This window comes from Stomoxys calcitrans, chromosome 2 (genome assembly GCF_963082655.1).
Source record: "Stomoxys calcitrans chromosome 2, idStoCalc2.1, whole genome shotgun sequence".
NCBI classification, from domain to species: Eukaryota; Metazoa; Arthropoda; class Insecta; order Diptera; family Muscidae; genus Stomoxys; species Stomoxys calcitrans.
In genome coordinates this window covers 58,998,366-59,126,386 of record NC_081553.1, presented here as the reverse complement: position 1 = coordinate 59,126,386, position 128,021 = coordinate 58,998,366, and the positions used below count along the sequence as shown (strand labels likewise).

The window sequence follows — 128,021 nt, the reverse complement described above, 5'->3', positions numbered from 1 at the left end:
AAGTTTTTTCCCATGAACATTCAACTAAGGAACAGGGGCAAACTTCTCCCCAATCAATGAGTGCAGTACGATTCAAGTTTTAAGCTCAATGACAAGGGGCCTCCTATTTTATAGCCGAGTCCGAACGGCGTGCCGCAGTGCGACACCTCTTTGGAGAGAAGTTTTACATGGCATATTACCTCACAAATGTTGCCAGCATTAGGAGGGGAAAGCCACCTTTGAAAATTTTTTTCTGATGGACTCTCCAGGATTCCAACCCAGGCGTTCAGCGCCATAGTCGGGCATGCTTACCTCTGCGCTACGGTGGCCACCGGGGGATCGGCGCATAACACAAATTGTGAATTTAACAGCACCGTTTTTGGTGTAGGTTTTTAGGATAAACCTGAGGCTTTTAAGGGATTAGTAGTTATACCGGTGGATCGGTTTATATGTGATTATATCTAGTTCATATTGATTGTGAGAGTTGAAGAAAATATGGTAAAGGTTTGTTTAGGTTTTAGTAGCAATCTGCAATCAGACTCACATGAACATTTTTTTCCACTGTAATGCCTCAGAAACAAGAAAAAGCAGGAGATATTTCAACCAAACCAAGCCAAATTTTGGACTAGAACCACAAGCTACTAAATTTCCCAGGAACATTCCATTAAGGAACTGGGGATACTTCTCACATACTAATGAGTGTAGTCCGATTAAAGTTTAAGCTCAATGATAAGGGACCGCGTGCCACATAGCGACACCACTTGGGAGAGAAATTTTAACATGGCAGTATGCCTTACAAATGTAGCCAGCATTACCACCGCTGAAAATTTATCTGATGTTTACTGTTGGGATTGAACCCAGGCCTTCGGCGTCATAGACGGACATGCTAACCTCTGAGCCACGGTGGCCTCCTAACTACAACCTACTAAGCAGTATTTGGTCTGAATGTTGGATAACAAAAATATCACATTATGAGAACAAATTGGATTTTAGAGGCCCAATACGGTTTGTGTGGACGAGGGGTTGGTTCATATGGGTTGTATCCACTTATGGGCTTATCTGGGTTGAATTTAGTATGAGAGTTGGAATAAATCTTATTCTCTATTCTTTGATTTGTCTGTTATACACGTCCCAATAAACAGCCGTCCTTCTTCGACGAGCCCTGCCTGCAGATATTAGTTTCTTCAGTAAATGAGTTTCTTAAAATTCGGTGAAGGTGTTGTTTTCATCACCTACAATGCCTGAGGTTTCTTTATGTTGTTGTTCACCGATCCTAGTCTTCCAAAACATAAAAAGAACAGCCTTGGTCACTTAGAATGCTTATTTGTTGCCATTTAATTGTAAAAATAACAAAAATTTTGAATAAACTTTATTAGGGAACTTTTTATGTATTAATGGGGTAAGACCAAGCCTTGGTATAGCTTGCCTAAGGCTTTCTTCAAGCTTTCCGTCGCGAACTTGTCCCATCCTTTGATGAAGATTGTAGCCTTTGTGAGTTTGGTGATGTCTCTTTTCCTCACAAAAACGTAGCTTTGGTTAAACACTGGGACTGATTTGCTCATCTCCTTCGTTTATCTGTTCGAAGGGATGCTGATGATATAAGATCATCTTCGGTCGCGAAGATAACGCTTCAATCGGAGACTGCGTTAGCCGCTTCACTTCTGATCTGCCTAGATGAAATAGAACTAGAGAAATTCAAATAGAGATCCACAACAGTACGGTGCAAAGCTGAATAAAAAATTTAGCATGAGGAAACCAAAGTACACGACAAAGGCGCGAAAGCTTCCTCCAAGGTCTCTGCAATAGATGGGCTGTCTGTGTGGAGGAAGTCCAGGAACTAAAATAAATGTTCACCCATCATATCATCGCCATTGCAACGCAGTCTCACAAAAAGTACTCCAGCGTCAGCAACTCCTCCTAATCACCTCAAAACCATTTCCCTTGTGTCTCTTTGGTGAGAGCTTCCTAGAGTAAACCAATCAAGACCTTTGAAGTAGTCCAGAAGCTTGCCGTCCCTTGTGTCTAGCGCGGCATAAAAAATCTGACGCGGTATTGATCAGTCAGAGCTTCCTAGCAGGAATACGAGGTCATGCTTCCTTGCTCCAGGATAATTAACTTCCTGGGATCGGGAGATCGCCCCATTCGGCAGCTATATTTAAATATGGTCCACATCTCATACGAATATATAGGGTCTACCAAAACCTAATGTGCCAAATTTCTTCGAAATCGGGTAATAAATGGATCATTTAGGGTTTTAAACCCTATATTGGGAGACCGGGGGGCTATGACAGCTATATCTAAATATGGTCCGATCTGGGCCACATTCAACAAAACGGTGTAGAGATCTACCAAAACTCACTGTGCCAAATTTCATCGAAGCCGGATGAAATTTGGCACCGTTCCGTATAAACCGATCAGAGATAGGTTGGACCAATATTTTAATACCATATTCGTACATTTCAAGAAAATTAGTTCACCCGTTTTTGTGTCTTACAGAAGAAATTAACAAACCGATAAAGAAACCATAGGATGGGGTATACCAATTTCGTCATTCCGTTTGTAACACATCGAAATTTTGATCTGAGACCCAACAAGGTATATATATTCTTGATCGTCTTGACATTCAAAGTTCGTTCGTCTGTTTGAAATACTTTAACTTTCGAAGGAATAATGCTACGCGCTTGAAATTTAGCACAAATACTTTCCATTAGTGTAGGTCGGTTGGGATTGTAAATAGACCATATCGGTCCATGTTTTGATATAGCTGTCAAAAAATTCGATCTTGGATATTTACTTCTTGAGCCTCCTGAGAGCGCAATTCTTATCCGATTTGGCTGAAATTTTGTATGAGGTTTTTTTGTTATGGCTTCCAACAACTGTGCGAAATGTGGTTCAAATTGGTGCATAACCTGATATATCTCCCATATAAGCCGATCTCCCGATTATACTTCTTGAGGCTCTAGAGGGCACAATTCCGATTCAACAGACATTTTGTGCAACCACTTCTCCCATGACCTTTAACATGAGCGAAAAATATGGTCTGAATTGGTCTATAACCTGATATAGCTCCTTTAAAAAGCTATCTCCTGATTTTATTTTTGAGCCCCTAGAAGGAGCAATTCTTATCCGATTTGGCTGAGATTTTGCCCACTGACCTCTACTATGGTCTCCAACATCCAAACCATGTCCATCTGTCGAAATCGCTATTGGGGTCGAACGTGTAAAGCCAGCCGCTTGAAATTTTACACAGATACTTCTAATTGATGTAGGTCGTTGGGGATTGCAAATGGATCACATCGGTTTGGAATTGTATATAGCCCCCATATAAAACGATCCCCCGATGTGACTTCTTGAGCCGCTGGAAGCCTCAATATTAGTCCGATTTGGATAAGATTTGGAACAAAGGCTTGAGTTATGACTTCCAACATCCTTGCCAAGTATGATCCAAATCGGCCCATAAACAGATATAGTCCCCATATAAACTGATCCCCGGATTTGATTTCTTGAGCCCATAGAAATCTCAATTTCATCCCATTTGGCTGAAATTTCGAACAGAGGCTTAAGTTATGACTTCCAACATCCATGCCAAATATGATCCAAATCGGTGTATAAACAGATATAGCCCCCATAATATCCGATCCCCAGATTTGACTTCTTGAAGCCCTGGAAGCCTCAATATTCGTCTGATTTGGCTGAAATTTGGAACAAAGGCTTGAGTTATGACTTCCAATATCCATGCCAAGTATGACCCGAAACGGTCTATAAACAGATATAGCCCCCATATAAACCGATCCCCGCATTTGATTTATTGAGCCCTTAGAATCTTCAATGTTCATCCGATTTGACTGATATTTGGAACAAAGACTTGAATTATGGCTTTCAACATCCTTGCCAAGTATGATTCGAATCGGCCCATAAACAGACATAGCTCCCATATAAACCGATCCCCGTATTTGACTTCTTGAGCCCTTAGAAACAACGATTTGCATCCGATTTGGGTGATATTGGAAACAAAGACTTGAATAATGACTTCCAACATACATGCCAAATATGATCTGAATCGGTCTATAAACAGATATAGCCCCCATATAAACCGATCCCCGGATTTACTTCTTGAGCGCTTAGAAACAACGATTTGCATCCGATTTGGCTGAAATTGGGAACAAAGACTTGAATAATGACTTCCAACATACATGCCAAATATGATCTGAATCGGTGTATAAGCAGATATAGCCCCCATATAAACCGATCCTCGGATTTGGTCTCTTCAGCCCTTAGCCTAAATTTTCACCTGATTTGGCAGAAATTTGGCCTAAAAACCATTCTTATGACCTACAACATCAGTGCCAAGTTTTATACGAATCGTTCATCATGGTGATGTAGGCCTCCCTAAATACCCATATCCCGATATGACTTCTTGAGACCAAAACAATTCTAATACAAATACCAACTGGGTATTCAAAATTCGGCCCAGCCGAACATAGCACGCTTTTGCTTGTTATTAATAAGAAAGAATTGTATTAAAATTTGATTTTCATAGAAATTTTTTTTCAATGCTTTCCTAGGCCTTCATATTCCCCTCCTTAAGAGCTTTCACTGAAGTACTATTTTCCAAAAAGTCTGAATTCTATATTTTTATGAAAATTTAATTATTTTTTTTTTATTTTGTTTATAATAATTGTGGCATACATAGATTTTAGTTATCTCCCTTCTTAGCTACTTTTATTTTTCTACATCTGTAAACTTAAACTTTAGCGGAATATTAGGCGCAAAGATCAGTTGAAACTTGAAGGCATTTTCCGTGGGATAGTTGAACTCTATGTGGAAGTTGCGCACCAAGCGTGCAACTCCCAACTCCAATTCCATTTCAACAATGCGGCGACCAACACAACTTCTAGGACCAAATCCAAAGGGTAGATAAACAAAGGGACTGCTGGCTTTTAAAGCATGTGGGCAAGCAGCCTCATTGGATGTTTCCTCTTCAGCCTTAGCCGATCTTAGCCAACGTTCAGGCAAATATTCCTTAGCTTTAGGGAAGTGACTATCGTCCTGTTGTATATGAGTGGTAACCATGGAGACTTGGGTACCCTTAGGCACTCGATAACCACTGAGTACAACATCGTTAGCCAATACACGGGTATTGCCTAAAGTTATGGGATACACGCGTAAAGCCTCCTTAATGCAGGCTCTTAGGTAGGGCAGTTGATTTAAAGAAGATTCAGTGAATTCGGAATGTTTCTCTGGTAATATTTGCATTATTTCTTGGCGCAGTTTTGCTGGTTTTTCGGGATTTTTGGCCAAACACAAGAGAAGACCGGTTAGGGTTGAGGAGGTCTATGGAGGAAAAGAAGTGGAGAAAATGAAGAATATATTAACATAATACAGCTACATTCTTAAAAAAAACATTCCTTCTTTTCTTACCGTATCCACTCCAGCCAATAACATATCGATGGCCATAACCGTTGCAATTTTCTTATCAATCTTAATCAATTTCTCCAACACACTCTTTTCATTGTCTGGCTTTTCGGGCACTCCTCTTTTCCGTTCATCTTCCAAGCGTTGTATGGCTTCACCCACATATTTAATGCCAAAATTCAGCAGGCCATCCAATGTTTTCATGAATTTCTTAAACGTTGGCGTCTTGTAGTATTTCCAAAATGCTGGTTTAATTTCGATATCTAGGCCCAGGGTAAAGAAATCATTGATTAGCTGAAACAATTCTTTGATATCGGGATTTTCACGATTTGTGGTGATCAGACCCAGTTGCTTATCGAGAGCCACCACAGAAACAGATTCCAAAGTCCAGCGATTCATTTCCTCTTGAAATGAAGCTGGCACCTCAAAAGTTTTAGGATCACGTATTTCACGGATTCTGTAGAAGACAAAAGAAATGGAAAAATGTTTTTTTTTGATAGAGAGCATGGAGAATAGATTTTTATTGGTTGTACCTTTGTAAAAATTCATTATTCACTTGAGCCATTTTTCTCACATATACGCGAACATTTTTGGGCTGCATTAATACGGGATTTACAGCCGTTCGGAATGTACCCCATTTCTCACCATGACTGCAATCAATAAAAGACAAAATATTTTAGAAATATAGGCAACAAAAAATTAGGTTTACCCGCAAAAATCGATCAACAGATAGAGGGGTCATACAAAACCAGATCTTGGTTGAATTTGATTGTCAGGGAATGTTTAGACCAAATTTTATTTTATAGAAAACTAGCTGGACAGGGCCCGCTTCGCTCCACCTTCTTTCACTCTCTTATTTTATTTGAGCCCTATACTGGCACGGTCAGGAAATAAGTCCTGTTTTGAGTGCTGGTACAACCTTTCAGATATTTCGCCCCAACGTGGATATCATTTTCGTGTTCTATTCCCAAACGCCTTTTATTTAAGTCTTATATTGCTGTGGTCGGTAAATATATCCGGTAAGGGAGTATTTTTGGGGGTGAGATGGACGCACATACATCAGATTCGTGATCTAGTCTGAAATACCTTTCATTTGAAATCCATTTGCATGTCCGCCTATAACGCTGAACGCCTGGGTTCGAATCCTGGCGAGACCAGCAGAAAATTTTTCAGCGGTGGTTTTCCCCTCCTAATGCTGGCAACATTTGTGAGATACTATGCCATGTACAACTTGGATATTTAAATGCATGGTCATATTTTAAAGCTACCACTACTTGGTATTCCAAATTTTTAAAGATCCGCAGGTTCTTTTGTGTCTTTCCCAATTTGAGGGTAAAAAGTGTACTTTCCTAACAAAGACCTTCATTTATTAGTTTTAAATCGTTTTTATGGGTAGGATGGGGTGAAGGCGATTGCCCTCTGACACGTCCTTTCATTTGAATACAATATATTCTCAGTCATCCTACATGACAGTTTGGTGTTGTTTTTATTGGGAGTAGAGAGTCGGTCCCCCGACGCTAAGACCTAAAAGGCAATTTATTTAAGTCCTTTAGTGCCGAGATCTATATGTCTGGCTGAACGGCAGGACGTGACCTAGATACTTGAATCCTTATATAAACACAAGATTAGAACTCTACTGTCATAGATATTTCGTTAAATTCCCACATTTGAGGGGTGGGCCGGTCCCAGACTCTGTCCCAACTGTGTATATCGGATTCGTAGCCAACTCGCAAAGAACTTTCATTTTATACCCATTTTGTGACGTTGGACATTCATGCCCGTTTTAGGGTTGGAGAGGCGCCGAAGACACCTTAGTCCAAACTCTTATAACAGACGTTTTTTCAACCTCCAAACCGCTTTCATTTGATACCCATATTGTCCTAACCTGTTGTGGGGTTTTTGGGGGTGGGGGTACTGTACTTGAAATACCTTTCATTTGATACTCCTATTGCCCAATGCGGCAAAACTATCCAGTTGGGTGGGGTTTTTCGGGGTGGGGTACATCTCTATGGCACTAAGGGTGCCATTTTGATGCCAAGTTCGCACGCTACTCTTAAATACCTCTCATTTGATACCCATATTGCCCAAAGCGGTAAAAATGTCCTGTTGGGTGGTGTTTTTGGGGGAGGGGTACATATCTGTGGCACTAAGTGTGCCATTTTTATGCCAAGTTTGCACTCTACTCTTAAATATCTTTCATTTGATACCCATATTGTTCTAATCGGTAAACATGTCCGTTCAGGTGGGTTTCGGGATGGGGCGTCCACCCGTGCTATTTGACCCCAAAGTTTTATACCAATTTTGTGTTGTAGATTTGACTTCTTAAACCCCTGGAAGCCTCAATATTCGTCCGATTTGGATAAAATTTGGAACAAAGACTTGAATAATGACTTCCAACATCCATGGCAAATATGATCCAAATCGGTCTGTAAACAGATATAGCCCCCATATAAACCGATCCCCGGATTTGACTTCGTGAGCCCTTTAAAACCTCAATTTTCATCCGATTTGGCTGAAATTTGGAACAAAGACTTGAGTAATGACTTCCAATATCCATGGCAAATATGATCCAAATCGGTGTATAAATATATATAGCCCCCATATAAACCGATCCCCGGATTTGACTTCTTAAGCCCTCAGAAGCCTCAATTTTCATCTGATTTGACTGAAATTTGGAAAAAAGTCTTGAGTTATGACTTCCAACATCCATGCCAAATATGATCCAAATCGCTATATAAACATATAAAGCCCCCATATAAACCGATCACCGGATTTGATCTCTTCAGCCCTTAGAAGCCTAAATGTTCACCTGACTTGGCTGATGTTTGGAACAAAGACTTGAGTTATGACTTCCAATATCCTTGCCAAATATGATCCAAATCGGTGTATAAACATATGTATAGACCCCATATAAACCGATCCCCGGATTTGATCTCTTCAGCCCTTAGAAGCCTAAATTTTCACCTGATTTGGCTGAAATATGGTCCAAAAACCTATCTCATGACTTACAACATAAGTGCCAAATTTTATCCGAATCGGTCAACATAGTGATATAGGACTCCGTATAGGGGTATATCTCTATGGCACTAAGGGTCCCATTTTTATGCAAAGTTCGCACTCTACTCTTAATTTGATATCCACTTACTCTTTCATTTGATACCCATATTGTCCCAATCGGTAAGCAAGTCCGTTCGGGTGGGTTTTGGGATGGGGCGTCCCCATGCTATTTGACCCCTAAGCTTTGTACCACTTTCGTGTTTCTGGGGTAACATAAGATGGCAAAAAAAAATTTCGCTTAAATCAGTGCACCCATCTCCGATATCTGGCGTTTTTGAGTATTGGGGTAACAATTTCATTTTACTACCCTCCACCATAGGATGTGGGTACACTAATTGTCTAGAGGGTATAATTCTTATCCGATTTGGCTGAAATTGTGTATGAAATGTTTTGCTATGACTTTTTTTAACTATGCTATTTTTCATAATCTTGCGGAAATAGTTTTTTTTTTAATATATTTTCCCCAGAAGTTTGCCCTTGTTTAGTTTGCCGACGATGGCAACCCTGGGTTTAGTCTCATGTTAATTTTTATACCCTCCGCCATAGCATGGGGGTATACTAATTTCGTCATTCTGTTTGTAACTACTCGAAATATTCGTCTGAGACCCCATAAAGTATATATATTCTTGATCGTCGAGACATTTTATGTCGATCTAGCCATGTCCGTCCGTCCTAACATATAAACCGATCTTGGGTCTTGATTTCTTGAGCCTCTAGAGGGCGCAATTCTTATCCGATTGGAATGAAATTTTGCACGACGGGTTTCGCAATGACTTTCAACAACTGTGACAAGTATGATTCAAATCGGTCCAAGTTTTGATATAACTGCCATATAAACCGATCTTGGGTCTTGACTTCTTGAGCCTCTAGAGGGCGAAATCTTATCCGAGTGGAATGAAATTTTACACGACGTGTTTCGCAATGACTTTCAACAACTGTGCCAACTATGGTTCAAATCGGTCCATAATCTGATATAGATGCCATATAAACCGATCTTGGGTCTTGACTTCTTGAGCCTCTAGAGGGCGCAATTCTTATCCGATTGGAATGATATTTTGCACGACGTGTTTCGCAATGACTTTCAACAACTGTGCTAAGTATGGTTCAAATCGGTCCATAACCTGATATAGCTGTCATAGAAACCGATCTGGGGACTTGACTTCTTGAGCCTCTAGAGGTCGCAATTATCATCCGATTTGCCTGAAATTTTGTACGACGGATCCTCTCATGACCATCAACATATGTGTTTATTATGGTCTGAATCGGTTATAGCCTGAGACAGTTCCCATATAATTCGATCTTACTATTTTAGTTTTTGAGCCTCTAGAGGGAGCAATTCTTATTCGAATTGTCTGACATTTTACACAGCCCTGCAACTTATAAAGGGTGATTTTTTTGAGGTTAGGATTTTCATGCATTAGTATTTGACAGATCACGTGGGATTTCAGACATGGTGTCAAAGAGAAAGATGCTCAGTATGCTTTGACATTTCATCATGAATAGACTTACTAACGAGCAACGCTTGCAAATCATTTTCAGTGAATGGGCCCTAGAAAAGTTGGCAGAAAATCCGCTTTTTCATCGACAAATTATGTTCAGCGATGAGGCTCATTTCTGGTTCAATGGCTACGTAAATAAGCAAAATTGCCGCATTTGGAGTGAAGAGCAACCAGAAGCCGTTCAAGAACTGCCCATGCATCCCGAAAAATGCACTGTTTGGTGTGGTTTGTACGCTGGTGGAATCATTGGACCGTATTTTTTCAAAGATGCTGTTGGACGCAACGTTACGGTGAATGAACACATTTCGAACCGAACACTGATTTTGGTAATAAAATTCAATGATTTGCAAGCGTTGCTCGTTAGTAAGTCTATTCATGATGAAATGTCAAAGCATACTGAGCACCTTTCTCTTTGACACCATGTCTGAAATCCCACGTGATCTGTCAAATACTAATGCATGAAAATCCTAACCTCAAAAAAATCACCCTTTAATTGAATTGTGGTCCGTACTGGACCATATCATGATATCGCTCTAAAAGCAGAGCAAATCTTTTCTTTTATCTTTTTTTGCCTAAGAAGAGATGCCCGGGAAAAGAACTCGACAAATGCGATCCATGGTGGAGGGTATATAAGATTCGGCCCGGCCGAACTTAGAACGCTTTTACTTGTTTTAACTAGTCTTTACATTATTTTATCAATGCTGTTATCAATAATCGTTTTCAATCAATATTTTAAATTGTTTGGAGAACACCTGGTTAGGAAGATAAAAGAAATTTAAAACAATTGGTCAGGTAGATAAAAAATCTATTTTAAATTTACCCTCGCTTTATCTTTCAGATAAGAATTGATGGATATTTATCAACGCATAGAACACTTTAAATGGCTTAATGAGTCAGCTGCATTTAACCATGATTCGATATGATTTTTCATACATACAGCGGTCAAAAAAAGTATTCATCATTAGCAAAATTGATAATAAATTCACTTATTTTGGGTAATTGAAGAAAATTTAAAGTAAACAAATAATGCAGTTTTATGCAATAGTTTATTTTTCGTAATATGTTTTAAAATAAATTCAAAAAATAAATTTAATTAGCGCAAAAAATGCAATTTTATATAATAACACCAAAAACAGAACAAAAAAAGTATTCATCATTGATGTGCTATCATCAAAGTCAAATTCAAATATTATTTGGGAATCCCCCTTTTCTGTTTTATTTAGTAAAGGAGGCTTTGCCCTTGACAGCAAATATTTAATTTCATTGAAAATATAGTTTTTGTCAAAATGGGTCGTAAGCAAAACGAGGTTTCTGATGAGGTAAAAGTTTTGATAATAAAACACCACAGGAATGGTTTAACTCAAAAAACTATCAGTGAAATATTAAATAGACCACGATCTACTATACAATCCATCATCAGAAAGTGGACAGAAACGAAAACTGTTGACAATAAACCAAGATCTGGTCGACCAAAAGCACTTTCAGTTGGGGATGTGCGTTGGCTAGTGCGGCAAGTTCAGAAAACTCCGAAGACAAATGCGACCATTCTTCGTAAAAACACTATGGAATATTTAGGGAAGGAAGTTACTACACAAACAATTCGAAATACACTCAAAATACAATAGTTACAGAGGAAGAACTGCACGTAAGAAGCCCTTTATAAATAAAATAAACCGAGTGAAAAGGCTAAACTTCGCAAAAATGTATGTAAAACAGCCCGAATCATTTTGGAAAACAGTCATTTTTGCAGACGAGAGCAAGTTTAATCTTTTTGGGTGCGATGGAAAGGTCATAGTGTACAGAAAACCAAATACAGAGCTTGAAGAACGAAACACAGTTGCTACTGTAAAACATGGTGGAGGTGGTTTAATGGTTTGGGGGTGTATGGCGGCTTCAGGAGCGGGAAATCTTGAAATTATTAATGGAGTAATGGATCATAAGTATTACATTGACATTTTAAAGAGGAATTTAAAAGATAGTGCTGTAAAACTTGGGCTTGGTAATAACTTTCAATATTATCAAGATAATGACCCCAAACATTCTGCTTTAAATACCAAGATGTGGATGCTGTATAACTGTCCCAAAGTCATTAAAACTCCTCCTCAAAGTCCCGACTTGAACCCAATTGAACATCTTTGGGAACATCTCGAACGCAAATTGAGAACGCGCAATTTTTCAAGCAAGAGTCAAATGCAACAGGTGATAATGGAGGAATGGACTAATATAGACCAAAATATAACCGCTAAATTAGTCCAATCGATGTCAAACCGTTTAAAAGAAGTTATAAGACGCGGTGGTCGAATAACAAAGTATTAATTTTTTTAAATTATGTTATTTATTTTTTTGTTTTTTTGCAATGATGAATACTTTTTTTGTTTAATTTTTTGTGTTCAGCTGTAAAATGGCCCTTTTTGTTCCAATAAATACTATTTTTTTCTTTAAAAACAATGAAATTGTGTACATATATATCACACAAGCACTACTGCATCATTAGTTTAATATGTTTTTATTCCAATTGTCTTTTGTAGACTTATTAAAAAAAAAACATTGAATGATGAATACTTTTTTTGACCGCTGTAAATCAAAATCATTCAAGGTATGTAAGAGTTAAAGCCGAAGTATATGGTGACACACGAAAAATTCGTTTTTAAAGAATTTTCATATAAAAGATGGAAAAATATTTGTTCATTATTTTGCCTGTATTGAAATGTGTTAACATGCTGATAATTGATGGAAATCCATTTCATTTTGTTGTTGTAGCCACATTCTAGTATGTGGAGGTAGCGATCCTCGTCAAGCTTCATAGGTTAGCAAGCAAGTTGTGGTTTATATGACTGATCGCCCATGAACTTTTTGGCCATTTTTTATCATAAGGCGTCATATCGAGTATCACAGGCATTCAGAATTAAAGCAAGAGCCGATGCGGCCCGGCCTCTCACTGAGACTCTCTACTCAATATCGCTGATTGGCCGCGACTGCTATTGCATTTATTCCATATACAAAGTTCCCACAATCCACAACCTGTGGAAGCGCCCGGTAGCTCTCAGCTAAACTTCTCTTGAAGACGATGAACACAGATCGGTCCTCACAACAATGTGAAGCCCACACGGGCTATCCCAGCAACAGCAGAGGAAGAAGTTTAAAGAAGTCGAAACTGAATTTTGGAGATTTTTATCAACATACTAGCTGAAACGGGCCCGCTCCGCTGCGACTTCTTTTACTTTATATGGAACAAAATAATTCTTTGAATATTTATTTTCGACAATTCAAGAGCTTTCAGTGAAATACCATGCCACGACGATAGTAGATATATACCGTTTGACTAACAGTATAACAATATCATTGCCGTTATCTGAATCCTATATGATCTTTATTGGTCTATGAATTCGCTCAGAGGGTTTAGGTTAGGTTGAAAAGAGGGTGCGGATGTTAATACGCCCCATGCGGAGGCCACCTTAGCGCGTAAGTTAGCTTGTCCGCCTATGACGCGGAACGCATGGGTTCGAATCCTGGCGAGACCATCAGAACAAATTTTCAGCGGTGGTTTTCCCCTCCTAATGCTGGCAACATTTGTGAGGTACTATGCCATGTAAAATTTCTCTCCAAAGAGGTGTCGCACTGCGGCACGCCGTTCGAACTCGGCTATAAAAAGGAGGTCCCTTATCTTTGAGCTTAAAACTTGAATCGGACTGCACTCATTGATATGTGAGAAAAATGTGCCCCTGTTCCTTAGTTGAATGTTCATGGGCAAAATTTGCAATTTTTGCCACTATAGACATACACGTAAGTCAGTAATCGGTTTGTGGTGCGCTCTTAAAACATAAAACAAAATAACCTCGAAAAAGAAAATCTAAGTTAGGAATTACTTACAAAATCCTTAAATGTTTTTCATGCCACGCCCCTAAGTTGGCTCATGTCTGGTATTGTGTCACCACCTAAGTGCCGCTAGACGCGGGCAATGACAAAGGAAATGCTTTAACTGCTCATCATCTTCCCCGCTTGCCCTGCACATGGTATCACTTGCCGCACCGATTTTACATAAGTGAGCTCGTAGTCCTATGTGTCCCGTCATGATACCTATATGTTTTAATCACCTCCTTCTTACTTCCTTTCAGTAACAGCCTCGTCTTCTTATGATCTGGATCTCCCCATAGGATTTTCGACGTCGTACCAAGCGTTTCGCTGTTCCACAGGGTTGCATGCGCATTCGTCGCCCACACCCTTAACTCGGTCTGCGTCGAACCGAAAGGCTTTGGGTTAACCAAGTTTATTGATGGCAGTCCCCTGGCCTTCACCACAAAATCGTCTGCCGTTATGGCCCGGCTTACAAACGATGCGGATTTCGCCAACCTCAGAGAAGACACTAATCTCTTTCTTACACTCCGTGAATGTTACCGTCCTGGCTGTTATTGCCCTTATGGCAATTTTACTGTCCGTAATGATGTTCAAACTCGAAGTCTTCGCGTTTGCACCACACCACCCCACGCATTCCGTGATCGCCCGGATCTCCGCCTGTAAGACCGTATTATGATCTGGCAGTCTAAAACAGACCTCAGTCCATGGCTTCTCAATGTAGACCCTCAGGCCCACTCTGTCCTCTAGCTTTGATCCATCCGTGTAACATGATCTTCCAGACGGCAATACTAGGTTGCGTCAATCCAAGACTGTGCCGCTGGCAACAGAGCCTTGCACTCGACCTCAAGATTCATCTCAGGTATCCGATCGGAAACCTCTTCCCTTCCTTCCAGGTTTCCTATCGTCGCCTCGATTATACCGCAATGGTGTGAGCTGCTCCCATCCTCAATCCATTCTCCCATCGCCTTAAGTCTCATAGCCGCAATGGCTTAATCTTAATCTGTATGTCAATGGGTCTAGTCCCTGGCTACTCAATGTAGACCCTCCGGCCCACTCGGTCCTCTAGCATTGATCCATCCTTGTAACATGATCTTTCAGACGGCAATACTAGGTTCCGTCATTCCAAGACTGTGCCGCTGGCAGCAGAGCCCTGCACTCGACCTCAAGATTAATCTCAGGTATCCGATCAGAAACCTTTTCCCTTCCTTCCAGGTTTCCTATCGTCGCCTCGATTATACCGCGATGGTGTGAGCTGCTCCCATCCTCTCATCACCTTAAGTCTCATAGCCGCAATGGCTGCCTCACACTTAATCTGTATGTCAATGGGTCTGATATCTAGAATAGTCTCCAGTGCCCTAGTGGGCGTGGAGACCATCATCGCTCCGCCTATGCCAAGACAAAATGTTCTCTGAACCTGTTGTATGGTCCTTATGTTGCACTTTTTCTCCATAGCAGTCCACCAAACTACTGAGGCGTAAGTAGGTATTGGTTTACTGGCCACGGCAATATGGGGCTTAAATAAAAGGTTTTTAAGTATAGAATTCGAATCTGATAGCCAAATATGGGACCCAATGTTTGGGGGGCCGCCTCTCCCCATAAACATCCCCCAAGGGAACAAATTTACGACCATAGCAACATGGGGCTCAAATGAAAGGTCTTTGGGAATAAAGCACGAATTTGATATCAATATTCGGGAAAAGTGTCTATGGGGCCACCCCACCCCCCCAAAACACCACCCAAATAGTAAGTATTTCCTGACTATTGAAATGTGAGGCTCAAATAAGAGGGTTTTTTAAAGTGGAACACTAATCCGATATATATTTTCAAGGCAAATTCACTAAGTGGCCTTCCATCCCCCAAAACATCCCGCAAGCCGGTCATGTTTGCCGACTATGGAAATCTGGGGCTCAAATTAAAGGTATGTGGGAGCAGACCACGTATCTGATATCAACATTAGCGGCCGACTGTCTAGCGGACGTTCCACCACCATAACAATTTGGGTCTTAAAGAGAGTGGAACTAAACATTCATAGTTTTTAGGGCCAATACCCCAAACCAAATACCATTTATTTAAACCCCATATTGCCATTGGTTTAAGGGGAGTTCATGGGAAGAGGTATCCAAATTCGTTTTCTAATCTCAAAAACGTTTCATTTGTGCCACATATTGCCATGGTCGGTAAATTTTTACTCTTTGGGCGGTGTTTTGAGGTAGAGGCGGTGCCCCAAATACAGGGTCCCATATTTGGATATCAGATTCATATTCTACTCCCAAATAACTTTATTGAGCCCCATATTTCGATGTTCTGTAAATATTTGCTGTTTGTGGGGTGTTTTGGAGAAGGGTTGGATCCCCAGAAACTTGGTCCCACATTTGGAGATCAGATTCGTATTTTACTCACAATTAACTTCCATGGTCGGTAAATATCTCCGATTTAGGGGAGTTTTGGGGGCTGGGGTGGTCCTCCAAACACTTGGTCCGTCAATTGGATGTGAGATACGTTTGCTAATCTTAAAAACCTTTTATTTGAGTCCCATATTGTGATTGGTCTCTAAATATATTTGGTAGGTTTTGGAGGTGGGAAGGTCCCCCTAGGTACCCCATCCGAAAATTGGATACAAAATTTTTATTTTAAAGTTACTATAAGACTTCACACATAATTTCGCTTAAATCGCACCATCCCTCTCTGAGATCTGGTGTTTTGAAAATTTGGGCAAGGGGAAGGATCCGATAGATGGACCGTCCTAAACAACACAACATGTAGAACATTTTATCAGAATTTGAAACTGTATTAGGTCATAGGGAAAATTAAAACAAGTAAAAGGCATTGAGTTCGGCCGGGCGTAACTGTGATTACCCACCACCTCGGGTATATATGTAACCCCATTTCGTAACAATCCGGTGAAAATTGGATAACTTAAGCACCCGAATTCGGCAAGGATATTTAGTGGTCTAATATGTATGTCACTATTAAATTTTGTAGAACAAAATATTGGTCTTTTGAGCAGATGTATCCAATTATAAACCGATCTGAATCATAATAAGGTCGCGATGTTCAGAATAACTCACTCACACTCACTTCAAATTTCAGCGAAATCGGGTAATAAATAAAGCTTTTATGGGCTTCAGACCCTTTATCGGCAGATCGGTCTATATGGTAACTATATCTAAATATAGTCCGATCTGAATCATATATAGGTCGGGTGTCAGGAGGCTAAAAATAACTCACTGTTTCAAAATCTAGCGAAATTGGTTAAAAAATAAAGCTTTTATGAGCTTTAGACCCTTTATCGGAAGATCGGTCTATATGGCAGCTACATCTAATTATAGTCCGATCAGAACCATATTAAAGTCGGATGTTGGGAGGTCTTAACCTACTCACTGTTTCAAATTTTAGCGAAATCGCTTAAAAAATAAAGCTTTTATGGGATTTAGACCCTTTAACGGCAGATCGGTCTATATGGTAGCTATATCTCAATATAGTCCGATCTGAACCATATAAAGTTCAAATTTCAGCGAAATCGGGTAATAAATAAAGCTTTTATGGGCTTCAGACCCTTCATGGGCAGATCGGTCTATATGACAGCTATATCTAAATATAGTCCGATCTGTACCATATTTAAATCGGATGTTAGGAGGCTTAAAACTGCGCACTATTCTAAATTTCAGCGAAATTTGATAAAAAAAAACTTTTAAGGCCTTCAGACCCTTTATCGGGAGATTAGTCTATATGACAGCTATATCTAAATATAGTCCGATCTGAACCATATTTAGGTCAGATGTCAGGAGTCTTAAAATAAACCACTGTTTAAAACATCAGCGAAATCGAGTAATAAGTAAAGCTTGTATGGTCTTCAGACCCTTTATCGAGAGATCGGTCTATATGGTAGCTATATCAAAATATATTCCGATCTGAACCATATTTCAGTCAGTTGTCGGGAAGCCTTAAACTACTTACTGTTTCAGCAAAATCGGATGAAAAATAAAGTTTTTATGGACATTAGACCCTCAATTGGAAAATCGTTCTATATAGCAGCTACATCCAAATATGGTGCATCAAAAAGACGTATCTATGCCACATTTCAGCTCAATATCTCAATTTTTGAAGACTCTACAGTGATTACAACAGACGGACGGGCAGGCGGATAGACGGACAGACACATGGACATCGTTAAATCGTCTTGGAATTTTACGACGATCCGAAACATATATACTTTGTGGGGGCGGAAATTGATATTTCGATGTGTTGTTAACGGAATGGCTAAATGAATATACCCCCGTATCCTACGGTGGTGGGTATAAAAATATTTTAGAGTATTTTTAACTTTTCTATAAGAAATTCTTATACAGAATTTTATCAAATTTAATCAAAAGTTATTTATTCCTTTAACAAAATAACTTTAAATATTTTCAAAAAAAAAAAAATCAAAATTTTTTCTACTTACACTGACACAAGACCTTCAACACCTTGAAAAAAATCAGCTCTATGCGTATTGCGATGATATTCTGAAGCTAGACCTCCAGGTCTTATAGGCCATATGCCCTCGTTTCGAAAAACCGTCTCAAAATCCTGGGGATTATGGGTTATAACTTGAGGTGGTCGACCCATAAAGGCCTTAGAGCGAACAATGGGTCCCAAGTCGTTCCGAATGGCCAGCAATAGTTTTGTAAGATCAAATTTGTAATACTTACCACCGGGTAACAAATTTCTCGCCATCGAAAATGAGTTCATGGAAGGTATCTCTTCGAAAGGTCGTGCCTCCTGCCATTCTGGGGTTGAGGCGGTGGCAGCAGTTGAGGAATTTAAACGAAGCTGAATAGAAATGGAAATATTAAAAAGACCCGAAATTAGGAATAATTTCAAATATTTTTGTTTCATTCCCCATATACTTTTCCTTACTTGTTGTATACTTCGCTGTTGTATGTTGATAATCGTTTTTAAATTTTGTTTATATTTCATCATTTTAAAAAAGAACCCAACATATGATTCTGTTGTTAAGTACTTCAAGTTTTAATGTCGACTAAATAGGAAAAAAGACTTTCCAGGCATTTAAATCGAATGGGTCTTTGGGTATTTAGACAAAAGATAACGCTCATTTATTTGATTTACAATGTATGACAGAGAAAGAGAGAGATTGAGAGAGAGAATATTTCCCTGCAATTATTTTGTTTGGAAGGCAAAATATAATAAACATATGATAAACATTTTGGGAAACCGGCTACGACAAAAAATTGTTATGAGTCAGTGAAGCGCATCGTTATTAAAAAAGCGCTTATAGCAACAGAAAAAGCTTTATGAGAGAACTTCAAAATCATAAATTAAGAATAACAACTAAGATGGTTCTAAGTTGGGTAAGGTCGATTCTTATATACCCTCCAGCATGATGTGGATTTTTATATGTGACTTTAGTAGTTTAAAAAACATTACTCATGAATAAAACCATTATTTAACTAGGTAGTTGTAGTACCGTTATCGAGCTATGAAGGTGATTCTAGTTCCATTGGAGAAAGAAAAGGTCAGTTTTGGTAGCACTAGAGAATGATAAGCCTAGTTTTAGTAGATAGGGTAATTTTACCACCATTCTCGACTGATAGGGATAGATTTAGTAGCATCAGCTAGTTGTAGTTTGTATACGATTACCATTATCCATTATCGACAGCTAGGGGAAGTCTCAGTACCGCGGGTAGCTTTAGTAACATTATCGAACGATAATTGTTACTTTTAACACCTTTATCGTAGTTTTAATACTAGTATTAACCGATTGGCTAGATTTTAAACCATTATTAACCGACAATGGTAGTTTTAATACCATTATCGAACGATAAGGGTAGTTTTAATACCATTATGGAACGATAAGGTTGGTTTTAATAACATTATCGAACGATAAGGGTAGTTTTAATTCCATTATCGACCGGTAAGGGTTGTCTTAACACCATTATGAACGATAAAGGTAGTTTTAATACCATTATCGAACGATAAGGGTAGTTTTAATACTATTATCGATAAGGAAAGTTTTTATACCATTATTGACCGACAATGGTGGTTTTAATACCATAAAGGTAGTTTTAATACCATTATGGAACGATAAAGGTAGTTTTAATACCATTACCGAACGATAAGGGTAGTTTTAATACCATTGTAGAACGATAAGGGTAGTCTTAAATACCATTATTAACCGATAAGGGTTGTCTAAACACCATTATCGAACGATAAGGGTAGTTTTAATGCTATTATCGATCGATAAGGAAAGCTTTTATACCATTATTGACCGATAATGGTGGTTTTAATACCATTATGGAACGATAAGAGAAGTTTTAGTACCATTATGGAACGATAAGGTTGGTTTTAATAACATTATCGAACGATGGGGGTAGTTTTAATACCATTTCCGAACGATAAGGGAAGTTTTAATACCATTATCGAACGATAAGGGTAGTCTTAAATACCATTATGAACCGATAAGGGTAGCTTAAATAGTAGTTTCGACCGACGAGAGTAGTTAAGATACTATTATCGACCCAGAAGGAAAGTTTTAATACCATTATCGACCGATTAGGGTTGTCTTATCACCATTCACGAATGATGAAAGTAGTTTTAATACCATTATCGAACGATAATTGTTACTTTTAATGCCGTTATCGAATATTAGTTTGTTTTAATACTATTATCGACCGATAAGGCTAGTTTTTATGCCATTATTGACCTACAATGGTAGTTTTAATACCATTATCGAACGACAAGAGTAGTTTTAATACCATTATAGAAAGATAACGGTGGTTTTAATACCATTATCGAGCGATAAGGATAGATCTAATAACATTATCGAACGATATGTGTAGTTCGAATACAATTGTGGAGCGATAAGGGTAGTTTTAATACAACTCTGGAACGATAAGGGTTGTTTTAATACCATTATCGAAAAATAAGGGTAGTTTTAATGCCATTATCGCCCGATGAGGATGGTTTTAATACCATTATCGAACGATAAGGGTAGTTTTAATACCATTATCGAAAGATAGGGGTTGTTTTAATAGAGTAATAAGAGTAACTTCTATATTATTACCGAACGATAAGGTTAGTTTTAATACCATTATCGAACGACAAGGTTGCTTTAAATAAGATTATCGAAAAATTAGGGTAGTTTTATTTTAATACTATTATCGAAGATAAGGGTAGTTTTAGTACCATTATCGAACGATAAGTGTAATTTTAGTATCATTACCGGAACGATAAGTTTAGTTTTAGTAACATTATCGAGCAACAAGGGTTCTTTAAATAACATTATCGGAAGACAAGGGTAGTTTTAATATTATTATCGAGCGACAAGGGTACCTTAAATAACATTATCGAAAGACAAGGGTAGTTTTAATACCATTATGTAACTATAAAGGTAGTTTTTATACCATTATGGAACGATAAGGGTAGTTAAAATACCATTATCGAGCGACAATGGTAGTTTTAATACCACAAACCAGCAATGTGGTTAGTTTTAATACCATACACAAACAAGAAGGGTAGTTCTAAAACCATTAACAAACGATAAGTGCAGTTCTAATATCATTATCAAACGGTAAGAGTAGTTTTAGTAACATTATCGAAAGATAAAGATAGTCTTAATACCATTATCGAAAAATAAGGGTAGTTTTCATACCATCGAACTATAAGCGTAGTTTTAATACCATTTTAGTCCGAAAAGGGTTGTTTTAATATCATTATCGTTGGAAAAAGGTTTTTCAATACCATTATCTTAAGAAAAAGCTTGTTTTAATACCTTTATTGAACGATAAGGGTAGCTTTATTACCACGACAAATCGATATGGTTAGCTGTAATACCATTATCGAACGTTAAGGGTAATTTGAATACCATTATCGAGCAATAAAGGTTGTTTAAACACCATTACCGAACCATAAGGTAATTTAAATACCATTATCGAACACTGTGGAACGATAAGAGTAAATAAAGGTTAGTTGTAATAGTTTTATCAAACGATAAGGGCAGATTTAATAGCGATATAGTTCCATAAGAAAATTTTTATTGCAATTATCGTCCGATAAGGGTAGTTTAAATATCATTATCGACAAACAACAATAATAACAGTAGTTTTATTACTGTTATCGATCAATAAAAGTAGTTTTAATACTATTATCGGACAAGAACAGTACTTTTAATACCGTTATCGACCAGTAACATAACTTTTTATACCATTATCGAACGTTCAGTTTAGTTTTAACACCATTCTCGGTGATAAGGGTAGTTTTAACACCATTATCGAATGATTGGGGTAGTTTTCATACCATTGTCGAACGATAAGATTAGTTTTGATACCACTATTAAACTAAAAGGATAGTTTTAAAACCATCATCGAAAGAAAAGAGTAGTTTTAATACCATTATCGAACGATAAAGTTAGTGCTAATACTATTATCAAGCGATAAGGGTAGTTTTAGTACCATTATCAAACTATAAGGGTACAATTATCTTCTTATTAACGTAGTTTTAATACCATTATCGAACGATAAGGGTAGCTTTATTTCCATAATCGAACGATAGGTGTTGTTTTAATGCCATGATTGATCGATAAGGGTGGTATTAATACCTTCATCGTACAATAGGGGTAGCTTTAATACCATTATCGAACGATGAGGGCAGTTTTAATACTGTTATCGATCGATAAGTGTAGTTTTAATACCTTTAACGAACAATAGGGGTAGTTTTTATACAATAAGAGTCCGATTAGGTTGGTTTTCATACAATAGCGTCCAATGGGGTTTTTTAATGCGTTTATCGACCAAAACGGGTAGTTTTAATAAAGGGTGATTTTTTTGAGGTTAGGATTTTCATGCATTAGTATTTGACAGATCACGTGGGATTTCAGACATGGTGTCAAAGAAAAAGATGCTCAGTATGCTTTGACATTTCATCATGAATAGACTTACTAACGAGCAACGCTTGCAAATCATTGAATTTTATTACCAAAATCAGTGTTCGGTTCGAAATGTGTTCATTCACCGTAACGTTGCGTCCAACAGCATCTTTGAAAAAATACGGTCCAATGATTCCACCAGCGTACAAACCACACCAAACAGTGCATTTTTCGGGATGCATGGGCAGTTCTTGAACGGCTTCTGGTTGCTCTTCACTCCAAATGCGGCAATTTTGCTTATTTACGTAGCCATTCAAAATTTTTCAAAATTTGAACACATTTCGAACCGAACATTGATTTTGGTAATAAAATTCAATGATTTGCAAGCGTTGCTCGTTAGTAAGTCTATTCATGATGAAATGTCAAAGCATACTGAGCATCTTTCTCTTTGACACCATGTCTGAAATCCCACGTGATCTGTCAAATACTAATGCATGAAAATCCTAACCTCAAAAAAATCACCCTTTACCATTGTCGACCGATAAACGTAGTTTTAATGCCATTAACGACCAAAACGGGTAGTTTAAATGCCATTATCGACCGATAAGGTTCGTTTAAATAACATCATCGACTGAAAAAGTATTTTGAATACCATTATCGACTGATAAGGGCAGCTTTAATACCATTATCAACCGGTTAGAGTACTTTTAATGGCATTATCGACCGATTAATGTAGTTTTAATATCATTATCGATCACTTAAGGCAGTTTTATTTTCCTTATCTTTCGATTAACATAGTTTTAATGCCATCCTCGTCCGATAAGGGTAGTTTTAATACCATTATCGTCCGATAAGGATAGTCCTAATACCATTATCGTACGATAAGGGTAGTTTTAATAAAATGTCGTTATAGATTGTTGATGGCAGGTTTAGTACATTTATCGAATGATAAGGATAATATTATAACCGTTGTTGGCAGATGCGCAATGCAAGGACCCAAGACCATCTAGCCATATCCGTCCGTTTACTCGTCTGTCAGTTGAAATCACACTGCAGCCTTTAAAGATTACAAAATTGAGCCGATTCTTTGGACAGATTCTTTTATTGTCCATTGAGAAGTTCAAAAATGGGGTATATCGGAATATATCTTGATATAATCCCCATATTAACTGATATACCGCATTTATTGGGTTGCACAAAAAGTAATTGCGGATTTTTCATATAGTCGGCATTGACAAATTTTTTCACAGCTTGTGACTCTGTAATTGCATTCCTTCTTCTGTAAGTTATCAGCTGTTACTTTTAGCTTGCTTTAGAAAAAAAGTGTAAAAAAAGTATATTTGATTAAAGTTCATTCTAAGTTTTATTAAAAATGCATTTACTTTCTTTTAAAAAATCCGCAATTACTTTTTGGGCAACCCAATATTATTCGTTTTATTTATCAGTTTTATACCCTTAACCGCAGGATGGGGCTATACAAATCTAGACATTCCATTTGTAACACCTGGAAATAATGATCTGTTACCCTATAAAGTATATATATTTTTGATCGCCTGGACATTCTGAGTTGATATAGCCATATCTGTTTATCCGACTTCGACTTAAGCCATGATAGAGGTCAATTTTGCACAAATTCTTTTTTATGGAGGTCGTTGGGGATTGCAAATTGTCAATATCGGTTCAAATTTGTATACCAATCCTTCAGTATGACTTCCTGAGGCCCTAGAGGGGACATTCTTATTTGATTTGATTTGAAATTTTGTATAATGTATGACGTGTATAATCTGAATCGGTCTATAACCTGCTATATTTTCCATATAAATCGATCTTCTGAATGTACTTCTTGAATTCCTAAGGGGCGCAGTTTATATCCGCTTTGGCTGATAATTTGCACAATGTCCAAAGACTTCTAACACACTGGCCAAGTAGGGTCTGAAATGGTGCATAACCATAATTTGTCCCATAGAAACCCACCTCACAATAGTAATTTTGAGCCCCTGTGGGTGGCAATTCTTATCCGACTTGGATTGTCCACAATGGTCTGAATCGGCTCATAAACTAATATAGCTCCCATATAAACCGATCTCCTGATTTACCTCTTGAGCTTTTAGAGGGCGCAATTCAACGTTTGAGTAATGATAGACGTTTTGACCAATTTTCCACAAAATTTTAAGCTTTTCGCTAGAGTCATGATTTTTTGATCCCTTTCTCAAATTCAATTTTTGAATTCTTGGCCAATTTTATTTAATAATTTATTTCTTCTCACTTTTCAACATCAATGAATTTAAAGGTCAAAGGAATATTTGGTACTCTAAGGAAAAGACTTTTAAAGGGTTTATCAGTTGGATGATTGAATTCAATATAGAAATTGCGTATCAAACGGGCTACGGCCACTTCCATTTCCAATTCGGCTATACGCCGTCCCACACAACTGCGAGCACCAAAGCCAAATGGGAAATAAATGAAGGGATTGCTCGATCTCAAATCTTGAGGACATTCTCCAGCTTCGGTAACGGCCTCAGTAGAACGCAACCAACGTTCTGGTAGGTATTCCTTAGCCCTGCGATAATGGGCATCATCACTGAATAAGGATTCGTAGACAATGGAAACCTGGGTGCCTTTTGGTATGCGATAACCACTTAGCACTACATCATTGGCTATCAGGCGTGCTGTGCCAATAAATAGGGGATAAACACGCAAGGCTTCTTTCAGAGAGGCCCTTAGGTAAGGCATATTTTTAAAGGCTGCTTCATCGAACTCGGAATCTTTGTGAGGTAAAACTTTTAAAACCTCTTCTCGTAGGATGGATTGTTTTTCGGGATTGAGGGCCAAACACAAAAGCCAAGCGGTAATGGATGAGGTGGTCTAGAAGAGTTTAGAAAAAATGTACTTTAATGAATTTTTAGTTTAAATCGTTTGTTTTATACCGTATCCACTCCGGCCATCAACATATCCATGGCCATAACTGCGGCAACCTTCTTATCCTTTTTAGCCAATTTCTCCAATACACTTTGCTCACTTTCTGGTTTCTCTGGTACACCATTTCTACGTTCTTCTTCTAAGCCTTCAATGGCCTCATTAACATATTTGCTGGTCAAATCTGTTATGCCATCCAGAGCTGCCATTAGACGCTTGAAGGAACGAGTTTTTACAAATTTCCATATGGGTGGCTTAAATTCCACATCAACTGAATAGGTAAAGAAATCCGTAAGCCATGCAAAAAGTTGGGCGACTTCGGGATCCTCATGGTTCTTTGTTAGTAAACCGAATTTCTTGTTTAAGGCTACTATGGAAATGGATTCCAAGGCCCAACGATTTATTTCGGTTTCGAATGTCTTGGGCACTTCCAGGGTATGGGGGTCGCGAATGTCCTTGATTCTGAAAAATTAAGGAAAAAATAAAGGAAATCAAAAATCTTATAGTTGTAAGGAATTGTGATCATTAGTTAGGAGAAGAAACTTTTTCATTTATAGGAAAAAATCGAGTTCTCTTCTTTTGTAGTCTTTACCTTGTTACGAATTCCTTGTTGACTTGGGATAATTTATTGAGATACAATCGAACGTTCTTGGGTTGCAGCAACACTGGATTGACCATCGATCTAAAAGAACCCCATTTTTCGCCTTTGCTGGAGAGGTAAATTGTAAAAAAAATAAGTATAAAAAAATGGGAAAGTTTTAAGAAATTTTTTTCAAAAACTAAAACAAACAAAAAAGTTTGGCGAATATGGTAGCTATTGCAGGTTATTGAACGATTTGAACCGTACTTGGCACAAAGTCGTAAAAGAACACAACGTACCAAATTTTAGCTTAGTCGAATAATATGTTGAACTATTCTAGGGACCCAGGAAGCTGAACGCCTGGGTTCGAATCCTGGCGAGACCATCAGAAAAAATGTTCACTGGTAGTTTTCCCCTCCTAATGCTGGCAACATTTGTGAGGTACTATGTCATGTAAAACTTCGAACTTGGCCGTTCGAACTCGCCTGTAAAAAGGAGGCCCCTTATCATTGAGCTTTAACTTCAATCGGACTGCACTCATTGATATGTGAGAAGTTTGCCCCTATTCCTTAGTGACATGTTCATGGGCAAAATTTGGATTTGCCGTTTTAGGGACCCAAGAAGTCAAGTCGAAGGAGCTATATCCAAATCTGAACCGATATGGCCCATTTTCTATTCCCAACGACCTACATGAGAAAGGAAGTATCTGTGCAAAATTTCGAGCGACTGGCTTTACGAGTTGGAACGCCATAGGAATTTCCACAGACCAAAGTTGAGAGATCGTTCTATATGGCACCTATAACAAAATCTGGACCGATCTTGACCAAATTATACAAGGATATAATTATCATCGTATTTCATTATAACTCCACTACAATATCTGTAGTTATGTCTTAATAGGGGCTGATCTGGATCATATTTTCTTCAGGTCCCGGGAACTCGTATAAAAGTAACATTTTCAAACAATAAATTAGCTTTTTATGGGATTAAGACCCTAAATATGAAGATCGATCTACATAGTCTGATCTGATATTTTGGGTCGGATGTCGGGAAGCTTGAAACAACTCACTGTTTGAATTTGGCATATCGGTCTCTATGAAAGTTATATCTAAACATACCATATTTGGATCGGATGTCGGGAGGGCTAAAGCTTCTCATTGTTTCAAATTTCAGCGAAATCGAATAAAAAATATAGCTTGTATGGGCTTTAGACCCTTTATCGGAAGATCGGTCTATATGGCAGCTATATAGTCCGATCTGAACCATATTTGAATCGGATGTAGGGAAGGCTGAAGCTACTCACAGTTTCAAATTTCAGCGAAATCGGTAATATATAAAGCTTGTATGGGCTTCAGACCCTTTATCGGAAGATCGGTCTATATTGCACTATATTCAAATATAGTCCGATCTGAACCATATTTGAATCGGATGTCGGGAGGCCAAAAGTTACTCACTGTTTCAAATTTAAGCGAAATCGGTAATATATAAAGCTTTTGTGCGCTTCAGACCCCTTATCGGCAGATCGGTCTATATGCCAGCTATATCTAAATATTGTCCGATCAAAATCATATTTGGGTCAGATGTCGGGTGGCTTGCAGCAACTCACCGTTTTAAATTTCAGCAAAATCGGATAAAAAATAAAGCATTTATGGGTTGTAGATCCTATATTCCCAGGTCGGTCTATATAGCAGCTATATCCGACGAAGCTTATTTTGGCTCAATGGGTACCTAAATAAGCTGAATTGTCGATTTTGGAGTGAAGATCAGCCAGAAGCATTCCAATAGCTACCAATGAATCCAGAAAAAGTCGCAGTTTGGTGCGGTTTGTGGGCTGGGGGCGTCATTGGGGTGTACTTCTTCAAAGATGGTGCGTATCGTAACGTAACTGTGAATGGTGAGCGCTATCGTGAGATGGTATCCAATTTTTTTTGCCTAAAATAAAAGAGCTTGACTTGCATGCCATGTGGTTTCAACAAGACGGTGCCACATGCCCCACAGCACCCGTAGCAATGGACTTATGGAGAGGCGAGTTGGGTGAACATTTTATTTCACGTTCGAGATCGGTCGTGCGATTTAACGCCTGTAGACTATATTTTATGGGGCTATTTTAAAGCTCTTGTCTAAATAGACAAACCCGCTTCAGTTGACGCATTGGAAGACAACATTGAAGCATTTATTCGTGAGATACCGGCCGAAATGTTGGTGAGAGTATGCCAAAATTGGACTAAACGAATGTACCACATCATTTGCATGAAATAATCTTCAAAAAGTAAATTATATAGACTGTACTATCGACTCAAATAAAGATTTCATGCATTTTTCTGAATTGTATGTGTTTTTTGAATAACTTTCCTATAGCTCTTAAAAAATCTCTCTTTATATGGGAGCGAAACCTGATCCGATCTGCACTAAATAAATAGCGTTCTTCCTTGGGACAAAAAAATGGCATGTGCAAAATTTAATTAATTTTGCGGAACTTATTTGTTCTTTGCACTGCGATCAGCCTGTGAATGATGCTACCAATGCTGTTTTGTGTATAGGCAGTGATACCTCACTACAGGCGACTTGCCTTTCGTTAGGTTTGTCTGTTTGCGTTCTCTTTTTTTGGTCTTATAATCTTATTATAATCTTATTTATCGGCCAGTGCTTTCTATTCGTAGAATAGCACTACTCTAGTGGTGCACAAAATGGGAGCATCAACGCTCTACTACTCTACTCTACTCTACTCTACTCTACTCTACTCTACTCTACTCTACTCTACTCTACTCTACTCTACTCTACTCTACTCTACTCTACTCTACTCTACTCTACTCTACTCTACTCTACTCTACTCTACTCTACTCTACTCTACTCTACTCTACTCTACTCTACTCTACTCTACTCTACTCTACTCTACTCTACTCTACTCTACTCTACTCTACTCTACTCTACTCTACTCTACTCTACTCTACTCTACTCTACTCTACTCTACTCTACTCTACTCTACTCTACTCTACTCTACTCTACTCTACTCTACTCTACTCTACTCTACTCTACTCTACTCTACTCTACTCTACTCTACTCTACTCTACTCTACTCTACTCTACTCTACTCTACTCTACTCTACTCTACTCTACTCTACTCTACTCTACTCTACTCTACTCTACTCTACTCTACTCTACTCTACTCTACTCTACTCTACTCTACTCGACCAACGACCTACATCAACATTTAGTATCTGTGCAAAATTTCAAGCGGCTAGCTCTACGCGTCCGACCGCTACCGTGGATTCGATAGACGGACGGACATTGCTAAATCGACTCAGAACGTCGAGACGATCAAGAATATATATACTTTATGGGATCCCTGATCAATATTTCGAGGTGTTACAAACGGAATGATTAGATTAGTATACCCCCATCCTATGGTGCTGGGTATTAAAATGAAGTACCCTCTTTTCAGTGGGCTATTTGATTGCTCTTTCAAACTTACGTGGCCAAAATACCCTCGACGCCTTTAAAAAAATCTGCCCGATGAACACTACGATGATATGCCAAACCATCTGAACCTGGGCGTACCGGCCAAATACCCTCATTGCGAAAAAGAATTTCAAAATCATCCGGATTGTGGCTCATCACGGCATCGTCGCGACCAAATAAACCGGGAATTTTAGATATATTTCCACATTCATCTTTGACATCCATAACCATTTGAACACCATCCAATTTGGAATATTTTCCGCCAGGCAAGAAACCTCTTAAGAATTTTAAAAGCTTTATAGTGGGTATCTCCTCGTAGGGTTTTGCATTGTTCCATTTCTCTTCAAATGCTTTGGCATGGTTTGCATTATCGGACGATATGGTATTTGATGGTATCGAGTCATGGTTCAAGGTTGATTGGAAACGCAACTGTTAGGGGATAAGATAAAGGTGGTTGATGTTGATGTTTGAAGTGCATTTTAAAAAAAAGTATACCAACCTGTTTGGAATTGTTGCGATATAGAATTGATTTTGTTAAGCAATTATAATATTTCATTTTGTTTTGTGGGTTTTATTTCTGACTGTCCGATTTTTATACGCACATAATTATTTTTTTTGCTCTATTCTCGTTGTCCGGCATTCAAAGAGTACTGAGCATTGACCATTGGTTGGGGTCTTTATGTTGGTGTCAGTTTTTTAAAGTTGTTTATATTTTTTTGTTTTTGAAAGCACAAACGCTCTTCCAAAGCTCTCTCAACATTCTCTCAAATATTCTTCAATTAAAAATTACGGCATAACTTTGCTCTTAATGGCATAGCTGCTGGCGCACCGGCAAAACCAAAAGATTTTTTTTTATAATACTCGGCAATTTCAGACCATATTTAGGATAGATGACGAGGGTCTCACCGTTTGAAATGTCAGCAAAATCTGACAATAAAAGTGGCTTTAATGGGTTCAAGATTTACCTTATATCGGTAGATAGATGAGGTATAATAGATGGCAACGATATCTGGTTATAGTCTGATATGCCTATTCAACAACTGTACCTGCGCATGGAAGAAATTTAGTCCTGTGTTAAATTTCAACTCAATATCTCAATTTTTATACCCTCCACCATAAGATGGGGGTATACTAATTTCGTCATTCTGATTGTAACTACTCGAAATATTCGTCTTAGACCCCATAAAGTATATATATTCTTGATCGTCGTGAAATTTTATGTCGATCTAGCCATGTCCGTCCGTCTGTCCGTCCGTCGGTCTATCTGTCGAAAGCACGCTAACTTCCGAAGGAGTAAAGCTAGCCAATTGAAATTTTGCACAAATACTTCTTATTAGTGTAGGTCGGTTGGTATTGTAAATGGGCCATATCGGTCCATGTTTTGATATAGCTGCCATATAAACCGATCTTGGGTCTTGACTTCTTGAGCCTCTAGAGTGCGCAATTCTTATCCGATTGGGATGAAATTTTGCACGACGTGTTTTGTTGTGATATCCAACAACTGTGCCAAGTATGGTTCAAATCGGTTTATAACCTGATATAGCTGCCATATAAACCGATCTTGGGTCTTGACTTCTTGAGCCTCTAGAGTGCGAAATTCTTATCCGATTGGAATGAAATTTTGCACGACGTGTTTTGTTATTATATCCAATAACTGTGCCAAGTATGGTTCAAATCGGTTCATAACCTGATATAGCTGCCATATAAACCGATCTTGGGTCTTGACTTCTTGAGCCTCTAGAGGGCGCAATTCTTATCCAATTTGAATGAATTGTGGCACGTAGTATTTTGTTATGATATCCAACAACTGTGCCAAATAGGGTTCAAATCGGTTCATAGCCTGTGATATAGCTGTCATATAAACAGATCTGGGGACTCGATTTCTCGAACTTCTAGAGGGCTCAATTTCTATCCGATTTGGCTGAAACTTCCTGATATAGCTGCCATATTAACCGATCTGGGATCTTGACTTCTTGAGCCTCTAGAGGTCGCAATTATTATCCGATTTGCCTGAAATTTTGTACGACGGATTCTCTCATGACCATTAACATACGTGTTTATTATGGTCTGAATCGGTCTATAGGCCGATACAGCTCCCTTATAAATCGATCTCTCTATTTTACTTCTTGAGCCCACAAAGGGCGCAATTCTTATTCGAATTGGCTGACATTTTACACAGGTCTCCAACATATAATTTAATTGTGGTCCAAACCGGACCATATCTTGATATCGCTCTAATAGCAGAGCAAATCTTTTCTTATATTCTTTTTTTGCCTAAGAAGAGATGCCGGGAAAAGAACTCGACAAATGCGATCCATGGTATATAAGATTCGGCCCGGACGAACTTAGCACGCTTTTACTTGTTAAAGCCTGCAAAGGGATTACAACTGGCGGATACAGAGACGGACGGACAGACAGACTGTAACGACGAGTTTACCTCTGGTTGCTGGGGTACAGCTCACCGGGGGCAGGGTCAGTCACAGAAATTTATTTGTGTCAGTAACAGAGGGAGAGAGAGAAAACGCGGTTTGTATTGTTTTCAATGAGTTTTATTTGGTAGGTAGTACTTAATCTAGGCGTTATCGATTTAGACTTAGGTTCTAGAAGGAGATCTGCGGTCTGGCGATATCAATACTGGAGACGTGATTCGCTCACGGCGTGGATATGCCTCTAAGTCACGGTGGGGTGGTCGCAGGTCGATGGCACGAGTGTGCGTTCACGGCCTCAGTGGCTCTTACGTTGGAGGGACGAAAGCGGGGTGTTGGCTATGTGTCTCTCAAAGACGTGATTCACTCACGGCGTGGGCACGACCCGAATTTCCAGGGTAGTGTTTGTAGACTCTTGTCATGAATGGGTGTTCGCGGGCTCGGCGGTTCTTTTGTCGGAAGGACAAAGGCGAGGTGCTTGATGTGGTTGTCTCGGGGACGTGATTCACTTACGGCGTGCACACGGCGCTAACATACGTGGTGATGGTCGTAGGCAGACGGCACCTGGGTGTATTCGCGGACTCAGCGGGTCTTATGTCTGAAGAACAAAGGCGAGGTGCTGGCTATGTTGGTTTCAGAGACGGCGGGAATACGGCACTAAGTCATGGGATGATGTTAAGAATTCAGCGTGGGTGCAGCTTCTTCAGAAGGTCTTGAAGGCTCGATCTCGAAGGCGCTGGAGACGATATCACTGCGGGAGCGGCGGCCCGATCAGACCGTCACGATAACATGGACAGTTAGGCGGCGCTGAAGGCTCTGACGTCGGACTGGTTAGAAGATGCAAAGAGCTTCTTCGAACCATGGGAAAGGCTATCAGGCTTTGCTGGTTCCCAGGCCATCCAGGTGTGGTGGGGAACGAAGCGGCAAACGAGATGGCCAGCAATGGATCGATGATTGCCGAAGATTTTGCTGCGGTGCCATGGGATTGCTGTGTTGCTCACAAAAGCCTTAATCGTTCTCCCTTCTATGTCACCCAGCGTGGGTGCAGCTTCTTCAGGTCATGAAGGCTCGATCTTGAAGGCGCCGGAAACGATATCGCTGCGAGGGTGGCGGCCCGATCAGACCGTCACGATAACGTGGACAGTCAGGCGGCGCTGAAGGCTCTGGCGTCGGACTAGTTAGAAGATGCGAAGAGCTTCTTCGAACCATGGGAAAGGCTATCAGGCTTTGCTGGGTCCCAGGCCATGCAGGTGCGGTGGGGAACAAAGCGTCAAACGAGCTGGCCAGGAATGGATCGATGATTGCCGAAGATCTTGCTGCAATATTGTTGTAGTACACAGAGGCGGCAGCCCTTGCCGATGAAGGAATTCATAGAGTCAATCCGGTACGTACAACCGGCAGCCATGGGATTACTGTGTTGCTCACAAAAGCCTTAATCGTTTTCCATTTTATGTCACCCAGCCTGGTTACAGCATCTTTAGATTGAGGTGTTAAAAGCTCGATCTTGAAGGTACTGGAGATGAAATTGCTGCGGCAGCAGCGGCCCGATCAGACCGTCACAATATTCGTGGACAGTCAAGCTGCGCTGAAGGCAGGTAAGGAGATGCAAAGACCTTCTTCGAATCATGGGAAAGGCTATCAGGCTTTGCTGGGTCTCAGGCCATCAAGTTGTGGCGGGGAACAAAGCGGCAGACGAGCTGGCCAGAAGTGGATCCCTGATTGCCGAAGATCTTGCTGTGGAAACGGTGAGATCTACACTGTGCGAGTTTCTTGATAGAGTGGTCGCCTTCTACGTTGGCTGTGCAAACAAGGAGTGGGCTGGAACTGTAGGTTATAGGGTGTCAGGGGCCCTGTGGCCGAGTGTTTCGCGAAACAGGACATCGTTATTCCTGGGGCTGAAAAAGCAAGACTTTGGACTGCTAATAGGAGTCCTGACTGATCATTGCAACGTCGGGTCTTTGACGTCGCTCTGGGTACAGGGAGAGGCAAACTTCTGCAGAATGTGCGATGGCGAGGAGGTGTTAGAGACTGTCGAGCACCTGTTGTGTCTCAGCCCCGCTTTTACGAGGAGAAGACACAAGATAATGGGTGAATACCATGAATATTTCCTTCTGGCTCTTAGCCCTCTTGTTATCCTTTACTTCTGTATAGAGCTGAGATGGCTGACTGCATCATACTCTCGAAAGTGAGTATGATCAAAAGAAAGGCTTTAATTTCCTTCTCTTGTCCTAATTACTATCTTCAATCTTTGTATGTTTATCTATTTTTTTCTCCATCATCTTCTCTTTTACTTACTTCTAGGGTGAATACAATGGACCTAGGTGGGGTAGTATCCGAGGTTGCTAGTCGCGTGCCCTCCAACCTAACCTAACCTTTGTCATCGATTTTCTTCCTATGAGCCTTTTACTGTCATTTCTGTTAGTTCCTTGATATTCACCCAAAAACACAAACCAGATTTTCAAATTAAAGGTCAAGTACTTGGGGGGAACGCCCTACCCAAAAATCCCCCGAAACGGGCACGCACACCGATCAGTAGAATATGGACCTTTAATGAAAGGTATTTTGGAGTAGAATACGAATTTTATATAAATATTAGGGGTCAAGTGTCAGGGGCTGCCCCATACCCCAAAATAGTACCCAAAACGGTCATATTGACCAATCGCTACCATATGGAACTTAAATGAAGCGTTTTTGGAAGGATATAACAACTCTGATATAGGCCACCGTAGCGCAGAGGTTAGCATGTCCGCCTATGACGCTGAACGCCTGGGTTCGAATCCTGGCGAGACCATCAGAAAAAAAATTTTTAGCGGGGGTTTTCCCCTCCTAATGCTGGCAACATATTTGAGGTACTATGCCATGTAAAACTTCTCTCCAAATAGGTGTCGCACTGCGGTACGCCGTTCGGACTCGGCTATAAAAAGGAGGCCCCTTATTATTGAGCTTAAACTTGAATCGGACTGCACTCATTGATGTGTGAGAAGTTTGCCCCTGTTCCTTAATGGAATGTTCATGGGCAAAATTTGCATTTGATATATAATTTAGAGACCATGCATCAAAGAGTGCCGTCCCACACTGCACTTTGGAAGAAGGTGGAAAGCCTATTATTGGCTTTTCTGTTTGTTCCTTGATATTCAACCAAAAACACAAACCAAATATTAAAATTAGGGGTCAAGTACTTAGGGGGAACGCCCTACCACAAAACCTCCCGAAACGGGCATGTACACCAATCAGTACAATATGGGCCTTAAATGAAAGGTATTTTGGAGTAGAATACTAATTTTATATAAAAATTTGGCGCCAAATATCATGGGGCTACCCCATTCCCCCAAATAGTAATGAAAACGGTCATATAGACCATTTGCTACCAGTTGAGAATTAAATGAATCGTGTTTGGAAGGAAATAACGACTCCGATATATAATTTAGAGACCATGCATCAAAGAGTGCCGTCCCACTCTGCACTTTGAAAGAAGGTGGAAAGCCTATTATTGTCTTTTCTGTTTATTCCTTGATATTCACTCAAAAACACAAAGCAGATATTTAAACTAAGGGTCAAATACTAAGGGGAACGCCCTACCTTAAGTGAAAGGTATTTTGGAGCAGAATACGATCTTTTATAAAAATTAGGGACCAAGTATCAGGGGGCTACCCCATTTCCCAAAATAGTAACGAAACGGTAATATAGACCAATTGCTACCAGATGGGAATTAAATGAATCGTGTTTGGAAGGAAATAACGACTCTGATATATAATTTAGAGACCATGTATCAAAGAGTGCCGCCCCACTCTACACTGTTTGCTCCTTGGTATTCACCCAAAAACTGAAACCAGATATTTAAACTAAGAGTCAAGTACTTAGGGGGAACGCCCTACCACAAAACCCCCGGTAACGGGCATGTACACCGATCAGTACAATATGGGCATTAAATAAAAGGTATTTAGGAGTAGACTACGAATTTTATATAAAAATTGGTAACGAAAACTGTGACTTAAATGAAGCCTGTTTGGAAGGAGATAACGACTCTGATATACAATTTAGAGACCATGCATCAAAGAGTGCCGCCCACTCTCACCTTTGAAAAAAGGTTAAAGGGAAGGGCACGCCTTTCCTTCCTTCAGATATAAAAAATAAGTATTCGCCACAGGATCTACACCATCTGTGATATTTTGTAAGAAAATGAGCTCAGCTATTTATAATTTGGCTGAAGAGGAGAATATACTGAAGACAGTGCGTACTGGCCATTTTAATCGGCCGGTCCTGAGTGTATTATACCGGTATTGCTGCAGGTGTCCCTTGGAGTCACCCTGCCCTGGCTTGAACGAACGGTCCTATATTAGGTGAAAGTGGTCTTTATTCCCAACGCGGCAAAAATAAAACACGAAGGATTACAGACCCACTAGCTGTCATCGTTTTTACTTAAAACAATGGAAAGACTGATAGACCTGAAGTTGAGAGAGGGACTGACGCCGAAGAACTTCGGTGGGGCACAACAAGCGTACCTCAAAAGCAGAGTGATGAAGATGGCCCAACGCGAAGTTGTACGAGAGAACTGGAACTGCGCCGCCAAGGTAGAACTTAGGCTGGGGGAGCTCGGCTTGCTGAAGTATGACAGTTGCGCCCACAGTTCCTTTCTGGATGTTTTGGATGCGGAGGGTAGACTGAGGAGGACACCGGTACCGTGGGATTGGGAAATTCATCATTCGTTTGCCCGGAAGGGATGAATGAAGGGGAAATGCCCTTCAGGGAGAAGATTTAGTCAAAGTCTATGTTAACAACTTTTCTGAACATTTTTTGTTTTTTAACATCGATTTTTTTCACAAAAATAATTTTAAAAATACATTAAAATTTTCAGATTATTTATTTTTTTTAATATTTATTTCAAATTTATTTTTCAACATCGGTAAATTTAAATTTCAATGGTATATTGGGAACTCTAATTAACAGACTCTTAAAAGCATTCTCTGTGGAATGATTGAACTCAATATGAAAATTTCGTACCAAACGAGCTACAGCCAATTCCAGTTCCATTTCCACTATGCGGCGACCAATACAAGAACGAGCACCAAAACCAAAAGGAAAATAGACAAAAGGATTTCTAGGTTTTAGGTCCTGGGGAGACAAATTACCACATACTGTCGTCTCATCTTTATGCGTTCTCAACCATCTCTCGGGCAAAAATTCCGAAGCCCGAGGATAAAACTCATCATTGGTCAGCATGGACATATTAACTACAACAACCATTGTGCCCTTGGGTACTTGATAACCACTAAGCACCATATCGGTTACACTGATGCGAGCATTACCAAAACCCAAAGGATAAAAACGCAGGGACTCCTTAATGCAGGCTCTCAAATAGGGCAAATTATTAAAGGCCAACTCATCGAAATCGGAATTTTTGTGGGGTAACACTTGCATGATCTCTTGGCGTAGTTTGGCCTGCTTTTCTGGGTTCTTGGAGAGGCATAGCATAATTCCGGTTAATGTAGAGGTGGTCTGCAATAAGATAAAACAATTTTTTTTTGGGATTACATTTTCTTAGGATATGTTCCCTACCGTATCCACTCCTGCCATTAGCATATCCATGGCCATGACGGTGGCTATTTTCTTATCGATTGTAATCAATTTCTCCAAAACACTCTGCTCACTCTCGGGCTTCTCAGGCACTCCTTGGCTGCGATCCTCCTCTATGCGTTGAATGGCCTCGTTCACATATTTCCTTGATATATCTGTCATACCATCCAAGGTCTCCATGAGTCTATTGAATGTCTTGGTTTTGTAATATTTCCATATTGGTGGCTTGAATTCTATATCCACGGAAAGAGTAAAGAATTCTGTGATCAGCTTAAAAAGCTTTTTGGCTTCCTCGTTATCACGATTTTTGGATAGCAGGCCAAGTTTCTTATCAAGTGCCACTATCGAAATGGATTCTAAGGCCCAAAGATTTAATTCTTCCTCAAAATTTGAGGGAACTTCATAAGTGTTGGGGTCGCGAATTTCCAATATTCTGCAGAGGGAGGAAATTATTGTTTTTTACAAGTTATTTTTTGGGCTACTGTTACCTATTTAAAAGCTCCTTGCCCACTGTGGACATTTTCTGCAGATATAATCGCACATTTTTAGGTTGCATCAAAATTGGATTTACTGTAGATCTAAATGAACCCCAGTTTTCGCCGTTTCTGGAACGAAAAAAATCAATGTTAATAATCTTAACTATTTTTTTCTCTTATAGAAATTTTGTCAAAATTTAAATCCTGTGCAACATTTTGCCATCAAGGATAAGGGACATGACCCTGTGCAAGGGGTGGCGCCAATGCACACCACTGTCTATGGGGAAGCACGGATGTCAACAATGGAGGTGAGTCACTTTTTTGATTACATTTTGTCCACGGGTTTTGCTGTATGAAATAGGTCTAAGGCCACTACTTTCTGCAACCTGATCAGGGAACAGGTTATAGATATAACGCTTGTGACAAACAATGACTCGGTGAAAAACTTGGGCAGGAACGTCTTCACCCAGTGTTTTTTTTAGATCACTGTTGGTTATGTTTTCAGGTCAAGCAGGAGATAGGGAGAGGGAGAACAGAATACAGAAACTCTAGAAGGACCAACTGGGAGAAGTTCCGGGAACAGATACAGAAGCTGGGCCAACTGAGTAGAGGACGTAATCGAACTGGAGGCCACAGTGTGTCTTGTCACGGGATGCCTGAACGAAGCCTTTTGGAGGCATGTCCCGAACGAGCACCACTTCGTAAAACTAGTCACCGAAACTGAGAGTACTCAGGGCGGAGAGCAGGAGGCTTTATAATGAGGCCAAGAGAGAGAACACGGCTGGGACGAATATCGTGAAGCTCTTGGCAGGCCAAAAAGGAGACAAAGAAGCCGAAGAGGAGTAAATGAAAATTTGCCCATGAACATTCCATTAAGAATCTGGGGCAAACTTCTTACACAATTCAATGAGTGCTGCAATCTTAAGCTCAATGATAAGGGGCCTCTTCTTTTAGCCGAGTCCGAATGGCGTGCCGCAGAGTGACACCTCTTTGGGGAGAAGTTTTTACATGGCAAAGTACCTCACAAATGTCGCCAGCATTAGGAGGGGATAACCCCCGCTGAAAATTTTTCTGATGGTCTCGCCAGGATTCGAACCCATGCGCTCAGAGTCATAGGCGGACATGCTATCCTCAGCGCTACGGTGACCTCCAAGAGGAGGAAAGGAAGAGGAAATCACTAGTGAGGCATCTGGGTTGCGCAAAATGCTCTCGAAGGATATTAGCAGGCCTAGCTCCCTAGTATTGGCAGTCCGTACATCCGGCCGGGTGGCTGGGACGAATATCATGAGGCCCTTGTCTGGTTCAAAAAGGAGACGTGGAAGGCGAAGAGGAGTTCATGGGCCAAAATTTCTGCAGAATTAGACATCGCTAGTGAGGCATCTAGGTTGCGTAAAGTGCTCTCGAAGGATCCTAGCATGTTTAGCTTGCTGAAGTGGTAGGACGGGACTTACACCGAGAACGGTAAGGAGATGCACTTTCCGGGCACCAGGAAGAGTTCGGCGATCAAGATATCGTAATACCTACATATTCGTCCATTGCGGTTGTCCTCATAAGGGACATCATTGATAGAGTTGCCAGTCCCTACTTTCCGGCCGGGTGACTGGGATGAATATCATGAGGCCCTTGTCAGTTTCAAGAAGGAGGCCTGGAAGGCGAGGAGGTGTTCCCGGACGAAATTCTGTGGAGAATTGGACAGCGCTAGTGAGTCATCTAGGTTGCGTAAAGTGCTCTCGAAGGATCCTAGCACGTCTAGCTTCCTGAAGTGGTAGGACGGGACTTACATCGAGAACGGTGCGGAGACGGTGGAGTTTCTTATGGAGATGCACTTTCCGGGCGGCCAGGAAGACTTCGGCGATTATCCATGGCGTACATTGTTGAAGAGAAGAAGATATTGAAGACAGTGCGTACTTACTGGCCATTTTAATCGGCCGGACCTTGGAGTCACCCTGACCTGGCTTGAACGAACGGTCCTACATTAGGTGAAAGTGGTCTTTATTCCCAAGGCGGCAAAAATAAACCACGAAGGATTACAGGCCCACTACTCTGTCATCGTTTTTACTTAAAACAATGGAAAGACTGATAAACCTGAAGGTGAGAGAGGGACTGATGCTAGAGAACTTCTGTGGTGCGCAACAATCATACCTCAAAGGCAGGTTGAGGATATGGCGCAACGCGAAGTGTTACGAGAGATTGATACAAAAAAATATTACCCTATGGGGGCCTTCTTCGATATAGAGGGGGCCTTCAATAACGTGTAGATAGGATCAAAAGGCGCCACACTGGGCCACACGGAGATCCACCCTATTATCTCCTAGTCGTGTTATACTTTGTGGCAGGATTATTAATGCGAACCCTTGAGACAGTGTGGTCAGAAGGCGGGTGACAAGAGAAACGATCCAGTGGGGGGTGTTCTCGCCGATTCTGTGGAATCTCGTAATATATGAAATTCTGTTGGCTCTCGGTGGAGATGGCACGAAAATCGCTTATGCGGACGACGTCGTGTTGTTGGTCCGAGGCAGGTTTCGACGTCGACGATTAACGAGATTATGAAAGGGCCCCTGAGGAGACTGTCGCAGTGGGTTGACGGTCAACCCAAGAAAGACGGAGCTGGTGCTCTTTACTCGCAGATACAACATACCGAAATTCAGATTACCGTCATTGGACGGAATTACCCTGCAGCTGTTGAAGGACTGGAAGTAGTTTGGCCTCGATTCAAAGCTCTTCTGGAGGAGGAATACTGAGAAGTCGTAAGGCACTGTGGGCTTTTTACTCCAGCAGGAGAATGTTCGGTAGGAAGTGGGAGGGTCACCTCCAAGATAATCTATTAGATGTGTACGGCCATTGTGAGACCAGGCACTGGTATGGTGGAGGGCCGGGGATAGGAGGTACGAGGGAGTTTGAAAAGGTCCAGAGACTGAGCTGCGTCGGAATCAGACCTGCCGCAATGCAGGCAAGTCTGAAGGCGATGCCGGATATGTAGCTCAGTGAGGCCTATATTCCAAACTGCCTGCAGGCTCGCGTTTAGACTTAGGGAGCTCGGCATGTTAAAAGAGGACAGGTGCGGCCACAGTCCCATACTGGATGCTGTTGATGCGGAGGGTAGACTAAGGAGGATCTCCGACTATCTGGCCGAATGGGATTAGAACATACTGGGAGGTACATATGGAGGGCAAAAGATGGAGTCGGGACGGACGAGTGTACGGTTTTTCAGGCAGAAGTCTGTGCCATTACAGTAATCGTAGGAAAAATTCTGGTAAGGGATCTGCAAATGCAAATTTACCCATGAACATTCCTTTAAGGAAGAGGGGCAAACTTGTCACATATGAGTGCTGTCCGATTCAAGTTTAAGCCCAATGATAGGGGGCCTGTTTTGTATAGCCGAGTCTGAACGGCGTGCCACAGTGCGACACCTCTTTGGGGAGAAGTTTTTACATGGCAAAGTACCTCAAATCCCTGTCAAATGTCGGTACGGTTAAGTTGAGGTGCGTGGGGGATTGCTTGGAATCTCTAGATAGGCTCGGGGTCCACGATGTGACGCTGATATAGGTTTCCGGACATGAAGCGATTCTGGGGAATGAAGGGGCGGTCGAATGCGTCTGTGCCGGCATTGTGAGCACATTGACAGGGGCTATAACTGGCCTATGTGCCATGGAGCATGGGAGTACCGAATAATGACTTCTACAACAGTTGTCTTAATAAGGATGAGGAAGGGACTATCAAATACTTGCTCTGTTCATGTCCGGGTCTGTAGGGACCCAGGGTCTCCCTTCTGGAGAGGCTGTTCTTCTTCAATCTGGGTGATCTTACGAACGTACCTCTGGAAGTCTCCTGAGATTTGTGAACGCTAAGGCGCTCTGGCCTGTCATCGACCGGAGAAGAACGAAGGAGTTACTAGCGTTCGATAAGAGGTTGCTGAGCTCATTGAAAGGGGCCATAACCGGACACTGTGCCATAGACCGCATGGCATCGTGCATGGGAGGACCGAACAATGACTTCTGCAGCAGTTGTTTTGATGAGGATGAGGAGGGGACTATCGAGCACTTTCTCTGTTCTTGTCCGGGTCTATGGGGAACCAGGCTTTCTTTTCTGGAAAGGCTGTTCTTCTTCAATCTGGGTGATCTTGCGAACATACCTCTGGGAGGTCTCCTGAGATTTGTGAACGCCAAGGCGCTCTGGTCTGTCATCGACCGGAGACGGACGAAGGAGTTACTGCACATTGAAAGGGCCAAGCCGGACACTATGCCATAGACCGCATGGCATCGTGCATGGGAATACCTCACAATGACTTCTACAGCAGTTGTCTCGATGAGGGTGAGGAGGGGACTATCGAGCACTTGCTCTGTTCATGTCCGGGTCAACAGGGACTAAGGCTCTCCTTTCTGGGGATGCGGGCCTTTCTCGAACTGGGTGATCTTGATAACGTACCTCTGGGAAGTCTCCTGAGATTTGTAAACGGAACGCGATGGTTCCGAAATGGAGTGCGATAAAATCCGGCGAAGGTACATACGTGCTTGCACGAGGATGTAATTGGTGTTTTACTTCTGGATATGGTCCGAGGAGGCCACCGCAGCGCAGAGCTTAACATGTCCACCTATGACACTAAACGCTTGGGTTCAAATCCGGACGAGAACATCAGAAAAAATTTTCGGCGGTGGTTTTCCCCTACTAATGCTGACCGTACACCCGTCCAATAGTCTTAGAGACATACACATGGTCTTGTAAAAACTTCTCTTGAAAGAGTGTCGCACTGCGGCACGCCGATCAGAGTCAGCTTTAAAAACGTGGCCTCTTAATATTGAGCCGAAAACTTGAATCGGACTGCCCTAATTTATATGTGAGAAGTTTGCCCCTGTTCCTTAGTGGAACAGGGTCAAACTTCATTCTAGGGTATCACAATGGGCTATACTAGCCTCCGAGTAAACTCAACAGGAAACTGAATTGGAATTGTCACATTCAGGAGCGTACTGAGAAGGCTCAAAGATGTTCGGCACTATGTAGACAGGCCGTAGGCTCGAAATGGGGCCTGGATCTGAGGATAGTCTACTGGCTCTACAGGAGCGTGTTTAGACCAATACTTACTTACGCCTCAGTAGTTTGGTGGACTGCTATGGAGAAAAAGTGCAACCTAAGGACCATACAACAGGTTCAGAGAACATGTTGTCTTGGTATAGGCGGAGCGATGAGGACCACGCCCACTAGGGTACTGAAGACTATTCTATAGACATCCGACCCATTGACATACAGACTAAGTGTGAGGCAGCCACTGCGGCTATGAGAATTAAGGCGATGGAAGAATGGATGGAGGATGGGAGCAGCTTATACCATCGCCGAATAATCGAGGACGCGATAGAAAACCTGGAAGGAAGTGGAGAGTTTTCCGATCGGATACCTGAGACGACACTTGAGGTCGAGTGTGAGTCACTATTGCCATCGGCTCAGTCTTGGATTGACAGCACCCTAGCATTGGATGATCATGTTACACAGATGGATCAAAGCTTGAGGACAGAGTGGGCCTGGGGGTCTACATTGAGAACCCAGAGACTGAGATCTGTTTTAGACTGCCTGACCTTAATACGGTCCTGCAGGCGGAGATCCGGGCGATCACGGAATGCGTGGGGTGGTTTGGTGTGTTGCTAACGCGAGGACGTCGAGTGTGAACATCCTTACGGACAGTAAAATTGCCATAAGGGCAATAACAACCAGGATGGTAAGGTCACGAACAGTCTTGCGGTGTTAGAAGGAGATTAACGCCTTCTCTGAGGATGGTAAAATCCGCATCGTTTGGGTGCCGGGCCATAATGGAGTAAAGGGGGTGAAGGCCAGAGAACTGCCGACAATAAACTTGATTAACCCGTAGCCTTTCGCGTCGACGCAGTCTGAGTTAAAGGCGTGGGAGACGAATGCGCATGCAACCCTGTGGAACAGCGAAACGGTGGGTATAGTGGCGAAAATCTTATAGGGGGATCCAGATCGTGAGAATAGGAGACTTTACTGAGAAGAAGTAAGAAGGAGGTCAGTAGAGCTATTGGTATCATGACGGGACACATAGGACTTCGAGCTCACTTATGTAAAATCGGTGCGGAGATGATGGTACGTTGGAGCATTTCCTTTGTCATTGCCCGACACATAAGTGAGGACACTATTGCAGATATATACCAACTTAGGGGCGTGGCATGGAAAACAATTTGGGTTTTGAAAGAAGCACGGAATTCCTAACTTAGGTTTCCATTTTCGAGGTTACTTTTTTGTATTTAGAGCGCACAAGAAACCAATTGCTGGCTTATGTATATGCCCATAGTGGTATGGGGCGGATTAATATCTGCGCCCTCTTTTCAACCTAACCTAACATAAACTCATCTTTGGTGGGCAAACCATTTAACCTAACCTTACTGTTTGTCATCACTTCAAAGTGTGTTGTTTAGCTTCGTCATTCCTTTTTTTATATTTTGTAATATTGGCCGAAGACCCAATAAATGGTGATAATGACATTTTCAATCGAACTAGCTATGTCCGTCCGTCTGTTCGTCGGAAGGACGATAACATTCGAACTCGATATTTTGCACAAATATTTGTTATCGATAAAGGCCTGTTGAAATTATAATTGGGCCGGATCGTTCCATGCTTAAATAAAGTGGCCATATAAACCGATCTCAAGATTTGACTTCTTGAACCTCTAGAGTCCTCATTACTTAGCCGATTTAGTTGAATATTTGCCCGAATGGTTTCGATACGACTTTTTATATCCATCTTAAATATGTTCTAAATCGTTGCCATATAAAACGATCCCTTCATCGAATTCGTAGGCTTCATCATGCGAAAATGCTTCCTATCCAAATATGTAGAAAAAGCCATGGGAATTTCTTGTTGTGACCTCTCGTGCGAATAACTTAATAAATGCGATCCATGGTGGAGGGTATGTAATATTCGGCGCAACCGTGTTTATCAAGCTTTTTCTACTTTCTATTTCAAGTTTATACTTACGAAGCTATCAGTCCTTCAACACCTTGAAAGAATTCACTCCGATGATTGTTGCGATGATAGCTTAAGCCTTCCGAGCCAGGTCTTAGTGGCCATATACCTTGATTGTGCAAAAGCTTTTCTATATCTTGTGGACTATGTGTGAATACTGAATCAGGTCTACCGAAAGTCCCCTTCATTTTTGATATCGGACCCAGTTCTGTTCTCATTACCATTATCATATCGGCAACATCAAGTTTGGCAAATTTACCACCGGGCAGAAAATTTCTTAACATTCGCAAGAGGCCCATTGTGGGAACTTCCGCATAAGGTTTGGCCGCCTGCCATTCTTGTTCAAATGTGGTGGAGCTTTCGGAACCAATGGGCTTGGCGGAAGGGGAGGCCAAAAAACGAAGCTAAAACGACAAGAAAATGAAAACGGAGGTTTTGAAAATAAAATTTTGATTTATTTACTTGTTTCAGTGGTTGGTTTGACAGTTGGCATAGTCCTTCTCCAAGATATTTTCGGCATGTGATCATCTTTGATTTAGAATTTCGTTTTTTATTTATTAAAAATGCGTTTGTTGAAACTTTTGTTTAGTAGAGCAGAGACACTGCTCGACTACTTTCTATAAATTTTTTTAAGTTTCATATATATTTTTGTTTAATTATTTTTTAATGAATTGAGAGAACAGAAAGCTTTCTCTCAGTGTGAAAAGCTTCTTTGTGGGTTCTCTTTTTGCCATCAAATTCTAAATAAACATCAATTTTATATGTTTACGCTCTTTTTGTTATGAATACTAAAATAAAAACAAATAAAGCTTTACATAAATTTATTAATATAACAAATTATAAGCGAAGCGCAAGTTTGCGTATGGCAAAGCAGCATTTGCTGCGATCTCAATGCTGTATGAGACCCAAGCTGCTACATGTTGAGAAAGTTCAGCAAGATACAGTGTAGCAAATAATTTTTGGTTTACTCTGCGTCTTAACTGAAAAGAGGAAAAATAAAAAACAATACAAAAATAATATAAAATAGATTTAAATAAAAAAGTAAATTGGAAATAAATTAATTAAAACAAAACAAGTAAAAATGCGTTAAGTTCGGCCGGGCCGAACTTTGGATACCCACCACCTCGGGTATATATGTGAACCACCTTTCATCAAAATCCGGTGAAAATTGCATACCTTATGTCCCATAGCAGTTATACAGAAATATGTTCCGATTTGGACCAAATACTAATAAGTACCATGTACGACACGGATGTCGAAAAGCCTAACATAAGTCACTGTGTCAAATTTCAGTGAAATCGGATTATAAATGCGCCTTTTATGGAGCCAAGACTTTAAATCGAGATATCGGTCTACATGGCAGTTACATTCAAATTTGGACCGATTTGGGCCAAGTTTCAGAAAAATGTCGAAGAGCCTAACACAAAGCACTGTCCCAAATTTCAGCAAAATTGGATAATAAATGTGACTTTTATGGGCCTAAATCCCTAAATCGGAGGATCGGTCTATATGGCAGCTATATCCAAATCTGGGCCGATCTGGGCCAAATTGACGAAGGATGTCGAAGAGCCTAACACAACTCACTGCCTCAAATTTCAGCAAAATAGGATAGAAAATGTGGCTTTTATGGGCTTAAAGCCCTAAATCGGAAGATCGGTCTATATGACAGCTATAACCAAATCTGGACCGATCTAGGCCAAATTAACGAAGGATGTTGAAGGGCCTAACACAACTCACAGTCAGAAATTTCAGCAAAATTGGATAATAAATATGGCTTTAATGGGCCTTAGACCCTAAATCGGAGGATCGGTCTATATAGCAGCTATATCCAAATCTGGACTAATCTGGGTCAAATTGACGAAGGGTGTCGTAGGGCCTAACACAACTCACTGTCAGAAATTTCAGCAAAATTGGATAATAAATGTGGCTTTAATGGGCCTAAGACTCTAAATCGTAGGATCGGTGTATATGGCAGCTATATCCAAATCTGGACTAATCTGTGCCAAATTGACGAAGGGTGTCGAAGGGCCTAAAACAACTCACTGCCACAAATTTCAGCAAAATTGGATAATAAATGTGGCTTTTATGGACCTAAGACCCTAAATCGGAGGATCGGTCTATTATATGGCAGCTATATCCAAATCTGGACCGATCTGAGCCAAGCTGACGAAGGATTTTGAAGGGCCTAACACAACTCACAGTCTTAAATTTCAACAAAATCGGATAATAAATGTGGCTTTTATGGGCCTAAGACCCTAAATCGGTCGATCGGTCTATATGGGGGCTATATCAAGATATAGTCCGATATAGCCCATCTTCGAAATTAACCTGCTTATCGACAAAAAAAAAGAATCTGTGCAAAGTTTCAGCTCAATATCTTTATTTTTATAAACTGTAGCGTGATTTCAACAGACAGAACGGACAGACGGACGGACATGTTTAGATCGTCTTAGATTTTTACGCTGATCAGGGATATATTGGGTTGCCCAAAAAGTAATTGCGGATTGTTCATATAGTCGGCGTTGACAAATTTTTTCACAGCTTGTGACTCTGTAATTGCATTCTTTCTTCTGTCAGTTATCAGCTGTGACTTTTAGCTTGCTTTAGAAAAAAAGTATAAATAAAGTATATTTGATTAAAGTTCATTCTAAGTTTTATTAAAAATGCATTTACTTTCTTTTAAAAAATCCGCAATTACTTTTTGGGCAACCCAATATATACTTTATAGGGTTGGAAATAGATATTTCGATGTGTTGCAAACAGAATGACGAAGTGAATATACCCCCATCCTTCGGTGGTGGGTATAACAAGTAAAAGCATGCTATGTTTGGCCGGGCCGAATTTTGGGAACCCACCACCATGGATTCTGCTAAAATATGGGAGCTATATCTGGTTAAAGATCGATTTGGACCATACTTGCCACACTTGTTGAGAGAGCAGACCACTATGTGCAAAATTTCAGCCAAATCGGACAAAAATTGCGGCTTTCAGGGGCTTAAGAAATCAAATCGGGAGATCGGTTTATATGGGAGCTATATCAGGTTCTTGACCGATTTGGACGATACTTAGCACAGTTGTTGGAAGTCATAGCAGAACACTATGTGCAAAATTTCAGCCAAATCGGACAAAAATTGAGGCTTACGCGTAGATATAAGATACTGGAGTTCAGACTCCCGTCCCTGGACGAAGGAGGCGAAGTACCTAAGCATAATCCTCGATTCGAAACTGTTCTGGAAGAGGAACACCGAGGAAAGAAGCCGAACAGGCGTAAAGAAGCGCTTTTTACCCCTGCAGGAGGATGTTCGGTAGGAAGTGGGGGGTGACTCTCAAGATGATTTATTGGATGTATACGGCCATTGTGAGACCAGTACTGTGGAGCACTGGCATGGTGGGCCGTCGTAGGGAAGAGGACGCGTGCGAAGGAGTTCAAGAAGGTCCAGAGAACAGGATCACAGGGGCACTGAGATCCCCACCGCAAGCAGGCCCGTAGGCGATGCTAAATATGCAGCCCATTGCGGTCTATATTTGGAACTGCGCCGCCAGGGTCGCGCTTAGGCTGAAGGAGCTCGGCATGCTGAAGGAGGATGGTTGCGGCCACAGTTCGATTCTGGGTATTATGGATGCGGAGCGTAGACTGAGAAGTATCTCCGACTACGTGGCACCAGTGCCGACTGGAGTGAGGGCATTTGCGATTCGTTTTCCTGAGAGGGACGAATGGAGGGCAGATGGTGTATTTGAGAAGGATGAGACCTCGATCTACACAGATGCCTCCAAGATGGAGTCAGGGACTCGATTGGGGGTCTACTTTGATGCTCAGTATGTCTCTGGGACTGCCGGACGAGTGTACGGTGTTTCAGGCTGAGGTCTGTGCTATTGCAGTGGCCGCAAGAGAAATTCTGGTAAGGTGCCTACCGCCCTCGAAACTCAGAATTTATGTGGGCAGTATGACGGCGCTCAAGGCGTTAGGGTCGAGGATGGTGAGGTCGAGGATGATGAGGTCGAGATGCGAGGCGGACTGTTTGGAATCCCTGACATTGGTTCCTGGGCATGAGAGGATTCCAGAGAAGAGAGAGGGCGGACGAATGCGCCAGCAGGGATTCGTCTGCGCCTGGCAGACCAGTCATCGGTCTTGCCTACGTGCCATTTATTGAGTTACTGAACACAGTAACACAGTCAGGGCGGCGTCGGTGGCAAGGTGGGACACGGTGGATGGTTGCCGGACTGCGAAGTCGCTATGAGTGTTCATCGACCAGAGGAGGACGAGGGAATTGCTGGCGTTCGATAAGAGGTCGTTATAACCGGACACTGTGCCATAGGCCACATGGCGGCGCGCATGGGGATACCACACAATGACTTCTGTAGGAGTTGCCTCGATGAGGATGAGTAGGAGACTATTGAGCACTTGCTTTGTTCCTGTCCGGGTCTGCAGAGACGTAGGCTTTCCTTTCTGGGGAGCCGTTTCTTCTGTGATCTGGATGAAATTACGAACTTACCTGTGGTATCTCTCTTGAGTTTTGTTGGTGAAACGGGGTGGTTCCGAAGGGGAGGTGACACAGACTCCGGCGTAGGTAGGTCCGTGCTTACGTAGCGAAGGGCGGTTCTTCACCTCCAGCTCGGGTTTTCTCCACTCCTCCTATCTTTTGCCTTTTTCTCTTTTTCCGTGTATAACCTCTAGCACGAGGTCTCACATTTTCCTTTTTCTTCCCTTTCTCTCTCTGGAGTACCACAATGGGTCAAAATGGCCTCCGAGTGAACTCACCTTTGGTGGGCGACCCATTCAACCTAACCTAACCTAATCCTTGATGACGAGGTTCTACGTCTTCTATGCTTTTTCCTCAAAAACTAGCAATGTGTAGTAGCTATAGACATATTGACCATTACTTACATGCAATTTTTACCATATCTTTACAGGAATAAAGGATTTTCGATCGATTTTGATGATAATCGAAGGAAAACTTGATGACGTCATTGGAGCAGAATGTAAGTGTTTTTTTTTATAAAAATTGGTCAAAATTTATATACTTGAAATATCTAAAAAATTTATTTGTTTAATGTTTTAAGTTTTTTTTCCAATATTTAACAAAAGTGAAAAATCGTCATCCAATACTGAAGCCAAATCGCTGAAATGTTTAACAAAATAATTGAACAACCCAATCATACTTTAAAACTAAGATATCCGCACGAAACCATCTAATCGCCCTATAAATTTTGTTTCAGCAAGCAATAAACAGTTTAGCTCTTGTTTCATAACCCAATATCCGATAGGTCCCTTACTAGACCCATTAGCGACTACAATTTTCCATAAAAAAAATTTAAATATTTTTTATACATTTCACGGTTACAGAAGGATTTTGAGAGTTTAATTTCGAATCACAGTGAGGTGGAACTTTACCATTGTTTAAGAACATTTTTTTATTGTGAAAGAGCGGGAGAGCTTCTTCAACTTAAGTGCCTTAAAGTTTTGAGAGACTTTAGTTCTCTTCATGACTATCAAAGAGATTTTTTCATATATTTCAAATTTGTTATACCCTCCACCATAGGATGGGGGTATACTAGTTTCGTGATTCTGTTTGTAATACCTCGAAATATGAGTCCGAGACCCCATAAAGTGTATATATACTTGATCGTCATCTTAAGTCGATCTAGCCATGTCCGTCCGCCCGTCCGTCTGTCTGTCGAAAGCACGCTAACTTTCGAATGAGTTAAGCTAGCCGCTTGAAATTATGCACATATACTTCTTATTTGTGTAGGTCGGTTGGGGTTGTAAATGGGCCAATTCGGTCCATGTTTTGATATGGCTGCCATATATACCGATCTTGGGTCTTGACTTCTTGAGCCCCTAGAGGGCGTAATTCTAGTCCGATTTGACTGAAATTTTGCACGTGGTGTTTTGGTATCACTTCCAAAAAATTTGCTAAGTATGGTTCAAATCGGTTCATAATCTGATATAGCTGTCATATAAACCGATCTGGGGTCTTGACTTCTTGAGCCGCTGGAGGGCGCAATTCTTTTCCGAAATTGCCTGAAATTTTGTACGAGGTGTTTTGCTATGACTTCCAATAACTGTGCTATGTATGGCGTAACTCGGTTCATAACCTGATATTGCTGCCACTAAAACCGATCTTGGGTCTTGACTTCTTCAGCTTTTAGGGTGCGCAATTGTTATCCGATTTGGCAGAAATTTTGTACAACGGCTTCTCCTGTGACCATACCTGTCCAATATTGTCTGAATCGATCTATAGCTTGATACAGCTCCCATATAAACCGATCTCCCGATTTTGCTTCTTGAGCCCTACAAGGCGCAATTCTTATCCGAATGGACTGAAATATTCCACAATACTTCCTACAATGTTTAGCATTCAATTTATTTATGATCCAAATCGGACTATAACCTGATATAGCTCCAATAGCATAACAGTTCTTATTCATTATTCTTTGTTTGCCTAAAAAGAGATACCGCGCAAAGAAATCGACAAATGCGATCCAGGGTATATAAGATTTAGCCCGGCTGAACTTAGCACGCTCTTACTTGTTTTTTAATTAAATTGTTTGTATTTTGAATTGAGAAAATATGTATAAACCAGTAAGGAAAGGCAAAAGTCGGGCGGTGCCGACTTTATATTACCCTACACCTACCCTCTAGGTACAAAGTGGGACCTATGTCTAATTCTGAAACAATTTTGATGGACCTCGCCGGATGTTTTCAGATAGGTTATTAGACAATCCGTATCACATTTCGAGCAAATACGTTCACAAATGACAACATTATTGCAAATTACCCAAAATTTTGACGAGCATATATAAGGGGGCTATATCTAATTCTGAAGCGATTTCGGGCAAACTTCTCAGATAATGTCGAAAAAAGCGTTGTTCAAAATTTTGTCAAGATTGGTTAAAAAATGCACTTGCAGTGGCCCTTGAATGGAAAATCGGGCGTTATATATCGGGTTGCCCAAAAAGTAATTGCGGATTTTTTAAAAGAAAGTAAATGCATTTTTAATAAAACTTAGAATGAACTTTAATCAAATATACTTTTTTTACACTTTTTTTCTAAAGCAAGCTAAAAGTAACAGCTGATAACTGACAGAAGAAAGAATGCAATTACAGAGTCACAAGCTGTGAAAAAATTTGTCAACGCCGACTATATGAAAAATCCGCAATTACATTTTGGGCAACCCAATATATACATGACAGCTATATCTAAATCTGAATCGATTTCTATGAAAGTCATCTATAATGTCGAGAGTGGGGAAAATCCTTCCTGCCATATTTCGAGAGAATCGATTAACAAATGACCATTTTATTGGATTATTACTGCAAATCAGACGTACATATATATGAGAGCTATGTCTAAATCTGAATCGATTTCGAGCAAACTTTATAGACATTGGGGAAGTCATCGAGAAAAGCGTTGTACAAAATTTTGGCCAAATTGGCCAATAAATGCGCTTGCAGTGGCTCTTGGAGTGAAAATCGGGCGATATATATATATGAGAGCTATATCTAAATCTGAACCGATTTCCACGAAATTTACCAGTAATGTGGAGAGTCAAGAGAAAATCCTTCCTAACAAATTTCAAGAGATTCGGTTAACAAATGACCATTTTATTGCATTATTACTGCAAATTGGACGAACATATATATGGGAGCTATATCCAAATCTGAACCGATTTTCTCCAATTTCAAAAGGCTTCGTCTATAGGCCGAAAAACACTCCCATACCAAATTTGAAGACGATCGGGTGAAAATTGCGACCTGTAGACAGACGGACAGACGAACATAGCTAAACTGAATCGGGAAGTGATTCTAAGTCGATCGGTAATGGGTCTATCTCTCTTGATTTAGGGTGTTACAAACTAATTCACTAAGTTATAATACCCTGTACCACAGTAGTGGTGTAGGGTATAAATAATCATTTCGAAGATGTGAGATTGATGAATATTGCAAACAATCCACACAGTGGGCGATATGTTGCATTTTGATGAAAATTTAAGTAACTCTTCGCTGAAATTATGTTATAATGTTTATGCCTTTTTATTTGCTATTTTTCCACATCGCTAAATTGAAATTTTAATGGTATATTGGGAACATTAAACAACAGACTCTTAAAGGCATTCTCTGTGGAATAATGGAACTCCACATAAAATTTGCGTATGAGACGAGCAACAGCCATTTCCACTGACATTTCTGCTATGCGTCTGCCAATGCAGCTGCGTGTACCAAAACCAAAGGGCAAATAGACAAAAGAAGATCTGCCTTTGAAAGCATGCAGTGGACATTCCTTTTGAAGTTCCTCATCCTTTTTCGCAGATCTCAACCAACGTTCTGGTAAATATTCTTGAGCTCTAGCATATAGACTATCATCTTTCAGCAAAGAACTGAAAACCATATTAACTTGTACTCCTTTGGGCACACGATAGCCACTTAGAATGACATTTTCATTGGGATGTCGAGTGCTGCCATTGGACACAGGATAAAGGCGTAAAGATTCCTTAATGCAGGCCCTCAGATAAGGCATATTTTTAAAGAGTTTTTCATCAAATTCAGAATCTTTTTGTGGTAAAAGCTGCATAACTTCTTGACGTAGTAGTTGTTGCTTTTCAGGATTTTTGGCCAAACACAATAGAAGGCCGGTAAACATGGAGGTGGTCTAAAATGTTATCAAACAGTTTTTTATAAAAAAAAATATTTTTTTTTTCATATATGTTTGTCTTACCGTATCCAACCCTGCCAATAGCATATCCATGGTCATTATGACTGCAATTTTCTTATCAGTTTTTATTAATTTCTCTATAATGCTTTTATCATCCTCTGACTTCTCAGGAATGTTCTTTTGACGATCTTCCTCTAAACGTTTAACAACTTCTTCCACATAACCCATTACTATATCGGTGACCGTATCGAACGTCTTCATGAGTTTGTTAAACGTCGGTGTTTTGTAATAGACCCAAAGAGAGGGCTTTCTCTCAACATCCAGCGAATAGGATATGGCATCGTTGAGGGATTTCAGAAGTTGATCAGCCATAGGATTAACGCCTTGGCCATTGATTAAATTTAACTTTTTGTCTAGTATTACTAGGCAAATTGTCTCCAAAGTCCAATGATTGATCTCCTGTTCGAATGTGTGGGGAACTTCTTCATTTACTGGGCTACGGATTTCACGTATTCTATAATAGAAACTCTCAGGCAATTATTATTCTCATTTCATTTCTTCATCATTTGTTATCACTTTACCTTTCCATAAATTCCTTATTAACTGCCGACATTCTTTGGATATATAGTTTAGAGTTTTTTGGCTGCATTATGATGGGGTTTACAGTCGAGCGAAATGTTCCCCAGTTTTCGCCTTGTCTATTGGTTATAAAAAATAATAAAAACGTTGTACAGAATAGAAATTTTAAGAAGAAAACCCATGTTAGGCCGGACCGAATCTTATATACCCTACACCATGGATCGCATATGTCCAGTTCATTGCCCGGCATTTATTTATAGGCAAAGAAAGGATAATGGATAAGAATTTCGATGATATTGGAGCTATATTAAGTTATAAACCGATTCGAACCATACTTGGTTTGGATGTTGGAGATGTTGAAGTCGTTGTGCAATATTTCAGTCAAATCGATCAAGAAGTAAAATCGGGAGATTGGTTTATATGGGAGCTATATCCGGTTATGAATCGATTTAGACCATACTAAGCTTAATTGTTGGAAGTCAAAATAAACAATTTCATCCAAATCTTCAGCCAAGCCGGATAGTTATTGCGCCTACTAGAGGCTCAAGAAGTCAATATCCGAGATAAGTTTATAGGGCAGCTATATCAGGTTAGGTTAGAGCGGCAGTCTTTTACAGACTGACTTTGGCAATTTTAAGTTCATTGTGATACCACAGTAGCGACAGACCAAGGCCTCTGGTAGGAATCGAACCCACGAACCCCACTCTGCCAATGCGAGCACGCTAACAACTCCTCTGCAGGGGCGCTTACCGGACTTGGTACTGTTGTTGGAGGTATAACAAAACCCCTCGTACGAAATTTCAGTGAAATCGATCAATAATTGCGCCCACTAGAGGCTCAAGAAGTCAAGATCCGAGATAAGTTTATAGGGCAGCTATATCAGGTTAGGTTGGAGCGGCAGTCTTTTACAGACTGACTTAGGCAATTTTAAGTTTATTGTGATACCACAGTAGCGACAGACTAAGGCCTCTGGTGGGAATCGAACCCACGAACCCCACTCTGGCAATGCGAGCATGCTACCAACTCCTCTGCAGGGGCGCTTACCGGACTTAGTACAGTTGTCGGAAGTCAAACAAAACGTCTCGTACAAAATTTCAGTCAAATCGATTAATAATAGTGCTCTCTAGATCCAGCTATATCCAAACATGGACCGAAGTGGGCCATTTACAATCCCAACTGACCTACGTTAATAGGAAGTATTTGTGCAAAGTTCCAAGCGGCTAGCGTTATTCCTTTGGAAGTTTGCGTGCTTTTGGCAGACGGAAGGGCATGGCTTTGTTGTCTCTGAGATAAATATTTCGATATCTTGCAAAAGGAATGACGAAATTAGCATTAAGTAACTCAGCCAGGTTGAACTTTGGATATCTACCATCATGGATATAACGGGTAATTTTTATACCCTACACCAGTACAGGGTATTATAACTAAGTGAATTAGTTTGTAACACCCAAAAGCATGAGAGATAGACCCATTGATAAGTATAGCGATCGACTCAGAATCACTTTCTGATTCGATTTAGCCATGTCCGTCTGTCCGTCCGTCTGTCCATGTTAATTTGTGTACAAACTACAGATCGCAGTTTTCATCCGATCGTCTTTAAATTTGGTACAGGCATGATTTTCGGCCTAGAGACGAAGCCTATTGAAATTGGAAAAAATCGGTTCAGATTTGGATATAGCTCCCATATATATGTTCGTCCGATTTGCAGTAATAATGCAATAAAATGGTAATTTGTTAACCGATTCTCTCGAAATTTAACAGGAAGGATTTTTTTACGACTCTCGACATTTCATTTCATGGAAATCGGTTCAGATTTAGATATAGCTCTCATTTATATATATCTCCCGATTTTCACTTCTAGAGCCATTGCAAGCACATTTATTGACCAATCTTGCCAAAATATTGCATAATGCTTTCATCGACGACTACCACAATAAAAATAGAGTGTGGTCAAAATCGGTTCAGATTTAGATATAGCTCCCATACATATGTTCGTCCGATTTTCAGTAATAATGCAATAAAATGGTCATTTGCTAACCGATTCTCTTGAAATTTAACAGGAAGGATTTTTTTACGACTCTCGACATTACTGGTGAATTTCATGAAAATCGGTTCAGATTTAGATATAGCTCCCATATATATGTTCGTCCGATTTTCAGTAATAATGCAATAAAATGGTCATTTGTAAACCAATTTTCTCGAAACTTGGCAGGAGGGATTTTCTTTTGACTCTCAATATTACTGGTGAATTTCATGGAAATCGGTCCAGATTTGGATATAGCTTTCATATATATATATCGCCCGATTTTAGCTTCTGAAGTGACAGCAAGCGCATTTATTGATCCATCTTGCCCAAATTTTGCAAAACGCTTTCCTCGACGACTGCCACTGTATCTGAGGAGTTTGGTCGAAATCGGTTCAGATTTAGATATAGCTATCATATATATATATATGTTCGTCTGATTTTGAGAAATATTGCAAAAAAGTGATCACTTGTTATCCGATTCTGTCGATATTTTGCAGGAAGGATTTTCTTATGACTCTCAATATTACTGGTGAATTTTATAGAAATCGGTTCAGATTTAGATATAGCCGCATGTATGTATACCGCCCGATTTTCACTTTAAAAGCCACTGCAAGCCATTTATTGAGCAATCTTGCCAAAATTTTGCACAACGCTTTCCCCGACGACTACCACATCATCTGAGAGGATTGCTCGGAATCGGCCAGAATAAGATATAGCTCCCATATATACGTCAGATTTTGGGTAATTTGCCATAATGTTGTCATTTGTCAACCGTAGTTTTTACAGTTTGAACATATTTGCTCGCCGAGGTACATCAAAATTGTTTCAGAATTGGATATAGGTCCCACATAGTACTTATAGGGTAGGTGTAGGGTATTATACAGTCGGCACCGCCCGACTTTTGCCCTTCCCTACTGGTTTATGAGCTAAGTTTTTCGGGATGGCAACACTGTTTGATAATTGTGTCCAAACATCATATGTGATAGTGAAGAGTGTTCAGTATGCTCTGCAATTTTATCGAGAAAAAACAAAGTAACAATGTCTGCAAATCGATGAACTTCTTGTCCTATGAACATTCTTGTCCTATGACAAATGTCCATCATTTGTTGCGATCTTTGGTCTGAAATTCATTTCTGGCCAAATGCATATATTAACCAGCAAAACTGTCGTATATGGGGTTAAGAACAGGACAAGAGTTCAAGCAATCCAAAATAACTCAATGCTGTAAAGAGAGAAACAGAGAGAGGGAGAGAGAGAGGAAGAGAAAGAGAGACGGCCAGTGTTGCGTTGATGAAGTGGGAATTTATACATGATTGCCTAAACTCTTTGGCATGTCATCGACTGGTGCAGGACAGACGAACTGCTTGCTCTCGGCAAGGGATCTCTGAGGACTATGAAAGCAGTCATAACTATGCACTGTTCAATAGGGCCTATAGCGATGCTCATGCGAATCCCTCCTAATGATTATGTTGATGCTTTCTTAATGGGAATGAGGAGGGGGCCATTGAGTACTTGCTTTGTTTATGTACTGATACTCGTATGCCGTATGCAGGGTAACTCACTGTCTATCTATGGTAGGAAATTCTGCTCCGTTCTGGATATTCTTGTAAACAGGTCGGGGATGGGAGCAATCTTGACCTCTACGCAGAACTATAAGTTGGCACACACATATGTATATATGGTCATATCGTACACTTCGGTCACTGGATACATTAATGAGAGTCATGACCGAGCACTGAAGGATACGCCATATATCATTACGAATGAAAATCAAATCAAACACAACGTCGATCACCTGATTAAGTTCCGCAACTTTTGCGAGTTAATATGCATTGATGGCAAAGTTTAGAGAAGATAAACTCACGCTTATCACTTTTGAGAGTTAATATTGATGTTAAAGTTTTGCGAAAGAAAAGCATCTACAAATATTTCTACACCCTATGTCAAATATTCTGTATTGTGCTATGACTAGTACGTTGTCATGATAACTAGTACTTCGAGAACCATTCCTATTTTTTATCTTCTAAAGAAATCTACATTATCGGGGTATAAACGAGAATAAAACTCAATATTTGATGTAATAATTTGAATGTAATCTAACAAGTCCCTATACAAACATTACAAACTTATCGAATTTCACTGATTTTGGAATTCTAACAGAGAAAAACGTTTAGAGACTAATCCAGGATTCTCACCATTTCTGCAGTCTTACCGACACTGAAGTCTTATCGACTCATAATTCTTGATAACTTCAACGTCCTATTGGATTTGGTGTCTTATTGACTCAACTAAGAATGTAAACAGCAAAAATTTGTTCAAGACTCCGAAATAATTTGATGGGCACTGAAATAGGGCTAGCAAAATATCGATATCTAATTATTTGACTATATATCGATTGATATTTTACCGCTGAATACTATCGGAGAAGTTAAATTTTTGGCAAAATTAAACAAAAAAATAAGCGATGCGACACTAAATATATCTTTTAAGAAGCGTTACGCCTATAGAGGGCGCAATTTTTTTCCTATTAGACTTACATTTTGTACAATGATTTCTCCCATGATTTCCAACTGACTTTGGTTTTATTTGGTCTGTGCATTGATATTGCTTCTATATAAATCGATCTCCTGATTTGTATACCCATCACCGAAGGATGGGGGTATATTCATTGTGGCATTCCGTTTGCAACAAATCGAAATATCCATTTCCGACCCTATAGAGTATATATTGGGTTGCCCAAAAAGTAATTGCGGATATTTCATATAGTCGGCGTTGACAAATTTGTTCACAGCTTGTGACTCTGTAATTGCATTCTTTCTTCTGTCAGTTATCAGCGGTTACTTTTAGCTTGCTTTAGAAAAAAGTGTATATTTTATTAAAGTTCATTCTAAGTTTTATTAAAAATGCATTTACTTTCTTTTAAAAAATCCGCAATTATTTTTTGGGCAACCCAATATATTCTTGATCCGTTGATTGTCCGTTCGTCCGTCTGTTGAAATCACCCTACAGTCTTTAAAAAAAGAGATATTGAGCTGAAACTTTGCACAGATCCTTTTTTGGTCCATAAGGAGGTTAAGTTCGAAGATGGGCTATATCTTGATATGGCCCCCATATAGACCGATCCGCCGATTTAGGGTCTTAGGCCCACATTTACTAACCGATTTTTCTGAAATTTGGGACAGTGAGTTGCGTTAGGCTCTTCGACAACTTTCTGCAATTTGGCTCAGATCGGTCCAGATTTGGATATAGCTGCCATATAGACCGATCTACCTATTTAAGGTCTTGGGCCCATAAAAGGCACATTTATTATCCGATTTAGCCAAAATTTGGAACAATGATTTGTTTTACGCTCTTCGACATCTTTCTTCTATTTGGTCCAGACCGGTCCAGATTTGCATATATCACCGCCATATAGACCGATCTCTCGATTTAAGGTTTTGGGCCCATAAAAGGCAGATTTATTGTCCGATGTCGCCGAAATTTGGGGCAGTGAATTGCGTTATGCCCTTCGACATTTTTCTGCATTATAGCACAGATGGGTGCAGATGTGGATATAGCTGCCATATAGAACGATGTCTCGATTTAAGGACTTGGGTCTATAAAAGGTGCTTTTATTGTCCGATTTGCGTTAGGCTCTTCGACAAAGTTCCGCGATTTAGCCTAGATCGGTCCAGATTTGAATATAGCTGCCATATAGACCGATCTCTTGATTGGAGGTTTTGGCCCCATAAATGGCATATGTATAATCCGATTTCGGTATAATTTGACACATCCGTGTCGTATATGGTTCAGATCGGTCTATATTTGGATATGGCTACCAAAAAGACTAATATTTTGTTCTACAAAATCGAACAATGACTCAATGACCATTCAATGTCCGTGTCGAATTTGGTAAAATCGGACCATTTTTCGGTATAGCTGCGTTGGCGACATACATTTTAAATTTTTCACCGGATTATGACGAAAGGTGGTTTACACGTGGGGGGTATTCAAAGTTCCGAACTTAAGCCTTTTTACTTGTTGTACCTTTAGTTCGTCTGTTCTTTTTTTAATCAAAGTAGAAATCGCCTTTGTTACCATTCATTACGAAATTTTCCACAATTAGTTTTTTTGGCCCGTTATGAAATTTGGTAAAAATCGGGTAAGACTAAGTTATAGATGTATATCATCCGATTTACACTTATAAAGACGTAACTTTAATTTTCAGCCGATTTGCATGTTATTTAGCATGGAAGTTATTATTACCAATTTGAAAGACTTTGCTAAATTTCATCAAAAACGGGTCAGATTGACCACTTAACTGAAATATCATTAGCAGGAACTGCGTCAACCAATCTGCAGATTTAGTTTGACATTCAATTTAATGTTTTTTTTTCTGTTAGAAAACATTGAAGTACTTACGACGCTAATAGACCTTCCACACCCTCCAAGAAATCTTTTCGATGCACCGTTCGATAGTAATGTAAACCTTCTAAATTTGGTCTTTCGGGCCAAATGCCTTCATTGCGTAAAATGGTTTTAAAATCATTAGGATTGTGAGTCATTATCATTCCAGGCTTGCCAAAGAGGCCACTTAGACGACAAATAGGACCCATGTCCCTTTTAATAGCCAGCACCAGCTGTGAGGTATCTAGATTGGCATATTTTCCTCCAGGAAAAAATTGCAGAAGCAACTTCAAAGGACCCATGGAAGGTATATTTTTGAAGGATTTTGCTTGATCCCATGACGAAGGCGAGGCTTCTGTGGCTGAGTCGGTCACTGTCGATGGGTTATGACACTGGAATATTATTTCATATTTACTGCCTATATTTATTATATAAAGTTCGTTTTTTCTCACCAGTTGTTGCTGTATCCACATCTGAGGAAAAATGTTGCCATTTCTTAATACTTCATTTAAATTTTTCGGTTTTATTACTCCCCATTTTGTTTTGAACATTTCTTGCGCCCACTTTTTTTTAAACAAATCTAATTTTTCCTTAATTTTCAGTTGTTATAATCTTGACCAGCTTTCTCTAAGCAATGAAGTAATCAAATTTGTTTGAATGCCCCAAAGTTCTGCATTTTTGCTTTGTGCATATGCTCTGATAATAACAAAAATGAGTGCAAACTCTTATTTTTTTTTGGGGCATATGTAGTCGTTAATGTGTTTGTATTGATTTTATTTATTTTTGAGTTTTTTTTTGTGCAAAAACGGTGAGAATTAAGGAGATAAAGAGTGATAAGGAACTACAGTAGGAGAAATTATATGAAATAAAGTAAAAATGGCATTAGATTTGGCAGGTCCCAGCTTTTGTATACCTACCACTAGTTAGAGGAGCTAAAATAACTTTTTCCGTTAGGTAAATACAACTGCTGTGTCACTTAGGCAGAGAAACTCCTTCCGATTCAGTTTAGCCTTTAGCCATGCCAATCTGCGAAATTTAAGTTGATGCTCAGCTATTGGCTAGCTTTAAGATCGACGAGACTTAAGTGCCTACTGGCAAGAGATGGAATAGCTAAAATATATGTATTTCCGATTCAGTTTAGCCTTTAGCCATGCCAATCTGCGAAATTTAAGTTGATGCTCAGCTATTGGCTAGCTTTAAGATCGACGAGACTTAAGTGCCTACTGGCAAGAGATGGAATAGCTAAAATATATGTATTTCCCTTGTATAGCATTTAACTTCCAAATGGCTCTTTTTGAATCCCATATGATACCTATTGGTCAAAAAGATCGGGCGGAGGACTTTTTGTCCTTTAATTTTGGATTTTAGATGCATAAATTTCCTTTAAATTGCTTGAGGAATTTTTTGGGGTAAACCGACTTTAATTTGAGTCTCCTTTCCCAATGATTGGTGTATTTACCTATTTGGGGGATTTTGAAAGAAGAAGGTCAGCACAGATATTGGATCTCAGATTGGGCTCCATATTGCCATGGTTGGTGAATATTTTTTTGTTTGGAGTTTTTTTAAGCACATACATCGGATTTAAATACTTAGCCCCGAAAAGTAATATCAGATACGTGATTCAGTTCCAAATACCTTTTATTTTAATCCCATATTTCCATGGGAGGTAAATATGTCCTGTTTGGGGATCTGTTTGGACAGAGCCGGCCCCTTAGATCTCCGTGCTCCACTTTTATTTGAGCCTTTCTGAAAATACCTTTCATTAGAGCCCCATACTGCCATGATCGGTAAATATGTCCGGTTTTAGTATGTTTTGGGAGTGGTGCGCCCCCAGATACTTGACCCTGATAGTAGTTGTCAGATGCATACTCTACTCTCAAATACCTTTTTTTTAAGACCCATATTGACCTGGTTAGCGTTAGGGTGGAAACAAGTCGCGTTAGGGTGCGAATGAATCATCCTAAGGGTGCGAACAAGTCGCAACGAGTCGCGTTAGGGAGCGAACTCATCAGCGTTTGGTTGCGAACGATTCAGCGTTAGGGTGCGAACGAGTCAGCGTTAAGATGCGAATGAATCATCCTTAGGGTGCGAACAATTCGCAACGAGTCGCGATAGGGAGCGAATCAGCGTTTGGTTGCGAACGAATCAGCGTTAGGGTGCGAACGAGTCGTGTTAGGGTGCGAGCTAGTCGAAATGAGTCGCGTTAGAGTGCGAACAACTCGGAACGAGACTGGTCATGGTATAAACGAATCCCCGTTAGGGTGCGAACAAATCGAAACGAGTAGCATTGGGTTGCAAACAAGTCGCAACGAGTCGCGTTTGGTGCTACCAACGGATCTGTAGGTCGGTGATTAACTCTTTTTAGTCTTACTGACTGCGCATCATGTCACACGTCTATTCTGTCTAATCAAGGAACTCATGAGCAGCCAAATAAAGGTGTGATACAGAGCAGTGCTTGCCAAACGAACTAAGTGAGAATTCCATTCAACTGGCCCTGTTGAAGTACGCGTCGAATAACAACATTCAGTGTTAGCTCTTGTGCCAATCAATTAAATGCCACTTCTCACATCCGATCGTATGCTCTTTATATTGGTGTGTGTGTGGGTTATTACTGGCGCTGATGACCACGGCCAGTACCCTGCATACATTTTTCATAATTTTGGAAGAGCGTTCGTCCCTGCGTCAAATAAAACAATCTTCTGGAAGATGTTTACGCAATTGTTCTTCCGTATGAGTATTGACACAAGTTTCTGGAATATCATTGGTCAATAAACTGGATATGCGGAAGTTTTAGTCACTTTACGCAACGGTTGTTATGCTACTCATTGCTTTATAATCGTCCAAAAGTTTTGTTTGTTTAACTTTTTCGCGATTGCTTTTATTTTCATACGGGATGCGTTTAGGACTTGTATTGAATTATGTTATTCGATGTTATGTTGTGAGTGGACAACTTCCACAACACCAAACAAAATTCTCACTTGGCTTATATGCCGATTGATACTTAGTATGACGAATATGGTTAGGTTGGTTTGAAAAGGTGTGCTAATATCCGCATACGCCCCACGCAACTATGGACATACACCTAAGCCAGCCATCGGCTTGTTGTTGTTTTCTTGTTGTTCTTTTTTCTTAGAATTAACGTTTTCAAAGAACATCTCATCTTGATATGCAGTTTTAGATCTTCCAAACGAATAACGCTCAAATCTTTTAGAAGAATATTTAATAAATATACCAAAACACCTATTTGTTAGTCGTCCAGGCGAGTAACGCGCAACACTTCTGGAAGAGTATTTTATGAAACTTTCAAAACACTCATTTATTACTCGTCTGCACGATTCTTGCGCGGTTCTAAGATCTTCCAAGACTTTTCTGACTTACTGTTTAGCAATCCATGTGGAAGATTCAAAGATTCAGAAGAGTCGTCTTGAGGACAAGGCTCCTCAAAGAAGAAGATTGTTTGGCAATCGAAAATGTTTGCAGTGAATGCGTACGGCATCTAAGGCACAGTGGGTAAAGAGATGAAAAGAGCACAGTGACGCTTACTTTCGAATGTATAAAGATACACGTTTAAAATTTCGCACATATACTTAATATTAGTGTAGGTCGGTTGAGATTGTAAATGGGCTATATCGGTCCATGTTACAATTTAGAAAAATGCATGAAATCTTTATTTGAATCGATAGTACGGTCCATATGTTTTAATGTTTGAAAATTTTTTCATTCAAATGTTGACCGCAACTGCGCCTCAAATGGTCCATCCGCTTAGTCTAATTTTGGCATACTCTTTCCAACATATCGGCCGGTATCTCACGAATAAATATTTCAATGGTGTCTTCCAATGCTTCAATTGAAGCGGACTTGTCTGTATAGACATGAGTTTTAACATAGTCTCACATGAAATAGTCTAAAGGCGTTAAATAGCACAATCTAGGCGGCCAATTGACCGGTCCCGAACGTGAAATAAAATGTTCAGTGAACTCGCCTCTCAATAAGTCCATTGTTGCGCGTGCTGTGTGGCATGTGGCACCGTCTTGTTGAAACCACATGTCATTCGAATCAAGCTTACATATCATCTCACGGTAGCGCTCACGTTTCGTTACGATTCCCATCATCTTTGAAGAAGTGCGGTCCAATGATGCCACCAGCCCATAAACCGCACCAAACTGTGACTTCTTCTTGATGCATTGGTAGCTCTTGCAATGCTTTTGGCTGATCTTCGCACCAAAACCGACAATTCTGCTTATTTACGTACCCATTCAGCCAAAAGTGAGCTTCGTCGCTGAACACAATATTTCGAAATCTTCGGCCAACTTTCCAAGAGTCCAGGAGGTCGTTCGGCTTCAATTCGTGCACCAGCTGTATTTTGAAAGGCTTTACACCTAAATCCTACCGCAAAATTTTCCACGTTGTTGAGTAACAGAGGCCCAATTGCTGCGAATGGCAACGAATCGATAATTGATGGTCACCATTAACACTGGCCGACACAGCTGCGATATTTTGTTCAGTTCGCATACTACGTAAGCGTTTTGGTGGTTTAATATACGAGAATCTAATCTTGAACCTCTAGAAGGCGTAATTACCTCCCGATTTAGCTGAAATTTTGCAAATAAAGTTTTGCTGTGACTTCCAACAGCCGTGCCAAGCATGACGCAAATAGGTAAAGGGAAAACTGCACTTTATGGGTCGCACCACCGATTTTTTTGCAGTTTTTGCAACCCCCTTATTTTGACCCCAGGAACACGAATCTGAAGTCCGTTTTTAGGACAAAGGCTCTTGGGCCCCTAGGTGCCAATAAACTCGCTTGTGGGGAAGTTGTCCAAGCAATGTAGATTACTAATATACAAAAACATGTCTAAAAATTGGACCCTTGAATTACCTAAGGTTGGCCCCTAGGGGGTCCCGTACCCTTTGCCCTGAAATGGACTTCAGATTCGTGTTCCTGGGGTCAACCCACATCTACACACCAAATTTCAGCGAAATCGGAGGTGCGCCCTATAAAGTGCAATTTTGCCTAGACCTGATATAGCTCCAATATAAACTGATTACCTGATTTGAATTTTTGAGCCTCTAAAGGATTCAATTATTACCCGATTTGGCTGAAATTTTGCCCGTAAAGTTTTGGGTCGACTTCCAACATGCACGCTAAGTAAGTTCTAAATCGATTTACCTTATATATAAAAATCAATATGTGTTTGTTTGTAGGTTTTCTTGAATTTTTCACAGATGGTGCATAATGATCCTGTGGTAAAAAAAAGGGGTCTACATTTTTTGATATTTGAAGAGGCGGACCCTCCCCCTTACTCGAATTTTCAGAAACGGATCTCGGAGATGGTGGTGCGATTAAAGCGAAATTTTGTGTGCTCTCATATAGTACCCAAAAAATAAAAATTTGGTATCCAAATTTCGGATGCGGTACCTAGGGGGGCCGCCCCACCCTAAAACCTACCAACCATATATTTAGACCAATCACGACAATATGGGACTCAAATTAAAGGTATTTAGGATAAGAAAACGTATCTGATATCCAATTATCGGACCAAATGATAGGGGGACCACCCCAACCCCCAAAACACCCCTATATCGGACATATTTACCGACCATGGCAATATGGGACTCAAATGAAAGGTATTTGCGAGTAAAATACGAATTTAATATCCAAATGTGGGACCACGTTTCTGGAGGTCCACCCATTCGCCAAAACACCCCTCAAGCAGGACTTATTTTGTGACCATGGGAATATGGGGCTCAAATAAAAGGTATTGAAGTGTAGAATTTGAATCTGGTATCCAAATATGAGACCAAGTGTTTGGGGGCCGCCTCTCCCCAAAAACATCCCTCAAAGGGGACAAATTTACGACCATAACAATATGGGGCTCAAATGAAAGGTATTTGGGAGTAAAGCACGAATCTGATATCAAAATTCGGGAAAAGAGTCTATGGGGCCACCCCACCCCCACAACACCACCCAAATAGGAAGTAGTTGCTGGTTATTGCAATATGAGGCTCATATAATAGGGTTTTTAGAGTAGAACACGAATCCGATATATATTTTCAAGGCCAACTCACTAAGAGGCCGCCCATCCCCAAAAACGGACATGTTTGCCGACTATGGAAATATGGGTCTCAAATGAAAGGTATTTGGGAGTTGACCACGTATCTGACAATTAGTGACCAACTGTCTGGGGGACGTCCACCACCATGACAACCCCCAAATTGGACGTATTTGCTCATCAAGACAATTTGGGTCTTAAAGAGAGTGGAACTAAATATTTATAGCTTTTAGGGTCAATACCCCAAACCGGAATATTTGCTGACTTTTGCAATAAGGAGTTTAAATGAGATTAGAAAACGAATTTGATATCCAATTTTGAGGCCAATGACAATATGGGGTTCAAATAAATTATATATAGTTATATGAGAGTAGAGCACGTTGCTGATATATATTCCGGGCTTAGTGTTTGGGGGACCACCCCACTTCCCAAAACACCCCTTATTCGGGCATATTTACCTACCATGTCAATGTGGAGCCTAAATGGAAGGTATTGATGGTGTAGAGCAAGAATTGATACCCGCTTTCGGGACCAGTTTTCTGGGGGTCTACCCCTTTCCCAAAATACCCCACAAACAGCAATTTTTTATTGACCCTCGCAATATGGGTCTCAAATAAAGGTATTTGGGAGTAGAATACGAATTTGTCCCAATATGTGGCTCAAATGAAAGGTATTAGAGATTAGAAAACGAATTTGATAACCTATTTTGGGGCCAAGTATTTGGGGGTCGCCTCATCCTGTAAACTTCTCTTAAGCCAATGGTAATATGGGGTTAAAATAAATGGTATTTGAGAGAAGAGCACGATGCTGATATTTTTTCAGGGACAAGTATCTGGGGAACCGCAAACACCACTAAATCAGACATCATGAGAATTTCGGGCTGAAATGAAGTATTTTAAGAATGGAGTACACCTTACATCCAAACTTAGATTCGTAGACCAATAGAGATCATATGGGATTCAGATAAAGGCACTTATATTGTTGGACTGTTATTCAAGCGGGATTCTATTTTCGTAGCATGGTATTCCACTAAAAGCTCTTTAATTGTCGAAAATAAAAATTCCAAGAAAAAGTTTGTTCCATATAAAGTAAAAAAAGGCACAGTGGAGCGGGCCCGGGTCAGATAGTAGTTTTATATAGCTCCCATATCGACCGTTCGTCCGATTTGACTTTTTGGATCTCTAGAGGGCGCAATTGTTATCGGATTTGGCTGAAATTTTGATAGAAGCCCTTTATATTTGAAAAAGTCATTCAAAGAACTTTATATTTTTTTTTTTTATATTTTTTAAACAATCGCAATATTACTCTGTGGTTAAAAATATACAAAAATCAGATACATCATTTCTTGTCATAATTTACTTTACTCAATTTTTTTTTCAATTTTCTATGTCAGTAAATTTAAATTTCAATGGAATATTGGGCACATTAATCAACAGACTTTTAAATGCATTCTCAGTGGGATGATTAAATTCCACCTGGAAGTTGCGTATGAGCCTAGCAATGCCCAACTCCAATTCCATTTCCACAATACGACGGCCAATACAACTGCGTGATCCGAAGCCAAAGGGCAAATATATAAAAGGACTGCTGGCCTTCAAGGCATGAGGGCATTCACTGGAACTTTCAGCTTCCTTTGAGGGTCTTAGCCAACGTTCGGGTAAGTACTCACTTGCTCGTGGATAATGTGTGTCATCACTAAGCAGTGAAGTTGAAATCATTGACACTTGAGTACCTTTGGGTACATGGTAACCACTAAGCACTGTATCGTTATCTAAGACACGACCATTACCCACAGCCAAGGGGTAGATGCGTAGAGCCTCCTTGATACAGGCCCTCAGATAGGGCATATTTTTAAATACTGTTTCATTAAACTCGGAATCTTTTTGTGGCAATAGCTGAAGGACTTCTTGACGCAACTTGGCTTGTTTGTCAGGATTTTTGGCCAGACACAAAAGGAGACCGGTAAATGTGGTGGAGGTCTGTGAAAAAGGAAGAAATAGAAACAGAAAAGTAAAGACATCAACGAATATTGTTATAGTTTTTCACTTATAAAATGTTCCCCTCTCACCGTATCTGCGCCCGCCATCAACATATCCATGGCCATGACCATAGCTATTTTTTTATCGATTCTAATTAACTTCTCCAAAACGCTTTTCTCATTATCTGGTTTCTCCGGCACACCATTCCGCCTTTCTTCCTCCAAACGGGCAATGGCCTCATCCACAAAAGTTTTGGTTATATCTGTGATATCATCTAAAGTCTTCATTAGTTTCTTGAATGTTGGTGTCTTATAGACTTTCCATATCGAAGGTTTGAATTCAATTTCCAGCGAATAAGTAAAGAAATCGGTTAACCCCTTAAACATTTTCTTTGCTATGGGATCATCACGGTTTGTGGTTATCAATCCAAGTTGTTTATCGAGGGCAACCACAGAAACCGACTCTAAGGTCCAGCGATTTATTTCCTCTTCAAAGTTGTCGGGAACTTCCAGGGATAGAGGATCACGTATTTGACGAATTCTGGGGGAGAAGAGAAATGGTAATATATTGTTGTTGTAATTGTTTAAATATTCGACTCAGTCGATGGTTTTTGAAAGTACCTCTCCATGAATTCCTTATTGACCTGCGACATCTTCTTTAAGTATAAATGAACATTCTTGGGTTGCATGAGTACCGGATTGACAGTTGAACGGAAAGTGCCCCATTTTTCTCCTTGCCTGTTCAAAAAAAGACAAAAAAACTTCAATTAGTTATTGTATCAAATCAGTATATGCTCATTTTTTTTATATCAAAAAATTTACTATGACTTGCAACACATATTTCATACATTGGATTGGGATAGGGATCGAAATACTTCCACTTGACATTCTGGGCAGCAGGATTTTTCTACAATGTTGTATTTCATCTTCAGTTATGGGAACAATTATAAGGTAGACTTGGTTTGGTTTTGGTTGGTTGGTTTTTCACAGCGTGCCTAGGACTTGCATATACTCCGAAAACCTGGCAGTAGGCAAGGGTGGTGTTTATACCCTAGCCCGTCAAGACAAGTTATGCGACACCAAAGGCCTACAGACCCATAAGTCTTATGTCCTTTCTACTCAAAACCATGGAAAGTATTGTGGACACCATGATAAACAGTAGGGTATCCAGCGAACTGCTCAAATACAAACAGCATGCCTATGTCAAGGGAAAGTCGGAGGAGACTGCCCTGCACGAGGTTGTGCATAAAATAGAAGAATCCTTCGATACCAAAACGTACACCCCGGCGGTATGCATTGACATCGAGGGAGCTTTTAACAATGTGTGGACCGACACATTGGTCCAATCCTTAGACCAGTACGGTTGAACCCGGTCCTGAGAGAATGGATTAACCATGTGCTAAGGAACAGGTGAATAAATTGCGGGTCCCACGACTTAAATGTAAGGGAGAAAGTGGCACAAGGTACGCCACAGGGGGGAATTTTATCGCCACTCCTATGGGTGACCACCATAAATGACCTTTTACAGATGCTCACTGAGGAGGGATTTGAACCCGTCTGCTACGCAGACGATGTTATAAGACTTTATAAGGATAAGTATCCGAACCAGCTATGCAGAAGAGCCGAAAGGGTCCTGTATATGGCATATGACTGGACTAGACCCAGAGGTCTCAATGTTAACCCAAAGAAGACTGAAATATGGCTGTTCACGAGGAAGACGAAGGTGGGCCAATTTAACTCACCACGTTTCCTCAATTAAACGATTTCGATATATGACAAGGTCAAATACTTAGGTGTGATCTTGGACTGGAAACTGAATGTGAAGTGTCACATTCTGGAGCGTACTGCGAAGGCTCACAGATGTTGGGTACTATGTAGACGGGTCGTAAACTCGAAATGGGGCCTGAAGCCGAGGATAGTCCACTGGCTCTACAGGAGCGCGATTCGAGCAATACTTACTTACGCCTCAGTAGTTTGGTGAAGTGCTTTGGAAAAAAAGTGCAACATAAGGACCATACAAGAGGTTCAGAGAACATGTTGTCTTGTCATAGGCGGAGCGATGAGGACCACGCCCAGTAGGGCACTGAAGACTATTCCAGATATCCGACCCATTGAAACACAGATTAAGTGTAAGGCAGCCACTGCGGCTATGAAACTTAGGGCGTTAGGAGAATGGATTGAGGAAGGGAGCAGCTCAAAAAGTGCGACATAAGGACCATATAACAGGTACAGAGAACATGTTGTCTTGGCATAGGCGGAACGATGAGGACCACGCCCACTAGGACACTGGAGATTATTTTAGATATCCGACCCATTGAAACACAGATTAAGTGTAAGGCAGCCACTGCGTCTATGAGACTTAAGGCGTTAGGAGAAGGTATAATCGAGGCGACGATGGGAAACCTGGAAGGAAGGGAAGAGGTTTCCAATCGGATACCTGAGATGAACCTTGAAGTCGAATGTGAGGCACTGCTGCCATCGGCACAGTCTTGGATTGGCGGAACCCTAGTACTGCCATCTGTAAGATCATTTTACACATATGGATCAAAGCTAGAGGACAAAGTGGGCCTCTGGGGGGTCGACATTGAGAACCCAGGACTGAGAACTGTTTTAGACTACCTGACCATAATACGGTCATGCAGGCGGAGATCCGGGCGATCGCGCAATGCGTGAAGTGAAGTGGTGCTAACGCGAGGACGTCGAGTGTGAACATCCTCAGGGATAGTAAAATGGCCATAAGGGCAATAACTACCACGACGGTAAGGTCACGAACAGACTTGCAGTGTTAGAAGGAGATTAACGCCTTCTCTGAGGATGACTAAATCCGCATCGTTTGGGTGCCGGTCCATAATGGAATAAAGGGAAATGAAAGGGCAGACGATTTGGCGGTGAAGGCCAGAGGGCTGCCGTCAATAAATTTGGTTAACCCGAAGCTTTTCGGGTCGACGCAGTCCGTGTTTAGGGAGTGGGCGACGAATGCGCATGCAGCATTGTGGAACAGCGAAACGGTCGGTAGGACGGCGAAAATCTTATGGGAGGATCCAGATCGTGAGAAGACGAGGCTATTGCGAAGAGGTCAGTATAGCTATTGGTAGGAAGGAGGTCAGTATAGCTATTAGTAAGAAGGAGGTCACCGTAGCGCAGAGGTTAGCATGTCCGCCTATGACGCTGAACGTCTGGGTTCGAATCCTGGCGAGACCATCAGAAAAAAGTTTTCAGCGGTGGTTTTCCCCTCCTAATGCTGGCAACATTTGTGAGGTACTGTGCCATATAAAACTTCTCTCTTAAGAGGTGTCGCACTGCGGCACGTCGTTCAGACTTGGCTATAGAAAGGAGGCCCCTTATCATTGAGCTTAAACTTGAAACGGACTGCCCTCATTGATATGTGAGAAGTTTGCCCCTGTTCCTTAGTGGAATGTTCATGGGCAAAATTTGTATTTGTTTGTAAGGGGGAGGTTAGTATAGCTATTGGTGTCATCCCCTCGACATCCTTGTTCAATACGGCACGGATCGGTTCCGATTTGGATATAGCTGCTATGCAAATGCAAATTTTGCCCATGAACATTCCACTAAGGAACAGGGGCAAACTTCTCACATATCAATGAGTGCAGTCCGATTCAAGTTTTAAGCTCAATGATAAGGGGCCTCCTTTCGTCCATTTCGTCTTATCTCCATTTACTGCTAGACCCATTTTTACTGACTCTCTTTCGATTCTTTCAAAGGCAGCAGTTACTACTTCCGGTGACCGACCTATGATATCGATGTCGTCGGTCACCGGAAGTAGTAACTGCAGCCTTTGAAAGAATCGAAAGAGAGTCAGTGAAAATGGGTCTGGCAGTAAATGGAGATAAGACGAAATGGATGGTTTCAACTCCCAAAACGCCTCTTGTGATTAGCGGGCCATATCTATTCACATCTGCATCTCGTATAATCTTCTCCCGCAGGATATTAAAGAGATCACACGATAGGCTGTGTCTCCTTGTCTGAAACCTCGTTTGGTATTAAATGGTTCGGAGAGATTCTTGCCCATTCTTACTAAGGATCCCCATGTATCATCCTGCAAAGTCTTATTAATTTTGTAGGGACACGAAACTCAGACATGGCTTGAAATACCTTTGAACGTAAAGGAGTATCGAAGGCGGCTTTGTAGTTAACAAAGTGATGGTTGGTGTTGATTTGTCCTTCTCGGGTCTTTTCTAGGGTGGATTTACCAGGTCTAAAGCCGCATTGATAGGGCCCAATTATCTCATTGACTTTAGGTTTTCATCTTTCACACAGTACGCTCGAGAGTATCTTGTATGTGTTGGGGAGGAGACTTATCCCTCTGTAGTTGTTACGTTCCGTCTTGTCTCCTTTCTTGTGTACGGGCCATAGTATGCTGAGGTTCCAATCATCGGGTATGCGTTCTTCTAGCCAGATTGCTCAGATAAGCTGATGCATACGCCTTATCAGCGTGTCGCCTCCGGTCTTAAATGGTTTAGTGGGTAACCCGTCGGCTCCTGCTGCCTTGTTGTTCTTTAGTCGGGTCATTGCTACTTGGAGCTCATTCTGAATAGGAGGTAAACATTCTAACCATCATCATGGATTGATTCTGCGGTATCCTCTTCGCCGCCAACGTCGGACACTAGCAGTTGTGTAAAATGTTCTCAGCATGTTATCTGAGTTAGTTACCAGATTTCCTTTTTTGTCTCTACAGGAGGATGTGCCTGCACCAAAGCCATCGGTTTGATGTTCAATTCTTTGGTAGAATTTCCGGACTTCATTCTGACGTTTACACTCAGGTCTTTCCATTTCCTTTTTCTTTCTTCGGAATAGACGTTTTCTCCCGATACCTCTCCTTCATCTGGCGCGTTGCTATTGATTGCAGGGTTGCTTTATATGCCTCATTCTTGGCTTCAGTAGCATCTCGACACTCTTGGTCGTACCATGGGTGTATTCTTGGAGGAGGCTTCCGGTACCCAAGTACGGATTTCGCGACTAACAAAATCTGCTGTTTTAAATATTGCTCTGCTAATGCCCACATTGTCATAGCTACTGAGCTTTGTAGCTCATTTCTATTTATAACCATATTTTATGAGAACCCTAATGGAAGGTAAACAGCTACTGTGACACATATCTCCATTTACTTACAGGGCAATATCTCCTTTAAGAACTTCCTTAAGTCTGGCTGTGTCAACATTTCTTTTGGTCTACCTATGAGAGACACAAATCTCCATTTGCCTACTGGTCAATATCTCATTTAAGAAACTTCCTTAAATCTGCATATTGTCCCTTTTTATACCCTCCACCATAGGATGGGGGTATACTAATGTCGTCATTCTGTTTGTAACTAGTCGAAATATTGGACTGAGACCCCATAAAGTATATATATTCTTGATCGTCGTGGAATTTTATGTCGATCTAGCCATGTCCGTCCGTCTGTCCGTCCGTCCGTACGTCCGTCCCTCCGTCCGTCCGTCCCTCCGTCCGTCCGTCCGTCTGTCTGTCGAAAGCACGCTAACTTCCGAAGGAGTAAAGCTAGCCTCTTGAAATTTTGCACAAATACTTCTTATTAGTGTAGGTCGGTTGGTATTGTAAATGGGCCATATCGGTCCATGTTTTGATATAGCTGCCATATAAACCGATCTTGGGTCTTGACTTCTTGAGCCTCTAGAGTGCGTAATTCTTATCTGTTTGGGATGAAATTTTGCACGAAGTGTTTTGTTATGATATCCAACAACTGTGCCAAGTATGGATCAAATCGGTTCATAACCTGATATAGCTGCCATATAAACCGATCTGGGGTCTTGACTTCTTGAGCCTCTAGAGTGCGCAATTCTTATCCGATTGGAATGAAATTTTGCACGACGTGTTTTGTTATGATATCCAACAACTGTGTCAAGTATGGTCCAAATCGGTTCATAACCTGATATAGCTGCCATATAAACCGATCTTGGGTCTTGACTTCTTGAGCCTCTAGAGTGCGCAATTCTTATCCGATTGGAATGAAATTTTGCACGAGGTGTTTTGTTATGATATCCAATAACTGTGCCAAGCATGGTTTAAATCGGTTCATAACCTGATATAGCTGCCATATAAACCGATCTGGGGTCTTGACTTCTTGAGCCTCTAGAGTGCGCAATTCTTATCCGATTGGAATGAAATTTTGCACGACGTGTTTTGTTATGATATCCAACAACTGTGCCAAGTATGGTTCAAAATGGTTCATAACCTGATATAGCTGCCATATAAACCGATCTGGGATCTTGACTTTTTGAGCCTCTAGGGGTCGCAATTATTATCCGATTTGTCTGAAATTTTGTACGACGGATTCTCTCATGACCATCAACATACATGTTTATTATGGTCTGAATCGGTCTGTAGCCCGATACAGCTCCCATATAAATCGATATCTCTATTTTACTTCATGAGCCCCCAAAGGGCGCAATTCTTATTCGAATTGGCTGACATTTTACACAGGTCTCCAACATATAATTTAATTGTGGTCCAAACCGGACCATATCTTGATATCGCTCTAATAGCAGAGCAAATCTTTTCTTATATCCTTTTTTTTGCCCAAGAAGAGATGCCGGGAAAAGAACTCGACAAATGCGATCCATGGTGGAGGGTATATAAGATTCGGCCCGGCCGAACTTAGCACGCTTTTACTTGTTTACTCTCCGTTTTTGCGAGGAAACCCACTTGTTTGGCTGTTTTGATATTTTGTCTTTTAACAACAAAAACAACAATCTGTGCAGTAAACTAAACAACAACAGTGCAAAAGTATTTTAAACAGGGAAATACCAATGTTAGTCGGCTGGTAAGTGTTAATCAGCCTAATCGTCCCATGTTTAGGTATACCTCCTCTAGAGGATACAAATATTATCCGATTTGGCTGATTGTTTTCATTATGACCTTCAGGCATGAATGAATTTTGTCTTCAAGTTCTTTGTGGTACGACAGTGAAATTTTTTAGTGGACCCAAGATATTTTTATTGGCAATACGACTATTAATTTTAATCAATAAAATCTTATTTTTTTGATTTGTTTTATTTTATTAGTTATTTTTTGCTTTGTATGTGCGTAGATAAGTGGTTAGTTAACATATGCTATGATAGGGAAGATGGAGTGTTTAAACAAAAATTCATTGTCATGACTATTAAGATATAAAAAAGCTTTTATTATCAAAGCTTTGTGTTTGTGTCTCTTTCAGCCCCTCCTCCAAGTTGTTAACTAAATTAACCAATTTTTTTTTGTGTATATATTTTGGTCACTTTTTTTTTAATATACACCAATTTTCTTTGTTATTGAATTTAATTTCGTTGTGCTACTAGGGGGACACTTGTTATTGACTTTCAGACATAGATAGATAAAAAGTATAACAATGAAATATTTTTTTAAAATTTGGACTAGAAAAAAAGCAAGTCATACAAGTAATAACGCATTTCATACCCACCACCATGGATATATATATTATCAAAATTTCTTATAACACTGCTATATCCATAATAATATCAAAATATAGTCCGATCTAAATCATATTTGATTTAGGTGCCGGGAACCTCTATACAAGCAACAGTTCGAAATTCAAGCGAAATCGGGTAATAAATGCGCCCTTCATGTAATTAAGTCCTAATTCGGATGATCGATCTATATGACACCTATATCTATGTATGGTCCGATCTGAACCATATTTGAATTGGATATCGGGAGTCTTTAAACAGCCTACTATTTCAAATTTCATCAAAATCGGAGAAAAAATGTGCCTTTTATGGTGTTTAGGCTCTAACGCTGAAGTCTCTATGGTCTCTATGACAGCTATATCTAAATATAGCCTGGTCTGAACCAAAATCGGGTAATAAATGCGCCCTTCATGTGATTAAGCCCTAATGATCGGATGATCGATCTATATGACAGTTATCTATGTATGGTCCGATCTGGACCATATTTAAATTGGATATCGGGAGTCTTTAAACAGCCTACTATTTCAAATTTCATCAAAATCGGAGAATAAATGTGCCTTGTATGGTGTTTAGGCTCTAACGCTGAAGTCTCATTGGTCTCTACGACAGCTATATCTAAATATAGCCCGGTCTGGACTATTTTCGGAACAGATTTTGGGAGTCTTGATACAACTCGCTGTTCCAAATTTCAGCAAAGTCGGGTAATAAATGCGCCTGTTATAGACCTAAGACCCAAAACTGGCAGATCGGTCTATATGGCAGCTATATTCAAATATATTCCTAAGACCCTAAATCGGCGGATCGGTCTATATGGCAACTATGTCCAATTATGTTCCAATCTGGACCATTTTTGGTTCGGATATCGACGGGTCTTATAAAATTCAGTGTTCTGAGTTTCAGCAAGATCGGAGAGTAAATGCCCCCTTTTGGTCGTCTTTAGACCCTAAACTATATCTAAATATAGCCCGATCTGGACCATTTTCGCGACAGAAAAAATGGCAGATTTAGGGTCTATATGGCAGCTATATCCAAATGGCAGCTACGCCAAATTTCAGCGAAATCGGGTAATAAATGCGACTGTTTTAAGGCTAAAATCCTAAAACGCCAGATCGGTCTATATGGCAGCTATATCCATATGTAGTTCAATGTGGCCCATTAAAAACCCTAACCTGCATATACAAGAAATACGAGTCTGTATAAAATTTCAAGTCAATATCTCAATTTTTAAAATGGCGGACAGACAGACACACAAATGAAAATTTGCCCACGAAGATTCCATTAAGAAACTGGGCAAACTTCTCACAAATCAATGAGTCCTGTCCGATTCAATTTTAAGCTCAATAATAAGGGAACTCCTTTTTAAAGCCGAGTGCGAACGGCGTGCCGCAGAGCGACAACTCTTTGGGGAGAAGTTTTTACATAGCAAAGTACCTCGCCAGCATTAAGAGGGGACAATCACCGCAGAAAATTTTTCTGATGTTCCTGCCAGGATTCGAATCCAGGCGTTTAGCGTCATAGGCGGACATGCTAACATCTGCGCTACGGTGGCCCCCGGACAGTCACACGGATATCGTTAACTCGTCGTGAAATAGGGAGATGGGTTTATAGGGGTGCTGTATCAGGCTATAGACCGATTCAGACCATATATGACACATATGTTGTAGGTCATGGAAGAATCCGTTGTACAAAATTTCAGTCAAATCGGATAATAAAATCGGGAGATCGGTTTACATGGAAGCTATATCAGCTTATGGACCCATTCAGACCATACTTGGCACAGTTATTGGAAATCAGATCGGTTTACATGGCAGCTATATCAGGTTATGAATCGATTTTAACCATATTTGGCACAGTTAGCGCATAGTGTCCTGTTATGAGTTCCAACAACTGCGGTAAGTATGGTTGAAATCGGTCAGTAGCCTGATATAGCTCCCTTAGAAACCGATCTCCCGATTTGACTTCTTGAGCCCGCAGTTTTTATCCGATTTGTCTGAAATTTGCACATAGTGTTCCAACAACTGTGCCAAGTACGGTCCAAATCGGTCTATAACCTGATTCCGTTAGAAACCCAACTTCCGATTTGACTCCCCCCTAAACACTTAGGGTGACATTTTTATACCAAGTTCGTAGTCTACTCTTAAATACCTTTCATTTGATACCCATATTGTCTCAATCGGTAAACATGCCCGTTCGGGTGGGTTTTGGGATGGGGCGTCCCCCCAGGTTATTTGACCCCAAAATTCTATACCAATTTCGTATTTTTGGGGAACCATAAGGTGGCATATAGATTCCTTAGAAACGGATCTCCCGATTTGACTTCTTAAGCCCCTGAAAGCTTCAGTTTTTGTCCGATTTCGCTGAAATTTGGACAAAGTGTTCCAACAACTGTGCCAAGTACGGTCCAAATCGGCACAGAACCTGATATAGCTCCGCTAGAAACCCAACTCCCGATTTGACTCCCCCCCAAACACTTAGGGTGACATTTTTATACCAAGTTCGTAGTCTACTCTTAAATACCTTTCATTTGATACCCATATTGTCCCAATCGATAAACATGTCCATTCGGGTGGGTTTTGGGATGGGGCGTCCCCCCAGGTTATTTGACCCCAAAATTCTATACCAATTTCGTATTTTTGGGGAACCATGAGGTGGCATACAAAAATTTGCTTAAATTAGTGCACCGATCTCCGAGACCTGGCGTTTTTGCAAATGGGGGTTAGGGGGAAGGTTCCTTAAAATGTGGTCAAAATTTTATTTCGGTAGAAAATTTTGGGAAACATTTTTTATAGAATATTTTATTTTTGAATAAAATTGTGACCAAATTTTTTTCTATAGAACATTTCATTTCATTTCTCTGTGTCTATTACAAATAGGAAAACGAAACCTCTTTTCTTAGAGGTTTTGATTCATGCTTCTCTGTATCTAAGCCGAATTTAGTAAACACTCAAAACAAAACAAAAATATTCAATTTTTACTTACGTTCCCAATAGACCTTCTACACCCTGAAATATGTCCGGCCTATGTACACTGCGATGATAGTAAAGACTCTCCGATCCGGGTCGTACAGGCCAAATGCCCTCATTGCGTAAAGTTCTTTCAAAATCATGTGGATTATGGGTCATTACAATGTCTGGTCGTCCCAGGGCACCCTTCATGCGAGCTATGGGTCCCATATCCTCCTTAAAGGCCAACATCATTTGAGAAGTATCCAATTTGGCATACTTTCCACCTGGCAGAAAATGACGCAGAAAATTCAAAGCGCCCATGGTGGGAATTGTTTCAAAAGGTTTTGCATCGCCTTCAAAGTCATTTTTTGCCTCGTCGCCACTTGTCGCCAATGTGGCTGCAGAAGATGAGCGATAACGCCACTGAAAAATTACACCGATTTATGTGGGGAAGTTAATCTTTAGAAAAATAGATTTTTTTTTTCAATTTTTAGTTTACTTGATGGCTTTGCTGTGCTCGATTAGGTTTCACTTCTGCCAATATGACATTTCGCAGAGGGCCATTATTCAAAATTTTCAATGAACCCAAATGATATGTTTTTGTTGTCATTTTAATGGCTTTTTCAAACATTCAGGTTTTTTTGCGCGCTTTATACAACCGATTTATTTAACTCACAACCTTATTCAACCGTGCTCAACTATCAACTGTCGAAAGCTTTTGCCAAGTACTATGCTAAAAACATAATCAGCAAGTCATTATGAGAATTCTTATTTTTTGTGTATCGAAGGTGGTTCGAAAAGTTTTTTATTCGATTATTTTGGGAGCTATGTCTGAGGGTGGATCTATTTGACTAACTTGCCAATCCCAATCGACCTAAATCAAAAAGTAGTGTTTGTGCGACAGACGGATGGATGGACAAACGAATGGATGGACAGGCTGATTGATTGACAGTAGAATGGTCAAACGGAGGATTGAGCAGACAGAAGGATGGACGGATAGAGAGATGAACGGACAGAGGGATGGAAGAACGGACAGAAGAATAAATGGACGCACAGAGAAATGGATGGACGTACAAAAAGTGGCCAGATAGAGGTTTGAACATACAAACGGATGGATGGACGGACAGAGGAATGAACGAACATTGCAATGGACGGACAGAGGTATGGATGGATATAGGGTTGAATGGACAAACGGATGGATGAATGAACAGACAAATGAACGAACTTTGGGATGGACGGACACGCGGATCGTAGGGCAGTGGAATGAACGGACATAGGGATGGATGGACGAACAGTGGAATGTACAAACTGATGGATGGACCAACAAACGGACGGATGGACAAACAGATTGACGACAGAGGTAGGGACGGGTAAAGTGTTGAAAGAGCAAACGAATGGACGGACAGAAGAATAGATAGACGGACGGAGAAATGAAAGAACATTGGGATAGACGGACAGATGTATGGATAGTCAGAGGAATGAATAAAAGGACAATATGGATGAACAGACGAATGAAAGGACAGAGGAATGGATAGACGAATAGAAGAATGAACGCACATAGGGATGGACAGACAGAGGGAGGGACGGGCAGACGGACGGATAGACGGGCTGGTGGCTGGACAAAGAGACAGATGGACGTACAGAGGAATGAATGGAAGGACAGAGGGATAAACGGGCAGACAGATTGACGGACAGACAGATGGACGGACAGACAGATGGACGGACAGGCAGGTGGACGGACAGACAGATGAACGAACAGACGGATTGAATGGACATAGGGATGGATGGACAAAAGGATGGATGGACAAAAGGATAGATGGAAAAATGAATGGTCGGAACAGACAGAGGAATGAAAAGACAGAAGGATGGACGGACAAACGCATGGACGTACAGAGGAATGAACGAAAAGAGGTATGATTGGGTATAGGGTTGAACGGATGAAAGGATGTATGGATTGACAGACGGGTGGACGGACATTGAGATGGACAAACAGACAGATTGGCAGACAGAGGAATGAATGGGTATAAGTATAGATAGCAAAGGGATGGACGGATGTAGGAAAAAACAGACAGAGGGATGAACTGACAAACGTATGGACGAGCAGAGGAATCGATGGACTTACAGAGAAGTGAATGGAAGGACAGTGCTTTGAACGGATAAAGCATTGAACGTACAAACGGATGGATGGATGAACAGACAGAGGAATGGATAGGCGAATAGAGGAATAAACGGACATTAGGGTGGATGGACGGTCAGACAGACAGATGGCTGGACGAACAGACAGATGGACGTACAGGGAATGAAAAGACAGACAGAGGAATAAACGGACGGACAGTTTGGCGAACAGACGAATTGACGGACAGAGGACTGAATGGATGGTCAAAGGGATGGATGGACAAAAGGATGGATGGACAAAAGAAATGGATGGACAAAGGGATGATTGGAACAGCCAGAGGAGTGAAAACACGGAAAGATGGACGGACAAACGCATGGACGGACAAAGGAATGAACGGAAATAGGTATGGATGGGTATAGGGTTGAACGTACGAACGGATGGAAGGATGGACAGACGGATGGATAGACGAATGGACGGACATTTGGATGGACGAACAGACAGATGGAAGTTCAGAGGAATGAATAGACGGAAAGAGGGATAAACAGACAGAGAGATGGATGAAAAGACGAATTGACGGAGAGAGGACTGAATGGTCCTATAAATGGATGGGCAGAGGGATGGACATTAGGCTGCATGGACGGTCAGACTAACAGATGGCTGGACGAACAGATAGATGGACGTACAGGGAATGAAAAGACAGACAGAGGAATAAACGGACGGACAGTTTGGCGAACAGACGAATTGACGGACAGAGGACTGAATGGATGGACAATAGAAATGGATGGACAAAGGAATGATTGGAAAAGACAGAGGAATGAACACACGGAAGGATGGACGGACAAACGCATAGACGAAAAGAGAAATGAACGGATAGAGGTATGGTTGGCTATAGGGTTAAACGTACGAACGGATGGATGGATGGATGGGCAGAGGGATGGATAAACGAATGAACATTGGGATGGATGAACAGAACGATTGAAGTATAGATAGCCAAAGGGATGGACGGACAGAGGAACGAACATACAGAGGGATGGACCGACAAACGGATGGACGAGCAGAGAAATGGATGGACTTACAAAGGAATGAACAGAAGAACAGAGAAATGAACGGACATTGGGATGGATGGACGGACAGATGGCTGGACGAACAGACAGATGGAAGTACACAGGAATGAATAGACGGAAAGAGGGATAAACAGACAGAGAGATGGATGAATAGACGAATTGACGTAGAGAGGACTGAAAGGCCCTAGAAATGGATGGGCAGAGAGATGGACGGAACAAAAAGAGGTATGAACAGACATATGGATCTATGGACAAACGCATGGATGGACAATGGATGGAGGAATGAATAGAAAGAGGTATAGATGGGTATAGGTTTGAACAGACGAATGGATGGATGGGCAAACAGATGGACGAACGTAGAAATGAGCGGGCATTGAGATGGACCGACATTGGGATCGAGGGACATTGGGTGGACGGACTGTGGGATGGACAGGCGTTGGGATGGGCGGACATTAGAATGAAAGGGCAAAGGGATGGATGGACAGAATATGAATAGACGGAGGGATTTACGGACAAACGAACGGATGTGCAGAAAGGGGGATGGATGCATAGACAGAGTAATGAAAGAACAGAGTTATGGGCGCATATAGCGTTGAACGAGAAAATGGATGGATGGACAGAAAAATTCATAGACGGGCAGAGAAATGATGGACACTAGAACAGCTGGCAAGGAGATGGACGGTTGGAGAAATAAAAGGGTATCGGAATAAACGGACTGAGAAATGAAGGTTCATAGAGTTGGACGGAGAGGGGTGAACTGAAAGACGGATGAACAGATAGATGGACGGACCGATGAATGAACAGACATAGGAATGGATGGACAGAGGAACGAACGGACATTGGGATGTACGGAAAATATATAGACGAACATATAGAGGGATAGAAGGACTGAAGGCTGGATGCAGAAAAAGACGGACAGATCTTTGGATGAATAGAGAGGCGCATGGACGAAAAAGTAAATGGATGGATAGACGGACAGACGGATGGGCGGACAGAGGAATGAATGGACATAGATATGGAGGGAAAGAGGGATAGACGGAGAGTTAAAGGGATAGAGGGACAGAGGGATGGAAGCAGAGGAGCATAGGCAGATAGAGGGATGGACACATGGATTAACGGATCAATGGAAGGATGGACGGATAGGACAGATGGATGGACCGACAGATGAATGGACGGACAGATAAATGGACGGACAGATGAATGGGCGAGCACATGAATGGAAGGACAGTTGAACTTGTGCTGCCCAGGACTTTTTCGTAAGAAATCATAAAATTTGTGTTGACAAAATATCGTCATATCCAAAACTCGACTTTTTGTACCCTCCACTAATTTTGGTATACTAATTTTGTCATTCTGCTTGTAACTCCTCGAAATATTCATCTAAGACCCCATAAAGTATGCACATTCATGATCGTCATGACATTTTAAGTCGATCTAGCCATATCCGTCCGTCTGTCTGTCGAAAGCATGCTAACTTTCGAAGGAGTAAAGCTGGCCGCTTGAATTTTGCTCAAATACTTCTTATTAGTGTTTGTTGGTTAGGATTATAAATAGGCCATATCGATCCATGTTTTGATACAGCTGCCATAAAAACCGATCCTGGATCTTGACTTCTTGAGCCACTAGGGCGCAATTCTTATCCTATTTGGATGAAATCTGGCATGATGTGTTTTGTTATGACTTTCAACAATTGTGCTGAGTATGGTTGAAATCGTTCGATAACCTGATATAGCTGTCATATAAACCGATCTCCCGATTTGACTTCTTGAGATCTTGCAAGCCGGAATTTGTGTACGAGTTTGCTGAAACTTTGCATGTAAAGTTCTGTTATGACTTCCAACACTTGTGCTCAGTACGGTCAAAATCGGTCTATAACCTGATATAGCTCCCATATAAACCGATCTCCCGATTTCACTTCTTGAGCGCTTACAAGCCGGAATTTTTGTACTATTTGGCTAAAATTTTTCCCACAGTGTTCCGTTATGACTTTTAACACTTGTGCTCACTACGGTCCAAATCGGTCTATAACCTGATATAGCTCCCATATAAACCGATCTCCCGATTTCACTTCTTGAGCCCTAAGATTAGGTTAGGTTGAGTCCTTACAAGCCGCAATTTTTGTCCGATTTGGCTGAAATTTTGCATGACGTGTTTTGTGATGACTTTCAACAACTGTGTCAAATATGGTTCAAATCGATCAATAACCTGATATAGCAGCCAATCTGGGATCTTAAATTCTTGAGCCTCTAGAGGGCGCAATTATTATCCGATTTGCCTGAAATTTTATACCACGGCTTCTCCCATGACCTTCAACATACGTGTCAAATATGGTCTAAATCGGTCTATAGCCTGATACTGCCCCTTATAAACCGATCTCCCGATTTTACTTCCTGAGTCCCAAAAGGGCGCAATTCTTATTCGAATTGGCTGAAATTTTACACAATGACTACTATGGTCTTCAACATTTAATCCAATTCGGACCATAACTTGATATAGCTGCAATAGCATAGCAATTCTTTTCTCTTATCCTTTGCTTGTCTAAAAGGAGATACCGGGAAAAGAACTCGAAAAATGCGATCCATGGCGGAGGGTATATAAGATTCGGTCCGGCACGCTTTTACTTGTTAATTTTGATTTCGCAGTTTCGAGACAGTGAATACCTGACTGTACTACCGAATTTAGCAAAAAATAACCCTGTTTCCGAAATCGACCTGATGATCTTAATAATTACGTGACTTTAAAAGTAAAAAGAATCGTCGAAACGTAAAGGGATTTAAATAGATGGACAGACAGAGGGATGAACAAACGTAGGGGACGGACGGACAGAGCGATGGTCGGACAGAGGCGGATGGATGGACAGACGGATGAGCGGGCACGCAGATGGACGGACAGACTGATGGACAGCTGGACGGGCAAATTGATAAACCGACAGAGGGACATAGGGATGCACGAACAGACGGACAGAGGTATGTCGACTTAAAATGCCAAAATTTTGTGCGATCAAGAACATATACTTTTCAGGAGCTAATAACAGAATGACGGGTAGTACATCACCCTTTCTATAGAGGAGTGTATAAATACATTGGACGTTTTGATTAATTTTTTATTAAAAACTTTTTGGGTTAGCCTCGCACTTACTCAAGTTGAACAAACGAAAAATATTTTTTTTAATATCTTCTGCTATCTAATTTTTGTAGCTTTTTGCATCATTTGTGATTAAACAATAAAAACAAGAGAGTGCTTTTTTATGCCATTTTAGTATTTTTGCGGAAGGGAAACATTTTTAAAAGCTTTTTCAATTGTTTATCATTTATTTCGTGTTACGAATGATAGAAGAAAAACAAAAATGTGTAAAGAATAACAAAAATGTGTAAATTCATTGATGAGAATGTAAACAAATCTTCGATCAACAGTGGGCACAGTGAGTCAAAAGTGATCAAAATTGGGTATACAAGATACAGGTATATTTGCTAAATACCAAAAAAAAATTAGTTAAAATTCATATTTTTTTATATAAACTGACATTTTCAAAAACATTATTATATATATATATTATATTATATATATATATACATTTTCAAAAACATTATTATAGTTTTATTTCTTTAAAATACTTCTTCGCTATTACATATGTAAATATATATTCATATATATACATATAAATTTATAAATTTCAATTCTCCACATCGCTAAATTTGAACTTCAACGGAATATTTGGTACATTGATCAAAACACTTTTGAAGGCATTCTCCGTGGGATAATTGAATTCCACATAGAAATTACGCACAATACGAGCTATACCCAATTCCAATTCCATTTCAGCAATACGACGACCAATACAGCTACGTGCACCAAATCCAAAGGGTAAATAAGTAAAATGACTGCTTGCTTTCAGCTCATTGGGACAACCACTTGGACCTTGAGCAGCTTCTTTTGTGGCTCTGAGCCAACGTTCAGGTAGATATTCATTAGCTCGTGGATAATGTGTGTTATCTCGCAGCAATGAAACTGAGGGCATAGAGACAAGGGTTCCCTTGGGCACTCGATAACCGCTCAATACCACATCGCTAGCTTGGGCACGTGCATTGCCCACTACCAAGGGATATATGCGTAGGGATTCTTTGATGCAGGCTCGAAGATAGGGCATATTTTGGAAGCTAGCTTCGCTAAATACTGAATCTTTTTGTGGCAGCAGCTGCATGATTTCTTCACGTAGCTTGGCTTGTTTTTCGGGATTTTTAGCCAAACACAAGAGGAGACCGGTGAATGTTGAAGAAGTCTGAAAAGAGAAGTTGTGGAATAAACAATATACTAAAAATTAAGAAACTAAATACAGCGGTCAAAAAAAGTATTCATCATTCAATGTTTTTTTTTTAATAAGTCTACAAAAGACAATTGGAATAAAAACATATTAAACTAATGATGCAGTAGTGCTTGTGTGATATATATGTACACAATTTCATTGTTTTTAAAGAAAAAAATGGTATTTATTGGAACAAAAAGGGCCATTTTACAGCTGAACACAAAAAATTAAACAAAAAAAGTATTCGTCATTGCAAAAAAACAAAAAAATAAATAACATAATTTAAAAAAATTAATACTTTGTTTTTCGACCACCGCGTCTTATAACTTCTTTTAAACGGTTTGACATCGATTGGACTAATTTAGCGGTTATATTTTGGTCTATATTAGTCCATTCCTCCATTATCACCTGTTGCATTTGACTCTTGCTCGAAAAATTGCGCGTTCTCAATTTGCGTTCGAGATGTTCCCAAAGATGTTCAATTGGGTTCAAGTCGGGACTTTGAGGAGGAGTTTTAATGACTTTGGGGCAGTTATACAGCATCCACATCTTGGTATTTAAAGCAGAATGTTTGGGGTCATTATCTTGATAATATTGAAAGTTATTACCAAGCCCAAGTTTTACAGCACTATCTTTTAAATTCCTCTTTAAAATGTCAATGTAATACTTATGATCCATTACTCCATTAATAATTTCAAGATTTCCCGCTCCTGAAGCCGCCATACACCCCCAAACCATTAAACCACCTCCACCATGTTTTACAGTAGCAACTGTGTTTCGTTCTTCAAGCTCTGTATTTGGTTTTCTGTACACTATGACCTTTCCATCGCACCCAAAAAGATTAAACTTGCTCTCGTCTGCAAAAATGACTGTTTTCCAAAATGATTCGGGCTGTTTTACATACATTTTTGCGAAGTTTAGCCTTTTCACTCGGTTTATTTTATTTATAAAGGGCTTCTTACGTGCAGTTCTTCCTCTGTAACTATGCCTTTTGAGTGTATTTCGAATTGTTTGTGTAGTAACTTCCTTCCCTAAATATTCCATAGTGTTTTTACGAAGAATGGTCGCATTTGTCTTCGGAGTTTTCTGAACTTGCCGCACTAGCCAACGCACATCTCCAACTGAAAGTGCTTTTGGTCGACCAGATCTTGGTTTATTGTCAACAGTTTTCGTTTCTGTCCACTTTCTGATGATGGATTGTATAGTAGATCGTGGTCTATTTAATATTTCACTGATAGTTTTTTGAGTTAAACCATTCCTGTGGTGTTTTATTATCAAAACTTTTACCTCATCAGAAACCTCGTTTTGCTTACGACCCATTTTGACAAAAACTATATTTTCAATGAAATTAAATATTTGCTGTCAAGGGCAAAGCCCCCTTTACTAAATAAAACAGAAAAGGGGGATTCCCAAATAATATTTGAATTTGACTTTGATGATAGCACATCAATGATGAATACTTTTTTTGTTCTGTTTTTGGTGTTATTATATAAAATTGCATTTTTTGCGCTAATTAAATTTATTTTTTGAATTTATTTTAAAACATATTACGAAAAATAAACTATTGCATAAAACTGCATTATTTGTTTACTTTAAATTTTCTTCAATTACCCAAAATAAGTGAATTTATTATCAATTTTGCTAATGATGAATACTTTTTTTGACCGCTGTATGTCTTAAATTAAAATTTTAAAATTTCATTTGAGTCTTAATCGACATTGTTTTTGTAGTTTTTTTGAAGTGAGATTGCCCCAGAGACTTAATACCAAATTTTTATATCAGATTCTTATTCTACTCTTTAATACCCATCTTTTGATACCCATATTGTCCGAATCGATAAACATGCCCGTTTGGGTGGGACGTTCCCCCGTGATTTGCAAACGTAGCTCGGTCCGTAAATTTTTTAGCAAAACCACGTCTTTTTGGTTTGCCATAAGATTGCAAAGAAAATTTCACTTAGATCGGTGCATCCATCTCCTTCATCTGTCGCTTTTGAATGTAAGCAAAGGGGGAGGGTCCATTCCCCTTCGGATATCTAGGAAGTAAAAGCGTGTTAAGTTTGGCCGGGCACAATCTTATGTACCCTCCGCCATGGATCACATTTAAAAAGTTTTTAAACTATTTTTGTACTCCTCTCCTTAGTGTGGGGTTATGCTAATCTTATCATTCAGTTTTAAACACGTCGAAATATAGATCTGCAAACAAATTGTGTTTTTTTTTGTTAATATGGGAAGGCCACTGTAGTGCAGAGGTTAGCATGTCCTTCTATGACGCTGGACGCCTCGGTTCGAATCCTGGCGAGATCATCAGAAAATTTTGTCATGCTGGCAACAAAGAGGTGTCGCGACACTGCAACACGCCGTTCGGACTCGGCTATAAAAAGGAGGCCCCTTAGCTAAAACTTGAATCGGACTGCACTCATTGATGTGTGAGAAGTTTGCCCCTGTTACTTAGTGGAATGTTCATGGGCAAAATTTCGCATAGGTTGTCACCTATGTGTTATGTCGGTCTTTCAATCTGCTAAAAACCCACCTTATAGCCGCTGAGAGTGAAATCCACCTCGGCACCGCTTTCGCATTATTTCGAGGTGGCTCTATAATCGGTCTTACACCTTCGTCCATTTCATCGCTTGCGTCCAAGTTCCCATTGTTGAGATCACTTATTTCCCGTCGAGATCAGTCTTCTTTCGTCTCGACAAGGCGACCCTATATGGCATTTATATTCTTGATCGTCATATCCGTCTGTCCGTCTGTGTCCGTCCGTCCGTCCGTCTGTGGAAATGATGATGACGTTTTAACGAAAAGAGCAATTCCCTTGAAATTATCGATGGAAGGTCAGCGTAGCACAGAGGTAATCATGTCCGGTGGTTATGTTCCTTTAAGGAATGTTCATGGACAAATTTGCAATTTGCACTTCTTTGCAAATTGTAAATGTGTCAAATCGAGGGCGTAATGCTTATCCGATTTGACAGAAATTTTGACTTCCCTCTACCGATTTAGGGTATTAAGTCTATTAAACCTGTATTTATTGCTCATTTTCGCTGAAATTTGGAACAGTGAATAGGACTATGCCCTCCGGTGTCCAAAGCTTATATTGTGTAGATCGGAACATATTTATATATACACACATATTTACATGTACACAGATCCGCCAATTAGCGTCTGCAGCCAATAAATACCGCATTTACTACCCAATTTCACTGATATAATGAACAGTGGGTTGCACTTTGCCCCTCAATGGTCATACCAAATATGGGCTAGATCGTATTAGTATATAGATATAGTTGCTATATAGATGTCTACTCTACATTCGCACCAATCGTATGGTCAAGATCGGCCCATTTTTATACCCACTTCCGTAGGATGGGGATATATTCATTTTGTCATTCCGTTTGTAACACATGGAAATATCCATGTCCGACCCTATAAAATATATATATTCTTGATCGTAGTAAAAATCCAAGACGATCTAGCCATGTCCGTCCGTCCGTCTGTCTGTCTGCCTGTCTGACTGCCTATCTGTCTATTAAAATCACCCTACAGTCTTTGAAAATAGAGATTATTGAGCTGAAACTTTGCGCAGATTCTTTTTTTGTCCATAGGCAGTAAATTCCAAATATCGCTGATTTGAGCTCCATACTGCCATAGTCAGAAATGAAATTCAGTTTAGGGGTCGCTTTAACTTTCATTTGAGTCCTTTGTTGTCATAATAGGTCAACTAACCTATTTGACGTATTTTTAGGAGGAAAAGCGCCACCTAGACTGGAGCTGGCAAAATATAGATGGCACTATCGATGTTTAATTTTTTGGCTTAATATCAATTGCTATTTTTCCGACGGATACTATCGCAAAAGATAAATCTTTTTCAAAACTAAACAAAAATGAGTAATCCGACAATGAATGTATCCTTTAATGTACATTGCACCTATAGAGGGAGCAATTTTCATCCGATTAGACTAACATTTTGTACAATGATTTCACTCATGACTTCCAACTGACTTTAATGACCTTAGTTTTATTTGGTCTGTGCATTGATATGGCTTCTATATAAATCGATTTCCTGATTTTTACCCGCTGGGCACTTCGTATCCATTTGATACCCATATTGTGTCTATCGGTCACTTTTGGTTTTGAGCGGTGTTTTTGAGGTTAGGGGGAGGGTCCGCCCGCATCCGGTAAATTATATAGCCTATGTTTCCATCCATGCAAACTTATACAATCTGTAAAAAATTTAAGAAAATCGGTTCGACCGTTTTTGGTTCTACGGATCAAACACACAAATAAACCGAGTCCCATATATGGGGGTGGGGTGACCCCCAATTCTTCGATCTGATTTTATATGCCAGATTCGTAATCTTCTCCCGAATACTTTTTATTTGAGCCCCATATTAACATTAACGTCCAATTTGTCTTTTTGGTGGAGTTTTGGGGTTGGGGCGGCCCGATGGGTACTCAGACTCAAATTTTAATACCATCTTTGTATTCTACTCTCCAATACCTTTCTTTTGATAACCATACTGTCCCGATTGATCTACTTTTGATTTTGGGGCGGACTCTCCCCCTTATGCCAAATACCATTTTTGGGGTTGGGGGGAGGGTTCGCCCCTTTCCGATATCGAAAAATTATATAGCCTATGTTTCCTTCTAGCCCAATCTACACAATCTGTGAAAATTTCAAGGTAATCAGTTTAGCCGTTTTTGAGTCTACACGGAGCAAACAAACAAAGCAAATTGATTTTTATATAAACTTTTCACAGCAATTTCCTCTATGGCTCCCACAATTTTTTTATGCGCTCTTGCCTCTAAATCGGTAAGTCGATCTATGTGGCAGCTATATCTAAATATGGTCCGATTTTGCCCGATAAAGAACTTAACTTGTAACTTGCAGAAACAAAGGGAAAGTTGAAGCCGCTTCTTTAGTGAAGAAGAGCCTCATTGTAGGACGGGAAGTTGATGCACATCACCAGATATGGGGAAGTTCGAATGTCAACAAAAGGGGAGAGCTGCTTATTGAATATATTATAAGTTGCAATCTGGCAATCTGTAATGAAGGGGGTTAAACCGACCTTTATTACCAGGAAAAGGCAGGAGGTACAAGACCTTTGTATCGGAGGATATAAGTAGAAGAATATGCGACTGGGAAGTGTTGGATGACCATAGCTTCTCTGATCATCGTTATATTAGTCTTGGGGAAAATACTTCAGAAGAGGTCCCTTAGCTATTCAGTAGAAAGGCGGATTGGTATAAATTTCGACACAAATTCTGCAAGTCTATCTCTTCTAGACCAGAAAAAGGATTGGAAAATACGGAGGATATAGGCATAGTGGTCAAGTGGATCACGAAGCACCTGAATGACTCGCTTGTGTCAGCCCCAAGCCAAGGGGCAAACAGCGGCCGCCATGGTGGACCCCCAGAGCTAGTTGGTTTAAAGAAGGACTGCAGAAAATTCTTCAACAGAGCAAAAGCCACAAGAGCATCACACGATTGGGAGATCTACAAGGCTGAGCTAAGGAAATATAAGGGCGAACTGAGAAAGGTTCAAAAAAAAAATACTGGATAGAATTCTACAGCTCCGTGGAGGATACATCTGAGGCCTCCAGGCTAAGAAAGATTCTGTCCTCGAGACCTATTACGGTGGGGTATATTCAGAAGTCAAAGATTGTATGGACAATGTCTAATGAGAAAACACTAGAACTACTCGTTGATACACATTTCCCGGGAAATTCTTCAACGGACAACGTGGTGCCAGAAATGGTTGTCACGGGTATGCATTCGTCGGAGGTTATTAGGGAAATTATATCTGAACCGGAAATCCTTTGGGCGATAAGAAGTTTCAACTTCTTGATGATGTATCACCGGCTGAATAACAAGCTGTGTCTGATAGACTGGTATCCTGGCTTAGGGAGATTTACTCTGCTTGTATCAGAATGTCATATATACCTGTGGAATGGAGGGACATTTTCATTCCGAAAGCAGGAAAACCCTACCATACGAAGGCGAGAGATTTTCGTTCTGTTAGTCTGTCATCCTTTATGCTGAAGCCTCTTGAGAGGTTGATAGAAACATATCTTAGGCCAAAGATTCCAGGAGATAGCCTGTCGCGGCAGCAGCATGCATAAAGTAAAGGCAAATTCATTGAAACAGTCCTTCACGACCTGGTCGGCTACATAGAGGGTTCTCTCGCTGTCAATATCAAAAAATGGTAGCATTTCTTGACATTGAAGGTGGTTTCAATAATGTAAAACCGACGTCAATCAGGAAGGAGTTTCTAGGCATCAATTCTACCTTAAGAAAGTTTATTAATAATTTTCTTACTAAAAGATGCATTACGGCAGGCTTGGGATCTGTGGATCTAAAATGATGGGTCAGCAGATAAACGCCTCATGGAGGTATACTGTCTCGTCTACTTTGGAATATAGCCGTTAACAATATGTTATTGTCTCTGGAAGAAAGAGGTGTAAAAGTGGTCGCGTATGCTGATGACTTGCCTATTGCGGTTAGGGGAAGATTTCCCAGCACTCTAAGATATATACTTAAGGAAGCTCTACGTGCAACACCAAAAGTGAGCTACCGAAAGTGGTCTAGGTATCAATCCGTGCCTGACAGAAGTAGTTCTCTTCTGCAGGAGATACAAGTTGCCTACAGTGGAACCTGTCTCCTTGGTTGAAGAGAATATTCCATTTACAGAAAGCGCAAAATATCTGCATGTTTGGCTGGCCAGGAAATCGAACTTCAAATCTAACATTTTGAAACAGGGCAAGAAAGGCATGTCCCATACACCTGCAAGAAAGGCAACTCTTGCTCTATTTACCTGCAAGAGAGCCTTTGGTAAAAGTTGGGGGGTTTCGACCGCGTGTCATGCATTGGGTATATACTGCAGTTGTCAGACCTATAATGCTAAATGGTGTTGTGGTCTGGTGGACGGCGCTTCAAAAGTCCACCTATTCAATACTTAACCGGATCCAAAGGATGGCTTGTTTCACAGCCGCACTTAGGACGACACCATCTGATGCACTGAATTAAATGCTACATCTTATGACTCTGGACATTGTGGCTAGAAAAATTGCAGCGACCACTGCCGTGAGGTTAAGGGAGCTTTCTCACTGGTCATGTGATGGCTACGGACACCGCGTTATCCTTGATACAACATCCGATGTTCCAGGCAGTGTGGATTACATCCTACCTGACCCGCTTTTTGATAAAAAAGTATCTGAGCCGCTATTTGATAAAAAGTACTGTATCACTATTCCTGATAGAACTGAATGGAACTACGATATCCCTCGTAACCGAAGTTACAAAAACTTCTATACGGATGGTTCCAAACTAAATGACCAGGTGGGCTTTGTTGTGTACTCTAAAGATCTAGAACTGGTCAGTTTTTAGGACTAAGTTTTCAGGACCAGGCCCGAAGGACAAGGAATGATAGATGGTCACAAAGAGGGGGCTATGTGGCCTAATCTAGACTTGAAGAGGTTTACTGCTTTGCTGTCATTGGCTAGAACAGATGTCTCAGTCATTGTGTCCGTTATGACAGGTCACTGTCGAAAAACATGCTAACAGACTGAAGGTTACCAGCATCAACTTTTGCAGAAGCTGTGAGGACATCGAAGAAGAAGAGACTATAGAACACTTTCTGTGTGTGTGTCCCGCCGTTAGGAGTTCCACTATAGGTTCTCATTTCTTTGAGAACCTGTTGGATTTAGCGACTCACAGTGGGCCAAATGGCAAAAAAATTGGAAATAAGTCTACAACTTTTTATCTGTTGATTTTAGCCATACAAAATGTTCTAGACATTTGTAGAGGAGGACATAGGCTTTCAGAAAAGTGCTGTTGTTGGTCCATATCTTTAATACAGGGTGAGCTACAGGGTGTCAAAGTTGACCACTTTTGACTTCTCCAAGCTTCTGGGGGCCATAACTTTTGATCTACTCAACCGATTTACATGATTTAGGACTCTAGAGAAAGAGCTTGACAAGATCTAAAAAACTTATGCATAAAGTACCATGCCATCGTGTACTGTTAAGGAGTTATGAATTGTTTAATTTTAAAATATGAAAATTTGGCCTTGGTTTTTTTCAGTGTTTTTTAAATAACTCCGTCAATTTTAAAGCTATAAACTTCATACTTCACACAAATTATGCCAGCATATGTGTGCATAAAATACAAAAGGAATCACGTGAATATCTTTGGCGGTTTAAAAATGGCATCGTTTTCAATATGAAAAATATTTTTTTTGTCAAAAAATTGCAAAATTTTTCAAAAAAGATACTCCCATTTCCTTTAAGTTTTCGCAAACTTTGGCCGTCAAAGCATTATCATTTCTTTCCATTTTCACAAAGTCGAGGTATTAAGAAAAGTTTTAAGTGCTAATTTGGCTAATTTCGATATCAAACAACACCGTTATCTTAAGACCAAAATGGCCAATTTTTTTACTAAACTTCAAAAGTTTCTCACTGGAAAAAAAGTTCCACGGGGATTTTTTCGCTTTTTTTGAACTTAAATGAAAGCTTAAAATGTTCCCAACATTTTAAGGTATGTCTCGCCATATCCTAGCCATAAATGAGATCGTAGCGATCAAAATACTGAAAAAAGTCAATTTTCAAGTAGTGCTATATTCATTGCTAAAAAACAAGTATTACGTCACATTTTATTGCAAAGATGTTAAATAAACTTTTATTTGGTAACACTTCTTCTACAAAACACAAAAAGAATCATGGAAATATCTCTATTCTATTCCATTTTATGGAACCGGCAATAAAAAAGTCAATTTTTCAAAAAAGTCGAATTTCCCAAATTTTGTTTTTGTTGTCCTAATTGCACATGACACACTATAGCCATATTTACGCAACATACCTTATCGTAAAGGAAATTTTCATACCTTTCCAACGATGTATAAAACATTTCTCAACTCGGATTCTATCTACTCTAAAATTCATTTACACTTCATTAAACTCTATATAAAAATGTCTATTTGTGAAATGGAACCTTATATGGGGCCTACACTAAAACATTGATAGATTTGCCCAGGGTTTACAATACAAATGTGTTAGAATAAAAAAAGGTCTCCTGCCAAAGTTTAAAAAAATTGGAATAAAAATATGTGTTTTAGAGCGAAAACACTTCGCATCGGCGTGCGTTTGTATAGTACCTACATCTATTTTTAATGTAAGCTGATGATTTTTGAATAAAAAGTAACCTAGAAATATACCTGCATATATATATATATTTGTGTTAAGATTTGATGCAGACAAATGTTACCTGTTTCGCTATGTCGAATTCCCAGGAAATCCACCGTATCAATGAATGTGAAAAAACCTACCCATAAAAAATTCATTGTCATTTTTTTTAACCAAATTCGAGTCCAGGTAAATAATTATAGAAGAGTAAGTAAAAAGAGGCACTTTGGACCCCTTTTTACGATTGCGTCTGATACCTGAAATGGGTCATTAATTGTGAATATATTGCATAAATATTTGAACAAAATCCAAATTTTCTTCATTATATTTTGTAGAGGCGTAAAGGACATTTATAAGTTATGGAAGTCATACTGAAGTATTCCACTCTTTCGAAAATTGTATGGGACATCAAAAATGATTCCAAATCATACACGGAGTCATTTAAGGAACTTGTTTACACTTTGGACCACATATATGGAATAAGGCTAAATAAAGACGCTTTAGACAAACTTGAAAAATTCTACAAATCATTTGAGAGAAGGTTGCCAGAATGTTCATTCGCAAAAATCAAGTTTTTCAAAATGTATGAGAAGTGGCTGAAATCGGATCTACTTATTGAAATTAAACCGCTGATTCCCGGCCGGCCTAGCAAAGCATACGACGAAGTTACGGAGAAAACCAAAAAGAAAAAACAAGAGGAACTATTGGCGGCACATCCGCCAAATTTAATAAAAGATACGTTCAAAACAGCATTGTTAAAAACACAACCAAAAAATGTTGGACGAATTGTCGATGTTTTACCATTAGCATCTCCGAAAAGGGTAAAGAGAATGGTAGAAAGTATTCCAACTCCAAAATCGACTACAGAATTCACGGAGGAAGATGCACTGGCCCTGATTTTGAACCTAGGCCTCTCAAGAAACAAATACTCAACAATGAGGAAGGCTCTTCGTGAAAAAGGATGGGGTTGTTTACCCTCAAAACATAAATTGTACAACACCAGGACGAAAATGGTGCCATCAAATATATACGTGGACGAATTAAAAGCAAGAGTGAAACTTGCTGATCTTGTTGAAAATACAGCTGTTAGAATTATTTCTAATTTTACTGAAGAACAGTTGAACACATGTAATAATTCCGAAGTGGTTTTGATCAGCAAATGGGGTTGTGATGGATCATCTGGATTTTCCGAATATAAGCAACAAACAGAAATAGATACCAACTTCGCATCAATTTTCATGGCATCATTAGTACCATTGAGAATGAGATTGTACAAGGACCAATCTTCATCATCGAAAGAAAATGCATTTCAAGATATATGGATAAATAGAACACCTGGGTCAAAATATTTATGTCGCCCAATTCGGTTTGAGTATACAAAGGAAGACCGGAACACAACACGATCTTTGGTGAACGAAATAAAGGAAGAAATTGCTGCATTACCCATGATTGTTATAAACCAATTGGGAAGAAATATAAAAGTTTCGTTTCAACTACAACTCACTATGATCGATGGAAAGGTGGCAAACGCATTAACTGGCGTTATGTCCAATTGGAGATGCAATATTTGTGGCAAGAAGAATGGGCAATTCGAGGACAAGTCTGATGAAAATTTAGTAAACGAAAATGCGCTCAATTTCGGTATTTCGCCCCTGCACTGTAGAATTCGATTCATGGAGTATTGTTTGCATTTATCGTATGACCTTAAATATCGGACTAGCCCTGGAAACCGCGATGTCTCTGCTAGAAACAACCAAGATCTTCACAAAATGAGGCAGGAAGAGAAGAATCGAATCCAGTTGGAGTTTAAACAAAAGGGACTTATAATAGATAAACCTCTTTACGGATACGGAAGCACAAATGATGGCAACTCGGCAAGGCGGTTTTTTGAGGACCCCGTATCGACATCTAAAATAACCGGTCTTGATGAACACTTGCTAAGACGATTCAAAGTGATTTTGGCTGTAATCAATAGCAAAAAGATGATAAATTCAACCAAATTTGAAGCTTATAGTAATGACACAAAAAACATTTTATCTGATTTATATTCGTGGAAAGCTTTAACACCGACAGTACATAAAGTCTTACATCATGGCAAGGAAATTGTGGAATACAACATACTTCCGTTAGGAGAACTTACAGAAGAAGCTCAGGAATCCCGTAATAGAGATGTTAAACAGTTCCGGCTTTTCAATACCCGAAAGAGCACCAAATTTAACCAAAATTATGATTTACTTCAATATTTATTGTTATCGTCTGATCCGGTACTATACAGCATCAGAACTAAATGGCTACCAAAAATATGTGACGATATAGATAAGGACGATCCCGATGCCATTCAAATTAAAGAGCTTTTAAATTTTGATACCTTAGATTATTTGGTAGAGAATAAAATCAAATAATACAAAACTAAAATGCTTTTTTATTTTGGGAGTAGCTAATATACATATAAACGCACGCCGATGCGAAGTGTTTTCGCTCTAAAACACATATTTTTATTCCAATTTTTTTAAACTTTGGCAGGAGACCTTTTTTTATTCTAACACATTTGTATTGTAAACCCTGGGCAAATCTATCAATGTTTTAGTGTAGGCCCCATATAAGGTTCCATTTCACAAATAGACATTTTTATATAGAGTTTAATGAAGTGTAAATGAATTTTAGAGTAGATAGAATCCGAGTTGAGAAATGTTTTATACATCGTTGGAAAGGTATGAAAATTTCCTTTACGATAAGGTATGTTGCGTAAATATGGCTATAGTGTGTCATGTGCAATTAGGACAACAAAAACAAAATTTGGGAAATTCGACTTTTTTGAAAAATTGACTTTTTTATTGCCGGTTCCATAAAATGGAATAGAATAGAGATATTTCCATGATTCTTTTTGTGTTTTGTAGAAGAAGTGTTACCAAATAAAAGTTTATTTAACATCTTTGCAATAAAATGTGACGTAATACTTGTTTTTTAGCAATGAATATAGCACTACTTGAAAATTGACTTTTTTCAGTATTTTGATCGCTACGATCTCATTTATGGCTAGGATATGGCGAGACATACCTTAAAATGTTGGGAACATTTTAAGCTTTCATTTAAGTTCAAAAAAAGCGAAAAAATCCCCGTGGAACTTTTTTTCCAGTGAGAAACTTTTGAAGTTTAGTAAAAAAATTGGCCATTTTGGTCTTAAGATAACGGTGTTGTTTGATATCGAAATTAGCCAAATTAGCACTTAAAACTTTTCTTAATACCTCGACTTTGTGAAAATGGAAAGAAATGATAATGCTTTGACGGCCAAAGTTTGCGAAAACTTAAAGGAAATGGGAGTATCTTTTTTGAAAAATTTTGCAATTTTTTGACAAAAAAAATATTTTTCATATTGAAAACGATGCCATTTTTAAACCGCCAAAGATATTCACGTGATTCCTTTTGTATTTTATGCACACATATGCTGGCATAATTTGTGTGAAGTATGAAGTTTATAGCTTTAAAATTGACGGAGTTATTTAAAAAACACTGAAAAAAACCAAGGCCAAATTTTCATATTTTAAAATTAAACAATTCATAACTCCTTAACAGTACACGATGGCATGGTACTTTATGCATAAGTTTTTTAGATCTTGTCAAGCTCTTTCTCTAGAGTCCTAAATCATGTAAATCGGTTGAGTAGATCAAAAGTTATGGCCCCCAGAAGCTTGGAGAAGTCAAAAGTGGTCAACTTTGACACCCTGTAGCTCACCCTGTATTAAAGATATGGACCAACAACAGCACTGAAAGCCTATGTCCTCCTCTACAAATGTCTAGAACATTTTGTATGGCTAAAATCAACAGATAAAAAGTTGTAGACTTATTTCCAATTTTTTTGCCATTTGGCCCACTGTGCGACTGTGAACATTCGCAAGTTATATCCGGTTCCGACTTCATTTCCAGCTGAATTCTCCGACTCCGCAGCCCCATTTATAATACTCTACACCAGTGGTGGGCAAATACACACATACCGTTGCCCATTATTGTTTCCATGCATAAACACATCAGCCCGTGGCCTTGAAAAAAGTGTGCACATGTGTTAGTGTGCCCACCACTGCTCTATACCATAGTAATGGTTATATATTCGTAAACAAGGTATAAATATTCACATACCGTATCAACACCAGCCATTAACATATCCATAGCCATAACCATGGCGATTTTCTTATCAATTTTGATTAATTTCTCCAAAACACTTTTCTCACTTTCTGGTTTTTCTGGAGCTCCATTTTTACTCTCCTCTTCAATGCGAGCAGTGGCCTCGTCAATAAATGTCTTCGTTATATCAGTTATAGTGTCCAATGATGCCAAGAGTTTCTTAAAAGTGGGTGTTTGATAGTACTTCCAAATGGATGGCTTAAATTCAACATCCATGGAATAGGTAAAGAAATCGGTCAAAGCTTTAAATAGTTGCTTGGCCATGGGATTATCACGATTTTTGGTAATCAAACCCAATTGTTTGTCCAATGCCACCACGGATACGGATTCCAAGGTCCAGCGATTGATTTCCTCTTCGAAGGTGTGGGGGACTTCTAGGGTTTGGGGATCACGTATTTGACGAATTCTATGGGAAATAAATATTTTATAATTCTTCTTTTCTTCTTTTTCAAATCTCTTACCTTTCTATAAACTCCATATTGATTTGTGCCATCTTTTGAAAATACAAACGAATTTTCTTGGGTTGCATTAGGACAGGATTGACAGCAGATCTAAAGGTGCCCCATTTCTCACCTTGCCTGAATAACATTAAAAGGGGTTTTTTTTTTAAATAATTTCTCACTTGTTTTTGTGTTAAAAAATATTCACACTTACGCTCCCAATAAACCCTCAATGCCCTGAAATATTTCCGGCCTTACATGATTGCGATGATAGACCATTGATTCCATGCCGGGTCTGTTAGGCCAAATGCCCTCATTGCGCAAAGCTATTTCAAAATCATGTGGATTATGGGTCATCACAAAATCAGGTCTGCCAAATACCCCCCTCAGGCGAGCAATGGGGCCCATATCCTCCTTGAAGGCCAACATAATTTCCGAAGAGTCCAATTTGGCATATTTTCCACCGGGCATGAAATTTTTTAGAATCCTGAATATGCCCATTGTGGGAATTTCTTCATAGGGCTTGGCTTCTTCCCACTCAACTTTGGCTGTGACAGTCGCATTATTGGCAGAAGATCGGCAAGAGCTCTGAAAGCTATGAGAATAAGAAAACACCATCCAATTTTCATAATAATTGTCTTAAATTTACCTGCTGTAGTTGTTGTTGGGCTTTAACTAGAAACACTGGTAAATGTTTGAGATCGAAGCGATTTGGCAAATTTACTCCATTCACCATGACATGGCGTATTTGTGTATTAAACATTTTGCCTAATATTTGATAAAAAAAAGAGATTTGATATATGCCCATAAATAACAATTCACTGGTTTTTCTTACCGTCAACTAATATTCCCTACTCTTCGATAAGCAACAAAAGACTGACGGAAATGCAAAGTTTTTGAACTTTTTTACTGCGAGCAGTTTCTAAGCTTTTTGCTAAAGAGGTGAGACTAGATAAATGCCGGTTGCTTAGTAAACTTTAAAGTTCTCTGTCTAAGAGAATTCTCTTCTTGCCATATGAGTTTTAGCAAAAAGCCTATGAGAAAGAGAAAAAAGTTTTTTATATTAACAATAATTACAGATGTTTTAATTTAGTTTTGAAATGTTAGTTGAAACGAAATGTTTCCCGCCCTCGGAAAAACGTTAATAACGATTTTTATACCCTCCACCATAGGAGGGGGTATACTAAATTCGTCAGTCTGTTTGTAACTCCTCGAAATATTTGTCTTAGACCCCATAAAGTATATATATTCTTGATCGTCATGACATTTTATGTCGATCTAGCCATGTCCGTCCGTCTGTCCGTCCTTCCGTCTGTCCGTTTGTCCGTCCGTCCCTCTGTCCATCCGTCCGTCGGTCGGTCCCTCTGTCCGTCTGTCCATCCCTCTGTCCGTCCCTCTGTCCGTCCGTCCGTCCCTCTGTCCGTCAGTCCGTCCCTCTGTCCGTCCGTCCGTCCCTCTGTCCGTCCGTCCGTCCCTCTGTCCGTCCGTCCGTCCCTCTATCCGTCCGTCTGCCTGTCGAAAGCACGCTAACTTTCGAAGGAATAAAGCTAGCCGCTTGAAATTTTGCACAAATACTTCTAAAGGGTGTAGGTCGGTTGGGATTGTAAATGGGCCATATCGGTCCATGTTTTGATATAGCTGCCATATAAACCGATCTTGCGGTTTGACTTCTTGAGCCAATAGAGGGCGCAATTTTAGTCCGATTTGACTGAAATTTTGCATTTGGTGTTTTGTTATGACTTCCAAAAACTACGCTAAATATGGTTTAAATCGGTCCATGTTTTGATATAGCTGCCATATAAACCGATCTTGGATCTTGACTTCTTGAGCCAATAGAGGGCGCAATTTTAGTCCGATTTAAAATTTTGCAAGTGGTGTTTTGATATCACTTCCAACAACTGTGCTAAGTATGGTTCAAATCGGTTTATAACCTGATATAGCTGTCATATAAACCGATCTGGTGTCTTGACTTCTTGACCCTTTAGAAGGCGCAATTCATATCCGATTTGGCTGAAATTTTGCACGATGTATTTCATCACAACTTCCAACAATTGTGCCAAGTGTGGTTCAAATCGGTCCATAACCTGATATAGCTGTCATATAAACCGATCTGGGGTCTTGACTTCTTGAGCCTCTAGAGGGCGACATTCTTATCCGGTTTGGCTGAAATTTTGCACGACGTATTTCGTCACAACTTTCAACAACTGTGCCAAGTGTGGTTCAAATCGGTCCATTACCTGATATAGCTGTCGTATAAACCGATTTGGGGTCTTGACTTCTTGACCCTCTAAAAGGCGCAATTCTTATCCGATTTGGCTGACATTTTGTATGACGCGTTACGTCACAACTTCCAAAAAGTGTGCCAAGTATGGGTGAAATCGGTGCATTACCTGATATAACTGTCATATAAACCGATCTGGGGTCTTGACTTCTTGACCCTCTTAAAGACGCAATTCTTATCCGATTTGGCTGAAATTTTGCACGACGTGTTTCATCACAACTTCCAAAAACTGTGCCAAGTATGGGTGAAATCGATCCATAACCTGATATAGCTGTCAGATAAACCGATCTGTGGTCTTGAGTTCTTAAGCATTTAGAGGGCGCAATTCTTATCCGATTTGGCTGTAATTTTGCACGACGTGTTTCGTCACAACTTCCAAAAACTGTACTAAGTATGGGTAAAATCGGTGCATAACCTGATATAGCTGTCATATAATCCGATCTGGGGTCTTGACTTCTTAAGCCTTTAGAGGGCGCAAATCCTATCCGATTTCGCTGAAATTTTGCATGACGTGTTTCATTATGACTTTCAACAACTGTACAATTTATGATTTAGATCGGTTCATAACCTTATATAGCTGCCATATAAACCGATCTGGGATCTTGATTTCTTGAGACTCTAGATGGCGCAATTATTATCTGATTTGGGTGAAATTTGTCCAACATGACCTTCAACATAGTGCCAAATATGGTCTGAATCGGTCTATAGCCTCATACAGCTTCCCTATAAAACGATCTCCCTATTTTACTTTTTGAGCCCCTAAAAGGAACAATTCTTAATCGATTTGGCTGAAATTTGACACAATGACTTTTGCTATGATCTCCAACATTCATTTCATTATGGTCCGAATCTGACCATAACTTGATATAGCTCCAATAGCATAGCAATTATTTTCTTTTATTCCTTTCTTTACTTTGTTTGCCTAAAAAGAGACACCGGGGAAAAGAACTCGACAAATGCGATGGAGGGTATATAAGATTTGGCCCGGCCGAACTTAGCACGCTTTTAATTGTTGTGTACTTTGATTATCACCACACAGTGGTTTGCTTTGATCTCCTGCTCCAAGCAATGCAAAATATTCTAGACATTTGTGGAGAGGCACATCAGCTTTCATAGGCTTTTAATCTACTCGCCGAGCTGCTTGATTGCTTTTCCAGAATAAAGTGATTGACGGGATCTGAACTTGTACGCTTTCCTCACCAATGGTCCGATCGGTGAAAAATTATTGAAATAAATCCACATCTTTTGATCTGTTCGCTACAAAATGTTGTAGGCATTTGTAGAGAAGGACATGGGCTTTCAGGAAAATATTTCTGTTGGTCTATATCACTGATGGGCAACAATCGCACACAGCCCACGGGCATAGGAAACCCGAACAGTTGAACACGTACAGAGTGACCAACTTCGTGTGGCTTCGTTCGCTAAAAATGTTCTTTATTCCATACGCAACTACTGAGGTACAGGGTATTATACTTACTGTCTGGGCTTGTAACCAGTGTTACCGTTTTTGGTAGGTTCCTACCAAAATTGGTAGGTTTTTCTTCTCTTGGTAGGCCGGTAGGCTGTCCTTAATTGTTGGTAGGTTTTTCCAACATATAAATCCAAAGTAAATTGCTGAAAAAATCGTCGGGGATAGATCATCGTTTATTCACTTCTTGTCGTTTCTGTATATTCGTTAAGGGTGCAGAATAAAACCGTGGATTTCGATGGGCACTGCTTAAAATTTCAGGAAAAAGTCCGAATTCAAATATTGACTTTGACTGGTACGAGTTCTAAGGGATCTCTTCCAAATCTCGGAAAATTTGGGTATGAAATGCGGCTTTTTTGTTGAATGCATTCAATCGGAACATAGGGCTATGTTGCAGTTACATACAAATATGGTATATCTGGTCCACATCAAGATGTTGGGCGGTTGAAGCAACTCACTGTACCGGCGAAAATTTCTCGCAAATCTTGGCTTGACACTTAAATCGGAAGATCGCTTTAACCAAACTCGGCGGATGGACAGACGGACGACGGATGGACAGACGGACGACGGATGGACAGACGGACGACGGATGGACAGACGGACGGACATACGGACGGACGGACAGACGGACGGACAGACTGACAGGCAGACGGACGGACAGACAGACATACGGACAGACGTACGGACGTGGCTAGATCGACTTAAAATATCACGACAATCAAGAATAGTTATACTTTATGGGGTCTTAGGCGAATATTTCGAGGAGTTACAAACAGAATGACGAAATTAGTAAACCCCCATCCTATGGTGGAGGGTATAAAATATATAGAGTGACCAGATGGGCGCCCATGTAATCCCTCTCTTTCTGCAGTAACGTTGATAATATACCATTAGGTCAGGGTGATTTAAATGGCTGAAAGTTCGCTTCATTTGCCACAAATTCCGTAGTGATGAGCCTTCGATCAAAGTTATAGTTCCTAGATTCTAGCAGAAAGGGTATTAGAACTATCAATACATATACTTTTTATACGTATTTATTTGTTATACAGGTGCCAATAAGCCCCATGCTATTCATTGTTAAGGTTTTCAGATGCGTCCTTTCTATATGAATACAAATATAAATGCCATTGTCTATTGTTCATACCATTGAGAGTTTCTTGAAACATTGCAACGTTCAAGTCTGCCTTGTAACAACTGTTTCAATAAAGGCTGTATTGGCAATGTGGAAAACATCATTTCCCTACTAGTATATAAATAGTGAACTCTAACTCATTTCACTAATCCATTATACAAGTGAAGATCTTTCGTTTGATTTTACTTCGGGCAAAATGTTATCAGCAAAAGTTTTCTTTCTACTCACGGCGTTGGTTGCCACGATGGTGATGAGTGCACACACTGCTGAGGGAGGCTTCTTTACGTCCTTGGCTTGTCTATTTAAATCGCCGTTGTGTTCATTATTGAGACCACCATCATTGCCAACTCCTAATTTTGGACTGGGAGGACTGGGAAATGGAGGACTAGGAAGTGGAGGACAAGAAAATGGAGGACAAGGAAATGGAGGACTGGGATTTGGAGGACTGGGGGGATTGGGAGGACTGGGGGGAATGGGAGGATTTGGATTTGGAGGACAAAATCAAGGACAAAATGGTGGACAAAATCCTGGACAAAATGATGGACAAGGTCAAGAGCAAAATGGAGGAGCTGCTGCAGGACAAGGTCAAGGAGCTGCTGCAGGACAAGATCAAGGAGCTGCTGCAGGACAAGATCAAGGAGCTGCTGCAGGACAAGGTCAAGGAGCTGCTGCCGGGCAAGATCAAGGAGCTGCTGCAGGACAAGATCAAGGAGCTGCTGCAGGACAAGATAAAGGAGCTGCTGCAGGACAAGCTAAGTAGGCTGGCAATGATAAATGGCTTACTATGTTGCATACAAAAATGTTGTAAAAAATTTAAATATATCAGTAATTAATCAATATATTTTTTTATATTTTTGTGCCTTCTTCGTGAATTAATCTATTAGGTTGCCCAAAAAGTAATTGCGGATTTTTTAAAAGAAAGTAAATGCATTTTTAATAAAACTTAGAATGAACTTTAATCAAATATACTTTTTTTACACTATTTTTCTAAAGCAAGCAAAAAGTAACAGCTGATAACTGACAGAAGAAAGAATGCAATTACAGAGTCACAAGCTGTGAAAAAATTTGTCAACGCCGACTATATGAAAAATCCGCAATTACTTTTTGGGCAACCCAATACATGGCAGCTATATCTAAATATTGTCCGATCTGCACCCTATTTAGGCCAGATGTCGGGAGGCTTAATATAACCCTCTGTTTCAAGTTGCGAATTCGGGTAATAAATAAAGCTTTTATGGGCTTCAGACCCTTTATCGGGAGATCGGTCTATATGACAGCTACATCTAAATATAGTCCGATCAGAACCATATTTAGGCTCGATGTTGGGAAGCCCAAAACTACTCACTGCTTCAAATTTCAGCAAAATCGCCTAAAAAACAAAGCTTTTATGGACTTAGGACCCTTTATCGGCAGATCGGTCTATATGGCAGCTATATCGAAATATTGTCCGATCTGCACCCTACTTAGGTCAGATGTCGGGAGGCTTAATATAACCTTCTGTTTGAAATTTCAGCGAAATCGCCTAAAAAGCAAAGCTTTTATGGACTTCAGACCCTTTATCGGCAGATCGGTCTATATGGCAGCTATATCGAAATATTGTCCGATCTGCACCCTACTTAGGTCAGATGTCGGGAGGCTTAATATAACCTTCTGTTTCAATTTTCAGCGAAATCGGGTAATAAATAAAACTTGTATGGGCTCCAGACCCTTTAATGGCATATCTGTCTATATGGCAGCTATATCTAATTATAGTCCAATCTGAACCATATTTCGGTCGGATGTTGGGAAGCCTTAAACTACTCACTGCTTCAAATTTCAGCAAAATCGGATAAAAAATTAAGCATTTATGGGCATAGGACCCTTTATCGGCAGATCGGTCTATATGGCAGCTATATCCAAATATAGTCCGATTTGGCCGGTTCAAGAATTTAACCAGCGTGCATCGAAAAAACGTATCTGTGTCAAATTTCAGCTCAATATCTCAAGTTTTGAAGGCTGTAGAGTGATAACAACAGACGGACGGACAGACGGACTCAAACGGACATCGTTATATCGTCTTAGAATTTTACGACGATCCGAAATATATATACTTTGTAGGGTCGGAAATTGATATTTGGATGTATTGCAAACGTAATGACTAAATGAATATACCCCCTTCTACGGCGGTGAGTACAAAAATTTATGCTTTTAGGGGCAGTAAGGACTAATCGGTAGTTGGTATGTGAGCTATAGCAGATTATATACCGATATGGACATACTTGGTTGTTAAAAGTCGTACTAGAAGACTAATTACGACTTTCAGGGCTCAAGGTATCCAATCGAAAGATTGGTATATATGGGAGCTATATCAGGTTATGGACCAATTTGGGCCATATTTGGCGCTGTTGTTGGAAGTAGTAACAGAACCCAACGTACACCATGCCAGCCCAATCGGATGAAAAAAATCGAGGGATTGGTTTATATGGGAGCTATATAAGGTTATAGACCGATTTGGACCACACTTGACTCGATTGATGAAAGTTGTAACGGAACACTACAGGCAAAATTTCAGCCAAATAGGATACCAGTTACGGCTTCCAGGAGCTCAAGGTATCTAATCGGTAGATAGGTTTACAAAGGAGCTATATCAGGTTATAGTCATTTGGTCCGAACTTGGCGCTTGTTGGAAGTCGTAACAGAACACTAGGTGCCCAGTTTCAGCCCAATTAGATACAACTTTGGGGCTTTTAGGTGCTAAAGAACAAAAATCGAGGGATCGGTTTATATGGCAGCTATATTAGGTTATAGACCGATTTGGGCCATACTCGGCTATATTGTTGAAAGTTGTAACGGAACACTACAGGCAAAATTTCAGCCAAATAGGATACCCGTTACGGTTTTAAGGGGCTCAAGGTATCAAATCGGTAGGTCAATTTAGATGGGAGCTATAGTCCGGTTATAGTCCGATTTGGTCCGTACTTTGCGCGCTTATTGAAACTCGTAACAGAACACTACGTGCCCAGTTTCAGCCCAATTGGATAAAACTTTGGGGTTTTTAGAGGCTCAAGAACAAAAATCGAGGGATCGGTTTATATGGGAACTATATCAGGTTATAGACCGATTTGGACCATACTCGGCTAGATTGTTGTTATATGGAAGCTATATCAGAATTGCAGCTTCCAGGTGTTCAAGATGTCAAATCGTGAGATCGGTTTATATGGGAGCTATATCTGGTTATAGACCGATTTGGACCATATTTGGCATGGTTATTGAAGGCCATAACAGAACACTACTTCCACAATTTCAGCCAAATGGTATAATAATTTCGGCTTCCAGGGACTCAAGTAGTAAAATCGGGAGATCAGTTTATATGAGAGCTACATCAGGTTTTAGTCCGATTTGGTCCATAGGTGGCGCGCTTATTGGATGTCGAAACAAAATACTACACTGAAAAAAAAAATCACGAACAATCAACAATCATCGAACAATCAACTCAAAATTTGATGGAAAATAAAAATATTTTCCGTAAAAAATATTTTTGAATCAATAATTTTTTCTTTCATTGAATCCGGATTTTTTCAATTACGATCGTGATTGAAATTTTAGCACTTTTAAATTACAACATTTAATTGATTCAGTAATTTTTTTTTATTGAATCTAAACTTTTTCAATTACGATTGTGATTGAAATTTTTGTCATTTTCAATTAAAATATTAATTGATTTAATAATTTTTTTAATTGAATCTTACAAATTTTTTATATATAAAATGTGATTCAAAATTTAATCTTTTTCAATTAAACAGTAACGACCAACACCATTAATGTTTTTTTTTTTGTCACTGAATTCGTTCGCCAATTCATTGAAAACGGCTGATTTTGTAGTGGGAAAACGTTTTCCCTTTCATTTTTATACCCACCACCGTAGTCATTCCGTTTGCAACACATCGAAATATCAATTTCCGACCCTACAAAGTATATATATTTCGAATCGTCGTAAAATTCTAAGACGATTTAACGATGTTCGCATGTTTATCCATCCGTCTGTTGTAATCACTCTAGAGCCTTCAAAAATTGAGATATTGAGCTGAAATTTAGCACAGATACGCTGGTTAAGTCCTTGAATGGGCCAAATCGAACCATATTTGGATGTAACTGCTATATAGACCGATTTTCCAATAAGATAGACCTTATTGGAAAAAACTTTATTTTTCATCCGATTCTGAAATTTAAAACAATGGGTTATTTTAAGCCTCCCGACATCTGACCCAAATATGGTTCAGATTGGACTTTATTTAGACCAATCTCTCGATAAAGGGTCTGAAAGCCATAAAAGTATTAATTTTTATCCGATTTTGCTGAAATTTGAAACAGTGAGATATTTTTAGCCTCCTGATACCCGACCTAAATATGGTTCAAATCGGACTATATTTAGATATAGCTGCCATATAGACCCAATTATTGTCCGATTTGGCTGAAATTTTACATGATGACCTCTGTTACAAGCCTCAACAACTACCACAAGTATGGATCAAATGGGTCTATAACCTGATATAGTTCCCATATAAATGGATTTCCCGATTTAATATTTTGAGCCTATAGATGGTACAATTATTATCCGATTTGGCTGAAATTTTGCATCCTCTAGAGGCTCAAGAAGTCAAAACCCAAGATCGGTTTATATGGCAGCTATATCAAAACTTGGACCGATTTGGTCCATTTACAATCCCAACCGTGCCTCCTCTAGAGGCTCAAGAAGTCAAGACCCAAGATCGGTTTATATGACAGCTATATCAAAACTTGGACCGATTTGGTCCATTTACAATCCCAACCGACCTACACTAATAAGAAGTATTTGTGGAAAATTGTAAGCACCTAGCTTTACTTCTTCGAAATTTAGCGTGCTTTCGACAGGAAGACTTACGGACGGACAGACGGACGAACATGGACTTAAAATCGACCTAACATGTCATGATGATCAAGAATATATATACTTTATGGGGTCTTAGACGCATATTTCAAGATGTTATAAACGAAATTAGTATACCTCCATCATATGGCGGAGGGTATAAAAGTATCATCCCGGCTGTAAAATAACAAGTCAGCAGAAGCCGATGAGTTGCCATTTCATATAAAAAAGAACGCATGAATGATTATTAATATCTCGGCAAACTTTGTCTTGTGGACTGTAATGAAGACTAGACAGTAGCTGCTGACTTCAAAAGAATAACTAGGAATAACTTTGACTGTCTTGCGATGATCAGTAAGTTGGAAAGAAGCTTTTCACGATCTTCAAGCTTAGATAAGAAAAGCGTCACATTGTTGGCTTACTTTCTTTGACAAAAAAATGCAATTTTCTATTGTTTACATTACCATTGACAGTTTCTTGAAACTGTCACAATTGTTTAATGCGCAAATAACACTAACGACTGTTTCAATAATGAAAACATATTAGAGTGTCCCAAAATACAAAAAGTATTCTTTTTTTTTTGAAACTCATAACCTCAATTTTTTTTATCCCAATAAGCAAAATACCAAATATTATGGCGATCGGTTAACTATAACCCAAAGGTGGATGTAGTGCTTTCTAAGGAATCCAGTTTAGTATTTAAGGTCCTAGCATGAAATTGCTAAACTAAGTATACATTTATATGGAATTTATTACAAAACCCCAAGCTGTACACTGCAACACTACTGTGACTGTGATGAAATGTTTAGTTGGACGCAGAAATTCCTACTGATTCGTCTTAGCCATGTCCGTCTGTCCGCATATCTTCTCTGTGCTGATAGTACGTCTGTCGCTTTTTTTTAACCACCACGGAAGAAGGGGGATATATGCATTTTGTCATTCCGTTTGCAACACATCGAAATATCCATTTCCGACCCTTTAAACTATATAAAGTCCAAAGATGGGCTACATCGGACTATATCTCGATGTAGCCCCCATATAGACCGATCAGCTGATTTAGGGTCTTAGGCCCATAGAAGCCACATTTATTATCCGATTTTCGCTAAAATTTGGGACGGTGAGTTGTATTAGGCCATCCGACATTCTTCTTCAATTTGGCCCAGATCGGGTCAGATTTGGATATAGCTGCCATATAGACCCATCTCTTGATTTAAAATTTTGGGCCCATAAAAGGCGCATTTATTATCCGATGTCGACGAAATTTGGGGCAGTGAGTTGTGTTGGGGTCTTCGATATCCTTTGCCAATTTGATCCAGATTGGTCCAGATTTGGATATAGCTGCTATATAGAACGATCTCTCGTTTTGAAGATTTGGTCCCATAAAAGGCGCATTTATTTTCCGATATTGCCGAAATTTAGGACAGTGAGCTGTGTTAGGCCCATCGACACTCTTCTTCAATTTGGCCCAGATCGGTCCAGATTTGGATATAGCTGCCATGTAGACCGATCTCTCGATTTAAGGTCTTTAGCCCATAAAAGTCCCATTTATAGTACGATGTCGCTGAAATTTGGGACAGTAAGTTGTGTTAGGCCCCTCGACATCATTTTGCAATTTGGCCTACATCGGTTCAGATTTGCATATAGCCGCCACATTGACCGATCTCACGATTTAAGGTCTTGGACCCATAAATGACGTATTTATTGTCCGATTTCGCCGAAATTTGGGGCAGTGAGTTCTGTTAGATCCTTCGACAGCCCTCTTCGATTTGGTTCAGATCGGTTCAGATTTGGATATAGCTTCCATATAGACCGATCTCTTGATTTAAAGTCTTGGCCCCATAAAAACTTTACTTGTTGTAACTAAGGTGGAGATCTCATTTGTTATCCAATCACCACGAAAATTTGCACATATAACTTTCTTAGCCCAAAGACAAGCGCTATGAACTTTGGTAAAAATCGGTTCCGATTTGGACATAGCTGTTGAATTTTATCGAAATCGGTTCAGATTTAAATACAGTTCCATTATAGTTTTCAATTTACAGAAACTACGGTCCAATAATTCAACTTCGGCTACTATCTTTGTATGGAAGCTGTATCTAAATCTGAACCTATTTCCACCAAAATTTTTATCATTTGTTCTTAGGCCACCGTAGTGCAGAGGTTTTGCATGCCCGCCTATGACGCTGAACGCCTATGTACGAATCCTGGCGAGCCCATCAAAAAAATTTTTCAGCGGTGGTTTTCCCCTCCCAATGCCGGCAATATTTGTGAGGTACTATGCCATGTAAAGGTTCTCTTCAAAGAGGTGTCGCATTGCGGCACGCCGATCGGACTCGGCTATAAAAAGGAGGCCCCTTATCATTGAGCTTAAACTTTAATCGGACTGCACTCATTGATATGTGAGAAGTTTGCTTCTGTTGCTTAGTGAACTGTTGATGGGCAAATTTTGCCATTTTTTGTTCTTAGACTAAAAAAGTGATATGTGCAGAATTTCGTGATAATTGGAAAACAAACGCTACCTGTACCTTGATTATAAAACGCGGACAGACGGGCAGACTCGCGCCCACAGAGACATGGGTAGATCAAACTAGGAAGTATTTCATAGTCGATCGATACACTTTTAACTGCCAAAGTGGTGTTTCTAGGTATAACTTGTGTTAAGCTAACAATAAGTGTCATACAAATGTTTACTTTGTGCTCAAATTGAATTCCAAGATGAAAAATCCTCGAATGGATCCCAAAATTGTATTTTGATACGTTTAACTATGCTAACGTCGACATATCAGCTCATACAGTTCGTGTTTCACTCTACTCTCCATCAATGCAAACTGGTCCACAATTTTTACGAAGAATCTGCTTACTTAATCCAAAGTAGCATCTGTTTGCCAGTACTATACTTCGCTTTATTTCAAAACAGGCGTCATTCGTTTCGATTATGGTGGTGCCGAGGTATTGTAGATAAAGTTGCGGTCTATCTCATAGTAGTGTTTCTCAACTTTCTCCATTTTCTTTATGTGATCGGTTGTAAAAGGCGTTTTGGGAGTTGAAACCATCCATATCGTTTTATCAGCGGGCAATCCGTCGGCTTATGCTGCCTTAATGTTCTTTACTCGGGTTACAGCACTTTGATCTGACTAGGAGGTAAATATTTTATACCATCATCAGGAATTGGTTTTGCGGTATCCTCTTCGCCGCCAACGTCGGACACTAGCAGCTGGCATTTTACCCAGCTTTCCATATCCTTAGCACACTATCTGTGTTAGTTACCAGATTTCCTTCTTTGTCTCTGCAGGTGGGTGTGCCTGCACCAAAGCCATCGGTTTGATGTTTAACCCTTTGATAGAATTTCCGGACTTCATTTTGACTTCTGTACATCTTAATTCGCTCACTCTCACGTCTTTCCATTTCCTTCTTCTTTTTGCGAAATAGGCGTTTCTCCTCTCTCTTTTTCTCCCGATACCTCTCCTTTATTTGGCGCCTTGCTACTGTTGGCAGGCTTGCTCCGTATACTGCATTTTTGGCTTCAGTAGCATCTCGACACTCTTGGTCGTACCATGGGTTTCTTGGGGGAGGCTTCCGGTACCCAAGTACGGATTTAGCGGAATTTTCTATGGAGTGGCCAATGAATTGCTGGATGGATCGTCGGGACAAGGAGTGCTTTCATCAAGCAGTTGGGTCAGTCGAGTGGAGCCGGTGCCATCTGTTTTTTTGCAGATTTTCAATGTCTAGCTTCCGTGCAGTATCAGATCATACTTTTCTCGCCATATTCAAACGGTTTTTAGTATAGTACGGATTTAGCGGCATTTTCTATGGAGTGGGCAATGGATTGCTGGATGGATCATCGGGACAAGGAGAGCTTTCATCAAGCAGTTGTGTCAGTCGAGTGGAGCCGGTGCCATCTGTTTTTTGCAGATTTTCAATCTCTAGCTTCCGTGCAGTATCAGATCATACTTTTCTCACCATACTCAAACGGGTGCGAGCCTTTGCAGCAACAAGGTAATGATCCGAATCTACCTTTGCTCCACAGATTGATCATACATCTTCCATCAATCACAATGTGATCAATTGGGTTTCTCTTGTTTTGATTGGGTGACAGCCATGTGGCCGTGTGAATTCTTCGTTGTTGAAATCTGGTGCTGCTAACTACCATTATTTTTTTGCCGTGGCGAAATCTATTAGCCTCAAACCATTATCGGACTTTATCGCGTAGAGGCTAAACTTTCCGACTGTTGGACCCAAGATGCCTTCCGTTCCTATCTTCGCATTGAAATTTCTCAGAACGATTTTAATTTCATGGAAGGGGAAGCAATCGTATTTTCTAGGCGCTGGTAGAAAATATCCTTGCTCTGTTCGTCCTTGTCTTCCGTCGGGGCATGGATATAAATAAGGCTGATGTTAAAAATTTTTATTATTATGCGGATTGTGGCTAGCTAGGTGTTTCAGTCTTCAACTAACCACAAATCCACAGCCAAATTCATGTCCATAGTATAGTTCACACTTCCAGTAAGAAGATAATATCTGCCTTGTGCTTCTCCTTGTAAAATTGCAAGTTTTCTCCATGGACATTCCACTTAGGAATAGGGGCAAACTTCTCACATATCAATGAGTGCAGTCCGATTCAAGTTTAAGGTCAATGATAAGGGGCCTCCTTTTTATAGCTGAGTCCGAACGGCGTGCCGCAGTGCGACACCTCTTTGGAGGGAAGTTTTACATGGCATAGTACCTAACAAATGTTGCCAGCATTAGGAGGGAAAAACCACCGCTGAAAAATTTTTCTGATGGTCTTGCCAGGATTCGAACCTAGGCGTTCAGCGTCATAGGCGGACTTGCTAACCTCTGCGCTACGGTGGCCTCTCCCTGTACCTTGTACCAATTCTGTACTGTAATTTCTCTATAAAGAGTTTGGATATTTCAGGTGCAGTTCCGCAAATCATTCTCCAATTTTCGTGTGCGTGGGTCGTCAACGTAAGGGAGGGGAGTCCTTTCTTTCTATTCTTTTGTTTCTCTAACTAATTCGTATAATTTTCCGGTGCCGAGTTACTGGCCCAGCGCTCCAACCGCAGGGGTTTGTGGGATCGCACATGTAACCTTCGAGCCGCTTGCTCCAAGATCCGTCGCTCGCCTCAAGCCACTGCTAATCTGGGAACAGACGCTGATATTGGCCATCGGTTAATTGAAGGCCCCAAGCAATCACACAAGGCGAGTGTGTGATTGCCCGCGGCCGCATTTGCAGCTACTCCGCATAAAAACGAAACTTTCCACTATCCGCAACCTGTGGACGCGCCCGGTAGTTTTCTGCTAAGCTTGCCGTGATAGCAATGAGAACCATCCAAGACGGAGCTCAAAATTTCAGCCAGTATGGTGCTCACCGTTATCCCGTGTCGGCCGAGTCCCAAAAATTCACTTTTTCCAAGTTTGAATGCCGTTGAGGTACAGGTTAACGTTAACCGATCGTCATGCTATTTCGTAGTTCGTTTATCACAACAAAAAGGAAAAAATGTAAGGATGAGCTTTTGTTTATTTGCAAAAAACGTTTGCACCTAATAAGATGGGACGATCTAGTGTATGTTATAGGAAGCATCATCAGCATTTCCCCACTAGTATATAAGTTGACTACAACGTATGAGTATTCCATTAATTCACTTTTGAAGTGGATGATCGGTAGTTTGAATTTACTTCGGAAAAAATGTTATCAACAAAAATTTTCTTTCTTCTAATGGCTGTGGTTGCCATGATGGTGATTAGTGCACCCACTGCCGAGGGAACTTTCCTTTTGGCTTGCCTCCTTAGATCACCGTTTTGTCCATGGTACACACCAGCACCAACACCGGCTCCAAACCAGGGAGGACAAAACAATGGAGGACAAAACAATGGTGGACAAAACAATGAAGGACAAAACAATGGAGGACAAAACAATGGAGGACAGAACAATGAAGATGGCCAAGAAAATGAAGATGGCAAATAAGTAATCACGTTGAATTCTAAAAATTGTATAAAAACTAGCTGAACCGGGCCCGCTCTACTCCGCTGCGCCTTCTTTTACTTCATATAGAACAAAATTATCATTTAAATATTTATTTTCGGCCATTAAAGAATTTTTAGTGAATACCATCCTACGAAAATAGTATAAAAATATAAATGCCTTTATCTGAACATGGGGTTCATGATCTTTATTTAAGGTCATTTAAGTTTTTAAATGAACTTCATTCTTTAAAGACTTTTTTGAGCCCGATATTCTGATGATCTCCTTTTATGGGTTTTTTTCGGGGTTAGGGTGGTCCCCCAGACACTAAGAAACTGGTACACTGAAAAAAGTATCAGCATCGTGCTCTACTCTCAAATACCATTTGTTTTAACTCCACTTTACCATTGGTTTAGGGGGAGTTTATGGGTTGAGCCATCCCCCAAACACTTGGGCCCAAAATTGGTTATCAAATGCGTTTTCTAATCTCAAATATCTTTCATTTGAGCCACATATTTTCATGGTCGGTAAATTTTAACACTTTGGGGATATTTTGAGGAAGAGGCGATGTCTCAAATACATGTTCCCAAATTAAGATATCGGATTCGTATTCTACTCCCAAATACCTTAATTTAAGCCCCATATTGCGGTGGCCCATTCTGCCAATGGCCTCCAAATTGGATATCAAACTCGTTTTTATGCCCACCACCGAAGGATGGGGGTATATTAATTTTGTCATACCGTTTGCAACACATCGAAATATCCATTTGCGACCCTATAGAATATATATATGGTCTTGATCAGCGTAAAAATCTAATCCGATCTAGACATGTCCGTCCGTCTGTCTGTTGTAATCACTCAACAGGCTTCAAAAAATGAGATATTGAGTTGAAATTTGGCACAGATACGTCTTTTTGATGCACGCTGGTTAAGTTCTTGAACGGGCCAAATCAGTCCATATATGGATGTAGCTGCTATATAGACCGATTTTTCGATAAAGGGTCTAATGCCCATAAGTATGGTTGATAGATCTGATATAGCTGTCATAAAAACCTATTTGCGATCTTGACTTCGTGAGCCTCTAGAGGGCGCAATTCTTATCCGATTTGGATGAAATTTTGTGCAACGGCTTCTCTCATGACCTTGAACATACGTATCAAATATGGTCTCAATCGGTCTATAGCGTGATACAGCTCCCATATAAACCGATCTCCCTATTTTACTTCTAGAGCCCCTAAAGTACGCAAATGTTATTCGAATTGGCTGAAATTTTACACAATGACTTCTACTATGGTCTCCAACATTCAGTTCGATTATGGTTCAAATCGGACCATAACTTGATAAAGCTCCAACAGCATAGCATTCTTTTATCTTATCCTTTGTTGGCCTAAGAAGAGATACCGGGAAAAGAACTCGACAAATGCAATCCTTGGTGAAGGGTACATTAGATTCGGGCCGCCAAACTTTGCACGATTTTACTTGCTATACAATAGAAGATTTTGTGGTCGGAATTGTGTCCAGCTAAGACCAAGTAAGGTAGAATAAAAAACCAATGTAAACTCTATAAAATATTTAGGCAAAGTGTGATGTGCAAAATGAATTGGGCAGGCTATAGTGATCGCGATTTCGGCCTTACCAAGGGCCTCATCAGATTGTTTTGTCACTAAAACACTTATTAGTGAGTAGTGCTATGGCTAAGCATGACTTACGAAAATCGAGTGACCAAAAATCTATTACTTAGTTCTTGTTGTTATATTTATGATTTCCAGATTTTCGTCATGGGCTTCGTTCTGATTTTCCATATGAACTGTTGAATATATTTTCTCAATGTTTTTTTTTTTAAATAATTCGTTTTTATTTTCATTTCAGTTTTCAACATCGATAAATTTAAATGTCAATGGTATATTGGGTACATTTAGAAATAAACTCTTGAATGCATTCTCAGTGGGATAGTTGAATTCAATACGGAAATTGCGCACCAAACGGGCTATACCCAATTCCAGTTCCATTTCAGCTATGCGACGACCAATACAGCTACGTGATCCAAATCCAAAAGGTAAATAAATAAAATTACTGCTAGGTTTCAAGTCATTGGGACATGCGCTGACTTTGTCATCTCCTGTTTTTGGCCTCAGCCAACGTTCGGGTAAATATTCATTAGCCCGCGGATAATGTTGATTATCTTTCAGCAATGATGCAGAGATCATCGATACAATTGTTCCCTTGGGTACTTGATAACCGCTTAAAACCGCATCATTGGCCAAAGCACGTGCATTGCCCACACCCAAGGGATAGATGCGCATCGATTCTTTGATACAGGCTCTTAGATAGGGCATATTTTGAAAGCTGGCCTCACTAAATGCTGAATCTTTTTGCGGTAACAGTTGACGTACTTCCTCATGTAGTTTGTTTTGTTTTTCGGGATTTTTGGCCAATGATAGCAGAATGCCGGTAAACATTGAAGAAGTCTGAAAAGTTTTTGGAAGAGAGAATATATAAGAGAAAAAACAGAAAAACAGCGAAATAAAGGAGAAACAAAACAAATAAAACGAAACGAAATTTTCATCTCCATAAGAAGTGCATCGACATATCCTAAGCGTAATTGTGGATATGCATTGGACATTGACATTGATAGCATTGGATATTATTATAGACTGGATAGTTATAGACTGATTCACATTCTCAATTTCAACCAAATCGGACAAATCTTTCTTATTTTCATCAACGATCTGTTGGGTCAGACATCGAATCCGTTCCACTCATTTGCGGATGACAGTAATCTCTGTCATTCGTACTCATTCGACCATAGGAGAGATTGAGGACAAGAGGCGGGTTATGGACGATACACTCTGCCAGGATTTGTTGGCCATTTCTGAGTGGGGTCGAATGAATCGAGTAGATTTTAATGCACGGAAGACTCAGTGCTGATTGTTGTCACACAAACGATTCGATGACCCATTACGATCATCGTTGGCTATCAACGGTGTAGATGTTGAGTAATCAGAAGCTCTTGATGTTCTGGGCATGAAAATACAAAGTGATTCCGTTGGGCTAAACATATATTTGAAGTGTCGAAAGGAGCATTCAAGTGTTTAGGCTTTCTTAAGCGGTGTAAGAATTACTTCACTCCGTCTGATCTTCTTAACATCTACACCTCTTTCATAAGGCCGAAAATGGAGTACAACTCACATTTATGGGCTAAAGCTTCATGATGTGAAATCGGGAGATTGGATTATAAGGAAGCTCTATCAGGTTATTGACTGTTTCGGACCATACTTGACATAGTTGTTTGAAGTCATAACGGACAACTTTATGCAAAATTTTAGCAATTTTAAAAATTGCGGCTTGTAAGTGCTCAAGAAGTCAAATCGGGAAATGGGTTTATATGGGAGCTATATCCAAATCTGAACCGATATGGCCCACATGCAATCCCCAACCACCTACATTAATATAAAGTATATGTGCAAAATTTCAAGCGGCTAGCTTTACGCGTTCAACCGCTATCGTGATTTTGACAGACGAACGGACATGGCTAGATCGACTCAAAACGTCGAGACGATCAACAATATATATCCCTGTCTTAGACGAATATTTCGAGGATGACTAGATTAGTATACCCCCATCCTATGGTGGTGGGTAGAGAAATAGTATGGAAACTATGTAAAAACTTCTCCCCAAAGAGGTGTCGCTCAGCATCACTCCGTTTAGACTCTGCTATAAAAAGGAGGCCCCATATCACTGAGCTCAAACTTGAATCGTTCTGCACTCATTGTTATATGAGAATTTTGCTCCTTTTGCTTAATGTAATGTTCATGGGCAACATTTTTAATTTGCATACTACAGTTTAGGAAAAATTTCTTAATATCAAGTAAAGGATCTTTCACTAAACAGAGGACTACCTTCAGGGATTAAAATATTGTACATCATCTTGTTAATACCTCATTTTCAAAATTTATTTCATAAAATTATTTCTAACCGTTCACAAAAGGCAGATTTTTTATTAGTTTTTGTCGATGCCATGCCACCTTTAAAAAAAGAATCTGCCTTACCAGTGAAATCCTAATTGTATTGTTCAACCTTTTCCCAAAGTCAATTTTCTTATTATAAGTAAAAATTACTTTAATTAAAAATTTGTTATACTACAATTTAAGGCAAAAAAATAAATGCATTGGAAAAAGTACAGCTAATAAGCAGAGTTGTCGAGCTTGGTTAATGTGGTAATTGTATCATAGATGCGTTTTCGCAATTTAAATACAACATACCAAAGCACGGCCCTTGAAGCCATCACACCTAATATGGTTGAAAAGTCTTCTAACCAAAGACGAAACGCGTCCCATAGTGGTTCGTGTATGTTGCTACCTTTGGCTTTCATTTTCCATTTGCATCTTTGATCATTCAGCTCGTCTCGAAAGAGAAACAAACAAAAATTGCAAAATATCTTAGGTTAGGTTGAAAAGAGGGCGCAGATATTAATCCGCCCCATGCCACTATGGACACACACCTAAGCTTGTAATCGGCTTGTTGTGCGCTCTAAAAACTATAGAGTAAACTCTAAAAAGAAAATTTTTAGTTAGGAATTCCGTGCTGCTTACAAATTCCCTAATTGTTTTCAATACCACTCCCCTAAGTTGGTGCAGGTCTGATATTGTGTCTCCACCTAAGTGCCGGTATTTGTTAGACGCGAAAGCCGGACAATGATAAATGAAATGCTCCAAAGTCTCATAATCTTCCCTGCATGCCCTACACATGCTATCACTTGTTGCACCGATTTTACATACGTGAGCTCATAGTCCTATGTGTCCCGTTATGATACCAATAGCTATACTGACCTCCTTTTTGTTTCTCTTCAGTAATAGCCTCGTTTTCTCACGATCTAGATCCCCCCATAGGATTTTTGACGTCCTGCCGACTGTTTCGATGTTACACAGAGTTACATGCGCGTTTGTCGCCCTTAACTCAGTTTGCGTCGACTCGAAAAGCTTCAGGTTTACCAAGTTTATTGACGGCAATCCTCTGGCCTTCAATGCCAAATCGTCTGCCCTTTCATTTCCTCTTACTTTGTTATGGTCCGGCACCCAAATGATGCGGATTTTGCCATCCTCAGAGAAGACGTTAATCTCCTTCTTACACTGCAAGACTGTTCGTGACCTTACCGTCCTGGTTGTTATTGCCCTTATGGCAATTTTACTATCCCTGAGGATGTTCACACTCGACGTCCTCGCGTTAGCACCACACCACTTCACGCATTGCGTGGAAGCCCGCATCTCTGCCTGCAGGAGCGTATTATGGTCAGCCAGTCTTAAACAGATCTCAGTCCCTGGGTTCTCAATATAGACCCCCAAGCCAACTCTGTCCTCCAGCTTTGATCCATCTGTGTAACATGATCTTGCAGATGGCAGTACTAGGGTTCCGTCAATCCAAAACTGTGCCGATGGCAACAGTGCCTCACACTCGACTTCAAGTTTCATCTCAGGTATCCGTTTGGAAACCTCTTCCCTTCTTCCTGGTTTCCTTCCGTCGCCTAGATTATATCTCGATGAGCTGCTCCCATCCTCAATCCATTCTCCCATCCCCTTAAGTCTTATAGCCGCAGTGGCTGCCTCACACTTAATCTGTATGTCAATATGTCGAATATCTAGGATAGTCTCCAGTGCCCTAGTGGGCGTGGTCCTCATCGCTCCGCCTATGCCAAGACAACATGTTCTCTGGACCTGTCGTATGGTCCTTATGTTGCACTTTTTCTCCATAGCAGTCCACCAAAGTACTAAGGCGTAAGTTAGTATTGGTCTAATCACGCTCCTGTAGAGCCAGGTGACTATCCGCGGATTTAGGCCCTATTTCGACCCTACGGCCCTTCTACATAGTGCCCAACATCTGTGAGCCTTCTCAGTACTCTCCTAAGTGTCACACTTTCATTTCAGTTTCCAGTCCAAGATCACACCTAAGAATTTGACCTTGTCTGATATAGAAATCGTCTTTTTGAGGAAACGTGGTGCGTTAAATTGGCCCACCTTCGTCTTCCTCGTGAACAGGTATATTTCAGTCTTCTCTGGGTTAACATTGAGACCTCTGGGTCTAGCCCAGTCATATGCCATATGCAAGACCCTTTCGGCCCTTCTTCATAGCTTGTTTGGATCCTTACCCTATAGAAGTACTATAACATCGTCTGCGTAGCAGACGGGTTCAAACCCTCAGCATCCGTAATAAGTCATTTATGGTGGTCACTAATTAGAGTGGCGATAAAATGCCCCCCTGTGGCGTGCCCTGTGCCACTTTTTCCCGTATATTTATGCCATGGGGCACACAATTTATCCACCTAGAATATGGTTTATCCAGTCCCTAAGGACCGGGTCCACCTGGTACTGGTATAAGGATTGGATCAGTGTGTCGGTCCACACATTGTTAAAAGCCCCCTCGATGGCAATGCATATCGCCAGGGTGTAGGTTTTGGCACCCAGGGATTCTTCTATTTTATGCACAATTTCGTGTAGGGCAGTCTCTACCGACCTTCCCTTGACATAGGCATGCTGTTCGTATTTGAGCAGTTCGCTGGATGTCCTACTCTTTATCATGGTGTCCACAATACGTTCCATGGTTTTGAGTAGAAAGAACCTAAGGCTCCAAGATATCTTAATATCAAGTAAATAATCCTTCATAAGAAGAAATTTTTCTTAAAAAAAAAATTCAACATCCTAAAATAAGTTTTAAAAATCTTTGAACTAAGAAAAAATGTTTTGCAGTTATTACAACCTACTTTTACTTACCGTATCAACACCAGTCATCAACATATCCATTGCCATTACCATGGCAATTTTCTTATCAATTTTGATTAGCTTCTCCAGGACACTTTTATCGCTTTCTGATTTATCTACTCCTTTCACTCTCTGCTCTTCTTCAATGCGGGCAAAGGCCTCATCAACATAGGATTTGGTTATATCGGTAATGGTATCCAATGAAGCCAAGAGTTTTTTAAAGGTGGGAGTTTTATAATATCTCCATATGGATGGTTTAAATTCTATCTCCAGGGAATAGGTAAAGAAATCGGTTAAAGCTTGAAACAATTGCTTAGCTACGAGATTATCACGATTTTTGGTGATTAAACCCAATTGTCGATCCAAGGCCACCACGGATACAGATTCCAAGGTCCAGCGATTGATTTCCTCTTCGAAGGTGAAGGAAACTTCAAGGCTTTGAGGATCACGTATATGACGAATTCTGTAATAATGATGGTAAAACTAATTCTTTAGAAAACATTTTTAAAAAAATTTTTGGTTTTTCATATTGCCTTTCTACAAACTCCTCATTAATGTTGGACATCTTTTGAAGATATAAACGCACATTTTTGGGTTGCATTAACACTGGATTGACTGCAGTACGAAATGTGCCCCATTTTTCACCTTGCCTATTAAATTGAAAAAAAAAAAAAATGATTTAAATTTTTAGTTGAGATTAGTTGCACTTACGCTCCCATCAAACCCTCGATTCCCTGAAAAATTTCCGGTCTTATTTTACTGCGATAGTAGACCATCGATTCCATGCCTGGTCTCAAAGGCCATATACCCTCGTTGCGAAATGTTATCTCAAAATCTTGTGGATTGTGGGTAACAACAAAATCTGGCCTGCCAAAAACCCCCTTCAAGCGGGCTATGGGACCCATATCCTCTTTAAAGGCCAACATTAGTTGAGTGGAATCCAGTTTAGCATATCTACCACCAGGCATATAGTTACGCAGCAACTTGAAAACGCTCATTGTGGGAATTTCTTCTAGGGGCTTGGCTTGCTGCCACTCAGATTTTGTTGCATTGCCAGAACATAAACGTCTTAGGCACTAAAGATTTTCAAAAATTAACAAAATATTGGATCATTATTTTTTTGAATTTTCATAATTTTTTAATCAATTTACTTGCTGCCTCAAAGTTGTTTGGTTAATATGAAGATGACGTATTCGGATTTTTAGCATATTTGATTTTTTTGTTTTTTGCCAAAAAAAAATTATAGATAAAGCCCCAACACAGTTCTCTTCGATAAGCTAAAGCCGACTGACGAAAATGCAGAGTTCTGATACTAAACAAAACTAATCTTTTTTAATTATTTAAAAGCTTTCTACTAAAGAGACAACCACAGAGATATAGAATTGTCTTTTTCAAAGCTTAAGAGAAACTTTTTCTATGGAATTCTCTGATTGCCAAGTATTTAATTTTGGGGTAGCCAGTTCAACTGACCGCATATTGATTTGTGTACACCAAAAAGTTTGAGTTTACTTCCTGAGAGAAAATTTCCTTAAAATTTTGTCGTGAGAGAACATCTCATTGAAATTTTGTGTTTTGAGAAAATTTGTAGAAAATTTTTAGAAATTTTACCATACGGGAAACTTTTATTGAAATTTAGTTATTAGAGAAAATTTTAGTGGAATTTGTTTTTTTTTTCTCTACTGAGATGTGTTTCTCAAGGACACTTTCATCAGTATCCGAAAAAAAGAAAATTTAATTCAAATTGTTCTTTAGAGAATATTTAATACAAATTTTTCTTAAGTAATAATTTCTGTAAAATTTTATATTTGGTGAAAATTTTATCATACCCTCCACCATAGGATGGGGGTATACTAATTTCAATTTGTCTTTAACACCTCACAATATGCGTCTAAGACCCCGTAAAGTATATATATTCTTGATCGTCATGACACTTTAAGTCGATCTAGCCATGTCCGTCTGTCCGTCCGTCCTTCCATCCATCCGCTCGTCTGTTTGTCGAAAGCACGCTAACTTTCGAAGGAGTAAAGTTAGGCGCTTGAAATTTTGCACAAATACTTTTTATTAGTGCAGGTCAGTTGGAATTGTAAATGGGCCAAATCGGTCGGTGTATTGATAAACCTGCCATATAAACCGATCTTGGGTCTTGACTTCTTGAGCCTCTAGAGGGCGCAATTCTCGTCCGATTTGACAAAAATTTGAAATTTTGCACTTGGTGTTTTGGTATCACTTCCAACAACTGTGCTAAGTATGGTTTAAATCAGTTCATAACCTGATATAGCTGCCATATAAACCCATCTTTGGTTTTGACTTTTTGACCCGCTAGAGGGCGCAATTCTCCTCCAATTTAGCTGAAATTTCGCTTGATTTGTTTTGTTATGTCTTCCAATAGCAGTGAAAAGTATGGTTCAAATCGATCCATATCCTGGCATAGCTGCCATATAAATCGATCTGGGATCTTGACTTCTTGAGCCTCCAGAGGGCGCAATTCCGATTTGACTGATATTTTGCATTTGTGGTGTTTTGGTATCACTTCCAACAACTTCGCTAAGTATGGTTCAAATCGGTTCATAACCTGGTATAGCTGCCATAATAACTGAACTTGGATCTTGACTTCTTGAACCGCTAAAGGGCGCAATTCTCATCCAATTTGGCTGAAATTTTGCATGAGGTGTTTTGTTATGTCTTCTAAAAACTGTGCTTCAGTCAAATCATCCGCTTGAAATTTTGCACAAATACTTTTTATTGGTGTAGATCTGTTGGGATCCGTCCATGCTTTAATATAGCTGCCATATAAACCGATTATGGGTCTCGACTTCTTCAGCTTTAAGAGGGCGCGATTTTTATCGGATGTGGATGTAATTTTGCCCGTGGTGTTTTGGTATCACTTCCAACAACTGTGCTAAATATGGCTCAAATCGGTTCATAACCTGATATAGCTGCCATTAAAACCGTTCTTGGGTCTTGACTTCTTGAGCCTATAGAGGGCGCAATTATCGCCCGATTTGACTGAAAATTTTGCACGTGGTGTTTTTGTATCACTTCTAACAACTGTGCTAAATATGGCTCAAATCGGTTCATAACCTGGTACAGCTGCCATATAAACCGATCTTGGATCTTAACTTCTTGAGCCGCTAGAGGGCGCAATTCTCATCCGATTTGACTGAAAGCGAAGCGCTTGAAATTTTGCACAAATGCTTTTTATTGGTGTAGATCGGTTTGTATTGTAAATGGGCCAAGTCAGTCTATGTTTTGATATAGCTGCTATGTAAACCGATCTTGGTTTTTGACTTTTTTAGCTTTTAGAAGGCGCAATTCTTGCCCGATTTTACTGAAATTTTGCAAGTATGGTTCATATCGGTTCATAACTTGGTATAGCTGCCATATAAACCGAACTTGGATCTTGACTTCTTGAGCCTCTAGAGGTCGCAATTCTCATCCAATTTGGCTGATATTTTACATGGTGTTTTGTTATGTCTTCTAAAAACTGTGCTTAGTATGGTGCAAATCGGTACATAACCTGATACAGATGCCATATAAACCGATCTGGGATCTAACAATCTTAAGCCTCTAGAGAGCGCGATTCTCTACTAAACTACTTCTATGACCTTCAACATACGTGTCCAATATGGTCTGAATCGATCTATAGCTTGATACAGCTCCCATATAAAGGGTGATTTTTTTGAGGTTAGGATTTTCATGCATTAGTATTTGACAGATCACGTGGGATTTCAGACATGGTGTCAAAGAGAAAGATGCTCGGTATGCTTTGACATTTCATCATGAATAGACTTACTAACGAGCAACGCTTGCAAATCATTGAATTTTATTACCAAAATCAGTGTTCGGTTCGAAATGTGTTCATTCACCGTAACGTTGCGTCCAACAGCATCTTTGAAAAAATACGGTCCAATGATTCCACCAGCGTACAAACCACACCAAACAGTGCATTTTTCGGGATGCATGGGCAGTTCTTGAACGGCTTCTGGTTGCTCTTCACTCCAAATGCGGCAATTTTGCTTATTTACGTAGCCATTCAACCAGAAATGAGCCTCATCGCTGAACAAAATTTGTCAAAATTTGAACACATTTCGAACCGAACACTGATTTTGGTAATAAAATTCAATGATTTGCAAGCGTTGCTCGTTAGTAAGTCTATTCATGATGAAATGTCAAAGCATACTGAGCATCTTTCTCTTTGACACCATGTCTGAAATCCCACGTGATCTGTCAAATACTAATGCATGAAAATCCTAACCTCAAAAAAATCACCCTTTAAACCGATCTTCCGATTTTGCTTCTTGAGCCTCTACAAGGCGCAATTCTTATCGGAATGGACTGAAATTTTACACAAAGACTTCTACAATGTTCAGCATTCAATTCCGTATCGACCTTTAACTTGGTAGAGCTCCTATAGCACAGCAGTTCTTATTCATTATTCTTTGTTTGCCTAAGAAGAGATACCGCTAAAAGATCTCGACAAATGCTATCCATGGTGGAGGGTATATAAGATTCGGCCCGGCCGAATTTAGCACGCTCTTACGGCGAGCTATACTGCTTCGAAAGTTAGCTTGCTTTTGACAGACAGACCGACGGACGCCGCTTGATCTAGAGGTTCTCTCTTGTAGCGCTGGACCTCATGCTCTAGATTATATAGATCTACCTTTAGGCTTCTGGGCGGTGATGATGCTGATTTGGATGGTCACTGCGATGAGAGCCTAGAAGGTATTGCTTAGACAGCATGTAGTTATGCCTTCGCACTGGTAGGATCCCGGCCCCCGCTAAATCTCACGCTCTGGATCATGTAGATCTACCTTAAGGCTTCTGGGCGGTAGATGTCTATCCACAAGATGATGATTTGGATGGTCTCTGCGATAACAGCCCAGAAGGTATTGCTTAGACAGCATGTAGTTGTATCTTCGCACTGGTAGGATCTTTGACTCCTGGTGGAGGTGGTCCACATGAGAACTGAGGAGACAGCCCGTGGCAGTTCGCAGTATGGCATTCTGACAGTTCTGAATATTATTCCACTGCGGGTCACAGAGCTGACGGGATCACACTGGCGCTGCATAACTTACCACAGACCAATTGCCAATTGCTTTGTAAGTGGTCAACAAGGCTCCTTTGTCAGCACCCCAAGT

The 128,021-nt window shown here is 40.1% G+C and overlaps 9 protein-coding genes across 10 annotated transcripts; 2 read left to right on the top strand and 7 right to left on the bottom strand.

Moving 5' to 3' along the window:
* Positions 1-4,659: 4,659 nt before the first annotated feature.
* Positions 4,660-18,824, bottom strand: LOC106087122 (cytochrome P450 CYP12A2). Of its 2 annotated transcripts, XM_013252044.2 has the most exons (5): positions 18,705-18,824; positions 18,250-18,617; positions 5,928-6,044; positions 5,401-5,851; positions 4,660-5,313 (listed from the first exon to the last, which is right to left on the bottom strand). In XM_013252044.2, the coding sequence occupies exons 1-5, from the start codon at positions 18,765-18,767 to the stop codon at positions 4,702-4,704; spliced, it is 1,611 nt and encodes a 536-aa protein (XP_013107498.2). In that variant the 5' UTR covers positions 18,768-18,824; the 3' UTR covers positions 4,660-4,701. The 2 variants fall into 2 exon arrangements, with proteins under 2 accessions (XP_013107498.2, XP_059217849.1); XM_059361866.1 differs by having other exon boundaries at positions 18,250-18,824.
* A 6,085-nt stretch (positions 18,825-24,909) lies between these two features.
* Positions 24,910-30,261, bottom strand: LOC106087120 (cytochrome P450 CYP12A2). Its single transcript, XM_013252042.2, has 5 exons — positions 30,122-30,261; positions 29,636-30,051; positions 26,177-26,293; positions 25,596-26,046; positions 24,910-25,533 (listed from the first exon to the last, which is right to left on the bottom strand). The coding sequence occupies exons 1-5, from the start codon at positions 30,176-30,178 to the stop codon at positions 24,931-24,933; spliced, it is 1,644 nt and encodes a 547-aa protein (XP_013107496.2). The 5' UTR covers positions 30,179-30,261; the 3' UTR covers positions 24,910-24,930.
* A 6,629-nt stretch (positions 30,262-36,890) lies between these two features.
* On the bottom strand, positions 36,891-45,673 carry LOC106087121 (cytochrome P450 CYP12A2). The gene is made up of 5 exons (XM_013252043.2): positions 45,530-45,673; positions 45,080-45,471; positions 38,111-38,227; positions 37,605-38,055; positions 36,891-37,544 (listed from the first exon to the last, which is right to left on the bottom strand). The coding sequence occupies exons 1-5, from the start codon at positions 45,593-45,595 to the stop codon at positions 36,936-36,938; spliced, it is 1,635 nt and encodes a 544-aa protein (XP_013107497.2). The 5' UTR covers positions 45,596-45,673; the 3' UTR covers positions 36,891-36,935.
* A 7,435-nt stretch (positions 45,674-53,108) lies between these two features.
* On the bottom strand, positions 53,109-61,332 carry LOC106087115 (cytochrome P450 CYP12A2). Its single transcript, XM_013252035.2, has 5 exons — positions 61,164-61,332; positions 60,727-61,103; positions 54,302-54,418; positions 53,784-54,234; positions 53,109-53,717 (listed from the first exon to the last, which is right to left on the bottom strand). Exons 1-5 carry the CDS (start codon positions 61,260-61,262, stop codon positions 53,109-53,111), a joined length of 1,653 nt encoding a protein of 550 aa, XP_013107489.2. The 5' UTR covers positions 61,263-61,332.
* Positions 61,333-68,099: 6,767 nt separating this feature from the next.
* LOC106087118 (cytochrome P450 CYP12A2) lies at positions 68,100-79,830 on the bottom strand. The gene is made up of 5 exons (XM_013252039.2): positions 79,626-79,830; positions 79,161-79,549; positions 69,361-69,477; positions 68,830-69,280; positions 68,100-68,740 (listed from the first exon to the last, which is right to left on the bottom strand). The coding sequence occupies exons 1-5, from the start codon at positions 79,755-79,757 to the stop codon at positions 68,138-68,140; spliced, it is 1,692 nt and encodes a 563-aa protein (XP_013107493.1). The 5' UTR covers positions 79,758-79,830; the 3' UTR covers positions 68,100-68,137.
* A 6,041-nt stretch (positions 79,831-85,871) lies between these two features.
* LOC106087119 (cytochrome P450 CYP12A2) lies at positions 85,872-101,321 on the bottom strand. Its single transcript, XM_013252041.2, has 6 exons — positions 101,239-101,321; positions 101,053-101,171; positions 100,618-100,991; positions 100,425-100,541; positions 99,919-100,369; positions 85,872-86,585 (listed from the first exon to the last, which is right to left on the bottom strand). Exons 2-6 carry the CDS (start codon positions 101,164-101,166, stop codon positions 85,980-85,982), a joined length of 1,662 nt encoding a protein of 553 aa, XP_013107495.1. The 5' UTR covers positions 101,167-101,171; positions 101,239-101,321; the 3' UTR covers positions 85,872-85,979.
* A 4,124-nt stretch (positions 101,322-105,445) lies between these two features.
* LOC131994942 (uncharacterized) lies at positions 105,446-106,121 on the top strand. Its single transcript, XM_059362184.1, has one exon. The coding sequence runs from the start codon at positions 105,481-105,483 to the stop codon at positions 106,042-106,044; it is 564 nt and encodes a 187-aa protein (XP_059218167.1). The 5' UTR covers positions 105,446-105,480; the 3' UTR covers positions 106,045-106,121.
* Positions 106,122-115,802: 9,681 nt separating this feature from the next.
* On the top strand, positions 115,803-116,285 carry LOC106087125 (uncharacterized; the record flags this gene model as incomplete). The annotated part of the gene is given in 1 exon segment (NM_001311250.1): positions 115,803-116,285. A coding segment is annotated over 1 exon segment (279 nt). The 3' UTR covers positions 116,135-116,285.
* A 1,685-nt stretch (positions 116,286-117,970) lies between these two features.
* On the bottom strand, positions 117,971-124,091 carry LOC106087124 (cytochrome P450 CYP12A2). Its single transcript, XM_013252045.2, has 5 exons — positions 124,035-124,091; positions 123,595-123,959; positions 123,417-123,533; positions 122,896-123,346; positions 117,971-118,599 (listed from the first exon to the last, which is right to left on the bottom strand). Exons 1-5 carry the CDS (start codon positions 124,089-124,091, stop codon positions 117,997-117,999), a joined length of 1,593 nt encoding a protein of 530 aa, XP_013107499.2. The 3' UTR covers positions 117,971-117,996.
* Between the last annotated feature and the right edge of the window lie 3,930 nt (positions 124,092-128,021).

Excerpts from the sequence above, each read along its gene's own strand:
- LOC106087122 (XM_059361866.1), bottom strand. The coding sequence starts at position 18,767 with ATGATGAAATATAAACAAAATTTAAAAACGATTATCAACATACAACAG. Across the intron at positions 6,045-18,249 it reads GTTGAAGGTCTTGTGTCAGT|TCATGGTGAGAAATGGGGTA; the intron begins GTAAGTAGAAAA and ends TATTGATTGCAG. Across the intron at positions 5,852-5,927 it reads AATAATGAATTTTTACAAAG|AATCCGTGAAATACGTGATC; the intron begins GTACAACCAATA and ends TGTCTTCTACAG.
- LOC106087120 (XM_013252042.2), bottom strand. The coding sequence starts at position 30,178 with ATGAAATATTATAATTGCTTAACAAAATCAATTCTATATCGCAACAAT. Across the intron at positions 26,294-29,635 it reads GTCGAGGGTATTTTGGCCAC|CAAAGGCGAAAAATGGGGTT; the intron begins GTAAGTTTGAAA and ends TTACCTCTCCAG. Across the intron at positions 26,047-26,176 it reads AACAAGGAATTCGTAACAAG|AATCAAGGACATTCGCGACC; the intron begins GTAAAGACTACA and ends TTAATTTTTCAG.
- LOC106087121 (XM_013252043.2), bottom strand. The coding sequence starts at position 45,595 with ATGATCACATGCCGAAAATATCTTGGAGAAGGACTATGCCAACTGTCA. Across the intron at positions 38,228-45,079 it reads GTTGAAGGACTGATAGCTTC|AAACGGCGAAAACTGGGGTT; the intron begins GTAAGTATAAAC and ends TTTTCGTTCCAG. Across the intron at positions 38,056-38,110 it reads GGCAAGGAGCTTTTAAATAG|AATATTGGAAATTCGCGACC; the intron begins GTAACAGTAGCC and ends CTCCCTCTGCAG.
- LOC106087115 (XM_013252035.2), bottom strand. The coding sequence starts at position 61,262 with ATGTTCAAAACAAAATGGGGAGTAATAAAACCGAAAAATTTAAATGAA. Across the intron at positions 54,419-60,726 it reads GTGGAAGGTCTATTAGCGTC|ACAAGGCGAAAACTGGGGAA; the intron begins GTAAGTACTTCA and ends TATAACCAATAG. Across the intron at positions 53,718-53,783 it reads TATTGGCAGGGTTGGATACG|ACCACCTCCATGTTTACCGG; the intron begins GTAAGACAAACA and ends ATAACATTTTAG.
- LOC106087118 (XM_013252039.2), bottom strand. The coding sequence starts at position 79,757 with ATGTTTGAAAAAGCCATTAAAATGACAACAAAAACATATCATTTGGGT. Across the intron at positions 69,478-79,160 it reads GTAGAAGGTCTATTGGGAAC|GCAAGGAGAAAAATGGGGCA; the intron begins GTAAGTAAAAAT and ends TTTTTTGAACAG. Across the intron at positions 69,281-69,360 it reads AATAAGGAATTCATGGAGAG|AATTCGTCAAATACGTGATC; the intron begins GTACTTTCAAAA and ends CTTCTCCCCCAG.
- LOC106087119 (XM_013252041.2), bottom strand. The coding sequence starts at position 101,166 with ATGTTTAATACACAAATACGCCATGTCATGGTGAATGGAGTAAATTTG. Across the intron at positions 100,992-101,052 it reads CCCAACAACAACTACAGCAG|AGCTCTTGCCGATCTTCTGC; the intron begins GTAAATTTAAGA and ends CATAGCTTTCAG. Across the intron at positions 100,542-100,617 it reads ATTGAGGGTTTATTGGGAGC|GCAAGGTGAGAAATGGGGCA; the intron begins GTAAGTGTGAAT and ends AATGTTATTCAG.
- LOC131994942 (XM_059362184.1), top strand. The coding sequence starts at position 105,481 with ATGTTATCAGCAAAAGTTTTCTTTCTACTCACGGCGTTGGTTGCCACG.
- LOC106087124 (XM_013252045.2), bottom strand. The coding sequence starts at position 124,091 with ATGCTAAAAATCCGAATACGTCATCTTCATATTAACCAAACAACTTTG. Across the intron at positions 123,960-124,034 it reads AAACAACTTTGAGGCAGCAA|TGCCTAAGACGTTTATGTTC; the intron begins GTAAATTGATTA and ends GAAAATCTTTAG. Across the intron at positions 123,534-123,594 it reads ATCGAGGGTTTGATGGGAGC|GCAAGGTGAAAAATGGGGCA; the intron begins GTAAGTGCAACT and ends TCAATTTAATAG.